At 42.3% G+C, this 124624-nt stretch overlaps 1 protein-coding gene and 3 long non-coding RNA genes across 4 annotated transcripts; all 4 read right to left on the minus strand.

Annotated features, from left to right (window-relative positions):
• Positions 1-6704: 6704 nt before the first annotated feature.
• On the minus strand, positions 6705-95465 carry LOC138973372 (uncharacterized). Its single transcript, XR_011457993.1, has 2 exons — positions 93439-95465; positions 6705-7621 (listed from the first exon to the last, which is right to left on the minus strand). It is a non-coding gene; the product is annotated as an uncharacterized lncRNA (long non-coding RNA).
• LOC138974331 (uncharacterized) lies at positions 29315-39492 on the minus strand. Its single transcript, XM_070347052.1, has 6 exons — positions 39440-39492; positions 38701-38814; positions 37030-37116; positions 34460-34570; positions 29494-29615; positions 29315-29375 (listed from the first exon to the last, which is right to left on the minus strand). The coding sequence occupies exons 1-6, from the start codon at positions 39443-39445 to the stop codon at positions 29315-29317; spliced, it is 501 nt and encodes a 166-aa protein (XP_070203153.1). The 5' UTR covers positions 39446-39492.
• On the minus strand, positions 45856-69718 carry LOC138973365 (uncharacterized). Its single transcript, XR_011457990.1, has 4 exons — positions 69580-69718; positions 67868-67981; positions 57916-57996; positions 45856-45933 (listed from the first exon to the last, which is right to left on the minus strand). It is a non-coding gene; the product is annotated as an uncharacterized lncRNA (long non-coding RNA).
• On the minus strand, positions 47192-50640 carry LOC138973364 (uncharacterized). Its single transcript, XR_011457989.1, has 2 exons — positions 48814-50640; positions 47192-48568 (listed from the first exon to the last, which is right to left on the minus strand). It is a non-coding gene; the product is annotated as an uncharacterized lncRNA (long non-coding RNA).
• Positions 95466-124624: the final 29159 nt, after the last annotated feature.

Consider the following 124624-nt stretch of genomic DNA (forward strand, 5'->3'; position numbering starts at 1 on the left):
GTGTTGCAGTTTTTTAACCATAGTAATCCTTCATGTTAGTTTAATGCTGGGGCCAGTGTAAAATATACCAGTACTTGTACACCATTTTTGACTCACATGCGAAGCAAAAGTGAGTCTATGTACTCACCCGAGTCGTCCGTCCGGCCGGCCGTCCGGAAAACTTTAACGTTGGATATTTCTTGGACACTATTCAGTCTATCAGTACCAAATTTGGCAAGATGGTGTATGATGATAAGGCCCCAAAAAACATACATAGCATCTTGACCTTGCTTCAAGGTCAAGGTCGCAGGGGCCATAAATGTTGTCTAAAAAACAGCTATTTTTCACATTTTTCCCATTTTCTCTGAAGTTTTTGAGATTGAATACCTCACCTATATATGATATATAGGGCAAAGTAAGCCCCATCTTTTGATACCAGTTTGGTTTACCTTGCTTCAAGGTCAAGGTCACAGGAGCTCTTCAAAGTTGGATTGTATACATATTTTGAAGTGACCTTGACCCTGAACTATGGAAGATAACTGTTTCAAACTTTAAAAAAGTATGTGGGGCACATGTTATGCTTTCATCATGAGACACATTTGGTCACATATGATCAAGGTCAAGGTCACTTTGACCCTTATGAAATGTGACCAAAATAAGGTAGTGAACCACTAAAAGTGACCATATCTCATGGTAGAAAGAGCCAATAAGCACCAATGTACTTCCTATGTCTTGAATTAACAGCTTTGTGTTGCTTGACCTTGGGTCAAGGTCACATGTATTTTGGTAGGAAAAATGTGTAAAGCAGTTCTTGCTAGGTTTAGCTGAAGGTCAAGGTCATGTAAAGGTCAAGCATGTGAGTCGTATGGGCTTTGCCCTTCTTGTTATTTTTATTCTCGGTCAAAACGCATTTCCTGTTTACAAATTTATTCTCAGTTTCATGCGTGTGCAAGCTTGCAAAATAGAACATTAGTTTCAAACCATTAGAACTAGACTGCACAGTGTCTAATATACAACTTAGTCTCTGGTGTATGTTATTGGTGCCTTACAGCCTCGGTCGATAAGGATGAAACGGAAGACAATATGTTCCCCTCGGATGACAAAATTATATATATCATGTTAAACTGTTGTTGATTTCTCAAATGCTGTGTGAGAGAAGACTTTTCTGTGAATTGAAAGAAATGGAGAATCCTTCAAGTTGTTTGAGACTTCTTTTTCTTCTTCTTCTTCCTGCATGGGAAGAAACTCCTACGTTCACTCATGTTTTTGCATGAGTGGATTTTTACGCGTATGCATTGACTGATTTTACCCCGCCATTTAGGCAGCCATATGTCGCTTTCGGGGGAAGCATGCTGGGTAATTTCGTGCTTCTTATAACCCACCGAACTCTGACATGGATTACAGGATCTTTGTCGTGCTCACTTGGTCTTGTGTTTGCGTGTATACACGAAGGGGGATACGGCACTAGCTGGTCTGCACATAAGGACTCGGGACTCTGAGACGTTCGCAAGAACCCAGTCCTCTACAGAAGAAGAAGAAGAAAAAGTTGACCTGGGACATCAGAAAAATCTCCACCCTTAACCTTCCAGGCGGTCACGGCAGCATTTTAAACTCATGACCTTCCGATTAAGAGGTTGATGTCTTATCCACTAGGCCACTGCTCGCATCAAACAGTTGAGACACTTTTTGAGCTAATGTTTTTTTGCATTGTTATGCTTTTGTACGATAATGTTTGAACTTTTTCTTTGAAAGAAAGAGCACCAGAGAAAATGTGTGCATTATGTAATAATGTTGCGTTTAGTGTGAAATAAGCACATATCACCATGTCCTTGTCCATGTTTGACCTTTTTCAGTTTAAGATTCAGATCCTTATCTTGTAAAAATCCAACATTTATTTTCTTTCTGAAATATATGCACATATCACAATTGTCTTTAGGCTCCGTCGCGATATAACCTTGAATGGTTGAAAACGACGTTAAAAGCCAAATAAAGAAAGAAAAGAAAGTCTTTTGGCTTGTTTTGCCACTGGCAGTTTTAAAATTCAGACGCTGACTGGAAAATCCAATCTTACCTGTTTCCTTCGTGTAAGATAAGCATGTCCTCTAGCATTTTTGGCTATAAGGTTATTATCTTCACAGGCTGTTTTTTCTTCAATCTGGGCTCGAGTGCTGTAGTTTTGATAAAATGAAAACTTGTTTGTGAAAAGATCTTAATTGTAGATTTTCAGACCATCATGCAATTGTCAAGCAGTGCCAAGGGCAGCATTTACAAACTTAACTATACAGGGGGTAGCAGTGTTGTACAGAAATTTAAGCCTCCCGTAAACCATCACAGATACTGTCAGGCTTTTACACACAGTACAAACACCCTTCCATTTGAACGCTCACCGAACGGGAACATCCTAGGTGCCCAGTACGTAGCGAGCGAGCAATTTTCAAAGAGTTAATTTTTTCGGATTGTCTCCATCACAATCGGACCGTGGTGCGTTTTGGCGCGAGACCTGACTTTTAAAATCTAAATAATAAATTGACAGCTTGTTACACAAACATTCTTAAATCATAAAAGAATTCTTTTTTCATCAAGACAAGATCAATACAATTCGAAGTTTTGAAAGTTTGAAAAAAGGAAGCCCGGAAGCAGGTCACGCAAGGTTGTGGTTCTCATAGCAGACGACGGTTTATGATTATCGGCAGTTCCTCTGAACAGTCAAAAGCCATCGCTAGAGTTCTTGTGAACCACATCCGGGGTTTTTGTGCATAGTCAGAGGTATAGGATAACGTGCTATTGCAGATAAGCTCACAGCGAGCCGCATTCAAATTACAAATTGACGACTGCATTGTGAAAAAGGGTAACTAGATCACACGGGTTCACGATGGCTCAGGGGTAAGATAAACCACGCAAAAATAAATTCTTTGAAAATTGCTCGCTCTTTACGGAGGGCACCCGTAGATGTTCTCAAGCGGTGAGTGTTCAAATGAAAGGGTGTTTGTACTGTGTGTAAAAGCCTGACAGTATCTGAGGGTTTACGGGAGGCTTACTGTGCCTTTAAATAAAGAATTGTCATTCAGTCTCTCTCTCTCTCTCTCAAGCCTTTAATGTGTACATATTCCAATTAAAAAAAACTCCTCATATGTTTGTTTGTGTGAATGTCCGTGAATATGCGATTCGAATGATTTGGTTTGCTCTTTCTCTCTCTCTCTCTTGCTCATTGATTGTGAATTCAAGTGGCAGCTGGCAGTGGCACAATTACAGCATATTTGGAAGAACGTGACATTTTTCTCCTATCCAAGTTAGAGCAATTTCTTTCTCTCTCTCTCTCGATCTCTCTCTCTCTCTCTCTCATATTTGAATGCAACTATATTTTACACACAGTGAAACTTTAAAGCGAACTTTAGGTCAAACCAAGAACTTTGCACTTAATCATACATGAAGCATTTATTTTGGAAAACGTTAAATTTAACATAAAAAAAGGTATTTTTTTAACATTTACTGCAAACCGTGTAAGCGTTTTCAGGCAAGTGTTAGATCAGTTTCCAGCTAACGGTAATGAAATGTTGATTTAACGTTTGATGTTAACCGTTTGCAAAAAAAACCAACTATGCTAATGTAAATCTGACGTTAAAAAAATCTATTAAATTATGTGTATGACTAATTGGCAGACTACGCAGTTTAGCATCTACCTGGTTGGTAACTATAAATGCTATTGGGAAAAAAAGGGAGCTAGCTACATATTCCCTCTCTAGCTCTGTTTTTTGTATTTTTCTTTTTTTTTTCCCCCCTTCTTTTTATAAGTGTTTAGTTGTTATACTGTTCAAAAAAAGAAACGCATAGTTGCTACTTGCCAAATTTGTTTTATTTTTCAAAAGAATTAACAGAAAATCCAATATTTAGATTATTTGTTTGAAATTTGGTATGGACACAGTTGAATGCACACACAGTTCATTTGCATCTTCAAATCAATCAGTCAATCAATACGATTGGGTGCCGAGGCTGTCAAGTCAGTAGGGGGTGTGACTGACTTGAGCAGCAACAACTGCCCGGCACCTTCTGGGCATGGACTGGATCAGATGCCGGATATCTTGCTGTGGGATGGTGTCCCACTCCTCCTGAAGTGCCTGCAATAGATCGCGGTGATTTGCCGGCGCTTCTTCTCGCCTGCACACACGTCTGTCCAATTCCTCCCAGAGGTGTTCTATCGGGTTCATGTCTGGCGACATGGATGGCCAGGGAAGCACCTGGACATGGTGGTCGGTGAGGAACTGGGTGGTGAGTCGTGCTGTGTGCGGGCGAGCGTTGTCCTGCTGGAATATGGCATCCTGGTCAGCCAGAAGAGGAAGGGCGTGTGGGCGCAGAATTTCCTCCACGTATCGCTGGGCAGTTATGCGCCCTTGGACGTGCACCAGGGTGCTCCTTCCAGCGGTATTGATCGCCCCTCACACCATGACGCCTCCACCACCATGAACGGGTGCCTCATCCACACAGTTGGGCGCGTAACGTTCGTTTACTCTCCGGTAGACCCTCCTCCGACCATCATGTCGCTGGAGCAGGAAGTAGGACTCGTCGCTGAACCACACGTGTCTCCAGTGATTCCGGACGGTCCAGCGAAGGTGCTGGTTGCCCCACTGCACTCGGTTCTGGCGATGGCGGCGGGTGAGGACAGCTTCTCTGTGAGGTCTGCGAGCTCTCAAACCAGCTTCTTGCAGGCGGTTCCGCACGGTCTGGTCCGATAATCGGTGTGGCCCGGGGAGAGCCTGGACAGAAGATGAGGCTGACAGGAAACGATTCCGGGGGTGGCGGAGCCGTATGAAGCGGTCGTGAGCAGCAGTTGTCGCCCTTGGTCTTCCCGCTCGTGGCAAGTCAGCAACGGAGCCAGTGGCTTGAAACCTGACCCACAGTCTAGTGATGGTGCTAGGGACACGTGGAAGTGCCTGGCGATTGCACTTTGACTTTGGCCTGCTTGTAAACGACCCAATGCAATTTGGCGGTCTTCTCTGCTCAATCGGGCCATCTTTCGTCGCTGAATTGTCGTCTGATATCTTTGTGGCGAACAATCCGCTTTTATGGGTTTTGGAAGACATGGTGAGAGCTCAATATTCCCCGAGTTTCACGAGATTACACTGAAGCATGACGAGTGGTCATGCCAAATGAGCAATTTTGACATTGTAGCCACTGATAACGCATGCGTCACGTGCAGAGCTCACTTGTGTCAATGGACGAAAGGTCGACGACCAGATAAACATTTTCTGCAGTTTGGTGGATATCCTTGTAGCCATATAACTAAATTAACCAAATATAACAAGCTATGCGTTTCTTTTTTTGAACAGTATAGATAGCAGGTTTGAATACCGTTAACAGCATGTTTTGTTCATGTTCTTAGTTTTGTTTTCTTCTCCGCTCTTTTGATTGTTTGTTTCATTATACATTGTAGTGTGTGTTAATTTCTTCCGTGTGCTTCTTTGTTGTTCTGTAGCTGATTTTGTTGCTGTATCCTGTATTTTGATTTTTTGTGAGGTCGAGTGGTGGAAGAGGAGTGGTGTGTGTGTGGTGGGGGGGGGGGGGGAGGGGGGGTAGGCACACAGTCATGAGCTTGTATGGTATGGTACGCGAGTAAAAAATGGCCACCGCACTGCTGCCAATCCGACTGGCAGTTCGTGCCCGTTTACCGAATAGTGCAGACAATCTTTTCAGTATCAACCAATTGTGTTTAATGCTTGCATAGCTAGCCATCAAACTGTTTCATTTTCATACTTGCTTCCTGTAGCTCCCCGAGAGGCTAGCCGCGAGCAAGTCTTGCCGAAAAGAAACAGTCACGTCAGTGATAGCCGGGTGTGCACATCATATAATGTGGAAGCCATTTGTGTCAATTTGACTGATCCAGTTCCAGGAAACTTCTTCTGCGTTCGTGGGCTACCCACGTACACTCGTGTTTTTGCACGAGTGGAATTTTACGTGTATGACCATTTTTACCCCGCCATTTAGGCAGCCATACGCCGCTTTCCGAGGAAGCATGCTGGGTATTTTTGTGTTTCTATAACCCACCGAACTCTGACATGGATTACAGGATCTTTTTCGTGCGCACTCGGTCTTTTGCTTGCGTGTTCACACGAAGGGGGATAAGGCACTAGCAGGTCTGCACATAAGTTGACCTGGGAGATCGGAAAAATCTCCACACTTAATCCACCAGCCGGCTGCGGCCGGGATTCGAACACTTAACCTTCCGATTAAGAGGCTGACGTCTTACCACCCTACCACATCTATTCCAGGAAGCAATTGGCTTACCCCAACTGGGTTGCACAGTTCCATACATTATACAGTGGAACCCCCTTTTTAAGACCTACAAATAAATCTGAGAAAATCTGGTCTTACAATTAAGGAAGGGCGTACATTTGCAGATGCACTTTACACTGACAATATGATAAACCAAAGTCTTAAAAAGGGAGAAGACTTAAATCTGGGGGTCTCAAGAGGTGCATGGGTACCACTGTACAGCACGAGAATGAACTAAAACAAAAGTACAACACAACACACACTGCAGTGGTACCTGTAATCTGAGGTCCCTCGGACAAGATGACATGTTTTGTGGTCCTAGTAGCTGCTTTAAAACGGCCTTTACGAAAAATATGTCTGAAATATAACTGAAATGTAAAGACAAGTTTGCTAGTCCCAAAGTTCTCCTCTGTTCACAGGTACCACTGTGTATTCAAATTGTTCTCACAAGTGCGGTGTCATGCTTTTAACCACATCAATTTATTCTATTCAGCTGCATGGTTATCAGTCGAAAGAAATGGAAAAAAAGTATAAAATCCCAAGGACAAATCAATACCAAGATCAGTACAGAGTGTTTGACTTTGAGCATAAAATAAACACATCTGAATAAGAGGCAGGTTTTTATGAACACAGAAAAAAATTATTAAGGCTGTAAAACTGAACAGACACGGAACACTTGTAAAATTGAAATTAAAGAAAATATCAGCACAAGCAGACTAAATCACACACACACAAACACGCACGCACACACTCAAAGTAAGTGTCAGCTAAGTCCTAATGCTTTTGAAAAAATTATTTGATATGTAATTATTATGCTGCAACTGAAATAAATGCATCAATGAACAATGTGTTCAAATTACCACCCCTGTTTACACCGGCCGTAACCCTGATCCCCTCCCTAGCTAACTTTGTTCTGCATTAAAACGTGCTATTCTCAAGAAACCTTTAACCCAGCTGTCTAATTGCATTGGACCTGTGCACGTACTGCACACTTGATAGCTATAGTTTACATAATCATGAATGGTTTTTGACTCAAGTATCTAAAATACCCTTAAAGATGCTAGGATGCTAAGGAAATAGCGTGCTGCGTGGGTGTCAAAGACAACAACCGTCGGATCCACTATATCTGAACAATTGTAGCATTGCTTCAGTAAAGATTTAATAACAAAATCATTTAACAGCAATTTAAATTAAAAAAGATATGACATTAACCGTAACACCAAACAAGAAGGGCAAAGCCCATACGACTCACATGCTTGACCTTGACCTTTACATGACCTTGACCTTCAGGGTCAAGGTCAAATAACTAAACCTAGCAATGACATCATACACTAAGAACTGCTTTACACATTTTTCCTACCAAAATACATGTGACCTTGGGTCAAGGTCATCCAAGGTCATGCAACACAAACTGTTAATTCAAGACATAGGAAGTACAATGGTGCTTATTGGCTCTTTCTACCATGAGATATGGTCACTTTTAGTGGTTCACTACCTTATTTTGGTCACATTTCATAAGGGTCAAAGTGACCTTGACCTTGATCATATGTGACCAAATGTGTCTCATGATGAAAGCATAACATGTGCCCCACATAATTTTTAAGTTTGAAACAGTTATCTTCTATAGTTCAGGGTCAAGGTCACTTCAAAATATGTATACAATCCAACTTTGAAGAGCTCCTGTGACCTTGACCTTGAAGCAAGGTAAACCAAACTGGTATCAAAAGATGGGGCTTACTTTGCCCTATATATCATATATAGGTGAGGTATTCAATCTCAAAAACTTCAGAGAAAATGGGAAAAATGTGAAAAATAGCTGTTTTTTAGACAACATTTATGGCCCCTGCGACCTTGACCTTGAAGCAAGGTCAAGATGCTATGTATGTTTTTTGGGGCCTTGTCATCATACACCATCTTGCCAAATTTGGTACTGATAGACTGAATAGTGTCCAAGAAATATCCAACGTTAAAGTTTTCCGGACGGACGGCCGGACGGACGACTCGGGTGAGTACATAGACTCACTTTTGCTTCGCATGTGAGTCAAAAAACACAATCTGCCGTCATTACTTTTTATTCAAAACACACAAAAGCTGCCTGAAAGATACACAATGTATTGGGAAAAAAGATTTGAAGAAAACAAAACAGACTGGCACCCCTGTTTTAAAAAAGGCCTTAACAAATCAGAAAACAATCAGATCTTAAAGAAATTTGCTGCTGATCTGTACAGGAAATTGCACCGGTTTAACATCATTTATTCCCCCCTCTGCTTCTTTACCTCTGTAAACTTGTAGGGGTAGTTATTTTTCGATAATGACCCAGCAACCAAACAAATAACGACCCAGCAACAGCCTGAATCCTCGATAGTGCAATGGGTTGAGAAGTTGTTCTGTTTCGGTACTACTTTTTGCGACTGAAAAGTTCCGAACGCTCTAACGTACGAAGTATACATCTCTGGAGCAAACAATACAAACATACCGCATTTAAATTAACAACTACAGGCCTGAACACATGAATCTTCATATAAAATCCATGAGTTCGGTTGTTTTCTGAATCTAGATTTGCCGTGCTCAAACGTTCATCACAAGCAATTTCCCGCAAGGCAAGTAACTCATACTTTGCCTAGCGACAAGAGTAGTTCCCCTTCTTTTCACTCAGTTTCTTCGACAACAGACTGCAATCCGACGGTCAGTTTTCAACAATATTTCATTTAATAAACAGATCACACGCAACCAAATGCACACATCTCATCAATTTAAACAACATAAAGCGGTTTCATACACTATTTTCCCCAGAAAACTGAACTTCATACAGTTTTTAACGTTGGAACACGGGTGCAAAAGTTCGTCTGCTTGTCCCATTTGACGAAAGAACATTATCCTAAGCGATACCAAAACATATATAGAACACACAATATCTGCCTTTGCCGCCACAGCAGAATAACAGCATATCTGTGTACTTGATTTTAGTCCAAAATAGGAAAACTGACAAGAAGTGTTAACAGAATGGAATGATTTGCACCTAACCATACAACCGCGCATTAATCGATCGCCTGCGCAGGTTGACTGGTTGAGTGAATAGGATTCGATCAAACTTTCGCAAAAAACCTCCTCTTTTCTTTGAATAACTGAAGAAAGGAGGAATAAAGAGGTTACACACCTCGTCTCAGTGATTATAAAAAATAATGGTCTAAGTTCGCGGTCATGAAAAAGCTCGCTAAAGCTCGCATTTTTCCTGATCCGCTAACTTCGACCATTATTTTTAATAATCACTGAGACTCGGCGTGTAACCTCTACATATACTTTTGGCGTTTGCAGTAATTCAACTAATTTGTTTGTCAATAATGTACACGCAATGTCCTCACGCTAGAGCAGAACCAAGTATGTAGCTAACATAACATGTGTAATTGTAATATTTCATCATTGATGACATTACTGCAGTAAACCGCGCCATAACAAAAGATAAAATTGGAACACAAAGGCGCTTAAAAATCTCTGTAAAACAACATTAAAAACACACTGGCATTTTATGTTTATAACTTAATATTGACCAACCAAAACCTTTCATGTCACATATTCTTTGGTAAAAATTATGAACAAAAGGAGGAGGTGGCCTTGTCTTTGGAGGGGCCTCTGCAGTTATTGCAGTTTAGTCACTGTACAAACAAATCATGTTTTCTATCATCAGTCAGAAGATATAAAGGACTCTTTTATGTATAGGTCTGTATAATACGTTTTTCCCCACAGTAAACTGATTTCATCTAATCATCGTTATTTTTTTGTTTATTTGTTGCTTAACGTCCAGCCGACTACGCAGAGCCATATCAGGACGAGGAAGGGGGGGATGAAGGGGGCCACTTGTCAAGCGATTCCTGTTTACAAATGCACTAACCCATTACTTGTGTCCCAGCAGGCTTTAGTAAAACTAAATTAATACCTACTGGAAGATTACCAGTTTCCAGTATGTTAAAATAGGCTTAACCTATCTACTGCTGGACTTACATCAGAACACTAACAGATTAAACTATACATGAATCGCGAGACAAGCGGCAAGAGAAGAGATTTTTGGAAAAAATACAGGTGAATGAGCAAGAAGGCAGAAAAAAGAAAAGAATTCATGAAGAAAAAGAGAGCATGACAGGAAAGAGGAACCAAAAATCTACCTAACAGCAAACTAGAAAGCTCCTGCGGTTCCAAAAACAGGAGGGGCCTTTAATTTCATAACCGCAGTGCCCCACTGCGGGAATCATCGTTATTAATCATGAGATTGCAAATTATGTCCCAATATGTTGAAAACTACCGGCACGGTTGACCTAGTGGCAAGGCGTCCGCCCCGTGATCGGGAGGTCGTGGGTTCGAACCCCGGCCGGGTCATACCTAAGACTTTAAAATTGGCAGTGGTAAGGTGTCCGCCCCGTGATCGGGAGGTCGTGGGTTCGAACCCCAGCCGGGTCATACCTAAGACTTTAAAATTGGCAATCTAGTGGCTGCTCCGCCTGGCATTATGGGGTTAGTGCTAGGACTGGTTGGTCCGGTGTCAGAATAATGTGACTGTTGCTGTGCTGCGACTTCTGTCTTGTGTGTGGCGCACGTTATATGTCAAAGCAGCACCGCCCTGATATGGCCCTTCGTGGTCGGCTGGGCGTTAAACAAACACAAATGTTGAAAACTGGTTTGCACCAAGCATTTAGGAAAGAACCCCTGCAGTTACAGCACCGTCCATTCTGGGTGATGTGGTCTCATTCTACCTTATCAGTAGTTTGGTAGCGTATAAGTGCCAGTAGGATTTTTGAAGTGTTCTGCAAATAATTAGATATAACTTAATTCTTCCAATAATTTTGGATATTTAGCCAGTTGCTAAGCTTTGTTCAGCCTTGGATAAAGGTTGCCTTGCGACATACTGGTTCGTTCCAAGGAACTTTATGCGTCTTATAAGAGAGTCTCACAAGTTAGAACTGGCTCATGGCAATCTCATAATATCACACATTGATACCATAGTGGAGCGCCCTAGATTAATAGCCCCATAAAGTTTACGTCGGGCGAAGCTTTGCACTGACTCCATTGCGGAATGGTCAAATTCTACCACATTAAGCATAGCTACTAGTACTAAACAAATACTGTGCATGGATAATAAATACTGTGTCTTGGCAGAAAAGCGTAGAGCAAATAATTTTGACTATATAAACGTGTGCAATCAATTAATGGACACACAACAAACAAATGCATACAAATGCACATTGCAGATTTTGACTGCATTCTTGACTATAATACGTGTACTGCAAAATACAGGTGCACACTAAACTAGATCGAGAGCCAGTCTTTCAGGTACATGTAGCATATCATGCTAACAAAAACAAGTCGCGTAAGGCGAAATTACTACATTTTAGTCAAGCTGTGGAACTCACAGAATGAAACTGAACGAAGTCCGCCGCTAGTGCAAAAGGCAGTGAAAGGCGCTGTAGCGGTTGCGCTGTGCTTAGCTTGCTTTACTGTACCTCTCTTCGTTTTAACTTTCTGAGCGTGTTTTTAATCCAAACATATCATATCTATATGTGTTTGGAATCAGGAACCGACAAGGAATAAGATGAAAGTGTTTTTAAATTGATTTGGAAAATTTAGTTTTAATCATAATTTTTATATTTTTAATTTTCAGAGCTTGTTTTTAATCCAAATATAGCATATGTATATGTTTTTGGAATCAGGAAATGATGAAGAATAAGATGAACGTAACTTTGGATCGTTTTTTACAATTTTCAGATTTGTAATGACCAAAGTCATCAATTAATTTTTAAGCCACCAAGCTGAAATGCAATACCGAAGTCCGGCCTTCGTCGAAGATTGTTTGGCCAACATTTCAATCAATTTGATTGAAAAATGAGGGTGTGACAGTACCGCCTCAACTTTTACAAAAAGCCGGATATGATGTCATCAAAGACATTTATTGGAAAAAAATGAAAAAAAATATCCGGGGATATTATACCCAGGAACTCTCATGTGAAATTTCATAAAGATCAGTCCAGTAGTTTAGTCTGAATTGCTCTACACACACACACACAGACACACACACACACACCACGACCCTCGTCTCGATTCCCCCTCTACGTTAAAACATTTAGTCAAAACTTGACTAAATGTAAAAATCACATGTTTTTTCAAATCACAAAGCACACACACACAGCCATGTATAAAGGCTAAAATAGTAAATCATTACTGACATGGTATTATGCATCAAAATATTCTTATTCTTCTTCTTCGTTCATGGGCTGAATAGTCCCACGTTCACTCATGATTTTGCACGAGTGGGTCTTTACGTGACATGACCGTTTTTCCCCCGCCATTCAGGCAGCCATACGCACTTTCATCCCTTTCTTTCTCAGATCCAATCAAAACAACTGTATCATGGCACATAACAAATTGATAACATTAAAACAACTTCAGCAAGCACTTTCATAACTTGGTATTTTCAGATAACAAAAAGAGGAACATAAAACATAGTTAAAGGAAGAAAACTATACTCGAAAATTTTTAATTAAATTTTCATTTGATTAATATACTTACCCGAGTCACATATTAGCATTGACGCAGTCGAGATGCTAGGTAGACTGAAAAACGCTATCCCGTCTATAGTATAAGGGAAGCAACCCAAGCAAAAAAGTAGCAAGCTTGCTACCCTGGGTTGCCTCCCGTAGCGTGCATCACGCCACAGATCTCGTACCAAATACGAGACACCCTCATTCGACTTCTAGAATACAAAGAAACTAAAAGCGGGGAAGGTGGGAGGGAATTACCTATGTGACTCGGGTAAGTATATTAATCAAATGAAAATTTAATTAAAAATTTTCGATTAAATTACATATTCTTACTCCGAGTCACATATTAGCAGATAACTCCAACAAGGTGGTGGGTAAGATCAAAAAGTTCAAACTCACTCTAAAGTTCTGGAGAGACAAAAGCCAGCTGCCGCCAAGGAAGGAATGGGCCGAGACCCATCCTGACAGAGGGCAGCAATGTCTGCAGAACCTGATAAGACAAAATCCTAGCGCCAGAAGCTGTGCGCAGGACATCATCCAAACCCCATAGGCCAAAAGGCCAAGGAGGAGGCCCAGGCCCTGGAAAAGAGCTCGGGCCGAGCCGAGGGAAAGATAGCATAAGCTATGACAAGGCGGAGGGCAAGAAAATCCCTTGCCAAGAAACTGGCCCACTGCCAAAAGTCAGGAAAGGATCCCGTGAGAAAGCAACCACTGACTCACTCTAAACCCTTGCCAGGAACTGGCCCACTGCCAAAGGACAGAAACGGACCGAGAACCACCCTGATTGACAGCCGAGATGTCTCTCAGGCAAGAAATGCGAAAGACAACCTCAGAGAGCCAGTAAGCTGTGCCCAGCACTTCTTCCAATCTTCTGAACCGTAAAACAGTCCGGAAAAGGACCCCAGTCTTGGATAAACCCGACCAAGTAGAGGGAAGGACAAGCTGCCCCCCCCCCCCCCCCCCCTTAAATGGAAGGAAATGCTAATGGCCTGGAAAAGATCCGTGCGTAAGGTTGCCGGCTAAGCCCTGAAAAGGACCGACCCTCACGGAGACCATAAGGCAAACATGCCAAAGTAAGAAAACTTTGGGATGGAGTGAGGCCCAAAGGCCGTTGAGAGAACAGTCAGCTCCGGAAGAGTGACCAAACTCCAAACCGGAAAGAGAGAGACGCCTGAGTATCAAGTACCAGGGTCCACCTCAATGAGCAAAACTCAAGGGAGACGGTCACCAGTCGTCCCATGCCCATCCCTGCGCAAGCAGAGAGAGGGGTAAAAAAGGGGACGAAGCGACCTAAGGTAGTGCCTAAGCACCGCAAATGCGGACCCGCAGTGGCCAAATCCTAATGTGACCGGAGACCGGAAACAAAATGACAAAAGCCAGCGTGATCGCAGAGCAGACTGCTTGTAGGTAATTGAAAATGAATCAAAAAACCCGAAACAGAAAGGACGAAGCTGGTAAGAAAGACGGAAAACCGTGAAGCGAACCAGCCGTCAGCCTCCCGAGACCAGAGTTCTCAGTAATAGTCATAGTTGCAAGTGAAGAAGGGGTGACCAGGCCGGAAGCCCAACCCGGCAGAAATCGTCCCAACTCACATCATGCAAGCATGATGGAGAAGAGGAAGAGACGAAATCCGCAGTCACAAGAACCAATTGCCAAAGTCGCAACACGACAGGCAGGAGACTATAACACAGGCTAAGGCCGAGAGCCTTGCTGCCCGTAGGCCGGCCATCGCACCAAAGTACTCAAAGTACACAGGCACAGTAAGAAACCAAAAGTTTCGGCCGCCGAAAAAGATGCTGGCCTAGAGGCCAGCACCGAGAAAACTGGAACATTAGCTAGACCTCTGCCCAAAAGGGGAGGAGTAGCCAAAAAACCTGAGAAAAAGTGACAAGCCAAGAATGACTTCTCAAACATGCATTGCCCAGACAATGCCCCCTCAGAAAAATCTGAATGTTACTTCCGAGGCCAACTCAAGTGAACCCTAAGTTTGGACGAAACACCAGAACGCGTCTGATCGCTAGAGAAAGACAAAGTCAGACTCGGCGAAAGACAAACCTGGACCGAGTCCAGAAGCTCGTGGCAAGAGAAAACGGGGAAGCCCAAAGGCAGAAACCCCCCTTTAAACGGAAATCGACCTCTCAGCACCCATACGCTGGGAAAGAGAAAGAATGTCGAAGCCCGAAGCCACAAGCACAAGGAAAGCAACAACCACAAACTCCAACGGATGAAATGGCTGTTGCTCCCGCCGAGGCTAAAACCCCGAAGCCCTAAGGCCGGCTGTTGTTTCAAAAACCCAGCGTACCTATGACGGCTGTGGAAGAAACAATCTCACCTGAGCTGAGGACGTAGGCCGCTTAGGCTGAGTCCGCTTAGGTATAGCCTGCTTAGGAGCGGCCTGCTTTTGCTGCTTTCAAATTGAAGCTCAAAAGAAGGGAACCGCTGTTCTCTGTTGGTCTCAATCCCCTGCTTCTGGCATGAGAGGCCAGGCTGCCGGAGAGAGACCGTCCACCAAGGATGACGAACTGAGAATGTTCCTTGTCGACTCCTCAGAAAACCGGGAGTGGGCAAGAAACAAGTCCCTTCCGCACGAGACCGCATGGAAATAGTGCAGAGAGGACAGCCTCATCTGTGCCTCGTCCACCCTTGTAAGTGTGGAGAGGAGTGAGACACTTCCTCCGCGTCCTGCCCTTTACTAAGGGGAAAGGGCGCCAAGGAATCTGCCAAAGCGCGAGAAAGCGCCCGCAGGAGAGTCTCGGAAATGGAACTGAGTTCCAAAAGTTGTCAGCCCCCTTCCTCAGAGAATAGGAGATTCTGCCCATAGAGCGGCAGAACCGAATCCTTCCTCAACAGCTTCGTAAGAAGCGAAAGAAGTTCCGGCGTGACCGGAAACGGTGCACGCGGACGGGGAAAGGCCAACAGGCGGCTACGAGACGACCTTGGCCAAGGCAACTTCCTCTGGTCCGCTAAGGGGACGAAGGAGGAAGCCTGCGCAGGAGCGGCAAGGCATTCCGATGCCAGCTCCGAAGCTGAACCCTGAGGAACCAGCAACGAAACTGACGCCGGAGGCCACCCCCTGTCGAAGAGGGGGGCTCGGCGAAAAGGCAAAAAGGTGAAAGCTACAAAGGGCGATTCTTCGAACCAGAAGTAGCTGCTTCCTCTTTGCCAACCGAAGTCCTTCCTGTTGGCAATCGATTGTGCTCATTCCCTAACTGAGGGGAGGATGAGAGGAATCAAAAACCAAGGAAAGTGGGAGAGAGGAGCTAGCGGCCACCACCGGAGTGTGTGGATGCTGCTGTCCCGACAGAGGCAAGAAGCCTGTATGCCCATAGGGCAAGCCTTGTTCGAAATTCACCGGTGACCAAACGGAAGCAGCGGGAACTGAACCGGAAAATCCGGGAGGAGCCGGAAGTGCGGCAGCCACAGCAGCGCTATGCCAAAGCTGGTGCTGAGCCACCTACGAGCTGAAGCTCGGAACCCAAAGGTAGGCCGTAGGCCGTAGGCCAGAACCGGAAGTGACAGTAACCTGTGCACTACCCGCTTGACCTACCCTCCTGCCAAGGCCGGAAGCGAAGCTGCCGGAAATGGCTGCCGTGCAAAGGGCAAAGCTCAAACCGGAAAAGGCCATGGGCTGCCCACACACCGATGAACTAACATTTCCAGCCGGAGCCGGAATAGAAGCTGTCGCGGACGACTGCGTACGTATAGCGCAGCTCAAGCAGGATGGGATCATTATTTGTCCACCTTCCAACGAGGCACTACTTCCGTGAACCGGAAGTGCCGCTGTCGCGTACGACTGCCGACGTAAGGCAAGGCTCGAACCGGACGTGACAGTAGCCTGTGCACTAACCAGTGAACCTACACTTCCGGTCGGAACCGGAAGAACAGCTGTCGCGGGCGACCGCTGTCATAGGACAAGGCTCGAACCAGACGTGACAGTAGTCTGTGCACTAGCAAGTGAACCTCTACTTCCGGCCGGAGCTGGAAGCGGCTGCCGCGAACGACTGCTGACGTAAATTCGGAAGCTGGCCAGAGCCGCCGAAGGCAGCTGCTCCTCGTACACGGACCCGAAGTCCGAAACGCCACCTGAAGGGGACGGCTCATAGCCAAAAGAACCCGACAAATGACGCTGCGAGGGAAGGCCGTAAGCCGAACGCCCATCCTGTTGGCCATCGATGAAACTCGCACCCCTGACTAAGAGGAAGATGAGAGTCACCAACAACCGAAGGCAGCTGACGAGAGGAGCTAGCGGCCACCACCGAAGTGGGTGGCTGCTGCTGTCCCAACAGAGGCAAAAAGCCTGTATGCCCAGGAGAACCACCGTATTCGAAATTCACCGGCGACACAACGGAAGCAGCGGGAACCGAACCGGAAACTTTAAATAGGGAGGAGCTAGCAGTCACCACCGGAGTGGGTGGCTGCTGCTGACCCAACAGAGGCTGAAAGCCCGAATGCCCAGGAGGACGACCGAATTCGAAATCCACCGGCATCCCAACGGACGCAGCGTGAACCGAACCGGAAGAACCGGGAGGAGCTGTAAGAGCAGACGCCACCGCATAGCTATGCCATGGCTGTGGAGTCTGCCAGCTACAACCCGGGAGCCCTAGGCCGGAACCGGAAGTGACAGAGGACTGTGCACGACCGGCTGGACCCACACTTCCCGCCAAGGCAGGAAGGGCAGCTGCCGGAAACGGCTGCTGAAACTGGGCAAAGCTCAAACCGGAAGGGACCATGGTCTGTCCGCATACCAGTGAACCAACACTTCCGGCCTGAGCCGGAAGAGAAGCTGCCGCAAACGACTGCTTACGTAGTTCGTAGCTCAAACCGGCAGGGACCATGGTCTGTCCGCTGTCCAGTGAACCACTACTTCCGGCCGGAGCCGGAAGGGAAGCTGCCGCGAGCGACTGCTTACGTAATTCGTAGCGCACACCGGCAGGGACCATGGTCTGTCCGCTGTCCAATGAACCACTACTTCCGGCCGGAGCCGGAAGGGAAGCTGCCGCGAGCGACTGCTTACGTAAGTCGTAGCTCAAACCGGCAGGGACCATGGTCTGTCCGCTGTCCAGTGAACCACTACTTCCAGGAACTGGAAGTGCAGCTGCCGCGGACGGCTGCTGCGAGCACATACCTTGCGGCGACCGTATCCCAAAAGGGACCTGCTCAGGTGCACTCCCGCAAGCGGGAGTCACCGAGCGCCGGCCGAGAAGAGAAACGCCTGCAGGCTGGACAGGTGATCCGGAAACAACAGGAACACAGGAAGCCAACGACCGAGGGTCGCACACCCCCGGGAGGGAGGCAGAGCTGGAAACAGGGTCCGTCCGCGCCATCTCTGTACGCACGAGAGTCCGAATTTCTGGAATCAAAGAGGACAAAAGGCTAGCCACAAGAGTGCCAGCCTCCGGCACAGGTACCGGGGTTGAAACGGACGTGGTAGCGGTCAAGCCCGCCGCACGCGAGCCAGACGAAGTTTCCTCCGGCGCCGAAATGGGCACCGAAAAAACGAAGTTAGTCTTCGGGTCAGAAACGTGAACCGTGGGGTTCCTAGCCGAAGAAGTAGAAGCCGAGGACTTAGGTTTGCCAGGGCCTTTGCCCTTACTCTCGGCCTTAGCCGCTCGCTTTTTCTCACTATCAGACATGATGTCACGCGAGAAAAACAAACTACTGAAAATACACAAGTCTCTAGGACGTAAAACTTCAGCAGAATAAACTAGCACAAGGTACAAGTTACAAGCAGGTAATAGTGCTACTGGTCGACGCTAAAAGTCCGAGCACGGACCCAAACCAACCAGCAAAAAACACCACGTGTATGCGAAAAATGGCGACCAAAATGGCGGCCACGGCAACAAACTACCGAGCAAAATTCACAAGTCCGCGGACGAGAAAATTCTCAGCAGAATGGCAATGCAAACAACAACAAAATGGAACAATCTCACCGCTAGAAACAGCTATGAGCAGACGGGGAGCCGAGGCTGGTGGGTGTCAAGCAGACAGCAAACAACAGCCTAGGAGCGAAATCAAGCACGACCTGTCTCTCTGGCTGAAAGATGTCGAATGAGGGTGTCTCGTATTTGGTACGAGATCTGTGGCGTGATGCACGCTACGGGAGGCAACCCAGGGTAGCAAGCTTGCTACTTTTTTGCTTGGGTTGCTTCCCTTATACTATAGACGGGATAGCGTTTTTCAGTCTACCTAGCATCTCGACTGCGTCAATGCTAATATGTGACTCGGAGTAAGAATATGTAATTTAATCCCCTTTTTAAAGCAGCAAGTACATGTAATTCTTGCATTTACATAGCTAAATGACCACACTCAAAATTTAAATCGAAAGTCAAAAACGAAACAAGATCTGTATCCAGCAGCTGGACATTCTATTACAACACTCAGGTGAAAATAACAGACAAGCAATTACAACAACAAAACAAGAAGAGCAAACGCTCGATCGAGTCACTTTCGCAGTTCTAAATATTATATGAGGCATCAGATGGACAGGAAGAAATTGCTATTCACAACACAATACAGATGTAAATAATTTGATGTAAAGAATAATCCTATAAAGTTTGAATCAAATCCGATGAATAGTTTCAGAGATATGATATTTCAATTTTTTTCCTTCAAGACATACCTGTGACCCTGAAAAAGGTCAAAGGTCACCAAAGCAGACGTCAAAGTGTAGAGGTCACTGGGAGTCACGTTCACATAAAATTTGAGCCCGGTCACTTTTATAGTTTCCGAGAAAAGCCCAACGTTAAGTTGTGTGTTGCCGAACAGAAAAGGCTAGTTATCTCCCTTGTTTTTCTGATAACGTTCGTAAAAGGCTACAGATGTAAATACTTTGATGTAAAGAATAATCCTACAAAGTTTCAATCACATCCGATGAACTTTGTCAAAGATATAAAATGTCTAATTTTTCCTTTGACGCTGACCTGTGACCTTGAAAAAGGTCAAAGGTCAACGAAACCATCGTTAAAGTGTAGAGGTCATTGGAGGTCACGACTAAACAAAATATGAGCCGGATCGCTTTGATAGTTTCCGAGAAAAGTCCAACGTTAAGGTGGTGTCTACGGACGGACGGCCGGCCGGCCAGCTGGCCGGCCGGACAGACTAACACTGACCGATTACATAGAGTCACTTTTTCTCAAGTGACTCAATAAAAATTCTGCATATTTGAGAGAAAAAATATATGCATAACTTTGCAAACCAGTACACTTTCTTTTCTTTCTTTATTTGGTGTTTAACGTCGTTTTCAACCACGAAGGGTTATATCGCGACGGGGGGAGGGGGGAGATGGGATAGAGCCGGCCACTTGTCAATTGTTTCTTGTTCACAAAAGCACTAATCAAAAATTTGCTCCAGGGGCTTGCAACGTAGTACAATATATTACCTTACTGGGAGAATGCAAGTTTCCAGTACAAAGGACTTAACATTTCTTACATACTGCTTGACTAAAATCTTTACAAAAATTGACTATATTCTATACAAGAAACACTTAACAAGGGTAAAAGGAGAAACAAAATCCGTTAGTCGCCTCTTACGACATGCTGGGGAGCATCGGGTAAATTCTTCCCCCTAACCCGCGGGGGGGAACCGGTACACAATGATGGATCGAGGTATGTACATGCTGTCATTGCTGTCCTGACCTATTCCTTACCTCTGTGGGACAGATTTATTTTAAACTTTAAAAGCACTATGAGTTAACAATTCGACTGTCGACCATCATCTTAATTCTCATGGCCAGGCTTTTGCATGGGATAAGAACATGATCCTTTCTTTTGGACACGTACGTACCAACAATCAACAGCCATCAAAGTAGACATATTATAGTTTAATGAAGAAATTTCTTAACAGGCATTAGCGGCTATCCTCAACATTAATTCATTACAAAATTGTCCTTTTGTGCATGATATAGAACGGATGTTAACTCTATGTACGTGTCCAGGTGGAGATAATATGTTCTGATCCCAATGTAACAGTCTAGCCAGATCTCAGATCGTGAGCCACTGTTTTCATGGGGAGGACTATTACAACAAATCTCAAGGGAGATCAATTTTAGTTCGTTATATCAGTAATTCGCTGTAGAGTTTTCAACTCTAAATGGCCTCAAGACAAGTTTTCCCACTCACCTTCAAATGATCGTCCCATCGATCTTTCCTTGGAGAGTACAATCTCTGCATGTTTTCAACAGCTTCATAATATAATCCATAGAGAGGCATAGTTCAAATGTTCACTTTACTGTAATTTTAGAAGTAAAATTTAAAAAGTCGTGTAAAAGCATGTACCGTATTTTCCGGGTAATAAGGGGCGACTTTTTTCCTGGAGTGTATCAAAATAGGATAAAAATCAAAGAGACCGCCTGAGTACCAGTCAAACAACTGGCCATGTTTCCTCTCTAGACATCAAAGAAACTGACCGCCCATAGGTTAAACTCGGTCACTGACCCGGTGCAGGGAGTGCTACCCTGGCCATATTTCCTCTCAAGACATCAAAAAGACCGCCGCCCCCCCCCCCCCCCCCCCCCCAAGTAAAAAACTGGGTCATTGACCCCGGGAAGAAGGTCCTGTCTGTTGACAAGGCCACCCAGCTGTCACAAAGGACCTGCCTTTGATCTCAGCACACACCAGTGTTTCTTCTCAGGCATGAAAGGAGACCGACTCAGTCCTAGATCATAGATAAAACTCGGTCATTGACCCCGGTCCAGGAAGTGTTTCCTCTCTCAGATATGACAGGGGAACCACCTCTCATAGCTAAAACTGGGTCATTGACCCCTGGGAAGAAGGTCAGTGTCTATGATAAACAAGGCATCACAATGGACCTGCCTTTGATCTGGCCGCACACATATTTCCACTCTGTATTCTTCCTTTGATCTGCGGCTTATTTTCATTCTTCGACGGTTTGTTACCGGTATACTTTTACTTGTGTTTGTGTATTTTTGTCTTTGGAGACAATTATTGACATCAGTTCGTTGTAGCCTTGTGACTTTTAGAGACAAAATGGCTCTGGGGCGATGAAAACGTGTTTGTTAAAAGAGGGGTTCGTTATGCAAATGAGTTCAAAAGGTTCGATGTAGCCGGAAAGTAACAAGTAAGAAATAGAAGGCTGTCTGCCGGGAAATCAATGGCAGTTCGTTAAAAGCGGGATTTCTTTATAACCGGGTTCGTTATAGCTGGACTCCACTGTACATATAAGTCCATTGGGGACTGCCTCAATTCTGTGTCGAGCTACCAGAACCAGAAACATGATTACATCGTAAGACAAAACACATTAATTGGCACATTAACAGAAATAGAAATTAGTGAATGCTTGTGCTTTTTATTTTTAACTCCTGGGCTGTGGGTTGCAAATGCTTGCCCTTAGACTCTTACAACTTTGAAATGGAATGATACAGCTGCCATCCACACTGTAATTCAACCCAGATGCATGCCACAGTTAACATGGGTCTGAACATTTTGGAAGGCCGGGGTCCAGGGGCCTTAGCGGCTCCGGCAGGGGGCAGGGGCAGCGCCCTTGTTGGAGGGTCTAGGGGGGCAGCGCCCCCCAGCCAAAAATGAATTTTAGCATTATAAGGAGCGTTTAGGCGGCCTCTCCTGACTCTAAATCTTAGAACAGATAAGCTTTTTAGAGATGCATAATATATAAATCTTGTAAACTTGAAGGTATTTTTAACTGACCAGCTGAAAATGAATTTCAGCAATTCAAAAGGGGCTATTATGAGCCTCTCCCGGCTTTAAAACTAAAAACAGCAAACAAAAAAAGAAAAGGGGGGGATAAATGCACAAGATCAAAAACCGCTATACTTGAAGGTGTTTGTCAAAATCAAAAACCTCTATACTTAGAGCTGCACACAATTAAAAAATCTTTTAAACTTGAAGGTATATTTGTATATATAACCAGCTGAAAATGAATTTTAGCAATTTAAGGTGCTATTTGAGCCTCTCCCAGCGAAATACCACTGGTTCATAGATCAGGAATGCAAGTTTTCTCTACCCCACACCACTGAAGGTCTCTGAATACCTGCAAGAAGCCTATATAAAGATGTGGGTGAGCTAAGTTTTCAAACAGATGGTAACCAAGATGCCACATTCCCCAAAATGACATGACAAGCCTCCCGTAAACCATTACAGATACTGTCAGGCTTTTACACACAGTACAAACACCCTTCCATTTGAACGCTCACCAAACGGGAACATCTTAGGTGCCCTACGTAAAGAGCGAGCAATTTTTAAAGAATTAATTTTGCGGATTGTCTCAGAGACAATCGGACCGTGGTGCGTTTTGGCGCTAGACCTAACTTTTAAAATCTAAATAATAAATTGACAGCTTGTTACACAAACATTCTTAAATCATAAAAGAATTCTTTTTTCATCAAGACAAGATCAGTACAATTCGAAGTTTTGAAAGTTTGAAAAAAGAAAAGCCCGGAAGCAGGGTCACGCAAGGTCGTGGTTCTCGTAGCAGACGACGGTTTATGCCTATCGCCAGTTCCTCTGAACAGTCAAAAGCCATCGCTAGAATTCTTGTGAACCACAGCCGTTTGTTTCGTGCATAGTCAGAGGTACATAATAACGTGCTATTGCAGATAAGCTCACATCGAGTCGCATTCAAATTACTAACTGACGACTACATTGTAAAAAAGGGAAACTGGATCACACGGGTTCACGATGGCTCAGGGGTAAGATAAACCACGCAAAAATAAATTCTTTGAAAATTGCTCGCTCTTTACGGAGGGCACCTAGGATGTTCTCAAGCGGTGAGTGTTTAAATGAAAGGGTGTTTGTACTGTGTGTAAAAGCCTGACAGTATCTGTGATGGTTTACGGGAGGCTTACTGTGCCTTTAACTGTCCCTTTAATTAACAGACTGAGCATTGCTAGAAGATGGCTGAAGGGTTAGTTCATCAGTAGTGACCATGTGTCCTTGAGAAGACGTTGTGGGCCCAGACTCAACAGAATCAGTTGACACAACTGTTCTTGGAGTAGGGGTGTCTGACAACTCAGAGGAACCAGCAGGCGGAGTACCTGATACAACTGTTATTGGAGTAGGGGTGTCTGACAACTCAGAGGAACCAGCAGGCGGAGTACCTGATACAACTGTTATTGGAGTAGGGGTGTCTGACAACTCAGAGGAACCAGCAGGCGGAGTACCTGATACAACTGTTATTGGAGTAGGGGTGTCTGACAACTCAGAGGAACCAGCAGGCGGAGTACCTGATACAACTGTTATTGGAGTAGGGGTGTCTGACAACTCAGAGGAACCAGCAGGCGGAGTACCTGATACAACTGTTATTGGAGTAGGGGTGTCTGACAACTCAGAGGAACCAGCAGGCGGAGTACCTGATACAACTGTTATTGGAGTAGGGGTGTCTGACAACTCAGAGGAAACAGCAGGCGGAGCAGACTCAGGCGTTGCTTGCCGTCGAAGAAGAAAGGAAGAGGTTGTTATGCCTGATCCAGTTTCTGAACCTGCTGGCTGTTTATTGTCACTGCAAAAAGAAAGAACAAGCCGCGTGAAGAGATATAGAAACATTTAGTCAAGCTGTCAGCATCAAAGTAACATATTAACACCAAAAATCAGTCATCGCCGAGACTATTTTAAGATAGTCTCGACTATATATACCACACCAAAAGACCCAGACCGGTGACGCTCGTCTCCGCGTACCTATTTTCTGTAACTCTGAGCACATATTTAGAGTAAACATATCATATGTATATATTTTTGGATTCAGGAGAAATTTAGGAATACAATGCATTCATTTTTAAATCTGTTAGTAAAAATTTTATTTTAATAACAACTTTAACACTTTCGCGACGGGACACTGATAAATCAGTACCAGCGCTGACACGCCCATGGACGGGAAGCGCATTTTTCAGTACCAGCCATAGAGGGTACACGACTCGTGATTGCTTCCCGGTTTTTGAAGCTTGCAAATAAATTGAGTTGTTTCCCTTGATACACTTGGCGTCCCCTTCTGCCATTTGCAAATCCGCCTGATTTGTGTGCGTTTTTGAGGAAAAAAAATGAATCAAAGGCGAGCCTTGTCTCGGGAGGAGATTCTCCGGATGTTGGACCTAGAGGATCCCGTAGAGCATGATTCGGACGTATCGTTTTCGCCTCACGAAAGCGATACAAGCAGTGAAAGTGAGGAAGAAACAGTCCCGTTGTTGCTAGTACGAGTCGGCAAACTACACGTGGTTGGCGGTGATACTGCTAGACGAACATGTATCTCGGAATCGTGCAGGAGCTATGGGGGCGTGGCAGCACTGATAACAATGGATGGCTGGAGCCTTCAAATCCTTTTGGAATTGTTCATAGGTGTACAGTTGGTACTTTGTTGTGAAAATGTGACTTATATTCAATATGGATTACCTAGACATCATTTGGTGAGTGTTAGATCTACAGTTTTGTTTCATTTGAGTCAGGATGCTGTGAGTGAATGCGTGATTTGCTTGTTTTTTTCTTTGTACTGTCTCCTTATTTCTGTGTACAATGTTAACAATATTTCAGCTAATTCATAGGTTTTACACCTTGTTTGGTTATAACATTATTTATAATACTTTCTGTTAAAAAATAACTTTTAAAAAAAGCAGTAGAAAATAAAACACACACAAAAAAACGTTAAAAAACACAAATTATCCCCCTTTCACCCCCCTTTCACCCCCCTTTGCTAAAACAAATCGCGTGACAAACTTATAAATAGCACGACTGAACTGGGCATCCATTTTTGAATTAGTACACAAAATTTGGTGGTGATTGGACTTAATTCAAGCTTGCTAGACAGATTTCTTTACAGTTACTGATTTTTGGGAAGTTTCTTGGTGGCAAGCTTGGGCAGGCAGGACGTAAACGCCGTGGCAGTGCTAGTCACAATAGTGTTAATGAGCGAACTAATCAACTATTTTGTAAGCTCTCAAGCTGAAATGGAGTCCCATAGTCCGGACTTCGTCGAAGATTGCTTGACCAACATTTCAATCAATTTGATTGAAAAATGAGGGCGTGACAGTGCGGCCTCAACTTTCACAAAAAGCCGGATATGACGTCATCAGAGATATTTATTGAAAAAGTTTTAAAAAAAACTTCTGGGGATATATCACACCAAGGAACTCTCATGTGAAATTTTAATAAGATCGGTCCAGCAGTTTTTTCGGAATAGATGTATACATACACACACACACAGACATCACCACCCTCGTCTCCATTCTCCTATGTTAAAACATTTAGTCAAAACTTGACTAAATGTAAAAAGAGTCATTAAGTATCCATAAAAAGATCTAAGAACATCCTGTTCAGATGCTTTACTTAGGGTCAAAGCAGTCGAAATTCAACATGAAAGCAATCAAAATTATACCTAAGGTTAAGTGGAAGAACAAAATTAATTAGCCCTCTGAATTTACTGAAACCTTCACACATTTGTCTGTCTCTTTACTTTTTTTCACAAATTGCATAGTTTGCTACTGGTAAAGCCTGGGGATTCCTGACATGTATTATATGTGTATGACAGCAAGTAAATATAATAGCACTATTAATACATTTCAAAAACGTGCCACATGCTTTTCACATTGCTGAAATATTTCGTAACATTATCTATTTCCAACTGTCACTGTTTATAACTTCAGCGGATCACATTTTGAACTACACAGTTAGGAAGACGCCCGGCATCGTGCATGCATTATAGACCCATACTTTCAAAAGGATTCAACGTAAAAAGTATGCAACTGTTTTCACTGTTTGTATGATATGGCACGAAAGGAAAAATCTGAAGATTATGAGAGAAAAAAAATCAAAATCAACTTTACATATGCAAAACATGCTTCATTGAAAAGCTTAAATAGGTCATGACCTTTGATTTAATATAGAGTATGTGCATCATCGTTGTATTGGTTAAGCGTTCAAACTCAAAATTCAGTTTTCCTTTTTTATATTTAGTCAAGTTTTGACTAAATATTTTAACATCGAGGGGGAATCGAAACGAGGGTCGTGGTGTATGTGCGTGTGTGTGTGTGTGTGTGTGTGTGTGTGTGTGTGTGTGTGTGTGTGTGTGTGTGTAGAGCGATTCAGACTAAACTACTGGACCGATCTTTATGAAATTTGACATGAGAGTTCCTGGGTTTGAAATCCCCAGATGTTTTTTTTCATTTTTTTTTTATAAATGTCTTTGATAATAATAATAATAATAATACGAATATTTATAACGCGCACATATCTCACCAACAGGCGACTCAAGGCGCACATACACTCGTTCACACACACGGAGACTTAAAGTCACTAGCACACACACACCATCAAACATTAAAATATGTACAGTTATTCAGGGTGGGATGGGGTGGGCAGTGTAGAATGCATGGATTATTTGGAAAAAAGGAATGTCTTGAGTGCAGATTTGAATGATTCGAGGGACTGTTGTTGACGGAGGGGGAGAGGTAGTGTGTTGATGACGTCATATCCGGCTTTTCGTGAAAGTTGAGGCGGCACTGTCACGCCCTCATTTTTCAACCAAATTGGTTGAAATTTTGGTCAAGTAATCTTCGACGAAGCCCGGGGTTCGGTATTGCATTTCAGCTTGGTGGCTTAAAAATTAATTTATGACTTTGGTCATTAAAAATCTGAAAATTGTAAAAAAAAATAAAAATTTATAAAACGATCCAAATTTACGTTTATCTTATTCTCCATCATTTGCTGATTCCAAAAACATATAAATATGTTATATTCGGATTAAAAACAAGCTCTGAAAATTAAATATATAAAAATTATTATCAAAATTAAATTGTCCAAATCAATTTAAAAACACTTTCATCTTATTCCTTGTCGGTTCCTGATTCCAAAAACATATAGATATGATATGTTTGGATTAAAAACACGCTCAGAAAGTTAAAACAAAGAGAGGTACAGAAAAGCGTGCTATCCTTCTTAGCGCAACTACTACCCCGCTCTTCTTGTCAATTTCACTGCCTTTGCCATGAGCGGTGGCCTGACGATGCTACGAGTAAAATGGCATTGCGTTTCATTCTGTGAGTTCGACAGCTACTTGACTAAATATTGTATTTTCGCCTTACGCGACTTGTCTTGTCAATTTAGTTTTACCACTTTTTTTTTAAATTGCTCATACTTTGTTGGTTACACACCCTAAGCATACAACTACAAAAACTCAATTCTATGTTGATTTCTTATAAATGACTTGCAACTCTGCCACACCGCTTGAAATACATGACAGAGTTATTTCCAGAAAACGTCTGTTAACAGGGTCCCCACTGGTTTTTAGAAACAAAATTCCATGACTTTTCCATGACTTTCCATGAGCTTCAATAACATTTTCCATGACTAGATCCACAGGTCGCCATTTCCGAACACGCAAACTTTTTACGTCTTGTCACTGCCAGTTTTGACACTGGCTTGCTTTGCACTGAATTTGAGTCAGTTTCTACGCAGTGTCTCTTCGACAAGCAAGTCAAGCATTTGCTACGCAGTCAGGTTATCGGTAATGTTTGCTGGTCCTGTCATTTCACTAAACTGGACCAGCCACTGTTTGTATCCATCTGCACTTTCGTAAATTCCGTTTCGTAACCGTCACTGTGACTTGACGAACTGTCATTTTTTTCACCGCGATACACAGTTCATTGCGAAGATCTTCCTCGGTAATTCGTTCCAATTCCGCATACTTTTTGTTGTCAAGAAACAACTCGAAAGAAAGTTTCAAACTCATCATCCTCCATCTTGCTTGTCGAAGCGCTAAAGTACTTTATCGATGCAAAAACAAAAGCAGAAAACTTCGACGAAACAGACTCAAATGCAGCGCAGACGACACGACGAGATAACGGAAGGAAGTGAGCCTCGCTTTGGCTCAAGTGCCGTTAAAAATACCGTTATTCTCGTATGCAAATACGAACGAGAAGTTGGTCATTCGAACAAGCCTTGTGCTGGCGACACAAATCGGGGAATGGCTGGGCAACGAAAATCGCCGCTGGCGTGCTAAAGGTTAATTTTTGTTCTTTCTTATTTTTGTTAAATTCCATGACTTTCCATGACTTGAATTGAAATTCCATGACTTTCCAGGCCTGGAAAATTAAAAAATCAAATTCCATGACTTTCCAGGTTTTCCATGACCTGTACGAACCCTGTGTTAACTATATAATTCTTTCTTCTTTATTTACAAACATTAATCTTTTGAAAAGTGTTTGGAAGGAATGTTCTGTTGTGTTTGGAGATTACATATTTTCGAAAGTCTCAAGCAAATACTCCAATGGTATCAAAGATGATATATAGAACATTTTTCCAAGGCTAATCAATCATGAAAACCAAGAAATCATAATAAGGTTATTTCTCAGAGATTTCTTTCACATTTTTTTTCAACATACATAATTTCAAACAGAGCTTATAGCTTCTGCCAATTTGATTATCTGTTATGCTTGTGTTGATTTTTGACCTGGCTGAATTCCAGATACACGTTGAACAAGGATATGATTGCCATTTGGCATGACGTACATGCATAAGCGACTGTATTGTGTAAATGCAGACAAAATATTGCAAAGCAAATTGCATCTCTAATTGTCAAATGCTTCAGTTTGTCAGTTTAAATTGTGCTACGAGACTGGAGTACAGGCACCTGGAGTACAGGCACCTGAAATACAGCTTTGAAAACAGAATGATCAAGAAACGTGGACGTGTTTGCCATTTTGAATGTGCACATGAAAATGCCTAATTTAATGTTAACTTTTGCAATAAATTTCCTGACTTACCTTGTTTTATCTTCTGGGGATGGCTTCGCATCTCTGTCAGCTGCAGCCTCCATCTCACCATCTTCATCATGGTTGTCTGGTCTTTCTTGGATACCCATGGAAGCACCTTCAAATGCACAATTCTGAAAACCACAAGAGCAAAAGCTAACTCTTTGTTATACATAATATGAATCAAAATCAAACTATTTGCTGTAAAACACACACACACACGCACACACACATGCACACCACACACACACACGCATGCATGCATGCACACACAGTGACACGCACACACACACACACAACAAATGACTTATATCCAGTTAGTAGATTATAACTAGCATCTGGGCACTCAAAAGTTATTTGATTAAACTGACTGCACTAACAGGGTTAACCATTGGTTACTTTTGAGTTCTCAAGGGTGGGGTGTCTGTAACCAACTTGTCGGTTCCCAAGCCGGTCCCTTTCATAAGTTTGTGTGCTGTACTCTTATCGATCTGACTGTTCGAGTTTCCTTAACTTGTTGACTGCCCTTATTCACACATTCACTTTGTATTTTGGAAAGCAAAATGAAATATAGCACTGATATCCAGCATGACCCACATAATGTTGGCACTTCTAACACTGAAACGCATTGACCAATCACCAAAGGGCACTGTCGTCATTTCACAAAAAGAATTTCAATTCCCCACCCTGAATTTCCTCTTAATTTGGAAATCTGAAGGTTTTTTTTTCACGTGATGATGCCCTTTGAGCAGTTTATTATGTAAATGGAAGCAGCGGGTTGCAAGCAGGCCTCGACAAAGGCAATGTGGATCATGTGTTTAAAGCTTTTAAAGCCCGACCTCCCCTACAAAACTTTCTATCTGTGGAACCACAGCCTTTATCAGCTAAGCTGTCAAGACAAGACCTCGTGCTAGTGGTGAATTGTTTATCGGAGTCAATTTAGGCGTTTATAGTAGTGACAAGCCAGAGGAGAGGGTCCCTCATATCATGTTTCTTTCCCAGCTACTCTTCTCTCCCATCTCTGTTACCTAGATACTAGCTCTCCTTTCCTTCTGTACGTCAACGTTTCAGTACAACTATCTATACTGTTCAAAAAAAGAAACGCATAGTTGCTACTTGCCAAATTTGTTTTATTTTTCGAAAAAATTAACAGAAAATCCAATATTTAGATTATTTGTTTGAAATTTGGTATGGACACAGTTGAATGCACACACAGTTCATTTGCATCTTCAAATCAATCAGTCAATCAATACGATTGGGTGCCGAGGCTGTCAAGTCAGTAGGGGGTGTGACTGCCTTGAGCAGCAACAACTGCCCGGCACCTTCTGGGCATGGACTGGATCAGATGCCGGATATCTTGCTGTGGGATGGTGTCCCACTCCTCCTGAAGTGCCTGCAATAGATCGCGGTGATTTACCGGCGCTTCTTCTCGCCTGCGCACACGTCTGTCCAATTCATCCCAGAGGTGTTCTATCGGGTTCATGTCTGGCGACATGGATGGCCAGGGAAGCACCTGGACATGGTGGTCGGTGAGGAACTGGGTGGTGAGTCGTGCTGTGTGCGGGCGAGCGTTGTCCTGCTGGAATATGGCATCCTGGTCAGCCAGAAGAGGAAGGGCGTGTGGGCGCAGAATTTCCTCCACGTATCGCTGGGCAGTTATGCGCCCTTGGACGTGCACCAGGGTGCTCCTTCCAGCGGTATTGATCGCCCCCCACACCCTGACGCCTCCACCACCATGAACGGGTGCCTCATCCACACAGTTGGGCGCGTAACGTTCGTTTACTCTCCGGTAGACCCTCCTCCGACCATCATGTCGCTGGAGCAGGAAGTAGGACTCGTCGCTGAACCACACGTGTCTCCAGTGATTCCGGACGGTCCAGCGAAGGTGCTGGTTGCCCCACTGCACTCGGTTCTGGCGATGGCGGCGGGTGAGGACAGCTCCTCTGTGAGGTCTGCGAGCTCTCAAACCAGCTTCATGCAGGCGGTTCCGCACGGTCTGGTCCGATAATCGGTGTGGCCCGGGGAGAGCCTGGACAGAAGATGAGGCCGACAGGAAACGATTCCGGAGGCGGCGGAGCCGTATGAAGCGGTCGTGAGCAGCAGTTGTCGCCCTTGGTCTTCCCGCTCGTGGCAAGTCAGCAACGGAGCCAGTGGCTTGAAACCTGACCCACAGTCTACTGATGGTGCTCTGGGACACGTGGAAGTGCCTGGCGATTGCACTTTGACTTTGGCCTGCTTGTAAACGACCCAATGCAATTTGGCGGTCTTCTCTGCTCAATCGGGCCATCTTTCGTCGCTGAATTGCCGTCTGATTTCGTTGTGGCGAACAATCCGCTTTTATGGGTTTTGGAAGACATGGTGAGAGCTCAATATTCCCCGAGTTTCACGAGATTACACTGAAGCATGACGAGTGGTCATGCCAAATGAGCAATTTTGACATTGTAGCCACTGATAACGCATGCGTCACGTGCAGAGCTCACTTGTGGCAATGGACGAAAGGTCGACGACCAGATAAACATTTTCGGCAGTTTGGTGGATATCCTTGTAGCCATATAACTAAATTAACCAAATATTACAAGCTATGCGTTTCTTTTTTTGAACAGTATAGAACCAGAATCAGTGTTTTTGGCAGTCGATCTCTACAGTGATGTCTGCCCACACAGCGTTTATGTCGCAGTGCAGCCTGCTATTCATTACTCAACAACATCAACAACACTTACAGTAACAACAACAACAATCACATAAACAAACGGAAATAATTCAAAAACAGATAATTAAAGATTCAAATGCTGCTACTGAAATTTAATGCGGAATAAAATATCTCATGATGTTTACAGACTTTTTTTTAAATTGAAATAACACACACACACACACACACACACACACACACACACACACACACAAGCTGCATGATTCCTGAAGTCAACGCAAGAACCAGTGCATTATTGTGTAAGCTTGGTTGAGTCCCATTGAGAGTTCGATCCATGCATACATTTCATGACATTATCTCTGCTCTTTAATGAGAATTAAACAGATTGACATACGTCAACACACACACACACACACACCACAATACAATACTATTATGATGTCTTCTCTCTTCTTTCTAAAAACTCTCTTCCTTGCATGTACCACGTACAGCAGGTCAGATAAAATTCAGAATTTGATAGTAAAATATTACAGTATACTTTCACACACATACAGTGATATACACACATGCACACACGAACACAAGCACACATAGTCTCTCTCTCTGTTCTCAACGAAACCTATTTTCTTTTTTTTGCAGGGGAGGGGCGTGTGTGTGTGTGTGTGTGTGTGTGTGTGTGGGTGGGTGCGTGTGTTTGTGTTTCTCTGTGTGTGTGTGTGTGTTTGTTTGTGTGAGAGAGGGGGGGGGGGGGGTAAAGTGCTGATTGCCGTAGGGGAAAGCTTATTGTTGTTTTTGCGACTTCTACCACTGATAATAATTATAGTAATAATTATTACTAATGTGTTGTTGTTGCTTTTTTAATTTTATATTGGAGCATAATTCCCAGAAATATCTGAGCATTTTTATAACCGAAAAATGCTTCGCCATTTTTTAAAGATCGGATTGTATTTATTGTATTTATAGGTGTGCAAACATATATAATCACTGTGTAACACTTTTAATTGCACAGGCCAGGCAGATGTCAAAAGTTTCTCAGCTGGCACAAAACTTAGTCTAGTACAGTGGAGTCCAGCTATAACGAACCTGGGTAAAACGAAATCCCGCTTTTAACAAACTGCCATTGATTTCCCGGCAGACAGCCTTCTATTTCTTACTTGTTACTTTCGGGCTACAACGAAGCTTTTGAACTCATTTGCATAACGAATCCCTCTTATAACAAACACGTTTTCATCCCCCCAGAGCAGTTTTGTCTCTAAAAGTCACAAGGCTACAACGAACGGTGCAAGGTCTCGGCCAACCAAGACTATGGCATACTCGTGGCAAAGCCGCGGAATGGTACCGTAAACCAAGAATAGTGACGTAATTACGTCACGGGTCGAAAGTCTTTGACGTCAATGCCTCCCTGTAGTCTTTAGTTTCTCTCGCGCGGTGTGTGTGTGTGTGTGTGTGTGTGTGTGTGTGTGTGTGTGTGTGTGTGTGTGTGTGTTCATTTTGTGCACATGTGTTAGTGTTACTGTTTGTGTGTGTGTGTGTGTGTGTGTGTGTGTGTGTTTGTGTGCGTGCATGAGTCTGTACTCGTGTGTGTGTGTGGTGTGTGTGTGTGTTTGTGTGTGTGTAAGAAAGAGAGAGAGGGAGGGAGAGAAAGAGAGAGTGTGTGTGTGTGTGTGTGTGTGTGTGTGAATGTCTGAAGAGTACTCGGGTCCAGCGCGAGCGTTTTTAAAAGACACTGACCTTCTTCCCAGGGGTCAATGACCCAGTTTTAGCTATGAGGTGGTTCCCCTGTCATATGAGAGTGGAAACATTTCCTGCACAGGGGTCAGTGACAGTTTAATCTATGGGGCGGTCTCTTTGATGTCTCAGCTGAAACATGCATTATCACAAGTTGTTTGACTGGTACTCAGGCGGTCTCTTTGATTTTATTTCTATTTTGATACACTCCTGGAAAAAAAGTGCCCCCTTAATGACCCGGAAAATACCGTACATGCTTTTACACGACTTTTTAAATTTTACTTCTAAAATTACAGTAAAGTGAACATTTGAACTATGCCTCTCTATGGATTATATTATGAAGCATGCAGAGATTGTACTCTCCAAGGAAAGATCGATGGGACGATCATTTGAAGGTGAGTGGGAAAACTTGTCTTGAGGCCATTTAGGGTTGAAAACTCTACAGCGAATTACTGATATAACGAACTAAAATGTATCTCCCTTGAGATTCGTTGTACCCGGACTCCACTGTAATGGCAAAAAGAAAAACAAATACAAATGAAAAGGGGGTGCATGATGTGTGACGATGAAGTGTCAACTCTAATATGACTGTACACTTACCATACATATATCATCTCTTTGAGGGCTTTCCTCGTCCCTTTTACCTCCTTTCGCAGACTGCCCATGTTGGAGTTCCATGATGCGTTTTCGTAAGTCTAAGACCTGCTCCGTCTGCAAGTCAATCAATCAAGAACTTAATTAACTCCCATAATAATTTTCAATGAATATAAATGGAACAAATATATATATATATATACACCTCTTCCATTACCTCTGGTGTGCTCCCTGCTTTCAAAATTCCACGTTGGAGTGTAAGAGGCGGAGACACACACAGAGTAAAGGATGACCTCCCTTGCTCATGACTTAATTTGTCCCACATTCTTGCTTTTGACGTCAATCTAAATACAGTAGAACCCCCTGTTTATGACTTTGGAAAAACCTTGAAAATTAGGTCGTAAAAAGGGGGGGTCTTAAAAGGGGGGTTTGAGTTTGTATATAATAATATATATCTACCAGGAAATCATTTTGCCTTTGACTTCATTCCCAACAAGGACACTTTTTTTGTAAGCTTTGACTAACAAACAAGTAAACCATCATTTAATTGTCTTTATGATACATGTAACAATACCTGTGTGTGTGTGTGTGTGTGTGTGTGTGTGTGTGTGTGTGTGTGTGTGTGTGTGTGTGTGTGTGTGTGTGTGTGTGTGTGTGTGCATGTGTGTGAGTGTGTGTCCATGCGTGTGTGTTCATATTTAGTTATTTTTAACTCTAATGTCCCTTTATAACAGTAAAATTATGTTCTTTACCTTATTAACAGTCAATCTACTTAACTTGGCCCAAAAATAATTTGCATCCATTTTTGTACCCCAACTGAAACAATGTTTCATTCCCCTGTCATTTCATTCAAACTTTGTGCCATCTGGCACACTTTTGGGATCAAAGATTTCTTTAACAGGGGTCACGTGACTCATGCCTTCCAAATACTCGCAAAAACGTAAGGTACCAATTAAAAAAATTGACAACAAATCAGAATAGGCATAACTTAGCAACTTTTACACACGAGGAGAAAGTACCAATTATATATCCAGAACATTTTGTTTTGTTTTGTTTTGCTATCTTGCATATATTTCTTGTGTTATGCATGTCAGTACTGATGCAGGTGTCGATCGTATCCGAGTGGTTAAAAACGGGATGTTTGTGCGTCAATTTTGTGGAGGTTTAAGACAAAAAGTGCCGTATTTTAAGGAATGACCTTGTTGATTGCTTCGAAACTTTCAGGTGCTTATATATGCCTACATAAGAAACGTACTTTGGATAGATTTTTGGATCATTACAGACTAATACACAGAATTGCAATGCAATATTCCCAAAAATGTTTTATAACCCGTCACATGCACAGGATTGTTGACTTATAACTTCCAAAATAGTAAGTGATTGTTGCATTATACTGCCAAATTTGTATTTAAGTATGCAGACCACTGGCAGAAATTTGCAAATCGTGTAAACACGTGAGAACAAAATTGAAAGTGCTGGCTGTTTTCTAAAGACTGCGGTATTTGCTGATGCCTCTTAAAATTGTAGCACAGCAATCATCCAGACATTTTCAATCCCCTTTACAGGACAAGCAAATTGACACTTAATTGGTCACATTTTAATGACTGTATTTGTAATAAACATTTTCTGTATGCATGCGGAGTGAAACAAACATGAGTTTTAAAACTTTTTGCGCAGTATTGCATAACATCTGAACAAATTATAGCTGTCACGATACAAAATCCACCAATAATTGCTGAAATACAGCACTTTTTGTCATATTAATACCCCTCAAAATCATCAGAAAAAGATCTTTTTGGATCGCTCATATGATCAATACCTGCATTATTAGGAATGGCATAACACAAGAAATACAATAGCCAAACAAAACAACCTGTTCTGGATAGATATTTGGGTTGACTTTCTCTGCATATGTCGAGGTTGCCAAGTTGAGCCCATTCTGAATTTTTGTTGATTACTTACTGTAATCGGTACCTTCTGTTTTTGTCGGGTTGATTTTGGGTGTACCATTATTTGAAAGATGGTCACATGACCCCTATAAAAGATATTGTTGAACCGATAAGTGTGCCAGGCAGCCAAGTTTCACTGCCTTTAATGGCACAGAAAGTTTGACTGAAATGACATGAGAATGAATGTTTTAGTTGGGGTACAAAAATGGGTGCAATAATTTTGTTGCCGAGTTTAATATAGTGTGTAAACTCCAGCCCTATTAGGATAGGATGTGTGCCTAGATTTGAAACTACTATCTGGAAGAAGGGATACTTAAAAACCATAAAAAAAAGTATATGAAAGATGGTGTAGAAAAAAGGCTATGAACATGCATCAGAGATTCATTCTTGTATATTATTACCTTGGCATGCAGACATCACTTATGAAGGGTGGATTGTTCTTGCTCTCAGCAATAAACTACTACCATTGCATATTTACCGGTGTTTTAGCTTATCTGATGTAGAATTGTGACCTTGAGGTATACCCAATACATTGTTGATGTTGAGTGTCCACATCCTAGACCGTCATATATATGCACAATTCACTGATTTTTTTCCTCTGACAACGAGTTGCAGCATTTACTGTACCTTCGTTTTTAACTCCTTCATACACTCCTTATTTTCTGATTTCAGATGTTCTATCTCTGTTCTGCAACCCGCCAGATCTGCATCATGCTGCAAGTAAAAAACAAAAGCTACAATATTTCTCAATCTTTCACAAACAAATAAGTTTTAAATGTTTATTGAAATGTTGTAGAATGTAGTCAGTCGGCTAAGGACCGTTTTGGTTACTTTTTGGCGTCACGTTAGCAAACACTTTTTTCTGATAGATTTTAACACCACAACACTAAATCGAAAGTTTTGGGGCAATATTCCAAACCACCGGTGAGAAAAACGTTGGTTTGTGTGTATGTTTTCCTTCTTTGGCGTTACTATTCTTGTTTTGAGGGTTGGGTTCATAAAACGGACATAAAACTTAAACCGCTTGACAAAAATTATATAACTGTAAATCATTCGAAAGGGAAGGCATTCATGTACACGTTTGTGCCACTTAAAATGACGTCATTATCTGTTTGTTTTTGTGAAATTGACAAGAAGAGCGAGGTAGTAGTTGCGCTGAGAAGGATAGCACGCTTTTCTGTACCTCTCTTCGTTTTAACTTTCTGAGCGTGTTTTTATTCCAAGCATATCATATCTAATGTTTTTGGAATCAGGAACCGACAAGGAATAAGATGCTGTTTTTAAATTGATTTCGAAAATGTAATTTTGATAATAATTTTTTACTTTTTAATTTTTAGAGCTTGTTTTTAATCCAAATATAACATATCTATATATTTTTGGAATCAGAAAATGATGGACAATACGATGAACGTAATTTTGGATCGTTTTATAAAATTTTTTTTTTTTTTTACAATTTTCAGATTTTTAATGACCAAAGTCATCAATTAATTTTTAAGCCACCAAACTGAAATGCAATAGACTTACAATGTGCTGACTATTATGTTTGTTTGTTTGTTTGTTTGCTTAACGCCCAGCCGACCACGAAGGGCCATATCAGGGCGGTGCTGCTTTGACATATAATGTGCGCCACACACAAGACAGAAGTCGCAGCACAGGCTTCAATTGTCACACCCAGTCACATTATTCTGACACCGGACCAACCAGTCCCAGCACCAACCCCGTAATGCCAGACGCCAGGCGGAGCAGCCACTAGATTGCCAATGTTAAAGTCTTAGGTATGACCCGGCCGGGGTTCGAACCCACGACCTCCCGATCACGGGGCGGACGCCTTACCACAAGGCCAACCGTGCCGGTTAGCTGCTGTATTATGTGAACTCAGTTAGTTCAGGAGCTTTGACAACCAGAGTATTCCCCCTTGACATTTTTGATAAGAAATACTTTTTATTTACTACATTTTATACTCAATGGCAACTTTTTAAAATGTTCATCGCAGACTTAATATGAAACCCAATTTACTGTGGATTGCTTGTGAATTTTAGTAATCTAGTTGTGCATGGGAAGGGAGTCAGTCGGTTTGCTTTGTGCATTATGCGATTGTTCAGTCTCATAGAATTAGTCTTGTCTTTGCTGAGCTAGTGTATGCAATTCAATTTAAATCGCAGCTTATTTAGAAAATAGTATGCTACATATGCAGTCGTATACTTCGATCAGCTAACACTGAGCTCAGACAAAGAAGCAGGTCATTGGGAAAACAGCAAGGGAACATGCTTGGACCGTACACTGTTTTTTGACACATACCTGTATCCGTTCCTCCTTCCTCTCCTTTTTGGCATTGTCGTACAAACTCTTATAATCTTCCTTGTCTTTCTCTAAACTTTTTGCAAAGTTTTGCCAGTCTTCAGTCCGCTTAGCCTGCACATATACTCTTCTTCATTAAAAGTACACAGAAGGAAATGTATGTACATGATTTCTTGTGAATCTTTGAGTTATATGCTGTAACAAATATAAATAAATTACAATATTTCATATCAGGTACAAAATGAACTATAGGTCCACACATCCATGTTGCGTTTAGGGATTGAATATGCACATGAGGTGTACTAAGGAAGCCAATAGGGGAAGAAACAGGCTCGTAGGTTTCCTAGGGGTCTCCTATAGGAATCATATTGGAATCCCACACAAAACTATGTTCATATAAAAACAATACATACAAGGCCAACTGAGAAATACAAAGGCCCGACAAGGAAGGAACTGTCTTAGAGATTCAAAACTTGGCATGAATTAAGAAAGGTTCTTAATGAAGACTAATCATGCAAAATAATACGCATTTTGAACAGTTAGTTTGTGCAAATTTCAGATTGGCTCAGTAGTTTTCCACGAATTACATGTGCACACGCACACACACTAAATGTAAAAAAAAACTGAGAGAAAAGTATGTAGGGGAAGACAGATAGAAAAAGTGAATAGAAAGTCAAGGACAAAAATACAGAGAAGGAAACAGAAAGGAGGAGTTATAAACATTAAAAAAACATCCCACCTGCATCTCTTGCAGTTCCTTGTTCAGAGCCTGGAGAAGATAAGTATTAGGACATTAACACATACATAATAAATAAATAAAAACAAAAACACACACTGACTCATGATGCACACACATACAGTGCAAAGGAGAACAAGAAGAGCAAACGCTCGATCGAGTCACTTTCGCAGTTCTGAATATTATATGAGGCAGAATAATCCTATAAAGTTTGAATCAAATCCGATGAATAGTTTCAGAGATATGATATTTCAATTTTTTTCCTTCAAGAAAAAGGTCAAAGGTCACCAAAGCAGACGTCAAAGTGTAGAGGTCACTGGGAGTCACGTTCACATAAAATTTGAGCCCGGTCACTTTTATAGTTTCCGAGAAAAGCCCAACGTTAAGTTGTGTGTTGCCGAACAGAAAAGGCTAGTTATCTCCCTTGTTTTTCTGATAACGTTCGTAAAAGGCTACAGATGTAAATACTTTGATGTAAAGAATAATCCTACAAAGTTTCAATCACATCCGATGAACTTTGTCAAAGATATAAAATGTCTAATTTTTCCTTTGACGCTGACCTGTGACCTTGAAAAAGGTCAAAGGTCAACGAAACCATCGTTAAAGTGTAGAGGTCATTGGAGGTCACGACTAAACAAAATATGAGCCCGATCGCTTTGATAGTTTCCGAGAAAAGTCCAACGTTAAGGTGGTGTCGACAGCCGGCCGGCCGGACGGCCGGCCGGACAGACTAACACTGACCGATTACATAGAGTCACATTTTCTCAAGTGACTCAAAAAGGTAACATGTACAATTTTTTTTTAATTACCAAACCAGTATATATATATATATATGTATCTATATATATATATACGACTTGTGTATGTCTGTGTGTCTGTTCGCGATGCGCGGCCAAGGTTCTCGATGGATCTGTTTCAAATTTGGTGGCCATATTCACGTACACCCGGGACACAACCTGGTCGATGATATATTTCAACACGTGCTCTCAGTGCGCAGCGCTGAACCGATTTTGGTGTTTTTTTCTCGATCCACTACCACTAACTGTTCCTTATCTTCTTCAGTGTTTTCACCGTTTACCTCCCTTCCTTCGTATGGCGCGCTACGGTATGAGAAGCAGCTTCGGATATTCCCGTTCCGTTACTATTTTTAGAAGGTCACCGCAGTGTCCAGAACGCTTTCCTTGCACCCGTAAGTTGTCCTCACTGTAAAAGTGCAAAGGTCGAATCAATTTATAGCCACGCGAAAAATACACTGTCATCCATCTCTATATATTTATACATATAGATATATGTATAGGTTACAACACGAGTGGTTTTTTATATGGCTTGTATTTCAGTCAAGACCCAGCGGATGAATATCATCGGGAGACACGAGCCTCTGGCGAGTGGCTCTCGATTGATATTCCCGCTGGGTCTTGACTGAAATACAAGCCATATAAAAAACCACGAGTGTTGTAATCTGTATATCCCATTCTACCATCAAACACAAAGTGTAGACTACTAGCGGCACTGTTGCGATCTGTGCAGGGTAAAACTGTTGCCAGCGAGACTTAGCCCTTTTGCAACCTTAAACTAAGTGACCGTCGCTGAAAAAATAAAACGAATGAGTGCATCGATAAGTACGCGGTAACACTACTTTCAGACCATTTAAAAGCTTTAAGTAAAGGTTCATAAGTTGCAAGAAAGTAATGAAGTCGAATAGAAATTAATTTAGTTGAAGCGCACAATTCTTTTGTTTTGCGTTTCAGGTCGGCAGAACGGGCGAAACGGGTTTGGGACCCATTTGGCTTACTCGATTCAGAATCGATTCCACGTTGTTTTTCTCGAACGTGTGTAATTAGGCTTATTGACAGAGAAGCAAATTTTAGGGAACAAATATGTAGGTTTAGATTTAACCATTTGCTCCCTATTTGAAATGTATCTACGTGATATAAAACTGTTTTGCGAGTGTGTTTGCATGGATGAACTTAAACTGGTATGGTGTGAGGAAAACGCGACCGACACGTCTGTCACCGCCGATTGATTGCATTTTGAAGGAATATGACTGGATTACGGAAAAATATGTGGACTTACTGCAGAGCCAGGCAAAAGAGTAGACTTGCTCGCAAAACACGTGAAACAGCCGATGTTTGATAGCTGAAGGCGCACACCAAAACACACAACCGACAGATTCTCAAAAGTCGTCTGCTAACGATGCAAGGGGAGGGTACTCGTGTTTTTGTTTTGGTTCGCTAGCATCTGGTTATCTTGTAAGTTGAATGTTCGTTTTTTTCGACCTGCATTGCTTTCATAATGAAAGAAACTTTTGCTTATTGCATCTCATACATCAGATCAGTTCTGAGATTCATTTTTGCGTGCAACTGATATGGTTTTCTGAGCCGTGCAATACGATTTTAGAACTTCATACAAATGTGTCACATTGTTCGGCGCGAGGTCAAAGGTCGGGAGGAAAGTAGTCCTTTGCCCAAATCGGAATCTGCACTATCATATATTTTTTGGAGTCCATGATGTATTTATTGAGCTATAAAAATACAACATATATACCCATACTGAAGTAACAGAGACAAAGAAGGGAGGTCATGGGATATATATATATACGGCTTCTCTGTGTGTGTGTGTGTGTGTGTGTGTGTGTGTGTGTGTGTGTGTGTGTGTGTGTGTTTGTGTGTATGTGTGTATGTGTGTGTTTGCGTGTGTGTGCGTGCGTGCGTGCGTGCGTGCGTGCGTGCGTGCGTGCGTGCGTGCGTGTGTGTGTGTGTGGGTGTGTAGGCAACACCTGTGAAAAGCCATAACAGTTTAAAAGGGCTTAGAGATAAGCTCTAAATTTTTCAATCCTGTTTGAGTGGACTTCGCCTCCAAAGGTGATTGTGGTGTTTCGGCACATGGTTACATTCGGCGTCGTCGACAAGAATGGAACACGACATGATATGATCAGGAATGGCATTATGGCCACTGAATCATTTTCGTGCTGTTCCCCTTCCACGAATCTGGGTGGGACCTAAGCTTGGCGGGTCCATGGTTCGGACCCGGCGAAGCCGGCGGACGGTGCGCCATTAAGCCGGGTATTCGGCTCTTCTTCTTCCAGGCGAAGCCGGCTACCCGGCGAAGCGGGTATTCATCTAGTATGTATATATATATATATATATATATACGGGACTTCCACTAAATTGCGGTCCACTATATCGCAAATTCGGCTATATTGCGAAGACCTCTTGGACCCTGAAAAAAACAGGACCAACCTTTAACTCACTCCCTACGAACCACTGCGGTCCCATGCACACCACTTCCCCACGAACCACTGCGATAGCAGTTTTTGATCTTTGGATTTTTTTAGCTCAATGACGTCAATTTTTGTACGAAAATAGAGAGGCTGGCTCTCAAGTTTAACCAATTGTCTGCAAATTACCAAGCTAGTTTCACTTCTGTCTGCTGTAGAACGATGACGCGAGGTTTGATTTCGTACTCGCTGGCTTTGTGCAAATTTGCATAACAACAATGGCGTCTACCAGTACGACACGTGCTGAAACACTGCCACGTGCTGAAACACCGCTATCGCAGTGATTCGTGGGGAAGTGGTGTGCATGGGACCACTGCGATAGCAGTGGTTCGTAGTGAGTGAGAAAACCACGCGAATTTGAAGTGATGGCCCTGCGTTCAGCGTAATTTTGATGCCAGAAAAAGGGTTATTTATACCCCCCACCTAAATCAGCTATTTTCTAAGTAAAACACTTGAAACTTTGCACTGAAGGGCATCAACATATCAAGTTTCAAATATCTGTGTTGAGTACTTCTTTAGTAATGATTTTTTTACCAACTAATACAAATGGCCAGTATACAGTGGAAAGCATAGGAAAAATCGCACAGTAGGGAGTGAGTTAAAAAAATTGTTTGTTGTTTGTTTGCTTAACGCCCAGCCGACCACGAAGGGCCATATCAGGGCGGTCTTTAAAAAAATGTTTAAAAAGATAAAATAGAATAGTTGGTCCGGTTTCAACTTTATCTCTAAGTCACTGTCAACATATTATGTAGAAACCTAATTACCCAAACTTACTCATGAGTTCAGCAGTCAACGACTTAAAACTGCGAAACCCAGACCTCCCTTCTTCTCCATGGCAATGCCAGTCTCCACAAAATAACGGCCGTAACTCCATTCCTTAAAGCCTAAATAATCCCATATTTGCCTCACATACTCTTCAGACCTGAATTTACTCCTTGTGATTATGGTTATTTCCTCTATGAAAACAAGACTTAGCGTCAAGGAGTTTTACTATTTCCAAGACATCAAAAAAGCTGACAAAACAGAGATTAAAACCAACCCCAAATAAGGCCATCTTAAGGCTTCTACTTTGCTCAGGAACTTGCGACTTTGCATCGATGTAGGCCATAGGAGGAGAGTATTTCTAAAGGCTACTGTAATTTGAGCCTGATACGCCAAACAGTCTCCGCGAAAATCAAAAATTTTATAAGTAAATTTTCATTTGATTAATATACTTACCCGAATCACATATATATAGCATTGACGCAGTCTAGGATGCTAAGATCTGAAAAGGCTACCCGTCTTAAACAATTTTAAAGGGAAGCAACCCCACCACAAAAAGTGTAAACGTAGCCATGGTAATGACCACACACCCAGGGAGTTACCTCCGCTACTCAACACGTGGTCAATATCATACGACTTTTTCAGCTCTGAGGAGAAGGTTGTTGATTTTTTTTGGCTCTCTCGTGGTTGTGCTGTTTGGTGTTTGTTGACACCCACCGGCCACTTACCCGTCTTACTTGCCTTCTGCTTCGTTAGTTGGTGAGCTCTTTCCTTTTTGGTCATTATTTTGACAAGAATGTTGCTGTAGTTGCTGACTTTTCGTCCGTTTTTGGACTTGTAAATTTTTCAGTAACTCATTGTTTGGCCGCCATTTTTGTTGGTCAGCATGGCTGACAGCGATAAAATGTGGCAAGGCCGATGTAATGGTGAGGTAAACCTTATATTACCTCCTTACTTGCCTTCTGCTTTGTTAGTTGGTAAGCTCTTTCCTTTTTGGTCATTAGTTTGACAGGAATTTCGTTGTAATTGCTGACTTTTTGTCGAAGCTGCGACGGAGGTTACTTCCAGATACTTTCCGGGGGGTACATCGCTTGTGGGAATGATACATTTCATATTTGCAATTTCTTTCTTATTTCAGTAAGTATGATATGTCTTGACTATGATCTAACAAAATAACAAGATTTAGTTGGCTACACTCATAGAATTTTTGAATTTCGCTTAGAGGGTGAAATGCAGGTGAGCTATTTTGCCACGTCAATGACGTTTTTTCAAGCTCAAGTTAAGTACCCTAAGCTATTTTTACCTTAACATTTTTCACGTTTGTCATGTTTGGGGAAATCTCTGCACAAATTTGAGTTAATAAAAGCATCATAAATATGGCTTTTATGGCAAATAATGTCTGATTTTGTGTGCGAATGTCGTCAGTGACGCTGGAATCTCCCTATACTGTCATTTTACCTTCCATGAAAATTAAAAATGACGCGTTTTACCATATATAACAAACATAAATTGCAGTCAAAGAGTGTACTAAAAGTGATTATAGAGCATTTCTTTCTTTATTTGGTGTTTAACGTCGTTTTCAACCACGAAAGTTATATCGCGACGGGGAAAGGGGGGAGATGGGATAGAGCCACTTGTCAATTGTTTCTTGTTCACAAAAGCACTAATCAAAAATGTCCTCCAGGGGCTTGCAACGTAGTACAATATATTACCTTACTGGGAGAATGCAAGTTTCCAGTACAAAGGACTTAACATTTCTTACATACTGCTTGACTAAAATCTTTACAAAAATTGACTATATTCTATACAAGAATAAAAAGATCTAGAGAAACATAATCCGTTAGTCGCCTCTTACGACATGCTGATTATAGAGCATCCCCCGGGCAGCTTGCGCACAAATCAAAAATCAACAGCCTCACTGCTTTTGGCAGTGGTAGCAATTTTTGGCTGAATTAATTTTGTAGGAAATAGAGAAAACTGAAATTAGACAGATACATGTATCAGTCACTAGGATTGCCAAGAACGGCCTATAATAGATAATGTGCAAGAATAGTACTGTCGAGGTAAGTGTTATATTGACAGTCACATTAAAAGGCAGGGGTGCTTCATTTGATGAATCAATGGTTATAAATACACAAAATGTTTAGCAGAGCCCTGATACATGTATTATCATACACATGCTGGTATCATTCTATTTAGTTTAGGTACAAAAAGTGTCAAAATACTGTTTTTACAGAGTTTTATATACTTTTGGGATGTACTTCACTTACTAAGTACATGTACAAAATAAGGACACTTTAATTTGTGTTTGATGCAAATTATATGTCATCCATGGTATATATTAGCATGCTTTCTGAAAAGAAAAATACTGTACCTCAATTTTTGCTTTCAGATCACGATTTTCCCGTTTAAGTGCCTCGTATTCTTCCCTCAGGTTTTGGGACGTGCCTTCAGTATTCTGAATGGAAACAAACAGCAAGCCAAGAACATGAAGTAGGGGCATATATATGGAATCTTGGGGTGATGATGTATGAGTTTTAACCAATGCCAAGATCTATTTACGAAACATAACATTGTACAGGTGCATGCAAGTGTTTTTACCAGCATGGTTTGGAGAAAGAAGCTGAATTCCAACTAGAGAAGACAAACAAATATGTCTCAATTTTTTAAAATGTGTCAACATCATTTTGAAGTAACTGTTGACCATACATTTGCAATTTGACTTTGAGATGTGGGACGGTCATGAACTTGGTTGCAGTGTACTAGCTGTCATGTTTACACACACACATACACACACAGTTGCAGTTTACTGTCATTAAGTAACCAACACACACATCCACACACACACATTAGAGCAGAACAACTTAAACTCAAATTTCAAAGAAAATTTACTAATGGCGTAATGCTCGCTCCCCGATGAGTGAAGCACATTTGACATTGTGGCATGTTAACCAACCAGTGAAATCCGAATGTCCTAACTCGATGGAAAGCATAACAAATTTTTTCCTGAATCATCTTTCCGCTCACAGAAATGTTTCTTTGCCAGTTGCATCGCTAAACCAGTCCCATACACGATCGTTGAAGTCTCCGTACAGGCACCTCTCTTTGAGTACTTTCGTTTTGCTATCCTTCTTGCCATCTCGATAACACTTCATCTTTATCCTTGACGATACACATGATTTGCGTCTTCCCAACTCCTAAGGAAGTCGCGATTGCCATTTTGCTCGATAACTTTAGCTCTTTACTCAAGAGTCAGCGCTTTTCTCTTTCTTTCACCAATCTTCATTTGTCAACAAGTCGTCCGAAAACTGCGAGTGTGTGAGAATTTTTTTCTTTCCATCTTGCGATAGTTGGACGAACGGAGGCCGCCATGTTGTGTTTTCATCTGCTCGAAAAATGCGCTCAGTCGTAAATCGTCCCAAAACGCTCAGTCGTAAGTCGCGTTTTGGGTTGAGTCATCTACTGGGGGCTCCGTGTATATGGTCAAGAGTACAGAATAGTGTCCAGTCTCTGTGACATGAGCATGACAAATATAATTTTGTCATAAAACAATCTTTTTTACTTAAATTGGAGCATATAGTTATCTTGATACTTCCTACCAAAAGAAATTTCAAATGGGCTATTTACTGAGTAGTATTTGAAGAAAATGTATTTGGTTTGCATGTAACGGTAACACCGTGACCCTTTCAATCAACATCAACTTAAAACAAATCCAGTTTAATTCCAGGTCTTTATTTAACTTTAACAGCCTGCTACAAGTGTACTTTCAATGATTAAATCATAACAACAGTGTTCTAGTCTGATACAGTATTGAAAACTGCATGTAACTGTTGCATGTACGTAACTTTACACAAAGCAGAACATTTGACTCACAATGTTAAAAAAGTAACATATTTAAGTAAAATAAACAAACAAAAAGTCTTCAAATATGTTAAGCCTTATCTTTATATTTAATTGTAAGAAGAAAAAGTTCATTTTTCCAATTTCTGAATTATGTTATAATGTACCATGCATTTACAACATCAGGCGTTCCTAATTTCAATGTAAAATGACTAAGTAAATGTACTGTATTAAAGGCTCCTACATTGTCAAGGTATGAAATACTTCAGTTAAAGTATTAATTAAGGTTAAAGTATCCCAACAATTGTTTTACTCGTTTTAATGTATAAAATAGAAAACCTAGCAATACATGCATGTAACATAACACTGTGACCTATCCTTTTTCTTACCCATTTTTCACCAGAAAAAGAAATCCATCCAGAATTAAATGTTCTACAAGTAAATACATAGATATAAACATATTTCACATCCAAAAATGTGAGTCCAAGTGATAAAGGGAAAGAATAAATAACAAGAAAAGACGTATGCAAGTAACTTTACACCAACTAGTGCTATTTGAAGGTGAAATAATTGTTATACAGCCTCTTAATCACTTAAATCGTACTAGTAATTGAAGAAAACATTCTCTTAATATTGAATGACCTATTGAGTGCTTAAGACAGTGAAATAATTGAATTTAAGTGGATTCAGAGCCAGTTTTAGGCAACAAACAAACTATCCCGAATAAGGGAAAGGCAAACATATCCATTCAACTTTTGTTATTACTTCAGCTACACCTTAGTAATCAAAAGAGAAATAATCAAACAAAACAGCAAATGTTAGACAAAACATTGGGCAACAACCAAAAATGTCCTACCAACCAAACTTTGCTACCAACCAGCCTTTCCTATCTTTCAGATTGTAACTAGACAACAGCACAACATGAACTCAAAAACAAACATGAAGCTGCTAACCACAGATGTGGCACTGACAGATGGAATAGAAGAGCCTCTGCATACATGAAAATCAATGACAGTTTTGAAATATTAACAAAACAGCGTTCCACCCACTCGTATTATTTTTTATTGTTTTTTTTTATTATGGAGGGAATGCATCTAGGCTGGTTGACCTCATGCTAAACAAATACATGACAACAGTACAGCTTCAGAAATCTTAGTGCATGGGAACAAAGGGCCACACATAGAAGTCCGTTTGCTTTCACGCTGTTTCTTCAGGAAATGTACTTCTGCACCATCACCAATGAGGGCTTGAATCTGCAACACAAAATAACAAGAAATTCCGAGGTGATATTCAAAGCGTACCAGTTCCACATAACTAATCTCATGAAAATCATCAATTTGATTGAATTAAACATAAATTACCATGCATGTTAATATATTCGTGTACATTTAAACAAAAACTAGTATCATCGGTACTAAAACAAACAAAAAAAATAAATCCCCAGTGCCTCAATTCTCACAATTTCTTCCTGAATGTATTGAAGTCCTTGTACTCTTACCCCTGGAAATGCAGGTCACAGTATTGTCAGCTGAGTCCACACCACTCTGTTCTGCAAACTTCACTGGATGTTGTCTCAGTTGATAGTGTCCAGGGAAGGAAGAAAATTTAAAAATAATTAAATGCTGGACCGATGAAACAAACTTTTTTGTGTCCTGAAATAGCATTCCTAATGCTGTTGATCATGTGTGTGTTATGTTACATTGTGATTCAAACACATACTGTTAAAACTCATCCTAATACATAATTATTCACTCTTAGTCTGAAAACACTCACCTTCTTTGTGAATTTTTGTTTTTACCGAGTCAAGTTACATTCAAGCAATAGATTAAGTGGGTTTTTTGTTTGTTTGTTGACCTGCATTAAACCATATCTTGGTTGTTAAGCAGCCTTAAAAAAAAAAGCATCCACAGAAAAGAAAGAAAAGATAATAAACTATGTTGACGGCAATTTTTACTCATACATGTAACTTAACACCGAATAATCCCTTAGTCTATGATTATGTTTGTGTTATGTGACATTCAAACACATGTTTAAAAAAAATGCTTGTACTAAATGATCCACTCTTTGAACATTATAGTGTGCAATTAGTGTGCACAAAAATGTGAAATTCTTCAAGATACGTTTGAAAGTAACTTTACACAAAACCTATGGTGTCATGTTACATGCAAACACCTTTAATCTATTTTGAAGCATTAAACAGTTTGAAAAGCAAAATTGTTGACTGTTTCCATCCAGTCACCTTTCAAAGTGGGATTGAACCAGTCAATGAAATCCTGAGTTCATCTTAGCAATGCCATTTGAAAATGTCAGTATGACTGCAGGTACATAACATGCATTTGTCGTGTTAAGTTACTTGCATGCACGTTTTTACTGCATGTAACATAATGCACAATTATAATTCAAATGTTACCATGAAGCAAACAATTCATTTGTATTAAAAAGCTCCTATTCAATAGATTTTGCTATACCAAACTTGTGTGATGAAAAATACATGAGTGTAACTTAACACCACTCTTTATGGAGTAAAGTTACATACAAACACATATATCACTAAAACATCCCTTGTGCAGGCGAAAACACAAACTGAAGTTAAAGATCGCCATTCAAAACGCATCATCTTGAAAAATCAGACAGGTACTTGCAGATTCAGTTTCCATCAACAAGGTGATAGTTAGCATGTAACTTTACACGGGCATGTTGTCACTGTGATTGCGTTAGGTTACGTACGAACAGAACATTCAAACTTGGGTTTAAGATCGTACCAGGGCCATCCACATTCATCGAGAATGCAAATGTTCAGATTATTGCATATTTGATTTCCTTTAAAATTTCCCCGATCTAAAATGAATGCAGCACTTGCTTGTACGTAACGTTAACGATATGTACTTTCGTGTTAAGTTACATTCACGCGTCAAGATGGTAAAAAAATGGTAAGTCGTAACAATTTTTTTTAATCCTTCGAGATCTCACAACACTACGTCCAAAATTGGTCTTCTCGCTAAAAACCATGTAAAAATCATTCTCCTAAAGCAAACACATTCACGCATGTAACATTAAAAACAGTAACACCAAAAGTAAGCATGGTCACTCACAAACATGTGCTCATAACAAATCAACAAACATTTTCCACAATTACAAATGCGACTAAGATAACCCCTGCTAACACTGTTTTCACGTTCATGCCGTTGTTCATAAAAATGATAATGTATTTTGGTCACTTTACTTGCATTTCATGTCTTTCACTGACAAAACTGCATGAACGTAACCATAAACAGCAAAACTTACCTCATGCTTTTTCGCCACAATGATCCATCAATGCTTCGACCAAAACAGCATGTGATCAGCTCTTTTGTAAACAATATTCAAAATGGCCGCCGCTTACGCAAAATCTCGTTCACGTCCTAGTGAGGGATCGTTTTTTGTTGCATGCGCGTAACATAACATTTACGCGGTTTTCAATTATTTTTCCCTTGGACTGCTATGTAGAGTGGAATCAAGAAACCGCTTAAAGTCCTATGCCGAAATGAAGGCAGCGACAGAAGCTTTAAAATCATGCTGTTTCCCACCTACGCGAGACTTCCAACTCGTTGTTAAAATGAAGACGAACTCGGTACGAAAAACTAACGCGACGGTTACGCGCAAACAGCCGTCCTTTGAACGCAATTATACACATCGCCGGTCATTCGTTCGTCCTGACAGTAAACCTGCATTGAACTGTTTTGTCTTTCATAACATGATATGATTGATTCAGTTTCAAATTGTCTCTGGTAAAGCGAACATGCAGCTTCAAAGTGTAGTGTGTGAATTGTGTCACGTTTCGCGTTTCGCCGACAACCGACTTTTTCGAACTAATCCACAGATATTTAACTCAACAGACACAGATTTGAACACAAGAAGACATGCATATTGAAATCAACTTATTTTGAACAGATTAGAACAGGTTTGATTGAGGTGCATGTAGAATGGTTGCCTTTACAAGGCTAGTTTTGTGACCAACTCGTGATACAGGCACTCGACGCTCTGTTGTACTCTTGACCATATAGTAAAATGCATCCGTGGTGGCAAAATCAGTCGTAACAAGTCGCGTGAAGCAATAAACACATTTAGTCAAGCTATCGACATAAAAGGAACAGATTAACACACACAAAAACAGTCATCGCCGAGACTATATTAAGATAGTCTCAACTAACCACACGGAAAAACCGAGACTAGTCACACTCGTCTCCGCGTAGCGCGTGAACGCAGTACTAAATGTTTTCTTATTTTCTTTCATTCTGAGCATATTTTTATAGTAAACATGACATGTATATGCTTTTGAAATCAGGAGCAATTGAGGAATACGATGCAATTAGTTTTAAATCTGCAAGTGAAAATTTCAAATTTTAGAAATAAATTTTCCTTTAATTAATACTTACCCAACTCACAAATAGCAATTAACTCTAGTTCAGTGCTGGTAACGCTGTACGCGTCCCCTTGGTAACAAGGAAGGCGCCTCTAAAAAAAGAGTGACAGAGACCCGTAAGGGTGTCAAAGCCAGCCCGGAAACGAGGCCCCTTCCGTATGTGTGCGCATAAGCCGCCAACTTATCATTCGAAACGAAGCCCAACTCACTCTTTTTTAGACCCCAGTACCCACCACAGCGGGGAGGTGGGAGGGAATAAACGTTGTGAGTTGGGTAAGTATTAATTAAATGAAAATTTATTTCTAAAATTTGAAATTAAATTACATCCATTACCCAACTCACAAATAGCAGATTGCTACTATAGGTGGCGGGACTTACCAAAATTCAATGAAGAATGACTTGTCCTGCGGCTACCATGGCAGGTAGCGCAAAACTGCCATCCTGACGCAGAGAGGAGATGTCCCTAAGGTAATAGTTCACGAAAACATCCTCAGATCTCCAATAGGCTGCCTCCAAAACTTCGGCCAAGCGGCCTGAACGGAGCACAGCCACCGAGGAGGCCCACGCCCTAGCCTCATGAGTCCTTGCTGAAGTCATGGGAAGAACAGCCCTAACTTCGCCAGACTGAATATGCCACCAGGCGTAAGCATGCCTGATCAACGTGGAGACCCACTTGGTTAAAGTCACTTTCGCGATGTCTTTACTCCTTGCCGTATTAAGCGAAATGAAAAGCAATTTTTGACTTTCAGAACGAATGGACTGAGTTCGAGACAGGTAACTGCTAAGCGTTCTAACCGGACAGTTAACGATGTCTGGATCTCCAGAAGCAAGAATGTTGCTCAAGGCAGGAATGTTAATGACAGGCGAAATTTGGCCAGGTTTCTGATTTTTAGCTAAAAACTCTGGCCTGAATTTGAGCGAAATAGAACCATCTTTTCCGGTTGAGATATCCTTAGCTAAGCCGGAAAAGGCATGAACTTCACTACCTCTACGAGATGTAGCAAGCAAAGTAAGAAAAACTGCCTTGCGCGTCAGATTAACCAAACTGGCTGAATGAATAGGTTCGAACTCGTTAGAAGCCAAGTAACGCAAAACAAGTAACAAATCCCAGGCAGGGAGAGGAGATTTCTCGCGCGCGGCCTTAAGAGAGGCACCCTTAATAACGCTGGAGATGACCCCATCCAGAGAAATCTTATGACCCAGTTGTCGTAACGTTGAAGAAATAGCGGACCTTCGCACACGAAGGGAAGATGCTGACCCCCCCTGCCCTGCTAGCCAAGCCAAATGATTGGCTACCTGCATAGACCTAGGTGCCAAGGGCTTAACTCTGTTCAGCTCACACCATTTAACCCAGGAGGCCCAGTGAGACGAGTAGACCGAACTGGTCGACTTCCTATGAGCATGATTCACAAAGTCTACCGTGGCCGAAGAGGCCCCTGCCTTAAGCAAAGAGCTTCTGACAGTATCCAACCGTGATGGTTTAACGCCTGAGGGTTCTCGTGATGAATGCCTGACCTGGGTTGCAAGAGTTCTCCCTTTCTTACTGCGATGGGGATAGGCGGTCGAACCGCCAGTCGCAGCAAGTCCGGGAACCAGTGCTGGCTTGGCCAAAATGGGGCAACCAGAACCAGCGCTGGTCTCTCCAAGTCGACCTTCCTGAGAACTTTGCCCAACAGACAAAACGGAGGGAAGGCGTAAGCTGTCAGATTGGACCAGTCCATTTCCAGAGCGTTCACGCCCCACGCCAGAGGATCCGGGAAGGGGGAAACAAACAGAGGAAGCCTCGCTGAATAACGAGTCGCAAACAAGTCGATTTGCGGCTTCTGTATCTGTACCCAAAGTCGGTGCAGGGACTGATGAGACAGGGTCCACTCTGAATGGACCACCTTGTCCCCCCTGCTCAGTGCGTCCGCCAGGACGTTCAAGCTTCCCTTCAGAAAGATGGCTGACAGCAGAATATGATGCGAAACGCACCACTTTAGGATGAGGCACGCCCTGTCTGAGAGACTGCGGGATCTCGTTCCGCCCTGCCTGTTCACATAAGCCGCAACTGTCATGTTGTCGGTGTGCAGTCTGACATGACTGTTCTGAACGAAAGGCAGAAAAGCTTGGAGCGCCAACGAAACAGCCTCCAACTCCAGCGCGTTGATGTGACGTGAAGGTTGAGACAAGTCCCACACCCCCGACGCCACATGCTCCCCCAGGTGAGCTCCCCACCCCATCAGAGAAGCATCGGTGAAAAGCTCGTTCTCTGGAGACGGGCGAACTATCGGAACTCCCTGTAAAACCCAGGGGAGGAGCCAGACCTGCGTGGTCTCGAAAAACCAGGTCTCCAGCGAAACCTGAGTGTCCCAACCCTGGGTAGACTGATCCCACCGAGACTGAAGGGCAGCCAGAAAAGGCCTTTTGTGCACCCTGCCCAGTGGGATAAGAGTAGCCATAGACTCCATCTGGCCAAGTACCGATGTCAAAACCCGTACACTGGCCAGATTCTCTCCGTGAAGCGCACGAAGCAAGTCTTGAAGCTTGGACACCCTCTTCTGAGACGGGCGGACAGTCCAACTGAGAGTGTGGAACTCCATCCCTAAGTAAGTGAAATTCTGTGATGGAATCAGTTCCGACTTGCCCAGGTTTACGGAGAATCCGAGCTGAGCGGCCTGCCTGAGGACCTTGCGAGTATGAACATGGCACAGATCCCTGTCCTGATTGAGAATCAGCCAGTCGTCCAAGTAGGCTCGCAGACGAATGCCCTCCTTTCTCAGCAGAGAGCAAAGTTGTCGCACCACGATGGTGAAGATCCATGGTGCGAGAGAAAGGCCAAACGGGAGAGCCCTGAACTGATATGCCTTTTCGCCCCAGCGGAAGCGCAACCACTTTCTGTCTGTTACATGCATCAAGACGTGAAAGTATGCATCTGTGAGGTCCACTGAGGTAGCCCAATCGCCTGGGCGAAGTGCCTCTCGCACCGAGGTCGGCGTCTCCATAGTGAACTTCACAGTTCGGAGATACTTGTTCAGAGTAGATAGATCCAGCACCGGTCTCCAAGCCCCCGAGGCTTTTGGCACAACGAAAAGTCTGCCGTAAAACCCCGGGGACCGAAGGTCCAACACCTCCTCTATCGCCCCTTTCAAAAGAAGGGCTGAAACCTCTCCTTGAACTGCGGCTCTCGCCTCTGGATCTCTTGGAGGTTTGCATGGCGGGATTATCCTGGTCAGAGGTGCTTTTTCTCCTGACCAGAGAAGTCGGAACCCCGAACGAACTATCCCAGTAACCCACTTGCTGTCCACCAGCTGCAGCCAGGAAGTGAGGGCCCTGGACGGGCCGCCCGCTACAACCAGTGCGGGGGCTACCGGGATAGCCTGCTCGGGGGAGCTTCATTGGGGGTGAGGCTTACGCCCCGACCCCCTAGAGGCGCCAAAAGATTGGCCCCTCTTCGGGTACGGAGCACCGCGACCCCTACTCGAAGAAGCAAAGGATTGTTTGTGAGTCTTGCCACCACCAGACGAAGCAGTCTGAGGCTTGGCAGAGGACTGTGATTGCGTGTGTGGTTTGTTCTGGGGCTTAGAAAACCCGTGAGAAGCGAGACGGGCTATCGCTAGGTCCCTAGCATCCTGGGTCTCCCTCTGCAGCGCATCAAGAGATGCCTGACCCAACAGGGACCCTTCCGAGAAAGGAGAAACCTTTAAACTCTCGATCGTGGATTTGTTGGTAATCCTAGAACCTGTCAAGAACGCTGTCCTTCTTGAATGCACGGCATGCGCATAAAGGTTAGCGGAGATCACCATCTGTTCTCTAGTGACCTTCGCCAGCGTGGCAAAAAGAGTACTCACATCAAGTGCAGACGCTTCAAAACGAAATTCAAACGGGTCCAACGACGAAGCAATAGACCTAGAAAGGGCCCGCTGCAACGATTCTGACACTGAGGCCAGCTCAAGCTGAGCTCTCCCTGCTTCCTCCAAAGCCAAAAGAGAGGCTTCGGAATACGGGACAACTCTGTTGTTGCCGTAGCCATCCTCCCTCAAAGAAGCCAATTCCGGGGAAACCGGAAGCACAGTAGCGGGCAAAGCAAACGTCTCGACCAAACTGATAGGGCGAGGGGTGAGCCTAAGTTTCTGAATCCCAGAAACAGCCCTCTCCCCCGCTTTAGCCAACCAAGGCAACACATCCTCTGGTGCCTCTCCGTGTTGAGCCAACAACGGCACCGCAGGAGTATTCCTTCCCTTGAACACATGTGCCAAGACATAAGCAACCGATGACGACTCCCGAAACCGGAACTGATCCTTCGGACTCTTGGAGGACCGAAAATCGTCAAAGGCGGACAGCGGTGGTGGAAGTCTCTGCTTGCTTCGCACCACCCCTTCCGGAAAGTACTTAAAAGCCGTCTCAGCTGCCGACGCCACTGCGCTCGACAGCTTAAACGGCACGTTAAGTTGGGTGTCATCCACAGCCGTGGAAGCACCCTCATCCATCTCTTCAGCCTGCTCGCCATCGCAGTCAGGCAGGTGAACCCCAGAGAGACTCTCCTGGTCAGCTCCGGAGACACCATCATCTTCCTGCCCCCAGGGCGGAAGGGGAAATGATCGACCCGACTCTGAGTGAGAGTGGTATGACAAATCCCTACGAACAACAGGGCTCCTAGCCTCTACCGAAAGCGCTCGATGCGGATTAACGGCGGGGGTTTCGGTGCTTTCGCCGCGAACACGGTCTACTCGCTCCTGTTTTCGCACACCACTGGCACCGGAGAACCCGGCACCATGTGGTGAGGACATACCTTCAAAGAGCCCATGCTCAGACAAAGAGTGCACAAGACGTCCATCGCCCTGCTGCGACGCATGAACATCAGCCCGGACCACCAAAGTAGCAGCCACAGCTGCACCTGTGAGAGAGGAAGCTGAAACGGAAGAACGTAACTCTGCTTTCGTCGCCGTCAAATCTGCGGCCAAAGTCGAAACCTGTGAACTAATAGTCAGAAGCAAAGACGCAATATCGGAGGGCAAAAACCCTGAATCGCCAGGGGCCCCCGACAACAAAGCATGTTTATCCACATTCGAAACATTTTTGTCACAAGGCGTGACCTTGTCCTTTTCAACGGACAAAATGGCGGACGAAGTTTTGTCAACAACTTTCGGACATTTATCAATCCCCGACCCAGAAGAAGAAGCGGCCTTTCCAGCACTCTCCCTTCTAGAAGAAGACTTAGACGAAGCTAAACTAGCAGTAGGAGAAGTAGTAGCCGAAGCCTGTCTCGAACTAGTCTTAGGCTTGACGCTATCCGCCATGGTAAAGCAAACTCACGAAAAAATATTTCTTCAAGAAAATTTCATAAGTTCACAAAGTTACAAAAACAAGAAATCTCTCACCCAATAACGGCAAGGATGCAGACCCAGCTAGGCGGCAGACCAAGGGGTAGAAGCCAAAGTCAAAAGACCAAGCAACAAGACTGAAAACAGTCGGAGCGTACAGTAAAGCGACCAGTCCTGTTGGGCGCTGAGTTGAGAATGATAAGTTGGCGGCTTATGCGCACGCATACGGAAGGGGCCTCGTTTCCGGGCTGGCTTTGACACCCTTACGGGTCTCTGTCACTCTTTTTTTAGAGGCGCCTTCCTTGTTACCAAGGGGACGCGTACAGCGTTACCAGCACTGAACTAGAGTTAATTGCTATTTGTGAGTTGGGTAATGGATGTAATTTAATTTGATTTTAATGACAAGTTTAATGAGCAAACTAATTAACTAAATTTTACGCTGCCCAGCTAAAATTCAATCCAATAGCCCGGACTTTGTTGAAAATTGCTTGACCAAAATTTCAATTAATTTGATTGAAAAATGAGGGCGTGACAGTGGGGTCTCAACTTTCACAAACAGCTGGATATAACGTCATCAAATATATTTATCGAAAAAATGAAGAAAAAAAATCTCGGGAAGTCTCATGTGAAATTTCATGAAGATGGGTCCAGTAGTTTTCTCTGAATCGATGTACACACACACACACACTCACACACACACACACACACACACACACACACACACACACACACACACACACACATCACAACCCTCATCTTGATTCCCCGTCTATGTTAAAACATTTAGTCAAAACTTGACTAAATTTAAAAAGGGAGTAGTCATAAAAAGGGGGGTCAGGGTAAGGGGGAGTACCACTGTATATTAGCATGCTTTCTTAAAAGGAAAATACTGTACCTCAATTTTTGCTTTCAGATCACGATTTTCCCGTTTAAGTGCCTCGTATCCTTCCCTCCGGTTTTGGGTGCCTTCAGTATTCTGAATGGAAACAAACATCAAGCCAAGAACATGAAGTAGGGGCATATATATGGAATCTTGGGGCGATTATGTATGAGTTTAGCATTGCTGAGATCTATTACAGGCCCCCATTTTCCCCCCGACTCGGGTACAACAAAGAGGGTTTGAATAGAACGCTCCAGTGTCTGGATTCTGCACCACTACTGTGGCCTCTTTGGTTAAAAGCACTCTTATATCTGTACGTAGAGCGTTTGCTTTCAGAGGGTCTGTGGACTGGTATACTTTTATATCAATCATTGTTTTATTAAATTAATTGTTTGGTTATTTTTTCCTTATTTGTTGGTGTATATATATATATATATATGATAATTTTACCTGTTCACGGCGCGAAAGAGTATCCATTTTGTTCGAACTTTGAAATTACGTCACCAGCGACGAATACGTCACAACAAGATACGTAGTTCCATAATTAGTTAGAATCTCAGAAACGGAAACACATACCAATGATCTAACAAGGCCATTTTCTAGACCAATCCTTTCTCAACCGACACCCAACTGGCCATTTTTCTCAAACGGTCTCATACAGGCCTGCAGGAGCTCGTGACATCAGCTATACCTTGTATGGCCCTCGTGAAGGCTCGGAGAGTCTTCAGGGGTCTCTACCCGTGTTTCCGCGGCTGTTTCTTGAAATCCGAGAACAGGCTGAACTAGCATGGGGAGATTTCAAGAAAATAGGGTGGATGCAACCAGCAGCAGGGCTCCCTTTGGTGCCAAGAAATCTGTTGTCGCAAAGGCAGTATAGACAGGTGCGTTGTCATGTTACAGCATAAGCCCTCGAATACCCGTGTTTGGACGGTGTTTGTGCCAAGCCTCGATTATTTTCGACCATCAGTGGTGGACACAGCAGTCAGACGTGACTGTATGCCTGTCCTCAAGAGTCACAGTGTTTAAATGCCTTGATCTAGCGACGAAAGATGCAAACAATTGTTTAGGGCTTCTTGTTATTTTAATTTGGCAGGGGTTGGGTCACCTGGTTAAACACCCGAACAGACGACAGTTGTTTGGTTTCAGAGTGGAGCTAATTCATCCAGGTTTTGTCACCCCTGACGATATTCCATGTTGATTTGGACAAGCCATTGCTGATTATTTTTTCAAGTATTGTCAGGCAACACTCTGCCCTACCCCTCTTTTTCACGTCACTAGGTTCATGTGGTACCCAACCGGCAAATCGCTTTGGGGCCATTAAAGGACCATAACAGGCTCTTTTTAAGGTCAGCTAAAGCAGTTGGGGTTGATTTAATGATATAGGTAAGCATCTAAAGATGCAAAAACCGAACAGTAAATCACAGGTTTTGTGTTGCATCAGTCTAATTTTACACAAAATGCATGCTCAAAAAGCGGCCAAATTCGTCTGCTACGCGAGACTTCAAAATCCCCGCGGCGGCAAGCCGTTGGCTGTGACGTCACATGCAGGCATCGGAAGCGAAAGTAGCGACGCTCGGTCTGCGTCTTTGCTGCAGCCGTGGATGCGCGCGTACTCCCGACATCATGCCGAGAGAGTGTGCTGCTGCCGTATGTTCGGAGTTGCAAAAAAAAAACTCGGGCTTGAGTTTTCATTTGTTTCCATCCGACTCAAGGCTCAAGCGGGCTGTGAAAATGAATCGGCTGGACCCAAAAACAAAGAAACAACAACAACAACAACAACAACAACACTACTATTGTTGAGAAACCAGCGAAACTACATCAACAATAACAACAACAACAACAACAACAACCTCAACAACTACAAACACAACAGCATTGTTGAGAAACCAGCGAAACTGTATCAACAATAACAAAAATAACAACAACCACAACACAGTACAACATTGGGCAACAACTACAACAACAACGACGACAACAACACTGAAAACAACTCAAAAACCAAGAACAACTACCATGTCAACAACACCACCAACAACAGCTTTACACGATAAACAGTAGGTGGAACACGATTGATTTGACACGTAACAACCTAAATGATTTCATCTACAACGACGACAACAACATCGACTCAAATTCGAGAACATAATACGTCTTCAACAACATAACCAACAACAAATCCGATAGAACTTCAACTACAATCTCAACAGTGATCATGGGCTGCCTAATCTATTTGCCGAGTCTGGCAGACACTGACTTCCACCCTTGAGAGAGAATGGTTTTTCCTCGTAAACTTTGTGCCTCAAACCTGACTAAGAGGATACAACTCTGCATTAATCCCCGATTATGAACCCAGATAGATGGGACACTTCCATCTCAACTCGGACGCCGCAATACTTTCTTTCTTTCTTTCTTTCTTTATTTGGTGTTTAACGTCGTTTTCAACCATTCAAGGTTATATCGCGACGGGGAAAGGGGGGAGATGGGATAGGGAAAAGGGGGGAGATTGTTCACAAAAGCACTAATCAAAAAAATTGCTCCAGGGGCTTGCAACGCAGTACAATATATGACCTTACTGGGAGAATGCAAGTTTCCAGTACAAAGGACTAAGTTAACATTTCTTACATACTGCTTGACTAAATTCTTTACAAACATTGACTAAATTCTATACAAGAAACACTTAACAAGGGTAAAAGGAGAAACAGAACCGTTAGTCGCCTCTTACGACATGCTGGGGAGCATCGGGTAAATTCTTTCTCGTCCCAACCAATATTGGACTCCCCCTAACCCGCAGTAAGAACGATCTCCAGCAACAGACGCTGATGCGATACAGCTATCTGCTCGCTCATAAGCCATTCCCCCAGCCTGTATGTCTACACAGTGACACCAATTAAACCTCCAACTGAGCTGTTAACCCGTGATTTGTAAAAATGTAAAAAATATTTTACAAATTACGTCGAACCTAAAACAGCGATTTGTAAAAATGTTAAAACATTTTTTTTTTAAAATCATTTCTCTATTCAGCCCATTGTCTCATCGCTGGGAAATTCGGATCGCTTCCTCCCAGTGGAAAGCTTACAGCAACAGAGTCGCGCTACCCCAAAGTCAAGGGATCCATTATAGATTTGTTTTTCTTTCTTTTTTCATTTCTTTATTGTCATATATCGCTGGCGAATTCGGATCGCTTCCTCCCAGTGAAAAGCTAGTAGCAACAAGAGTCGCGCTTGTGGTCCAAGTTGTGGTATGTGTCCATGTTGTGGAATGTGTCCAAGTTGTGGTATGTGTCCATGTTGTGGAATGTGTCCATGTTGTGGAATGTGTCCAAGTTGTGGTATGTGTCCATGTTGTGGAATGTGTCCAAGTTGTGGTATGTGTCCATGTTGTGGAATGTGTCCATGTTGTGGAATGTGTCCAAGATGTGGTATGTGTCCAAGATGTGGAATGTGTCCATGTTGTGGTATGTGTCCAAGATGTGGAATGTGTCCAAGTTGTGGTATATTGTGTCCAAGATGTGGTATGTGTCCAAGTTGTGGTATTGTGTCCAAGTTGTTGTATATTGTGTCCAAGATGTGGTAATGTGATTATGTGTCCAAGATGTGGTAATGTACGTGTCCAAGATGTGGTAATGTGTCCAAGTTGTGGTATGTGTCCAAGTTGTGGTATGGGATGTGTCCAAGTTGTGGTATGTGTCCAAGATGTGGTATGTGTCCAAAACATGGTAATGTGTTGAAGTTGTGGTATGTGTCCAAGTTGTGGAATGTGATGGGACAATAAAGAAATGAAAAAAAATCTAATAGATTCATTGACTTTGGGGTAGCGCGACTCTGTTGTTGCTAGCTTTCCACTGGGAGGAAGCGACCCGAATTTCCCAGCAATGGGACAATAATGAAAAGAAAAGAAAATCCCATAGATCCCTTGACGTTGGGGTAGCGCGACTTTGTTGCTGCTAGCTTTCCACTGGGAGGAAGTGACCCGAATTTTCCAGCGATGGGACAATCTAGTAATGAAAAAAAAAATCTAAACATAAACAGTCGCGCTACCCCAAAGTCAAGGGATTTTGTATTTGTGCCTTGACTTTGGAGATGACAAGAAAATATCGGGAGCATTAACGTGATTTGTTAAAGAAAATACTAATCACGGGGCGCGCAGACCCTTGATTTTAACCCCCAGGCTCAAAACTGTAAGGTTCAGCAGCTAAAGTTGCTTCACTGTTTGTGACGTCATCGGAATTTTACCAGAGACTATAGAGTATACAGAGACGCGTCATCCTTCTTTGCGCTGCGGTGCGAAATTGAGACCGGCCAGCCCAGCGCGGGAAAAGAGCCACACCCTGCCGCACAAGGAAACTCGCGTTTCGCGGCTGCTGTCGGCTGTGTTTATATCACGGTTATATTAACATACTGTCTGTTCTGTCCGGCTGACAGTGCTGCAAAAAGTAACTGGATGAAAAAATATGTTTGTTTGTGAACATCCTTTTTAAATGACCATAAAAACACCGCAGAAATGGTATAGATTAAAATTAAATCACATTTTCTTGGGCAATATTCGCTGGATCGCTGTAGTTATGCAAACATGATTCAAGTCAGTCTCAGTCTTTTCACGACCTAACCGTCGTTATTTTTGTGTGTTTTAATCAAATACAAATACACACTGAATACATGGTCAGTTAAGCCTGAGAAAATATGTCAGGAATAAATCGTTTAACGAAATAGTTCCCGGTTAAATCGGTAACTAAGGCATTTAGTCAATTTGGTGTCGTCCCAGCACATCGAAACTGAAATGGGTTGTCAATTACACGGAGCTAAGAAGTTATCATGAAAGGAAAACTGTAATTCTTGTGACCAAACCGGCTGACTTTAAAGAATCTCGATCGATCGATGATTTTCTTATTTCTTTTCAGTTGCTTCTTTCTTGTTCAGAAAGCTCTCTCTATCTCTCTCTCTGTCTCTCTCTCTCTCTCTCTCTCTCTCTCTCTCTCTCTCTCTCTCTCTCTCTCTCTCTCTCTCTCTTATTATGGCAAGATTCCGAGGTGGAATAACAGAACTATTTGTGCACGTTAATCGATATAAGAGATACGATGCGGATATGTTGTTATGCCCCTTTTTTCCAGGGAAAGTAAAGAAGATGAGTTTTATTTTGTGCTTTGTTGCCCCGCACTTCGTGATTTGCGATGCCAGTTTATTCCTGCTAAGTTTTATAGAAACCCAAGTTTACACAAGTTTTCTATGCTTTTGGCATCTGTGAATGAAGGTATTGTTCGAAAGTTGTCAGCTTATCACGGTGTACAAAGCATTTCGGCTACGTAGTGTTGTTATGTCTTAGTTCATGTAAGCCTACGGTATATTTTATTTGAAATGTAATGTCTTAGTTCGTGTATGAACTATGATTCATTTCCTTTGATTTGTGTGCAAATGTCATTATGTCATTGTATATATGTTCACGCCCGTCATTTACAATCAAAATATTAATCATGATAAATGATACTAACGTTCGCAGCTGCAAGCCGTTGTAGATCTACTCTATAACTCCGCGACGGCCGTGTCAATCAAACGAGATGGTTATGTCTACCCTAATCGATCACCGACCGTATTGCCACTAGATCAGTCTATCAGTTCCAGACTTGGCATGCCGAAATGAGATAAAGTAGAGGAGAAATAAATCTTATACATGTGAAACTAGTACCAACATGCACAGCTTGGACTGGTTTGAGGCTGTAGTGTGTACATTGTGTGTTTTCACTGTTCCGGTAGAATAGATCTACACGCAGTTCGACGCTACAACTTTTACTGATTTTCCAACATTTAACGAGAGAAAAATTGAAGAAACAATCCTCACCTACTCTCTTCCTTGGGAAATTTGAACATCCTCAAGCCTTTGGCATGTGCGTTTGAGCAATTGATGGCCGAACACCATGCCCCACTGCGTTTTCGCGTTGGCGCAACCATGCTTGTGCAGCACGATATCACCACTGCTGTGGAAAGAGAAAGTAGGTGGTTCCATGTTTCCGCGTGGTGGCGCCACTGGGCTTCCGGTCTCACTTTTCAGCACCGTATGGAGCGTCTCTGTATACTCTATAGTCTCTGAATTTACTCAGAATTCACCACTTCCGTATTCTCGCGGACGTTCGCGATACAATGGCCGCCAGATCGGAACGCGAAAACGCCTCGCTTCAGCCACGAAATTCGTCGGATTATGGCCCAAAACGATTCCGAAATAAACTAAACCCTGTGAGGGAAGGTGAGAAAGCAATTTCCTACGGCATGCATATGCCTGGTTAACCTAAGTCACACCAAAACGCAAATGAACGCGTTTTTGACACCAAAAAAAAAGCCTGTTGGGGTCCTTTAATATTTGTGTAAGATCTGTTCAAATGCAGAGCTTTTAATGCCAAGGGCATAGTGCATCTCCCCGATTATAATTAAGTGATCTTCTCTTATTATCTGTTCAACAGCGCCAATGTTTTCGAGGATAACGAATGAAATGAGTAGACCAGGGTAGGTATCATTATCGAGGCTCCGTCTACCCGGTTTCAAATTGCTGTACCAGTTTTACACCACGGCTCTACAAAGAGCGTTCATCGTAAAACATTTCATCACACTTTCATGCAAATCGGCCTCTTTTAACCCTTATTTTGTAGTTATTGTAAGTTATGGCTCCGAAATCGCGAATTTGAGCTGCATGACGCAATCTCATACATTGCGCGGTGAGTATCTTCCCGAGTCGACCATATAAAAACGAAATAACTCTCGAACTTCATTTTTTGTGTCAAGCCTCACGATAGTCTATTTATTGACGGCATGGTTTTGTATTTAACGCCATATTGCCAGGAGCCTGGATTCTAAATAATAATGGAACAGCCCTCGGAGGTATACCTTTGACGTAATAACTTTGGAATTCGCACGTGTACCGATTTGACGCCGACTACAAGCAGCGACTTTTTTTTTTTTTAAATCGCATTGCGGCTTATAAAAAGATGCGGCTAAAACGTTACCTAAACTTGAATAGCATTCACCTAATGGAAGTCGCCCAGCGGATTTTCATTTCGCTCGATTAACAATTACCGGTACTTTATTAGCTCTGTACTCGAGACTCGGCGCTTTTCTCTTTCTTTCGCGAATCTTCGTTTGTGAACAAGTCGTCGTGACAAGATAGCGTACAGAGAAACACCAGATGTATCAGGATCTCGCGCGTGCGAGATTTCGTTTTTTTGTGTCTCGCGATAGTTGGAGGAGCGAGAGCCGCCATGTTGTGTTTTCGTCTGCTCGAAATGTGCGCAAAAGTCGTAAATCATCACAAAAAAATCTTATTCCGGGCGGGACTACATGTGTGTGTTGGTTACAAATTGTGTGATATTTTCTTCAAATTTTTTCACTTTTCTTCTTTGTTTCACTTGTTTATTCTCGGAGCCGATTTCGCCAAATACCGTACTTTCGTTTGCCTGGTTATTTTGATTGATCGACACCATCTGATTATATTCTTTTCGGCGGCGGCTAATATAGTGACGCGGCCTATACGTGGCTCGTCACAATTTTTTTTTTTTAAAGTCGGGGGTGCGGCTTATAAAACGGTGCGTCTTGTAATCCGTCAAATACGGTACATGTTTTTTGATTACAATCAAAACGAAAGTAGATCTAAGCTTGAATGTAAATTTTATCTTTGAAATATTTGCTTTGTGATTCGTAACTAAAATAACCATGGTATTGTGTTGCTTAGTAATTGATGCATGAATTGGCGTCTCGCAGAATTACACGCCCCTGAGGAAGGCCTGGCAACAGGTCGAAAATTTGGGCTGCCACTTGAAATTCTTTGTTTGGCTTTTCTTTTCCTTGATTTTGTTATATATATATATGTATATATATATATATATATATACTAGAATGAATACCCGCTTCGCCGGGTAGCCGGCTTCGCCGGGAAGAAGTACTTAGAGCAGTACGACGGCTTCGCCGGCTTCGCCGGGTCCGAACAATGGACCCGCCAAGCTTAGGTCCCTCCCAGATTCGTGGAATGGGAACAGCACGAAAATGATTCAGTGGCCATAATGCCATTCCTGACCATATCGAGTCCTTAGAGCCGTACGCCGGCTTCGCCGGGTCCGAACAATGGACCCGCCAAGCTTAGGTCCCTCCCAGATTCGTGGAATGGGAACAGCACGAAAATGATTCAGTGGCCATAATGCCATTCCTGATCATATCGAGTCCCATCCTTGTCGACGAATGTAACCGTGTTAATCACCTTTGGAGGCGAACTCCACTCAAACAGGACTGAGCAAGTTATGGCTTCTCAAAGGAAGGCCAGTACATAAAATTACGTTAAAATTAATATTAAAAGTCCTACGGTAAAATTACACAAAAGCCGCCAGACCACATCACAAACAGAACTGAACAATGCACAGGTGTTGCTTACATAGAGACACACACACTCACACACACACACACAAAAACACAGAGAAGCCGTATCTATAGAGAGATAGATGACAGTGTATTTTTCGCGTGGCTATAAATTGATTCGACCTTTGCACTTTTACAGTGAGGATAATTTACGGGTCCAATTTACGTTCTGTACACTGCGTTGACCTTCTAAAAATAATAACAGTAACAGAACGCCGGGAATATCCGAAGACGCTCAGCGCAGTGGACAGCGCAGTGTAGTAACTTACAACTGAACGGGAAAGCCACACGAAGGAAGGGAGATAAACGCCAAACACTGGAGAAGATAAGGAAGAGTTACTTATAATGGTGAAATGAACACAAAAACGAAAATGAGTTCAGCGCTGCGCGCTGAGAGCACGTGTTGAAATATCTCATCGATGATATTGTGTCCGGGGTGTAGCTGAATACGGTGTCCAAATTTGAAAAAGATCCACCGAGAACTTTGGCGTTGTGATGTGGTGTAGCGGCTATGGTGTGTCGGTATGGGGGCCCGGGTAAGCTGAGGTGGAACCAAAATAGCTGAGGTGGAACCAAAATCGGTTCCGCGCTGCGCGCTGAGAGCACGTGTTGAAATATCGACCAGGTTGTGTCGTGTCCCGGGTCTACCTGAATATGCCCACCAAATTTGAAGCAGATCCATCGAGAACTTTGGCCGTGCATGGCGAATACACAAATACACAAACACACAAATACACAGATACACAAACGCACAGATACACAAACACACAGACACACAGACACAAGTCGTATATATATATAGATATACTAGATGAATACCCGCTTCGCCGGGTAGCCGGCTTCGCCGGGAAGAAGTAGAGCCGAATACCCGGCTTGAGTGGCGCACCGTACACCGGGTGAGTGGCGCACCGTACGCGATCGACGCCACACGAAGGAAAACTTCTAAAAATAGTAACGGGAATATGGATTGAGCGTTGTGGACAGTGACCTTCTAAAAATAGTAACGGGAATATGGATTGACGCCACACGAAGGAAGGGAGATAAACGCAAAACACTGGAGAAGATAAGGAAGAGTTACTGGGAATGGATCTGGGAAGATAAACAAAAAAACCAAAATCGGTTCAGCGCTGCGCGCTGAGAGCACGTGTTGAAAATTCTCATCGACCAGGTTGCGTCCGGGGTTTACCTGAATATGCCCACCAAATTTTAAGCAGATCCATCGAGAACTTTGGCCGTGCATCGGGAACACACACACACACACACACACACACGCACACACACACACACAGACAAACAGACACAAGTCGTATATATATATATAGATAGAAGATGTTTAGCGTACATGTATTACACCCTTAAAATGATATATGAGCCTTTAAATTTAAAAAAACCTTCTCCATCTACACATACAGTCTAAATTAGTTATAAACTCAGCAATCTTGCCAGCATATATATCAGATATTTTTGATTAAAAAATAAACCAACCATTTAAAGTGTGAAAACACACACACACACACACACACACGTGTGCGTATGCACAATACACGACACACAAACCGACACACACACAGAGGAGTCACCTGTTCAGAATCAGGTTCAGGATCACAACCACTGTCAGGTGAGAGGTCATGTACAGGTTCTTTTCCATCAGCACCCCCTGGGTTTGACAACTCGAAGTGCTCTTGACTAGTATCCTGCACAATGCAGCAGGAGAGTAACAAATTGACAACATAAACTGTCTCTCTCTATATATACCTCTCAGAGGTTTCATGATCGAAACTGTTAATTCAAAAAACTTGTTCAGGTACTTTGACAAAACCAGTTAAACTTCACATAATGATTCTGATTTCTATGGTGTTAAAAGTACCTAAACAAGTTTTTTGAATTAACAGTTTCGATCATGAAACCTCTGAGAGATAGAGTTTATGTTGTCAATTTTTTTACTCTCTTGCTTTGAACATCCAACCCTCGCCCTAAGATAGGGTCATCAGGAACAGAAACAATATAATCAAAGAACTATCACAGCAAACTTACACATTATAACTGTCTATGTACAGATACAAATTTAAAAATAATTGTCGTAAGTGCATTTTCAGTACAATTGTCAATGATAAAAAGTGTCAATTATTAACATAACTTAATTTAGATCTGCATTTTATTACATTTTGTTTATAATTTACATACATTCTAAATGAATTGATAAACAATTCAGCACTTGTTTAGTTGCATTATGTGTGACATATAATTGTTTTTTGAAGCTGTATGTGTTTGTTTCATATTTAAGATAAATTCGCAGTGAGTTCCATAGGACAGCATGACCCCAATAAAGAAGGCTTGATTTGAAAGAGAGAGAGTAAGCGATTGGGGGGGGGGGGGGGGGGACCAAAAGATCCCTCAGGTGTAATCTGGAAGGGTGACAGTACCGGATGTTTCACCAGCTCACTTTTTTTTTACAACTCTCAAGTTCTGTTAACATTTCACTGCATTCCTGGGTCAGGTTCTGTCCTAAACTCCGATGAGTGTTAAAGTTTGAAGAAATGCATCATTGCATGAGCGATACATTAAAATGTGAAATTGAGCGTCGTGCTCTTTTGACACATAAATTTGGCACTTTTTTCTCTTGTCTAGTGAAAATGCATGCATGCTGACTATTAGGCTCAGACCGCGAAAGCAGGAAACAATCCATTCTAACAGAAGATAGCACTAATTGTACTGAATTTTTTTTCTCTTTAAGTGCTATATAAAAGTTGCTTTTTACATTTAGTCAAGTTTTGACTAAATGTGTTAACATAGATGGGGGAATCGAGACGAGGGTCGTGGTGTATGTGTGTGTGTGTGCGTGTGTGTGTGTGTGTGTGTCTGTCTGTGTGTGTGTGTAGAGCGATTCAGACTAAACTACTGGACCGATCTTTATGAAATTTGACATGAGAGTTCCTGGGTATGAAATCCCCGAACGTTTTTTTCATTTTTTTTATAAATGTCTTTGATGACGTCATATCCGGCTTTTCGTGAAAGTTGAGGCGGCACTGTCACGCCCTCATTTTTCAACCAAAACAATCTAAAGTTGAGAAAAAGTTGGTTCAAAGTCTGTCATGTCAACAGCACTTTATACAACCCAGCCTAGCCTTTGAAAAGAAATGTCTTAATCGGGGTGTTGTAAAAGTGGAAAAAAAAGATGACAAGCACATAAATTTATACTCATGTCGAGCTAGGGAGACATGCAAAATGTTCAATTTCATGCATTTACCTGCCATTCTACAACAATAAAAACATAATAAAAATAGTGCATTACCGGTAGGGATGGAGGAACTCCAGGTCTAGTTTCAGGGCCCAAACCTCTGCCTGGTGTCACCCTAGCAGGTTGGCTGTTAAAGCTGGTTGGTGCTGGTAGTGGGACCACCTTGCTGTTCTTGTCGCGACCATCAACCTACACAACGAGGCAAGTAAACACAAATACTTTGAAAACAAGTTACTCTCTAGCATACTGCCATCACACTTAAGTCTTCTAAAATCATTTGCACAGAACACTTATTGCTTTAAATCTAAAAGTGTGAAAAGTAGTGTTTCTGTGAAACTGAAAGTCACATAATATCTCATGTGCATGGAAGAACTCGAACCAAAACTAATCTATAACAAGAGGCGAAGCCTTCAAGGCTCCCGTAAGAAATCGACAAACAGTAACACAAACTCAATCACTCCGTCACACACACACACACACACACACACACACACACACACACACACACACACACACACACACACACACACAGAGTTAAAACTAACGCATCAGTATAGAATCTACTCCATGTATAATTTTCAAAAAAAGGCAAACAGATAAAATGACTGTATTTGTTGTTGTTGTAGTTGTCCCTGAAAGTTTGAAGAAATGAACGAGAGAATACATTAGAATGTGACATTGATTGTGGGGCTCATTCACATATAAAGTTGAAAGTTGTTCCTCTTGATTTGTAAAAATATTTTTTGCATAAGGCTCAAATTGCGAAAAGCAGGAAACAATTGAACACTTCTAACAGAAGATAGGACTATCATACAGAACAACTTTTCTTCTTAAGCTCTATAAAAAAAGTTGTCTGGTTCAACCACCTGCCCATGCTCAGCCTAAGACTAAGTGCTGTTCACATGTCAAATTTTCAACCAAGTTTCTGCCAACTTTCAAGCGATTTCTGTCAGCGCCAAGTCTGTTGAAAGTTGCTGGCTGCCCAAGTGAACAGCGCAAAGACACAAACCAGATTTAGGCAGCGATTTTTACCAGACTTGCATAATTGATAAGAAGATCAAATGCAAACGACGTTTTCATTGGCAAGAAAAGAAGAGCTAACCAATTGGTAAGCACAATAAGAAAGACTGCGAAAATCTGTGGCAAGTTGTTGACGAGCTGAGTTTTCGAGTCACAGCTTAATCTGTCCTTAATCGAACCAAAATCATTGAGGCCATTCACATTGCAGACTTTTCTCCAACTTAACCTGAGTGACTTAATTAATTTAACCCAACTAAATAACAAGATTTTATTATCTTCATTGTATTAACCCCTTGACTGCCTTATGACGGGTATACCCGTCATGTGCCTGTGCAGCCGCAGCGCCTTTGTAACGGGTAAACCCGTCATCTCAGTTCAGGAATTTTCCAGAAATGCTACGTCACTGCTGACACACAAATAGCAGCCAATGGCTTGGTAGGATACCTCATTCTCATGAATAAACATAAATGGTGATGCGGTTTTGCGTCTGAAGGCTATTTTCGGCCTTGGCGGGCAGGAAAGGGGAGAGAAAGCTCGACTCGTCAAAATGGCTAACGGTGACAGTCGACCGGGCCCTAGTAGGGAAAAACAAAGACTGACTGACGCTGCAGGTGGTGCAAATGATTATGGATACTGACAGAGGAAGGGGGAGATCTTCTTTCGGACGATTCGTTGGAAACATGTAGATGACAGTGATTATGATCCTTTCTTCGAGCAAGCAAAACAGCCACCTGTATTTGATCCACAGGCACCGGAAGATGCGCCGGACCGATTTTTCAAAAGTTCATATTTGAACATCATTATAAGCCAAACTAACTATCATTTCCATGTTTAGACACTAAAAACAGATTCTTGGTTCAATTTCCTTTAAAAATAACATAGGTTTTACTTACCTTACTGCCAGTTTGGAGCTAGAATTTTTTGAGAATTATTACACCCCAAACTCCAAAATTCCCTGGCAATCAGGAATGCACATAAGTAAGTTTTGATTGGCAGCGAAAGGGTAAAACAGGCACATTTATCATGCTGAGCTGAGAAGACATTTTTGTGCCTTGACTTTGGAGATGACAAGAAAATATCGGGAACATTAACGTGATTTGTAAAAAAAAATACTAATCACGGGGCGCGCAGACCCTTGAGTTTAACCCCCAGGCTCAAAACTGTAAGGTTCAGCAGCTAAAGTTGCTTCACTGTTTGTGACATCATCGGAATTTTACCAGAGACTATAGAGTATACAGAGACGCGTCATCCTTCTTTGCGCTGCGGTGCGAAATTGAGACCGGCCAGCCCAGCGCGGGAAAAGAGCCACACCCTGCCGCACAAGGAAACTCGCGTTTCGCGGCTGCTGTCGGCTGTGTTTATATCACGGTTATATTAACATACTGTCTGTTCTGTCCGGCTGACAGTGCTGCAAAAAGTAACTGGATGAAAAAATATGTTTGTTTGTGAACATCCTTTTTAAATGACCATAAAAACACCGCAGAAATGGTATAGATTAAAATTAAATCACATTTTCTTGGGCAATATTCGCTGGATCGCTGTAGTTATGCAAACATGATTCAAGTCAGTCTCAGTCTTTTCACGACCTAACCGTCGTTATTTTTGTGTGTTTTAATCAAATACAAATACATACTGAATACATGGTCAGTTAAGCCTGAGAAAATATGTCAGGAATAAATCGTTTAACGAAATAGTTCCCGGTTAAATCGGTAACTAAGGCATTTAGTCAATTTGGTGTCGTCCCAGCACATCGAAACTGAAATGGGTTGTCAATTACACGGAGCTAAGAAGTTATCATGAAAGGAAAACTGTAATTCTTGTGACCAAACCGGCTGACTTTAAAGAATCTCGATCGATCGATGATTTTCTTATTTCTTTTCAGTTGCTTCTTTCTTGTTCAGAAAGCTCTCTCTCTCTCTCTCTCTCTCTCTCTCTCTCTCTCTCTCTCTCTCTCTCTCTCTCTCTCTCTCTCTCTCTCTCTCTTATTATGGCAAGATTCCGAGGTGGAATAACAGAACTATTTGTGCACGTTAATCGATATAAGAGATACGATGCGGATATGTTGTTATGCCCCTTTTTTCCAGGGAAAGTAAAGAAGATGAGTTTTATTTTGTGCTTTGTTGCCCCGCACTTCGTGATTTGCGATGCCAGTTTATTCCTGCTAAGTTTTATAGAAACCCAAGTTTACACAAGTTTTCTATGCTTTTGGCATCTGTGAATGAAGGTATTGTTCGAAAGTTGTCAGCTTATCACGGTGTACAAAGCATTTCGGCTACGTAGTGTTGTTATGTCTTAGTTCATGTAAGCCTACGGTATATTTTATTTGAAATGTAATGTCTTAGTTCGTGTATGAACTATGATTTATTTCATTTGATTTGTGTGCAAATGTCATTATGTCATTGTATATATGTTCACGCCCGTCATTTACAATCAAAATATTAATCATGATAAATGATACTAACGTTCGCAGCTGCAAGCCGTTGTAGATCTACTCTATAACTCCGCGACGGCCGTGTCAATCAAACGAGATGGTTATGTCTACCCTAATCGATCACCGACCGTATTGCCACTAGATCAGTCTATCAGTTCCAGACTTGGCATGCCGAAATGAGATAAAGTAGAGGAGAAATAAATCTTATACATGTGAAACTAGTACCAACATGCACAGCTTGGACTGGTTTGAGGCTGTAGTGTGTACATTGTGTGTTTTCACTGTTCCGGTAGAATAGATCTACACGCAGTTCGACGCTACAACTTTTACTGATTTTCCAACATTTAACGAGAGAAAAATTGAAGAAACAATCCTCACCTACTCTCTTCCTTGGGAAATTTGAACATCCTCAAGCCTTTGGCATGTGCGTTTGAGCAATTGATGGCCGAACACCATGCCCCACTGCGTTTTCGCGTTGGCGCAACCATGCTTGTGCAGCACGATATCACCACTGCTGGGGAAAGAGAAAGTAGGTGGTTCCATGTTTCCGCGTGGTGGCGCCACTGGGCTTCCGGTCTCACTTTTCAGCACCGTATGGAGCGTCTCTGTATACTCTATAGTCTCTGAATTTACTCAGAATTCACCACTTCCATACTCTCGCGGACGTTCGCGATACAATGGCCGCCAGATCGGAACGCGAAAACGCCTCGCTTTAGCCATGAAATTTGTCGGATTATGGCCCAAAACTATTCCAAAATAAACTAAACCCTGTGAGGGAAGGTGAGAAAACAATTTCCTACGGCATGCATATGCCTGGTTAACCTAAGTCACGCCAAAACGCAAATGAACGCGTTTTTGACACCAAAAAAAGCCTCTTGGGGTCCTTTAATATTTGTGTAAGATCTGTTCAAATGCAGAGCTTTTAATGACAAAGGCATACTGCATCTCCCTGATTATAATTAAGTGATCTTCTCGTATCATCTGTTCAACAGCGCCAATGTTTACGAGGATAACGAATGAAATGAGTAGACCAGGGTGGGTATCATTTTCGATGCTCCGTCTACCCGGTTTGAAATTGCTGTACCAGCTTTACACCACGGCTCTACAAAGAGCGTTCATCCTAAAACATTTCATCACACTTTCATGCAAATCAGCCTCTTTTAACCCTTATTTTGTAGTTATTGTAAGTTTTAGCCCCGAAATCGCGAATTTGAGCTTCATGACGCAATCTCATACATTGCGCGGTGAGTATCTTCACGAGTCGACCGTATGAAAACGACATAACTCTCGAACTTCATTTTTTTGTGTCAAGCCTCACGATAGTCTATTATTTGACGGCATGGTTTTGTATTTAACGCACTATTGCCAGGAGCCTGCATTCTAAATAATAATGGAACAGTCCTCGTAGGTATACCTTTGACGTAATAACTTTGGAATTCGCAGGTGTACCGTATTTGACGCCGACTACAAGCCGCGACTTTTTTTTTTTTTAAATCACATTGCGGCTTATAAAAAGATGCGGCTAAAACGTTACCTAAACTTGAATAGCATTCACCTAATTAAAAATTTTAGTAATAAATTTTCATTTGATTAATATACTTACCCAACTCACATATAGCAATTAACCCTAGTTCAGTGCTGGATACGCTGTACGCGTCCCCTTGGTAACCAAGGGAGACCACTCTAAAAAAGAGAGTGCTCTATCCCATAATGCCAGACTAACTACTAGCCTGACTTCCGTATGCGCGCGCATACGCCGCCATCTTATCATTCCTAAACGAAGCCCAACTCACTCCTTTTTTAGACCCCCATAACTCCCACAGCGGGGAGGCGGGAGGGAATAAACGATGTGAGTTGGGTAAGTATATTAATCAAATGAAAATTTATTACTAAAATGTTTAATTAAATTACATATCTTACCCAACTCACATATAGCAGATTGCTATCATAGGAGGAGGGTACTCACCATATCAATCCACAAGAACCTGCCCTGCAGCCACCAAAGAGGGCAAAGCAGAGCTGCCATCTTGACGTATGCCAGCCACCTCCCGGAGATAGAAGTTTATAAAAACGTCTTCCGATCTCCAGTATGCCGACTCCAGAACTTCTGAAAGACGACCTGATCTCAGCACTGCCAACGACGAAGCCCACGCCCTGGCCTCGTGAGTTCTGGCAGCCGTAAGGGGCAACACCATTCTGGTATCCCCTAATTGTCTTTGCCACCAGATATAAGCGTTCCGAATGGTAGACGAAACCCATTTGGTTAGCGTAACTTTCGAAATGTCCTTCCCCCGAGCCGTATTGAGTGATATAAAGAGCAGTTTCTGAGACATAGAGCGAATAGGCTGAGTCCGGGACAGGTAGCTGCTGAGTGCTCGTACAGGGCAGTTAAAAACATCCTCATCTCCCGGGGCCAGGATTGTGCTCAAAGGGGGAATACGGATAAGCGGGGATGGTTGACCTGGTTTTTGGTTCTTAGCCAAGAAATTAGGCCTGAACCTAAGAGAAAAAGAACCGTCTTTCTCCCGGGAGATATCATTTGCCATTCCCGACAACGCGTGCACCTCGCTACCACGTCTAGCCGTAGCGAGTAAGACCAAGAAAAGAGTTTTATGAGTTACATTTGCCAGACTGGCTAAATGGATAGGCTCAAAGTCCTCTGACGCAAGAAAACGTAACACCAAAAAAACATCCCACGCCGGGAGCTTTGTTTTGTCATGAGCCAACTTAAGGGAAGCGCCCTTAATAACGCCGGAGATAACCCCCGACAAGTTAACTTTGTGACCAAGTTGCCTGAGAGTAGAGGCAATTGCCGACCTTCTAACCTTCAACGAAGAGGGAGAACCCCCTTGATCAGCTAGCCACGCCAAGTGATTCGCTAACTGCATAGACCTAGGCGCCAGAGGGTTCACATTATTCTCAAGACACCACTTCGACCACGAAGACCAATGCGAAGCGTAAACAGAGTTGGTCGACTCTCTGTGAGCGTTTTGAACCAGCTTCAGAGTAGACACAGAGGCCCCTGCCCTAAGCAGAGAGTCTCTGATAACACCCACCCGTGAAGTTGCAGCATTTGCGGGTTTACGTGATGAATGCCTGACCGAGGCTGCAGAAGTTCGCCCTTCCTTAGAGCGAGCGGGATGGGAGGACGAACGGCCAGACGTACCAGATCCGGATACCAGTGCTGGCTGGGCCAGAGAGGCGCAACCAGCACCAGCGCTGGCCTTTCGAGGTCTGCTTTCCTTATTACCCTGCCCAGAATGCAGAAAGGAGGAAACGCGTAAGCCACCAGGTTCGTCCAGTCCATCTCGAGTGCGTCCACCGCCCAGGCTTGGGGGTCCGGGAACGGAGACACAAAAAGCGGGAGCCTTGCCGAGAACCTTGTCGCAAACAAGTTGATGCACGGCTTGTCCACCTGAACCCAAAGGCGCTCCAAGGCCTGATGCGAGAGGGTCCACTCCGAGTGGAGTATCTTGTCCCCCCTGCTCAGGGCATCCGCCAACACATTGAGCTTGCCCCTCAGGTAAGTTGCTGACAACCGAATGTAATGCGTACTGCACCACATCAGCAAGCGACATGCTCTGTCTGACAGAACCTGCGAGCGCGTCCCCCCCTGGCGATTTATTATAAGCCGCAACAGTCGTATTGTCTGTATGTACTCTGACATGACTGCTCGCCAGAGAAGGAAGAAACGCCCCAGGCCCAAGGCCACAGCCTCCAGCTCCAAGACGTTTATGTGCAAGGACCCTTGACTGACGTCCCACACACCCGCAGCCGTTTGATCCGCCAAATGAGCTCCCCACCCTGTCTGAGACGCATCCGTGAACAGATCGTTCTCCGGAGCCGGGGGAGTGATGGGGACACCCTGGGACACCCAAGGAAGAAGCCAGACACCTGTGGTGCTCCTGAACCAATCTCCCAACTCGACCTGACAACTCCAAGCTTGAGTTGCCTGATCCCACCGAGCCTGCACCGCCGCCTGAAATGGTCTCTTGTGCACTCTTCCCAACGGAACCAGCGAGGCCATAGATTCCATCTGACCCAGGATAGAATACAACTCCCGAGCCGAGGCCACATTCTTTCCGAGTAACTCCCGGATCAGCGACTGAAGTTTGTCCACCCGCTTTTGAGCAGGACGAACTGACCACTCCACTGTGTTGAACTCTATGCCCAGATAAGTGAACCCCTGTGAAGGCTCCAACTCGGACTTCCCCACATTGATTGAGAACCCGAGTTGACTCGCTAGGCTGAGAACCCTGTGCGTGTGTGTGCTGCATAAGGCCTGATTCTGGTGCAAAATCAGCCAGTCGTCGAGGTACGCCCTGAGGCGCACCCCCTCCTGCCTCACTAGGGCACAGAGCTGACGAACGACCATCGTGAAGATCCAAGGAGAGAGGGACAGACCGAACGGGAGAGCCCGAAACTGGAAAATCCTTTCCCCCCACCGAAACCGCAGCCACTTTCTGTCCGCTGTGTGCATCAGCACGTGAAAGTAAGCGTCTGTGAGATCGATGGAAGTAGCCCAATCCCCTGGACGGAGAGCCTCTCTCACCGACGCCGGCGTTTCCATCGTGAATTTTACCACTCTCAGGAACCTGTTCAGACATGAAAGGTCTAGAACTGGCCTCCATGCACCCGATGCTTTGGGCACCACAAAGAGCCTGCCGTAAAATCCCAACGATCCCTGATCGCGAACCTCTTCGATCGCCTCTTTTTGCAGGAGAGCAACTACCTCCCCCTGCACAGCCAACTTGGCCTCGGGATCGTTTGGAAATCTGAAAGGCGGAGGTATCCTGGACAGAGGTGCCTTCTTCTCTGCCCAGAGTAGCCGGAACCCCGAACTGACCACCCCTAATACCCACTGGCTGGCCACCAAGCGTGACCAGGTAGTGAGGGCCCTGGAGGGGCCGCCCGCCACCACGACGGTGGGGGCTACCGGGACCGAAAGTTCGGGAGGGCATCATTGGGGGTGGGGCTTGCGCCCCGACCCCCTAGACCCGCCAAAAGAACCCCCCCTCTGAGAAGAGGCACCACGCCCCCTACCCCGAAAAGAAGAGTTCTGACCCTGCGTCTTGCCCGCCGCCGCGGACGAAGACTGAGTCTTGCCTTGACCCTGAGGCCTGCCTTGAGGCTTCTGAAAACCTTGGCGAACAATCTTGGCTATAGCCAGATCCCTTGCCTCGTGCGTTTCCTTTTGCAAAGCATCCAAAGATGCGCGACCCAGAAGGGAACCATCCATGACGGGAGACACCTTCAGAGCATCGATCGTCATCTTGTCCCTAATTCTTGACCCCGTCAAAAAAGCCGACCTGCGAGAATGCACGGCAAAAGTGTACAATCTAGCCGACAACGCCATTTGTTCCTGTGACACCCTGGCCAAAGTAGCCAGCAAAGTCATCACATCTTCCGAGGAAGCGTCGAACCGGAACTCAAAGGGATCGAGCGACGCAGCAATCGACCTCGACAACGATCTCTGGAGTGACTCTGACACAGAAGCCAGCTCCAGCAGAGACCGTCCTGTCTCCTCTAAAGACATCAAAGATGCCTCCGTACAAGGGACAGGCCTATCCCTCGAATAGCCATCTTCCCTCAGAGCCGCAAGTTCCGGTGTCACCGGGAGTATCGACTTAGGCAAAGAGTAGGAATCAATCAGTCTGACTGGGTTGACCACCAGCTTGAAGTTGCGCAGATTAGCCGAACAAGGAACTTGTTGACCAACCTTCGCTAACCACGGTACAGCCGCCTCGGGAGCCTCACTGTGTTGTGCCAACAACGGAACAGGAGACACCCCCTTAGACCAACCCTTCACCAACACCTTCGACATCTCAAACGCCAGAGAAGGCGATTCGATGAACTTGAAAGAACCCTTCGTATTCTTATCAACACGAAAATCCCCCCAAGCCGAAGGAGGTGGAGCAAGCTGAGACTTGCTCTCCACCACCCCCTCTTCAAAGTACTTTGAAGCCGTTTCAGCTGCAAGCGCCACCGCACTTCCCAGCCTAGACGGCAAACGGACACCGGCCTCCTCTCCCAGAACGGAAGTGCCATCGCCCAGACAGTCGTCCTGTACGTCTGTACAGTCCGGGAGTTGACCCCCCGCTTGACTGCCATAGTCAAACAGAGACCCATCTCCACTGTCTTCTTCCCCCGAAGGCGGAAGCGGAAGTCTCACAGACTGACCAACGTCAAATGGCGCGGCAGAAAGCAACGAACCTTCCGTACGCTCTACAGTGTCCCTACCCCCCCCTGACCGGCCGACAGCGCGGCGATGGCCAGGCGGGGTATCAGAACTTTCACCCGTGAGCGCGATGCCCGTGGCTACTTTTGACTGTAGACGCGCTACACTTTCCCCGGAGAACCCAGGTACTCGTGTAGCAAACATACCTTGTGACCGCGAACCACCAGGAGACAGACCACCCGACGAAAGTGGGATAATCTCATCCCCATCCTGAACAGCATGAACATCAGCTGTAGTCACCGTAACAGAAGGGCCCGCCACCATCTTTGCCAAAGATGACGGTCCTGTCACCCCAGAAGGGAGTGAACGCAGTTCAGCCCGTGTAGACGAAATTTCTTCCGCCAGTGAAGAAACCTGTGAACTAAGTGCAAGCAAAAGAGAGGCCACGTCCGCGGCCGCCAGACCAGAAACAGCAGGAGCAGAAACCGCTTTAGCAGGTTTAGCAACATTAGCAACCTTATCCAAAGGTTTCACCGGCAAAATGGCCGCCGGCAAAATGGCGGCAGAAGGCATGCCTATCAAAACATCAACACATTTTTCTGAGTCAGATTCTAACACCCCCGCGACGGTTTGTTTAGATTCTCTATGCATCTTTCTGGGAGGGGAGGACTCAGCAGCCACCTGCTTAGAACTCTGCCTCTTCTTAACGTTATCAGCCATAGCATGTACGACTTTGTCAAAATATTTCAGAAAAAAATTTTCGAAAAAATTTCACAAGTCAAAAATGGCCAAACAACGCCTTTACAACAAGTACAAAACAAAGAACGATCTCACCTCAATACAGTAGCAAGGTAAGACGACGAAAGAATACCAAGGAGAAGAAACCCGGTCCCTCAGACCAAGCAACATCGGCTGAACAACAGCCAGAGCGTACACAAATGCGACCAGCTTGTCTGAGCGCTGAGTATGGAATGATAAGATGGCGGCGTATGCGCGCGCATACGGAAGTCAGGCTAGTAGTTAGTCTGGCATTATGGGATAGAGCACTCTCTTTTTTAGAGTGGTCTCCCTTGGTTACCAAGGGGACGCGTACAGCGTATCCAGCACTGAACTAGGGTTAATTGCTATATGTGAGTTGGGTAAGATATGTAATTTAATGGAAGTCGCCCAGCGGATTTTCATTTCGCTCGATTAACAATTACCGGTACTTTATTAGCTCTCTACTCGAGACTCGGCGCTTTTCTCTTTCTTTCGCGAATCTTCGTTTGTGAACAAGTCGTCGTGACAAGATAGCGTACAGAGAAACACCAGATGTATCAGGATCTCGCGCGTGCGAGATTTCGTTTTTTTGTGTCTCGCGTTAGTTGGAGGAGCGAGAGCCGCCATGTTGTGTTTTCGTCTGCTCGAAATGTGCGCAAAAGTCGTAAATCATCACAAAAAAATCTTATTCCGGGCGAGACTACATGTGTGTGTTGGTTACAAATTGTGTGTGATATTTTTCTTCAAATTTTTTCACTTTTCTTCTTTGTTTCACTTGTTTATTCTCGGAGCCGATTTCGCCAAATACCGTACTTTCGTTTGCCTGGTTATTTTGATTGATTGACACAATCCGATTATATTCTTTTCGGCGGCGGCTAATATAGTGACGCGGCCTATACGTGGCTCTTCACAATTTTTTTTTTTTAAAGTTGGGGGTGCGGCTTATAAAACGGTGCGTCTTGTAATCCGTCAAATACGGTACATGTTTTTTCAATCAATCAATCAATCAATGAAGCTTATATCGCGCATATTCCGTGGGTACAGTTCTAGGCGCTCTGCAGTGATGCCGTGTGAGATGAAATTTTATACGGCCAGTAGATTGCAGCCATGTCGGCGCATATTTACCTTTCACGGCCTTATTCCAAGTCACACGGGTATGGTAGACAATTATCAACTGTGCCTAAGCAATTTTGCCAGGAAAGACCCTTTTGTCAATCGTGGGATCTTTAACGTGCACACCCAATGTGGTATACACGGGGGGTGGTTCGGACACCGAAGAGAGTCTGCACACAAAGTTGACTCTGTGAAATAAATTTCCGCCGAACCTGGGATCGAACTCGCGCTGACAGCGGCCAACTGAATACAAATCCAGCGCGCTACCAACTGAGCTATATCCCCGCCCACCTGTTTTTTGATTACAATCAAAACGAAAGTAGATCTAAGCTTGAATGTAAATTTTATCTTTGAAATATTTGCTTTGTGATTCGTAACTGAAATAACCATGGTATTGTGTTGCTTAGTAATTGATGCATGAATTGGCGTCTCGCAGAATTACACGCCCCTGAGGAAGGCCTGGCAACAGGTCAAAAATTTGGGCTGCCACTTGAAATTCTTTGTTTGGCTTTTCTTTTCCTTGATTTTGTGTCATATATATATATACTAGATGAATACCCGCTTCGCCGGGTAGCCGGCTTCGACGGGAAGAAGTAGAGCCGAATACCCGGCTTGAGTGGCGCACCGTACACCAGGTGAGTGGCGCACCGTACGCGATCACGCCACACGAAGGAAAACTTCTAAAAATAGTAACGGGAATATGGATTGAGCGTTGTGGACAGTGACCTTCTAAAAATAGTAACGGGAATATGGATTGACGCCACACGAAGGAAGGGAGATAAACGCAAAACACTGGAGAAGATAAGGAAGAGTTACTGGGAATGGATCTGGGAAGATTAACAAAAAACCCAAAATCGGTTCAGCGCTGCGCGCTGAGAGCACGTGTTGAAAATTCTCATCGACCAGGTTGCGTCCGGGGTTTACCTGAATATGCCCACCAAATTTTAAGCAGATCCATCGAGAACTTTGGCCGTGCATCGGGAACACACACACACACACACACACAGACACACAGACACACAGACAAACAGACACAAGTCGTATATGGCCAAGAATCTGTCATGGCGTCGAAAGAAGGAAAGAGCCCGCTTGAATTATTTGGCAGGCTCCTGCTTCTAATAAACTTTTTTTGCAAAGAACATTTTTGTGTTGGATGAAAGAGGATGAATGGACGAACGTTTTGGTATAACATGGTGGCAAATTTATGCCGTAAGCAATGAATAACGGACTTGTGATTCCAACCTTACCTAGTCATTCTGGAGAAAAAAGCGTTACGCGATTTTGGGTGCTTTCAGTTTTGTAAGAACTGTACTCCGAACACGTGCGCGACCGGTAAATCCTTCATACAAACCAGACAGGAAATGAATGCAGTATTTAATGAGACCAAAAATGAGCTCGACGGAGCTGCCAACTTTGTTCATTTCGCTTGGAAAAGTGATGCGAGATGTACGTTATTATCCTTGTGTAAATTCGGTATCGGTCAGTCAAACGGTCGTACAGTCCGCGGTAAATGTAAGATGGCCGCCAAAGATCGATTTCGAGGTTCACACAGTCTACTAAGTCTAAAATGATATTTAAAAAATTGCTTGCAATGCATGCTTTGTCTGTGATTCGTGAAAATCGACACGATTTGTTGATTTTGTGTATTGAAAAATTACTTATAACCAATATAAAACGTTCTCGTTTTGCCGAGATGTTGTGACAAGCGTGACCTAACTAGTCTCCCTTGGTCATTTGCATATGATCTATCAATTACAACAGGACTTTCACATCTACGTGCGAGATGGACGAGCCCAGCCCCACGGGTAAAGTGTGCATGGACGTCATCCAAATAGTAACGTACATCACTTTTGTCGTTTTGAGAATGAAACTGCTATAAATCGAGTGATTTCTTACGAAACATGATAAAAACAATGTTTGAAAGGAAAAAGTATTCGTACCTGAATGATTCAGTCGAAAATCGAATGTTGTTGAATTTTGTTTGTGGGGGGGGGGGGGGTGGTTTTGTGTGTGTTAGTGGTGCTTGGTTACCCATAGGTCTGTGACATTCTTAGTTTATATGATCAAAGCTCATTGGCAATTGCAAATAATCTCAGGGAGGTAGGTTAGTCATGCTATCTAATTTTTACATTTAGTCAAGTTTTGACTAAATGTTTTAACATAGAGGGGGAATCGAAAAGAGGGTCGTGGTGTGTGTGTGTGTGTGTGTGTGTGTGTGTGTGTGTGTGTGTGTGTGTGTGTGTGTGTGTGTGCGTGCGTGCGTGTAGAGCGATTCAGACTGGACCGATCTTTATGACATTTTACATGAGAGTTCCTTGGATTGATATCCCCAATTTTATTTTTCTTTTTTTCGATAAATGTCTTTGATGATGTCATATCCGGCTTTTCGTGAAAGTTGAGGCGTCACTGTCACGCTCTCATTTTTCAACCAATGTGGTTGAAATTTTGGTCAAGTAGTCTTCGACGAAGGCTGGACTTCGGTATTGCATTTCAGCGTGGTAGCTTAAAAATTAATTAATGACTTTGGTCATTAAAAATCTGAAAATTGTAAAAAAAATTAAAAATTTATAAAACGATCCAAATTTACGTTTATCTTATTCTCCATCATTTGCTGATTCCAAAAACATATAAATATGTTATATTTGGATTAAAAACAAGCTCTGAAAATTAAAAATATAAAAATTATTATCAAAATTAAATTTTCGAAATCAATTTAAAAACACTTTCATCTTATTCCTTGTCGGTTCCTGATTCCAAAAACATATAGATATGATATGTTTCGATTAAAACACGCTCAGAAAAATTAAACGAAGAGAGGTACAGAAAAGCGTGCTATCCTTCTCAGCGCAACTACTAAACCGCTCTTCTTGTCAAATTCACTGCCTTTGCCACGAGCATGAGCGGTGGACTGACGATGCTACGAGTATACGGTCTTGCTGAAAAATTGCATTGCGTTCAGTTTCATTCTGTAAGTTCGACAGCTACTTGACTAAATCAGTAAATGTTGTATTTTCGCCTTACCCAACTTGTTATTATTATTATTATTATTATCATGAGAGCTTATATAGCGCGAACCACAATTAACCGTTGCTCTCCGCGCTTTACATATTAATTTCTGCCGTTTGAAATTGAATTTTTTACAGACAAACAGACATTTTTTACGCACAATATATAACGCATTCACATCGGCCAGTAAACCTCAAGCCATTACGGCGAATATTTACTTTTCGCGGCCTATTATTCCAAGTCAAACGGGTATTTGGTGGACATTTTTTATCTATGCCTATACAATTTTGCCAGCAAAGACCCTTTTGTCAATCATGGGATCTTTAACGTGCACACCCCAATGTAGTGTACACGAAGAGACCTCGGTTTTTCGTCTCATCCGAAAGACTAGCACTTGAACCCACCACCTAGGTTAGGAAAGGGGGGAGAAAATTGCTAACGCCCTGACCCAGGTTCGAACTCGCAACCTCTCGCTTCCGAGCGCAAGTGCGTTACCACTCGACCACCCAGTCCATTTCAGGCTGTTTTGTTTTCCTCAGGCAAAATATAATTAAAACTAATGAAAAAAATGTGTTTCAATTTGCATCCGGCAGTTAGGGTTAATTATTTTGCGTTTGGGGATGTGACTTTTTTTTTTTTAGATGGGATATTATATTTGGTTTGGGGTTGTGGCTCCATTTTATCTGTGGGCAGGTATTTAAGTGTATAAAAGACATTACAATTCCAGGCAAGTGTTTCGTTACAATGGAACTTGGAAGAAAAGTGTTGTTCGGCAGTACAGTAAAACCTGTCTCTAAAGGACACCCTTGGGGTATGGTAATGGTGTCCCTATTGGACAGGTGTCCTTTCTTCACAGGTGGAGGGGCTGGGGCAATATTTTACAAAGAACACGTAAAATGTACAAGACACTTTTTGTCAATTCTGGAGTATGTATTTATTTTTCAACATAAAGAAAATTAATTAAATAAAATAAACTTAAATAAAATTACCAGATCATTGTACAAGGCACAGATTGAGGGCGGTGACAGGAATAGAGAGAGAGAGAGAGAGAGAGAGAGAGAGAGAGAGAGAGAGAGAGAGAGAGAGAGAGAGAGAGAGACTGACTGACTATTAGGGTTTAACGTCCTCTTAGACCAACTGGTCTATATTGGGACAGGTATTGGTAATACGCTGAAGATATGGCGTGATACTTTGATTCGAACAAGCCCGCTGTGGCTGTCTCCTTCGACACACCAGCATTGGGTTTGTCTCGTTGAAATGTTGATGCTTGCATATGTTTTTTTCAGTGTGTGTGTGTGCGTGCGTGCGTGTGTGTGTGTGTGTGTGTGTGTGTGTGTGTGTGTGTGTGTGTGTGTGTGTGTGTGTGTGTGTGTGTGTGTGTGTGTGTGTGTGTGTGTGTGTGTGTGTGTGTGTGTGTGTGTGTGTGTAACTTAGAAAAGGGACAGGAATGACTGATGCACAGACACTTTGTTGGGATTTCCTGGTTTTGTCATTAACATCCTCGTCCTAAGCGCGTAAGCCACGATGCTAGGTCAAAAAGCCTAACGTCATGCTATTATCACTCACTGCTCTTACAAACGAACACACACAAACCTATGAATAAAGTAGATCTTACGGGATTTAACGTTTTTTTAACTGCCAAAATTTTACTTTTTATTCTTGTTGAAATTCACAACATTTCATAAAGATCGGTGAAAAATGAGAAAATAACGGTTTATAACTGACAAAAGCTTGTTTTTCTTCTGAAATTCAGTTTGGGACAACCAACCTAACCACAACATTTCATAAAGATCGGTGAAAAATTAGAAATTAACGGTTTATAAAGTTTTTTTTAACTGCCAATAATTAACTTTTTCTTCTTGAAAAGTTTGTATTGGAGATCAGTTAGGGACAATGGATCACTGTGCCAATTTTGGTGTAAATCCGACGATTAGGGACCAAGAAACAAGGAGCAGAGTGTTTTTTGGCGGTTAAACTGTCATTTTAACAGTTTAATGATTTGGTGAAATTTCTTCCACCACAATACTATACAATGTTTTATCTACCCATTATTGCAAGAACCCCAAAATCACATTTTTTTGGAAAAATCGCTTTCACCCATGCTAGAACCTCCCCTTAAGTGCTCAAGACACTATACTGACCCCCCCCCCCCCCCCCCCCCCCAAAGGTGGCCCATACCAATAAAAACAGTTTTTATTCTGCTAAAAACCACATATCCTTTCTTACCCACAACAACATTAATAAGATAAAGCAAGTCTAAAAAATGGTGTTTGTGTAACACTTTTTGGACACACTGACAGATTCCTGAAAAAACGGTATTTAACGTTTTTTTAACTGCCAAAATTTTACTTTTTATTCTTGTTGAAATTCACAACATTTCATAAAGATCGGTGAAAAATTAGAAAATAACGGTTTATAACTGACAAAAGCTTGTTTTTCTTCTGAAAAGTACGTATTGAAACTCAGTTATGGACAACGGACCTACTCACAAAATTTCATAAAGATTGGTGAAAAAACGGGATTTAACGGTTTTTTAACTGCCAAAAATCAACTTCTTATTCTTGTTGAAATTCAGTTAGGGACAACCAACCTAACCACAACATTTCATAAAGATCGGTGAAAAATTAGAAAATAACGGTTTATAACGGGTTTTAACTGCCCCAGGTGGCCCATACCAATAAAAACAGTTTTATTCTGCTAAAAACCACATCTCCTTTCTTACCCACAACAACATTAATAAGATAAAGCAAGTCTAAAAAATGGTGTTTGTGTAACACTTTTTGGACACACTGACAGATTTCTGGCCATATATATATATATAGAAGATGTTTAGCGTACATGTATTACACCCTTAAAATGATATATGAGCCTTTAAATTTAAAAAACCTTCTCCATCTACACATACAGTCTAAATTAGTTATAAACTCAGCAATCTTGCCAGCATATATATCAGATATTTTTGATTAAAAAATAAACCAACCATTTAAAGTGTGAAAACACACACACACACACACACACACACACGTGTGTGTATGCACAATACACGACACACAAACCGACACACACACAGAGGAGTCACCTGTTCAGAATCAGGTTCAGGATCACAACCACTGTCAGGTGAGAGGTCATGTACAGGTTCTTTTCCATCAGCGCCCCCTGGGTTTGACAACTCGAAGTGCTCTTGACTAGTATCCTGCACAATGCAGCAGGAGAGTAACAAATTGACAACATAAACTGTCTCTCTCTATATATACCTCTCAGAGGTTTCATGATCGAAACTGTTAATTCAAAAAACTTGTTCAGGTACTTTGACAAAACCAGTTAAACTTCACATAATGATTCTGATTTCTATGGTGTTAAAAGTACCTAAACAAGTTTTTTGAATTAACAGTTTCGATCATGAAACCTCTGAGAGATAGAGTTTATGTTGTCATTTGTTTTACTCTCTTGCTTTGAACATCCAACCCTCGCCCTAAGATAGGGTCATCAGGAACAGAAACAATATAATCAAAGAACTATCACAGCAAACTTACACATTATAACTGTCTATGTACAGATACAAATTTAAAAATAATTGTCGTAAGTGCATTTTCAGTACAATTGTCAATGATAAAAAGTGTCAATTATTAACATAACTTAATTTAGATCTGCATTTTATTACATTTTGTTTATAATTTACATACATTCTAAATGAATTGATAAACAATTCAGCACTTGTTTAGTTGCATTATGTGTGACATATAATTGTTTTTTGATTCGCTGTATGTGTTTGTTTCATATTTAAGATAAATTCGCAGTGAGTTCCATAGGACAGCATGACCCCAATAAAGAAGGCTTGATTTGAAAGAGAGAGAGTTAAAGCGATTGGGGGGGGGGGGGGGACCAAAAGATCCCTCAGGTGTAATCTGGAAGGGTGACAGTACCGGATGTTTCACCAGCTCACTTTTTTTTTACAACTCTCAAGTTCTGTTAACATTTCACTGCATTCCTGGGTCAGGTTCTGTCCTAAACTCCGATGAGTGTTAAAGTTTGAAGAAATGCATCATTGCATGAGCGATACATTAAAATGTGAAATTGAGCGTCGTGCTCTTTTGACACATAAATTTGGCACTTTTTTCTCTTGTCTAGTGAAAATGCATGCATGCTGACTTAATTTAGGCTCATGCAGACCGCGAAAGCAGGAAACAATCCATTCTAACAGAAGATAGCACTAATCGTACTGAATTTTTTTTCTCTTTAAGTGCTATATAAAAGTTGCTTTTTACATTTAGTCAAGTTTTGACTAAATGTTTTAACATAGAGGGGGAATCGAGACGAGGGTCGTGGTGTATGTGCGTGCGTGTGTGTGTGCGTGTGTGTGTGTGTGTCTGTGTGTCTGTGTGTGTGTGTGTAGAGCGATTCAGACTAAACTACTGGACCGATCTTTATGAAATTTGACATGAAAGTTTCTGGGTATGAAATCCACGAACATTTTTTTCATTTTTTTGATAAATGTCTTTGATGACGTCATATCCGGCTTTTCGTGAAAGTTGAGGCGGCACTGTCACGCCCTCATTTTTCAACCAAATTGGTTGAAATTTTGGTCAAGTAATCTTCGACGAAGCCCGGACTTCGGTATTGCATTTCAGCTTGATGGCTTAAACATTAATTAATGACTTTGCTCATTAAAAATCTGAAAATTGTAAAATAAATTTTTTTTTATAAAACGATCCAAATTTACGTTCATCTTATTCTCCATCATTTGCTGATTCCAAAAACATATAAATATGTTATATTTGGAATAACAACAAGCTCTGAAAATTAAATATATAAAAATTATTATCAAATTTTTTTTTTTCGAAATCAATTTAAAACACTTTCATCTTATTCCTTGTCGGTTCCTGATTCCAAAAACATATAGATATGATATGTTTGGATTAAAAACACGCTCAGAAAGTTAAAACGAAGAGAGCTACAGAAAAGCGTGCTATCCTTCTCAGCGCAACGAATACCCCGCTCTTCTTGTCAATTCCACTGGCACTGCCTTTGCCACGGGCGGTGGAGTGACGATGCTACGAGTATACGGTCTTGCTGTGTTGCGTTGCGTTCAGTTTCATTCTGTGAGTTCGACAGCTACTTGACTAAATGTTGTATTTTCGCCTTACGCGACTTGTTTGTTTTAACAAAGTGTAACAAAAAAAAATGTCCATCATCCACGCCTAAGCCAGATTATACCTTTTAAGTGCTGTACACATGGAGGACTTTCAACCAACTTTTCCCCCACTTTCAAGCGATTTTTGTTGGCGCAAAGTCTGTTGAAAAAACCTGCCCATGCGAACAGCGCAAATGCTCAAACTACAGTAAAAACCTCCCGCTAATGACCTTGAAAATGTCCAGAACAATCTGTCATAAAAAGGAGGGGTCTTTATTGGTAATCTGAGGGTACAATTTGGTCAAAGGGGAGGCTGCTTCTTTTTGATTGTTTTCTATCACAGCTTTTTCCGCTTAAAAAATGTCCACCTGTTGCGAAGTAGACTCTTGCTCTTTGATTATCGACTGAATCTGTTGTTTTTTTCCCCTCCCAGACTTTTTGTGATTCTGTTTGCAGTTTTACCTTCGCTGCTTCTCTCTAAATTTGTCCTAAATCATTGAGGGCCGTTCACATGGCAGACTTTTTGACCACTTGACCTGAGCAACTAGGGAGACACTTCAAACAATCTAAAGTTGAGAAAAAGTTGGTTCAAAGTCTGTCATGTCAACAGCACTTTATACAACCCAGCCTAGCCTTTGAAAAGAAATGTCTTAATCGGGGTGTTGTAAAATTGGAAAAAAAAGATGACAAGCACATAAATTTATACTCATGTCGAGCTAGGGAGACATGCAAAATGTTCAATTTCATGCATTTACCTGCCATTCTCAGACCTGTTTACCCCCATAAGTGTTTTGGAGTAATGCTCAGCCCCAAAAATAGTAATCCTGGCACAAAAATAGTAATCCTGGCACAAAAATAGTAATCATCCAGCATTTGTCACCAATTACAACGCACATGACAACTGTGTCTGCGAAACGCAATCATGCACATATATCCATCATTCACAAACAAAACACATCAGTCAGTTTTTGTAGTCATCATAATTTCAAAGAAGATCACATCAAAAGCACATGCATCACTGATTCTTTTTCTTTTGCTCGCTGTAGGCCTTTTTCAGTGTGTCAAGCGCTTCTCTACTGTACTTGCGCTTGCAGCATGAGTGAGGGCGAGACTTCACCACTAGAAGGCTCTCCAGCGTCTCATCAGACAGACATGATCTCTGGTCAGTCATGTGCTTTTTCACCCAATTTTACCATTGAAAAAAACCAATGCCAAACATGTGAATTAAAAAAAAAAAAATTAAAAAAATTAACTTTTTTTTTTATAATGAAAATCGTAGTCTTGACACGGATAGCGGAATGGCGTATTTTTTGCAGAAAATCGTAATAAATTACGCCAAAATCGTAAGGGTAAACAGGTCTGCATTCTACAACAATAAAAACATAATAAAAATAGCGCATTACCGGTAGGGATGGAGGAACTCCAGGTCTAGTTTCAGGGCCCAAACCTCTGCCTGGTGTCACCCTAGCAGGTTGGCTGTTAAAGCTGGTTGGTGCTGGTAGTGGGACCACCTTGCTGTTCTTGTCGCGACCATCAACCTACACAACGAGGCAAGTAAACACAAATACTTTGAAAACAAGTTACTCTCTAGCATACTGCCATCACACTTAAGTCTTCTAAAATCATTTGCACAGAACACTTATTGCTTTAAATCTAAAAGTGTGAAAAGTAGTGTTTCTGTGAAAGTCACATAATATCTCATGTGCATGGAAGAACTCGAACCGAAACTAATCTAACAAGAGGCGAAGCCTTCAAGGCTTCCGTAAGAAATCGACAAACAGTAACACAAACTCAATCACCCCGTCACACACACACACACACACACATACAGTTAAAACTAACGCATCAGTATAGAATCTACTCCATGTATAATTTTAAAAAAAAAGGCAAACAGATAAAATGACTGTATTTGTTGTTGTTGTAGTTGTCCCTGAAAGTTTGAAGAAATGAACGAGAGAATACATTAGAATGTGACATTGATTGTGGGGCTCATTCACATATAAAGTTGAAAGTTGTTCCTCTTGATTTGTAAAAATATTTTTTGCATAAGGCTCAAATTGCGAAAAGCAGGAAACAATTGAACACTTCTAACAGAAGATAGGACTATCATACAGAACAACTTTTCTTCTTAAGCTCTAAAAAAAAGTTGTCTGGTTCAACCACCTGCCCATGCTCAGCTAGACTAAGTGCTGTTCACATGTCAAATTTTCAACCAAGTTTCTGCCAACTTTCAAGCGATTTCTGTCAGCGCCAAGTCTGTTGAAAGTTGCTGGCTGCCCAAGTGAACAGCGCAAAGACACAAACCAGATTTAGGCAGCGATTTTTACCAGACTTGCATAATTGATAAGAAGATCAAATGCAAACGACGTTTTCATTGGCAAGAAAAGAAGAGCTAACCAATTGGTAAGCACAATAAGAAAGACTGCGAAAATCTGTGGCAAGTTGTTGACGAGCTGAGTTTTCGAGTCACAGCTTAATCTGTCCTTAATCGAACCAAAATCATTGAGGCCATTCACATTGCAGACTTTTCTCCAACTTAACCTGAGTGACTTAATTTAACCCAACTAAATAACAAGATTTTATTATCTTCATTGTATTAACCCCTTGACTGCCTTATGACGGGTATACCCGTCATGTGCCTGTGCAGCCGCAGCGCCTTTGTAACGGGTAAACCCGTCATCTCAGTTCAGGAATTTTCCAGAAATGCTACGTCACTGCTGACACACAAATAGCAGCCAATGGCTTGGTAAGATACCTCATTCTCATGAATAAACATATATGGTGATGCGGTTTTGCGTCTGAAGGCTATTTTCGGCCTTGGCGGTAGGGAAGGGGAGAGAAAGCTCGACTCGTCAAAATGGCTAACGGTGACAGTCGACCGGGCCCTAGTAGGGAAAAACAAAGACTGACTGACGCTGCAGGTGGTGCAAATGATTATGGATACTGACAGGGGAAGGGGGAGATCTTCTTTCGGACGATTCGTTGGAAACAGGTAGATGACAGTGATTATGATCCTTTCTTCGAGCAAGCAACACAGCCACCTGTGTTTGATCCACAGGCACCGGAAGATGCGCCGGACCAATTTTTCAAAAGTTCATATTTGAACATCATTATAAGACAAACTAATTATCATGTCCATGTTTAGACACTAAAAACAGATTCTTGGTTCAATTTCCTTTAAAAATAACATAGGTTTTACTCTGACCTACCTACTGCCAGTTTGGAGCTAGAATTTTTTGTGAATTATTACACCCCGAACTCCAAAATTCCCAGGCAATCAGGAATGCACATAAGTAAGTTTTGATTGGCAGCGAAAGGGTTAAACAGGCACATTTATCATGCTGAGCTGGGAAGACATGCAAAATGTTCAAGTAAATTAATGGTTCAATTTTCACGAATTTACCTGCCATTCTACTTCAAGAAAAAGAAATACATAGCAATTAAGTACCTGATCTCCAGGTCTAGTTTCAGGGCCCAAACCTCTGCCTGGTATCTCTCTAGCAGGTTGGCCGTCCAAGCTGGTTGGTGCTGGTAGTGGGACCACCTTGCTGTTCTTGTCGCAACCACCAACCTACACAACGAGGCAAGTGCACCGGACATCTAAGTTATTGCCATTTGCATTCTTTCATAAACCCTTTGGATTTTACAGAACTTTGATTGTAAATTACTGAAATGTAACCATTGGTGGTTTTCTCGTAATTTTGTGTAGGTTATGTGACACCCTCAAACACACTCAAAGTTTTTCAGTTTAAAAACATTTTGACACAAACATTACTCTCAAGTGGCAAAACGATGTGACAGTTTACTTAAAGATGCAGGACCTAATTAAGTCACAGCATTGAGATCAACGATTTGTCTTTTTGTTGCAGATTACAATATAAACAGCCAGTTTGAGCTTCCCACAACTATCTCACGGATGCCTATATGGCTCAGAAATGGCGTCGAAGTCCACTTTCCCCCCACTCGGGTTATTCATGGCCTAATTTCTGTGAACAGAGCCACAGAAGGACAACGGAAAGAGATTTCTTGGATCTAAGACATGTTTACCTTTCCGTTTTCACTTCAAGTCGATAGCCGATGTTGTTCTTTTGGTCGCTGTGACGCAATTTATGCTAGTTATCGGCCGAGTTTTCTCGATTTGTTTGTGACATTTTACAGTGGGTCTAATTGGATTAATTTATTGCGATAGTGTTCGAGGACATAACATAAACAAGAAGGGCAAAGCCCATACGACTCACATGCTTTACACATTTTTCCTACCAAAATACATGTGACCTTGACCCAAGGTCAAGGTCATCCAAGGTCATGCAACACAAAGCTGTTAATTCAAGACATAGGAAGTACAATGGTGCTTATTGGCTCTTTCTACCATGAGATATGGTCACTTTTAGTGGTTCACTACCATATTTTGGTCACATTTCATAAGGGTCAAAGTGACCTTGACCTTGATCATATGTGACCAAATGTGTCTCATGATGAAAGCATAACATGTGCCCCACATAACTTTTAAGTTTGAAACAGTTATCTTCCATAGTTCAGGGTCAAGGTCACTTCAAAATATGTATACAATCCAACTTTGAAGAGCTCCTGTGACCTTGACCTTGAAGCAAGGTAAACCAAACTGGTATCAAAAGATGGGGCTTACTTTGCCCTATATATCATATATAGGTGAGGTATTGAATCTCAAAAACTTCAGAGAAAATGGGAAAAATGTGAAAAATAGCTGCTTTTTAGGCAACATTTATGGCCCCTGCGACCTTGACCTTGAAGCAAGGTCAAGATGCTATGTATGTTTTTTGGGGCCTTGTCATCATACACCATCTTGCCAAATTTGGTACTGATAGACTGAATAGTGTCCAAGAAATATCCAACGTTAAAGTTTTCCGGACGTCCGGACGGACGCGGACGGACGACTCGGGTGAGTACATAGACTCACTTTTGCTTCGCATGTGAGTCAAAAATGAAGTTTTCCTGTTCTGCAAAGGCTGATGAAATCATAGAGTATCTTTCGGGCAGAAACGGTCAATGCATCGCCGAGTATTTTCCGGAAACAAACGAAGTGATGTTCATCACGTATTGTCGTAAGGAAACACGCGGATGAATCGTTCACTACAATGAGTTATCAAAAAATACAATCGCCGTTGTTCACTCAAATATTTGATGAGACTAGACCCGAGTATTATTTGCTGGATCAAAATTCATGGTTTGCGTTGTAGTTTGTACAGAAAATGGCTTCATAGGTGAAATGTGTCAATTTGCTGTAAGATGCATCGTGATGAACTACATTTTTGATCGGACTAATATTTTATCGGAAAGGTGTGAGCGGTCACATTCCCTTGTTTTAGGCGCGAAATCAATAAAGGGTGAAGCGTCATTGTGAATGAAGTCGTCATGGACGAAGGAAATAGAGAACGTAAAGGTAAATGTATTGCTGTAATTGTGTTATCTAGCGTGATGAACTGCGTGGGTATGAATAAATGTTTGTAGTTTGTTAATTTGTCACAATGCAACGATGCTTGTTTTTTTGTATTGTTTAGCAAGTACTTGTGCGTAGTTTCCGATCTTGAGACAATTTTCAATTCGATTCCTACATGTGAAAAAAAAAAAAATGTGTATCGATCTTTTGTAAAGTGATGAACTTACATTTTATAGAAACAATTTAATGAAAGACTGGAGAAATAATCATAACTGGCATGATTTCACCAATAATTTGAAAAAAATAAAACCGTCAGCATGTTGTTATTTTGATAGACAAATGCAATGCCTAATGTCGACGTAGTTCATCACTTTTCAGCAAATAAATTACACTGATCTAAAAGTTAGCGATTTTTGTTGTTATTTTAGAAATCAGTCATGAAAAAAATGCCTTAATCTAATTGTTTACCACGGATCTTCATATAGTTTTGATAAAATCAAACTTATCTCCTAGAATTACTTAATTGGCGTAGTTCATAACCTTACAGCAAGCATCTACGTGTATTGCCAAATGTGTGTAAAGTGATGAACAAAGGTAACTTTTTTTTCCTTTGTCATTGATTGGAATTTTTTAAACAGTTACCTTTTACTTGTGTCAAGTTCAAAATCTGTGATGTTCAACTAATTACAAAATGTCTTCAAGTCACATGAGCATGCACAGTTCATCATCTTACATCAGATCTCTGCAATCTGATTTGTGTAAAGTTATGAACAAACACCAAAGTTTTCTCTATCTCACATTATTTTTTTGAACATATCATATTTGGAGTATTTTTAATCTTAAGTCATATATATTCTTCCATTTTCACTTATTTTGCTTATGTTCTGTCACCAAAGTGGTTTGCGGGTCTCATTATGTGTTCATCTTGTGATGTAAGGTGATTAACATTTTTCTTATTGGCGTCACTAAATCTTACTATGCTCGGTTTTTTCCTCCAATGTTCTATATTTTATGTCTGCCACCTAATGTAACTTGTTTAATGACATGTTAAATGAATTATGCAGACAGGACAGTCATTTATGTTCAATTTTTTGACAAGTTTGCTGTAATGTGATGAACATCTCCAGTTTTCATGTGATAACTTTTGAGTGCTTTAAGTTACAAGTTTTTTTTTGCCATTGATGTTACCCTCCTTTGATGTGTGTGTTCTGGATATGTGTATTGTGTTCTAGCTCTGTTCCGTTTGGATATTAATATGTGAAATGTGACCTTGTCACGCTGTAAAGTGATGAACAGAAAAGATGGATGAGTAATTTATGTAATTGTTTCTTGTTGACGAACTTGAATTTTGTCTCGTTGATGATAACATGATAATTTATGTCACTTGACATGATGTTTCAGATGACTTTCTAGATAACGTGCGACCTAAGTTTGATTTTCTAGTTTTTGTACTGAATAGAAACTTGCTGTTCATACAATTCAACATTTCATTGCTTTAAAAGTAAATATGTGCTTGCATTATCACTCTGAAATCTGCTACAGATGCTAATTGGTACATGAATGTGATTCCATGTATATTAACTGATAATTTTGTAAGTTTTTGCTATTTTTAACGGAGGCCCTCACATTGTTGTAAGGTGATGAACTGTCATGCTGTTTATTTTTGTCGGGAACGTAATTCCAATTACTTTATTTTGAATTTTGTACATATTTATCCTTTTGGCTTCCTTTGTCAATTTACAACTGAAATTTGTAAGCTGTTTATTCAGGTTTCCTTTTAATTGGCATGTTTATCTTGTGACATGATGTAAGTGTGATGAACAGCATGTACGCACATTTTTGTCCACTGTTAACACAATAAATGTCCGATTTCTTCCAGACTTGTTGGGTTGTCTTTGTCATCTTTTTCTCTTTGAGGTGCAGTTTATAAAAACAACATTTTCTGAAAAACACTTTTTGTCACAGTTTCTAGACACCAATTCTGAGCCAAGGCCATATACGCATACCTTTAGTGTTGTCAACCAAACGAAACTGTATGTGGTTTGCCAGTTCGCATCTCCCGCCAAAATGTAATTAACATTTTCCGTGAACACGTTCTGGGGCTCAAGGCTGTGTGCGGTATGCCAAAATGGACTCACATGCCATCTTTTACAATGTTATTGCGTCATCACACATAATGTCTTGACGTAAAGTACCCAAAGGAGAAAGAATTCTCCCTCTCTCAGACTATTACACTTCCATGTACTGGCGTAATTAGTTCACGTGGTCGAGAGCGACTCAGGCCTGCCAGTCCAAAATTAATTCGTAAACATTTTGCAGTGTTTGACTCCTTGCATGCAATTAGTCAGTGAAACTTGGTATTTTTTCAAACAGATCGCTGTCTGCGGCATGACTGAAAGCTCTAGGGGCTCTGTGCACCTGGAGTTGACAGGTCCAGTAACTTTAAAGGCCCACTCCAATTTATTTTCCGTCAACGTGTTTTTCGAGTGTGTTCCATCAGGTTAGTTTTGCTGGTCAAGTAAAACGTGTCATCGTTCTGTAAATCTTCCTGTGGAGCTTTACGTTGAAAATGAATAAACCCTGCAGCAAAAGATTGTGCTGCGCTTTGCTGCAAATAAGGCCTTTTGTGACAACAATAAAATCATTTGATCAGCACCATCACCATGCTGTCTGCTCATTTATCCTACATACGTGAGTGAGATACAAGTTGTCGTCACCAAGACTGAGACTGGTCTCAAAAACCGGGAAATCTTTAGATGATGCAGTTGTTTTTTATTTCAAACCCTCGAAGTATTCTCCCTTAGCGGCTACACACAGTTTAAGTCGTTGGACCCAGTCAAGAAATGACCGTTTGAAGTCGTTTTTTGGCACCTGGTTCAGACACTGGAAAACAGCCGATCCGAGGGCTGATCGACTGTCAAATCGACGCCCAGCCAATTGTCTTTTCAGATGAGGAAACAAAAAAAAGTCACAGGGTGCAAGATCGGGAGAGTAGGGAGGATGTGGCAAAGTTTCCTTCCTCCAGGTACTCTTTCACCACCTTGGATTTGTGAGCAGGTGCGTTATCATGAAGTAATTTGATCCCTTTCAATCCTGTAGTTGGTCTGGCTCTCTTGTAGTAACGAACGATGCCAGCAAGAACTTTTTCCTTGTAGTACACCCCAGTGATGCTTCTGCCTTTTTCGCGTGGTTTTTGAAAAATGACGCCCTTTGTGTTATAAAATATTGTGTATAAAACCTTCTTGTCAGAGCGACTTTTTCGCACGATCCGAGGGGCATTGGCACCTTTTTTAATCCATGCTTTGTTTTGAGCTTTTCTTTTTGGCTCAAAGAAGTACACCCAAGTTTCGTCTCCAGTCACGATCTCATCCAAGCGTTTTTGATCACATCCGTCGTATATCTTGAGTAGCCGTTGGGCAAACGTAACCCTACACCTCTTTTTCTCTTCAGTGAGGAAATGTGATACCCATCGCGTGCACACCTTTGTGTATCCAAGTTTGTGTTTTAAAATTCTCAAGACAGACGACGACGAAATGTCCAGTGTTTCGGCGATAAAATGACTGCTCACTCGGGGATCTTCATTAACTAACCGTTGCACATGGGACACCATTTTATTGTCGGTTACAGGTGGTTTCTTCACTTTTCCCCTTGCATCTTCCACAGACGTTTTCCCTGTTGAGAAATGCTTTGCCCACCGAAAAACTGTCGCGCGAGATGGTGCTGTGCCTGGGCTTACAGTTCTCAGCTCTTCAAGGGTGTCACCGGCCGTTTTACCAAGTGCCGTTCTTATTTTGATGTAGGATCGAAAATCCTTCTCTGAAAATGTGCTTTTTGCCGCCATTTTTTAGGCCAGTGTCTCTCGCTTACATGACTAAATACACTGTATCTTTACGAAAACACAACGGATCACAAAGAAATTATGCACAATAATACGTCATGTACCAATCTTGATAATGACGTCATTTGTTATAAATGTCGTCATTTGATTCTGTGCAAAAAAGACCAGTCTCAGTCTTGATGACGACAACCTTGTACTCATGAGATAATAATCGTTCAAATCACACGTGTGTATATCATGTAAATGAGGTCATGTCAAGCAAGTCTGGCAGGGACCTGTTTTTTGCCACTACTAATGATGCCAAAGTCACCGAGACAAACGTCATTGTAGAAAAATAATGCCCTCGTTTAATTCCCCTCGATGAATTGTTAGAACAAACACGTCACGCCACACTTTCCAGAGTGACGTTTCTTTGCTTTGACGTAATAGATTGCACAAGGCTTTAGAAGAGATCGAGGTTCGAAATCAAGCGTCTTCAATATACCGTACTTTCCGGGTTACAAGGCGCTGCTACAGCGCATAAGGCGCACCCCCTTCTTTTTAAACATAATTGTAATCCAGTCACCCATTGGGCGCATGGGGCCGATAGGGCGCACCAAAATTAAAAAAGTATACCGGTAACAAAGGGTCGAAGAATGAAAATAAGCCTGAAAATAAGCCCACATCAAAGGAAGAATATAGAGTGGAAATATGTGTGCTCTGTGTGTGCGGCGAGATCAAAGGCAGGTCCATTGTGACAGCTGGGTTGCCTTGTTTAGACACTGACCTTCTTCCCAGGGGTCAATGACCCAGTTTTTGCTATGAGAGGTGGTTCCCCTGTCATAGATCTGAGAGAGGAAACATTTCCTGCACAAGGGTCAGTGACCGAGTTTAACCTATGGGGCGGTCTCTTTGATGTCTTGAGAGGAAACTTGGCCAGGGTAGTACCTAGTAGCTGAAACATGCATTATCACAAGTTGTTTGACTGGTACCCTGGCGGTCTCTTTGATTTTTTTCGTATTTCATACACGGATTAGGCGCTTCGTTATACAAGACGCAGGGGTCAAACTCGAGGAAAAAAGTCGCGTCTTATGACCCGGAAAGTACGGTAGCTGCCTCGACTGCGGGACGTTTTGAGTAAAATACACGTAAGTATAGTGTGTAGGATAAACAGAATACTACATGGCTTGCTGTATCGTACCAGATTTACACTCGTTGCTTTTTGAGTCACTTGAGAAAAAGTGACTCTATGTAATCGGTCAGTGTTAGTCTGTCCGTCCGGCCGGCCGTCCGGCCGTCCGGCCGGCCGTCCGTAGACACCACCTTAACGTTGGACTTTTCTCGGAAACTATCAAAGCGATCGGGCTCATATTTTGTTTAGTCGTGACCTCCAATGACCTCTACACTTTAACGATGGTTTCGTTGACCTTTGACCTTTTTCAAGGTCACAGGTCAGCGTCAAAGGAAAAATTAGACATTTTATATCTTTTCTCGGAAACTATCAAAGCGATCGGGCTCATATTTTGTTTAGTCGTGACCTCCAATGACCTCTACACTTTAACGATGGTTTCGTTGACCTTTGACCTTTTTCAAGGTCACAGGTCAGCGTCAAAGGAAAAATTAGACATTTTATATCTTTGACAAAGTTCATCGGATGTGATTGAAACTTTGTAGGATTATTCTTTACATCAAAGTATTTACATCTGTAGCCTTTTACGAACGTTATCAGAAAAACAAGGGAAATAACTAAGCCTTTTCTGTTCGGCAACACACAACTTAACGTTGGGCTTTTCTCGGAAACTATAAAAGTGACCGGGCTCAAATTTTATGTGAACGTGACTCATTGTGTTGTGAATAGCAATTTCTTCCTGTCCATCTGATGCCTCATATAATATTCAGAACTGCGAAAGTGACTCGATCGAGCGTTTGCTCTTCTTGTTCAAATAGTGAACAGCTCGCTTTCGCTCGCAGTTCACTATTTAAAAAAACAACTCGTGTAAATCTGGTACGACACAGCAAGCCATGTAGTATTTTCTATTTAACACACATGCTACTTCCTGCCTGATAGTCTCTTGTAAAGACTTTTATCATGGCAGCATCAAATCATTGCAAATTTACCCAAATCAAGTCAAGTCAAATCTAGGCTGTTATGAGTCTCCAGTAGCTATAGGTATGAGATTAAGTCATAAGTGTGATCTCTGAGTTCTACCAGAAACTGCATCAGGCACTGTTCCTGCTGCAAAGAAAAACACCTTCAAGAAATGCCTCTGAACATTGCATAAAATTAAACCCCTGCTGCCTCAAGGCATGGCTTAAAAGAACAAATGGAATGAATGATGACCTCTGCACACAAAAAAAAAAAGAAAAGAAAGCTTATCATGCATGGTCACTTTCTTTGCTGCAGTGCTCTATGAAGACAAAACAAGTCGCGTTCGGCGAAAATACAACATTTAGTCAAGTAGCTGTCGAACTCACAGAATGAAACTGAATGCAATGCAACGCAGCAACACCGTATACTCGTAGCATCGTCAGTCCACCGCTCATGGCAAAGGCAGTGAAATTGACAAGAAGAGCGGGGTTGTAGTTGCGCTGAGAAGAAAGCACGCTTTTCTGTACCTCTCTTCGTTTTAACTTTCTGAGCGTGTTTTTAATCCAAACATATCATATCTATATGTTTTTTGGAATCGGGAACCGACAGGGAATAAGATGAAAGTGTTTTTAAATTGATTTCGAAAATTTAATTTTGATAATAATTTTTATATTGTTAATTTTCAGAGCTTGTTTTTAATCCAAATAATTTTATAACATATTTATATGTTTATGGAATCAGGAAATGATGAAAAATACGATGAACGTAAATTTGGATTGTTTTATAAAAAATTTTTTTTTTACAATTTTCAGATTGTTAATGACCAAAGTCATTAATTAATTTTTAAGCCACCAAGCTGAAATGCAATACCGAAGTCCGGGCTTCGTCGAAGATTACTTGACCAAAATTTCAACCAATTTGTATGAAAAATGAGAGCGTGACAGTGCCGCCTCAACTTTTACGTAAAGCCGGATATGACGTCATCAAAGACATTTATCAAAAAAATTAAAACAAAGTCTGGGGATATCATACCCAGGAACTCTCATGTCAAATTTCATAAAGATCGGTCCAGTAGTTTAGTCTGAATCGCTCTACACACACACACAGACAGACAGACACACACACCACGAACCTGAGCGTCTCGATTCCCCCCTCTACGTTAAAACATTTAGTAAAAACTTGACAAAATGTAAAAACACTAAAATATTTAGTTCACCTGCGCGAGTGAAAAACCTTCATCCACGTGTTTCGCTGGTCTCCCTTGTTCCCTTTCTTCTATCAGGGGAACTTCAACAGCAGAAATGTCTTTTGGGGCAGTTGTAGTTTTTAGCCGCTCTCGCCTGAATAAGTAAAAACAAATCGCATAAAGCAAAATTAATACATTTAGTCAATCTGTCAAACTTGCAGAATGATACTCATGACCGCATTTGCATTTCACAGAAAAAAGGAGGTAAACCGGGACCAAGACTGAAAGTGCTGACATTCTCGTGCAAATTTAACGTAGCGGCCCGCTTTTGCTTGAAGTGACAATTAAGCCAGACCAGTGCTGTAGCGTACAGCACTTTATAGAAAAGCATCCTTTTCTGTATTCTTTTAACCTTCTAAGCTTGTTTTTAATCCAAACACAACATATCTATGTTTTTGGAATCAGAAAAAGGATAAAGAATAAGGTGAAAACATTTTCGGATTGATTGTTAAAGGCATATGTACGCGCTCCCGTGTTTACAAAGTGTAGTTTGCCCATAATCGATGTCAAACGCACCATAAGACCATGTAATGACGATATGTCGCCATGCGCGGACCATATACATGCATTACAGCTTGTTTTAGAGTCTCAAAAACTTTGGATGTAAACAAAGACGCGGAGTTATTTCCCTTGCGTCAACGCTACCTCTGTTGGCAAATCTATAAATAGGACGATCCAGATCAAAATGAAAATTAACATATCTCAACATTGAAGGGGTCCTAGACCACGATATTTTGCAGGGAACTTAATTTAGCATGTCTCCAGCTGTTGGTAAAGCAATTAGCGTGTATAGTCATCGAGTACATATGGCTTTAACATTTTGAAATTATCATAATTTTAATGATTAAACAAATTAACTAATTATTAAGCTTTTACAATGCGATCCCATAGTCCGGGCTTCGTTGAAGATTGCTGAATATAAATGAATGCCATCACAGTCTGTACCTTTTAAAGCATCAATTCTTCATGACATCTTTTTGTGTCTGCATGCGCGAATAGTTTTTTGTCATCTCTGTACACAACTCGGTCCTATAATTTCAGACTAACAGGCCTCATGAGCGAGTCACTTTCGAATGGCAGCTACACTTGCTTAAGGAAACAGTAACTGTGACGTCTGGGATGTCGTTTGCAATATTTTCAGTGTTGAAGAATTTGTTAAGAGAAGAAAAGAGTAACAGCAGGAGAAATGAAAGTAATGTGTGCATTTTTGGGCTTTTGGAGTGACGATTATGAGTTTGACTGTTCTTGTCATGCTCTGGAAGCGTGTAATATATTACAAACTTGCACACGCTTGCTTCAGTAGCACCAAAGAAGAAAAGCGTGAGACATAGACTATTATCGATATTTGTCGTCCACCTTACCAACATGCGCAGTAGTAGATGAGAAAAACAGCCATAGCAGTTATCCATGCAACAAAGATGACAATGCCAGCAATGGTCCCAGCCCCAAGTCCATCCCTGCCTAATTTATCCATGGGTGCTTCCTCTGAAATTGTCCAAAGATGTGTATACTCAGATTATTCTACTAGCACTACTCTAAAATAATAAAGAATTGTAACATCTTCACTCCCACCCCCACCACTCTTTATTATCTAGTCAGTTAGTTTAAGTCAGTAAATTTCTTTAATACCAGCAGAGCCTTGCAGAAAGTGTGCATGTGTCAATAGACCAACACGAGATCACTACCAGAATATATTAAACTTAGGTTGTGCTACCAAGATAAAATATACCTGTCTGACTAGTATGAGATTAAAAACTTGTAGTGTGATGGAAGCGGCAGCTGTAGAACGTTGGCATGGAAGGTCCGGGGTTTGAATCCCGGCCGCTCTAGGTGAGTTAAGTATGGAGATTTTTCTTGTGGCGAGGACGTACCTCAGTTGGTAGCACACTAACTTTATATGCAGTTTTTCACTATCAGAGTCAGGTACAAATCTGAGGTTGGGCAAGAGATTTATATATATCTCGCAGTCAACTTTGTGCAGACTCTTTTGGGTGTCCGAACACCCTTGTGTACACACATACACACAATAAAGATCCCGAGCTCACAGCAAAAGTCTCTGGGTTTTGAAAAACATGAAGAAACGCATGCATCATCTCTCGTCATGCATCATCATGAATGTATGTCGATATTTTGATGAGACAAGCCTAATGATGGTGTTTTGAAGAAGTCAGCCACAGTGGGCTTATTAGTGTCAAAATATTCCATTCCCAATGCACGTCCCAATATAGGCCAACTGCAGGTCTGAGAGGAATTAAGTTAACTGAAATAGATAATAAAAAGACCCAAACTTACTCATGTACTCACGTGTTTAACGAAGACAATACAATAATACCTGCTATTCAGACTTGGTCGTGTGAAAGACGTTTTCTTCCACACGAGATTACGTTGATTGTCTAATGAACCCGTCAGGCTGAGTTAGACATCAGCTAATCAAGGGCGTTAATTTTGACATACCCTAGTCAACGTGTTGAAGTGTCATGGACAGCTGGTTTAAGAGGATGGTACAACGTGTACTCGCTGAGGAGGGATTCTTCCAAAAAAATGGAGTAGACAGATTGGTTGTAAGTGTTGTAGAAAACCCAGGTTGCAAAACATAATGAGTGCCCTCGTATAAGACACAGGGATGCACAGGTTGGGGAATCTTGTTAAGAATGTTTTAAAGCGATAAAGTCATGAGAGTTATAGCTATCAATCTGACTGTGATGACTCCCCCTGGTATCCCATCCCGTTCACTTTGCATTTTAGAAAGTAAATTAAATAACACTGATTGACATTCAGCACCACAAGACTGACATTATGTTGGCACCACCAACACTGAAACACATGAACCAATCATTGAAGAGTTGTGACTAACATCATTTCAGAAATAAAGTTTGTCCTACCCGGAATTCCTTCTTTATTTGGAAAATGTAATAGCTAGTGCAGTGCTTCATTTTGCTGGGGCGCCCGCGCCATTCACGCGTCATTTTTCAAAATGACGCACGGCAACGCCGTGCTATGCGCCCGTTGGGCGCACATTTAAAAACAATTTTTTTTCATTTACGTCGCCGATTTCTCCACGCTAGCGATCGGGGGTCGCCGACTTGAGATTAAACAATTGAGTCACTGAATCACAAGTGTGTCAGTGAATTTGATTCATTGGCTTTGCAGAGAGGAACCAATCAGAAAGCGTCTTTCATTTCCGCTTGTGTTTCAAAAACTGAGCATGACGTCACGTTGATCTAACGAACAATTTCGCTATGCCGCCTCCTCCTGTGAAGAAGCTGAAGGCAAAGCTAACTGGAATCAGTGGACTTGTACCTGGGACAGGCTGAACTTCTTTAACGCAATGTGGGACTTTCAGTGGGGCGACCACCCCCAACCCAGTACGTCCCCGGGTGGCGGATAGGGGAACGGACTTCAGATATATGAAGACCAGCCGCTTGCGGCCGCGGACCAAACTGGCGGTGTTTCAGTCCTACCAGGGTGGAGTGGGGTAGCAGGCGGCACTGCTACTCTCTTCGAAATGCTCCATCGCCCTTCGACGGGACTCATCTAATGCGATTATGGGCGCATTAAAACCCTAGCTCCGGGTGGGATCCCGGCAAATCCTCCCCCTGTGCTCTCAGGGTAGGACGTACGGGCCATTAGCTAAGGGTGAGGTAACCCCGACAGAAACCTCGAGTGCTGAAGATGGAGGTACTGGGCTGCACGGCGCACTCTAATAAACCATGGTACCACGCATCAACGCCAACCATGACACCATTAGAAGAAGAGTGGACTTGTACAGACCAAACTCACTTTCAAGCTTCCTGGATCAATCAATCAATCAATGACGCTTATATCGCGCATATTCCGTGGGTACAGTTCTAGGCGCTCTGCAGTGATGCCGTGTGAGATGAAATTTTAGCTGTAGCTGTCAGTGAGTCTGACGAAGGTAGATATTTTCTGTTTTTACTGTTTTTGTGGGAGAAGGGCAAAATGGGTGAGGGTGTGCAGTGCACTTGACATCACATCTTTTCTGTTTGTCTTCCGATTTTGGTGACAGATTCTCCGACTTCTGAGATTACTCAAATTTACTGTTGCTGCTGTTTGGAGCGACTCTCTCAGTCTCTTATACACCCCTCCCCCCCCCCCCCCCCCCCCCCCCCCATAATTTTTTTTGGTTTTTTGTTTTGTTGCTGCTCGATTATCTCCCGTATGGCGCGCTTTCAGTTTTATTGACCCCTCATTTTCAGAGGTCAGGGGTCATTTGACCCCTCATGCTCTAAAACAAAATGAAGCACTGCTAGTGTCTTCGGTGTGACGACACCCAATGTTCGGTTAATTATTATGTAAAGGGAGGCAACCGGTTGTAAAAGGGTGTTGACAGAGACAATGAGGATTTTTGATAACTTGTACGATTATAAGCTTGTGCTAATACACAAGGGTATAAGCGCCTCCAACACATCGTTCATCGTTGAAAAATAACATATTTTCCCACTGATTATTAACCGTCCAGTATGATTATATTGATCTACACCAGATTTTTTTTCTCGTTTTGTGTATGACCTTACAAACAAGGTTAAGTTTCTTTCCTTCTGTCATCAAGACACAGTCTGTAGATCTTATACGCAGCAGCAATGATGTGTTCTGGATGTCCATTCCTACCCTGTCTGCCTGTGATTACAATTCATCCACCAGCAGAAAACTATACTGCAGTACAGTGGCGATAACTGCGGGCCTAAGACTGAACGACAGACATCAAAGTAAGGCTCACCTAAAATTAATGACGATTGAAGAAGTAAGTAATCCAAATTTGAACACGAGCTCAGCTCGAATAAGCACAAATTCAGCAATCATCCTCATCGCTTGTAAAATCACATACGCAGTACGTCTTTTAGTCGAATGACTCGACAACCGACTTGTCACTTGACGGTCACCAACTGAAACCGGCCGGTAACTGCACAGTATCAAATTTCATTTCAACTCTAGAAATAACTGTTATTTGTTTTCTTAAGCAGTATAGATGACTGAATACAAAAGCAGACGTTTTATGGCGCGTTTACCAAAAAAACAAAAGGGGACTCGTTTCACACATGAATTTGATGACACGATTTGCAGGAAGGTTTGATGAGCAGAAAACAGGCACTCGCAGAGTTTGTTTCAATTTTTTTTTTAAATGAAAACGTCGGAGTAATGGGATAAAAAGCTTACACACCTCGTCCTGAATATCGTGCATATTTTACCTGGGGTCGGTTTACAGGTATTACCTCGCCAGAGGCTCGGTAATACCTGAAAATCGACCCCAGGTAAAATATGCACGATATTCAGAACTCGGAGTGTGTAACCTATATATACCTGTAACAAAATTATTTGTAAAAATTGATGCCGGGTTCCGTAATCAAGCATTGTTCTCAGTAGCAGCCAAGAAAACCAGACAAATTCCATTCAAAGAGTCAGAAACACATGAGAGAAATGTTCAAAAACCAAATAACAAACTATAAATAAGTTTTCTAAGTTATAAAAAAAACCTTTGATCAGGGAATTACATACGTACCCAACACAAATGGACATTTTTTTTGATCAGGAGCTCCTTCGTCTAGCAGCTGGCAGGTATACATCCCTTCATCTTGGTTTGTGACGTTAGAAATGTATATCAACACCTTCACTTTCTTCTTATCTGGAGTATTGAAAACATTTCCAAACTTAAAACGGGGACCTACAGCTGGCTTCTCCCATCTGTCTTTGGTCTTTTTCATGCTCAGCACTGAAACATCAGGGCCTGAAAGTAAATTAAATCATGTGTCAAATAAGCTCTCCTCACTCTGAAGACGTGTAACCTGGACTTCATGTCAACTTTTTTTGCCAAAAGGCGTACAAAAGCTAACATTAGGCAGTTTACTGTGAAATTAACCATATGAACAGCCCATCTTTTAGGCATTTACTGCCATTGATTAAACCCAGCCCGACTTTTGACCCAATTTCAGACATGTTTACCCCCGAAAATGGCCCTCAGGAATGCAACTGTTGCTTGTCAGTAATTTGAAACGCTTGAACACACGCTACCATGCAAAACAAGTACATGTACAAAATTGGAGATGATGTATTATAACAGTATTGCACTACACACACAAAGCAAACACAATATAACGCCGAAATGGCTGCGATCTGCTGGCCGATATGAATGCGTGATGTATTGTGTAAAAAATTCCATCTCACACGGCATAAATAAATCCCTGCGCCTTGAATCCGTATGTTGAAATATGCGCGCGATAACAAGCAGCATCAAATAAATAAAATAAGTAACATCACTTTACGATTAATTGAGGTTCCCTGATTGCCAGAATTGTGGCCGATTTTCCTGAAATGCAATATTGATGGTGCTGGTAGTGCAGTATTGTTTTTCATTGATAAGGTAGGACAGCAGTCCCTCTCATGAACGGACACCCTTGGGCCATAGCAAAACTGTCCGTACATTGCAGGTGGCCGGTCACGGGAGGGGTGACCACACCACCCCCTCCCCCACTGGTTTCTGAACAATCTGCCTATCTCATTTTAGTTATAAGTTGCAAACTGCGTATCTCGAATGGTGACAGCTGGATAAACGTGAGATAAAGAGCCGACAGCAACATTTTCAATCAGCAAAACTGCATAACAATCAACAAAGAGCTTTTACATACTTTCACATTCACAAAATAAGTCTTCCTGTATCATATTCATAAAGAAAAAGTGCCAAACTCAAGAAATGAGATCCGCAGTTTTACTTACGTTACCGTGGCAATGGTTTCCGATGGTCAGAGAGTTTGTACTCTCTAACACATGACAGATACCCTTCCAATAGCTTCCCCTGTAGTTTCACTGCAGAAATGCCAAACACTGAGATAATTATTTTTCTTATGAGCGTGACGACATACAGTAAAACCTGTCTCTAACGGACACCCTTTGGGAATGGTAATAGTGTCCCTATTAGACAGGTGTCCCTTCTTCACAGGTGGAGGGGCCGGGGCAATATTTTACAAAGAGCACGTAAAATGAACAAGACACTTTTTGTCAGTCCTGTAGTATGTATTTATTGGATTGAACATGAGACTCACTGAAAATGTGAGTAAACAAATGATACATGTAGCAAACAACAACAACAACATCCCCCCCCCCCCCCCACCACCTACCCCGTTCCCTACACACACTGTGCATTCAAACTTACGCAAGTCGGACGTCACAAAGCTAAAAATAGCTGACTCTTCATCAGTTCTTCTTCTTCTTCTTCTGCGTTCATGGGCTGAAACTCCCTCGTACACTCGTGTTTTTTGCACGAGTGGAATTTTACGTGTATGACCGTTTTTACCCCGCCATTAAGGCAGCCATACGCCGCTTTCGGAGGAAGCATGCTGGATATTTTCGTGTTTCTATAACCCACCGAACTCTGACATGGATTACAGGATCTTTTCCGTGCGCACTTGGTCTTGTGTTTGCGTGTACACACGAAGGGGGATAAGCCACTAGCAGGTCTGCACATAAGTTGACCTGGGAGATCGGAAAAATCTCCACACTTAACCCACCAGGCGGCCGCGACCAGGATTCGAACCCTCGACCTTCCGATTAAGAGGCCGACGTCTTACCACCCCGCCACAGCGCCCGTCTTCATCAGTCATTCAACGGGAAATTCCGCAGTGTGTCTTGACCAAATTGGGTCAGCTCTTGTTTCATTCAGTTTTTCTAGTCTCAGCATAAATGCATGGAACAAAAATTTAGCTGTGTTAACTATTGTTTCCTTCGAACGATTGCTTACAAAGAGAGAGAGATCATCACGTCTTCTTTTTCCGATTTGATCCTCGCGATCTGTGTTTTACCACATCCCATCTCCTTCGCCACATCTCGGCATGATTGGCCGCTATCTAGTTTTTTCAAGGCAGCGACACGCTGCTCTAAAGTCAACGCTTTTCTTTTTCCTGCTGGAGATTCCATTTTCAAACACAGTAGTCTACTGTTGCTTTTGGTTGTGACTGTATCCACAATGCGGAAAAGCGAAAGTGAGCGAAGCGAAAGTGAGTGAGCAAAAGTGGGTCTCCATCTAAACAAGCGACTGATTGGTCAGAAAAGGGACAGGACAACCAATCAACAACCATTTGTGCTACGGCTACGGCTGCCGAGCACTGTCTGCATAACAGTCGAGTTTTCGAAGTTGCGTTTTTATGTACGTTGTGTCCGTTTGTGACAGTGTTTACACTTCCTACAGTCCGAAAAATCGTGTCCGCGTCCGTAAGTGGCAGGTGTCCGCCCGTTAAAGGTTAGTTATTGTTTAAATCGTGTTCGTGCCATGATAAACTGTCCGTATGTAGCAGGTGGCCGTTACAATAAGGGTCCGCTAGACTCAGGTTTTACTGTACTGCATATCGACGTCGTCACGGATTTTGGTTGAACTAATTTTAGACAGCTTTTCAGCAGAAGGCCAAACTTATTATTTTGTATTATGAAATAGTGTTCATATTTGTACCTGGCATGGATACACACATAAAAGAATGTTAAATCATGTATTTTCCATCGTATTTTAGGGAATATTTCTCATGGATAATGATTTAGTCTCAAGCACAAAATCATCAAAATCGCAAAGAATCGAGTTAGCTAGGCCAAAATTCCAGTATACTCTAGTTGTATTAATATTGTTTGACTTCGATGAAACTGTATCATATTCCTCAATTACAGAAGAAATTAGTCTCCACTGTGCAGTCTCAGTTTGTCGATTTGCCTGAGAAAGATCAAGGGACGCAACGTACCACGTGCAATAAACTCTTTAGTTATAAGAAGTTATTTCCCTCGGGGTTCGCAAAAACAAATTTTCACGTGTCCAGGTATCAAAACACATATATTCTCGAAAGCAGTTAATGTGCCAACACTCATTATTCAACTTTGGGAACACCACAGGCACGTTTCATGATATTGAGGATTGCAGTTTCCCTCTCACACACAATATTCCAAAATAATAAATAGTCAAACAGGGGCCAAAAAACAGTTTGCACCAAGAGTTCAACTTTTTATCTATCCAAAACAGTAAAAAAAATTATATGAACATTCGTATTTCCAAGATGATTGGCGTTCCAAGACGCTATATCCTAAAAAACCCAAAACATGCTTTTACAACTTCAGTGCATAATAACTGCCCAAAGGTGCTGTTTAAAGCAACCATTGATAATAATTTTTAACATACTCCTTGAACACATTAATAAAAACGGTTAACTTGCAAATAAAGGGACAGTATTGATCAGAACAATGGTAAGATAAAGGACGCTACTTATATTTTGTACATTTTTTATCTTTATCGTTTCCTGTAGACCTCAGAAGTTCTAACCAGCTTAAGAAATCATTCTAAAATCGAAAAACAAACATCTATACAGTTTGTACGCAAAGTAGATTGATATTTGACACAGTCACACAGACATACGTGGGCTATGGGGCAACCCTACCCCCTAAATTTGAAAACGGGGTCAATTTCTTAACTGCATGCATTCAGCAAAACAATCCCTAAAAATTTATTTTTTTCACAAATGAACTTATGACTTTAGAAAAGCATTCAAAAATGCATATATACAACGCTTTTTCTTTGGTCCCAATTCAAGGGGGTGTGCTATTCTCAGGTAACACTGTGAACGCTCAAATGAGACTTGGTCACATGTCAAAATAGTAATCCCCCCTGTTGTTCATGGTTGGTTGGTGGGATTTTTTTTTATCTGAGCCATTGGCAAGCATGAAATGTCATCAACATTAGGAAAGACATAGTATCTCCCATTGTCTTTTGCGCGCAAACACTTCACACAGATCTCCTCTCGATCTGGCCCATCGGGGAAATGGGTTGACTTGGGGATGATCACCGCCCTGTATCTCTCCACCTTTCCATCCATGCTGACAAAGTCAGCGGTCACAAAGTCCCCAACTTGAATGTCTCACTGTGGGACAAAGAACCTGGTTTTCACGACTGGCACCACGCGGCATCCAGTGGCGTGTTGTGGGTAGACGTCCATTGATTTTGATAATAATTTTTATATTTTTAATTTTCAGACCTTGTTTTTAATCCGAATATAACATATTTATATGTTTTTGGAATCAGGAAATGATGAAGAATAAGATGAACGTACATTTAGATCGTTTTATAAAAAAATAATTTTAATTACAATTTTCAGATTTTTAATGACCAAAGTCATAAACTAATATTTACGCCACCAAGCTGAAATGCAATACTGAAGTCCGGCCTTTGTCGAAAATTGCTTGGCCAAAATTTCAATCAATTTGATTGAAAATAGAGGGTGTGACAGTGCCGCCTCAACTTTTAAAAAAAAGCCGGATATGACGTCATGAAAGACATTTATCGAAAAACTGAAAAAAACGTCCGGGGATATCATACCCAGTAACTCTCATGTCAAATTTCATAAAGATCGGTCCAGTAGTTTACTCTCAATCGCTCTACACACACACACGCACACACACACACACACACACACACACACTCACACACACACACACACACAGACACACATACACCACGACCCTCGTCTCGATTCCCCCTCTATGTTAAACATTTAGTCAAAACTTGACTAAATGTAAAAAGAAAATTTTTTTTTTAAAAAATGGGATAGCGGCGAAACGGGATTGCGCCAAAATGGGATGCGGTAGTAAAATGACGCTTGGCTTGTTAAATGTCGCCAAAATGGGACGGCGGCAAAACGGGATTGCACGTAAATGGGATATTGCGCGAATTATAAACGAAGGAGTAGGCCCTAAGTTTCTCGTACGAGATGTTTACTGGGAGTAAATATTTGGGGAGTAAAAATTTAGTTCCTTGTGAGTTCTTTTTTCGTACAAGATTTTTACTGGAAGTTTACTCCGTCCGAGTCAATTTTTCGTGGAGTAAAAATTTTGTGTTACACCGGTTCATGACCGTTGTGGTAACGAGCGCACACTGCTGTCTCTATATATTGTGTTCCTACGAATCGAAAGTACGATCGCCAAGCCAGTCTGTCATTGAAGGCAACGTTCGATATTTCCGTCTGTCAGCGTTGCCAACGTTCGACAGATTTTACTACTGTTACTCACAAACTTTCAATTTACACAATGAAATGCCAATAAAATGTACACACAAGAATGGGAGACGAAGGGAAAACCTACTAGCGATTGAAATTATGCAAACGAACTCACAAATCCCTCACTTTCCGAATGCAAACGCTGCAAATCCGTATGCGTGCGTCGCTGTGCCGAACGTTGGGTTGACGAACGTTGCTGACAGACGCAACAAAACTTGATCAAAAGGCACTAAAAACGATTAAATGTTTTACTCACTGGGTATCGCATTCCTCTTTTTCTTCCTGCAGACGATATGAAGCTGTTGAAACGTCGTTTCCGATTAAAGGCTCGGTTATTTCCGTTAAAAACGAAGTTTGCCGAACGTGTGATTCTGTCTACAGACACCGGTCGGATCACAACAAAAATGTTCATTCTTTGCGATTTTGTGATACTGTTGATGATACACCTGCTTTCCAGTGAAGAACATCAATAAAATGATGTTCACAAGCAAGAATAACAGACAAAAGCACGCGATGTGTAAAATTAGGCTTTGCTTTGCAAACAAAGCACGTGTTTTTTTTTACTGACAGACACTTTCGGTGGTGATTGAAAATTTTTCCAGAAACGGTTTTATGCTCCCATTTGATATTGTTTCCCTATTTTCTCTAGTCAGAGACTAACCTTGTGTATTAATTGAATTAATAACCCCATTATCATAAGTTTTGTGTGTTATTTTTGTGTCTGTTGAATCACACTTTGAGATGGGGTCATGTGACAGAAGGAAATGGTGTCTGTCAGGATTCACACGTTCGCTTCGAAAAACGCGCTCAAATAATTGCTCAAACACAAACATTTTAGCTTTTATTTATTTTTTTGTATTGCAAATACCATACTTACTCATGCCAAGCAGAAAAAATGATGAAAATCAACACAGTAAGCAAGTAATTTGAAGGCAAAGTTTACACACATCAAAGAGTCTGATTACCGTGAAACCTGCCCACAGGTTAGTGAATGTCTCGCATCTTCGTCTTTCTTGACCTTATCCTGTATTCCAACGCCATGCTTTCAAATCTTCAAAACATCCATCTGGCGCCATTGGCATTGGAGAGACTTTGGATCCATACCGGTATGGAGGACACTAAATAAAGTCTTTGAAAAATTCTCATACCCGTTGGACAGCAGCGCCGCATTTTCAGGCGGTAATCATTCAAATGAAAGTAACGTTTTTTTGGTTTTTTTACATTTTAATTAAATGTTATACAAATTAATCAATTAACTTTCATTTAAAACATTCAAACCTTGAGTCTTGACTTAATGCAAAAAGCAACAAGATCCAGACAACACGAATAATGTAAAGTTACACATTATTACATACCTTTGTCAGAGGGTGCAAAAAGATGGCCATTCACGGTAACCGTTGTCCCAACACTGACAGCGCTAACAGGGAAGGAACAGGTCAGTGTGGTGTTTTCGCCTTTTTTTACAGATGGGATGCTGCAGCCAATATCTTCAGCTGGAGCTGTTCACGAACATTTGTGAATTTTAAAAAAATTAATCCAGGCTCAGAAATCAAAGAGAATAGGGCCTTTTACACCTGGGCTATTCTAGGCGACCTTGACCTTGGCCCGCTGTGCCTCGGGCAAAGTCAGCCACTGTTGCGCGTTGTTTGAATGGTGGAGCTGTACGATGGTGCACAAACATTGCTGTTATGGCGTGTGTGGAAGTGATTTAAGACACCGTGAGAGATCACACATGGTCGGTGTTGGATGGGTACCGTTTTCCAAACCCTCTAGAGATTTAGAAAAGTGCCGAAAATGGATTAACTCATTCGAGGCGCGTCGGAACTGGAATTCCGACATCTGTGTTTAGCGTTGGCTGCGTGCCGGCACTTGAGTTCCGACGGATATCACGAATTTTTAACGGTGTAAACGGTCCTGCTGACCAAGGGAAACAACCCCTGCAATGAACTTCTATCTGTCTACAGTGGTACCATTCACTGTAAACAGTTCCTTCCCTTAAATTGTTGGGATTAATAAAAATTTTGTTGACGGTGTGCGACCCACGTGTTTTGACTTTTCCAAGATGGCGGATCGTTCTGCTGAGACGTAGTAACTTGAAAAGAGTGCTAGAACGTGTTATTCAGTACGGTTCTGATCTTGACCTCAGTGATGATGATAGTGGAGATGATATTTTAGATTCTGGTGACGATTTTGTGCCAATGGACGATCATTTGGGTGATGATTCGGGCAATGCAAGTGTCGATCATGACATTGTGTATGATGAACCCATGACGTAGAAAGTTTTTTTGTTTTGCTTCAAATTGGATATTTTGCGTGGATATGAAGACAACAAAAGGTATGTACTTTCAAATGTTTCATATATTTTCTAAAAGAGTAAGTTTCAAACTTTGCAAAAACATAAGGTATGTAAGGTTATCTTGTGTTGTTGATTTTTAATATTTTTTTCAAAATGGCTCTAAATCGCGCGTTGGCAGGGAACACAGGGGAAATTTAGCTGCGCCTCGAATGAGTTAAACTATGTGGAAGAACGATCGAGAGGTTCAACATCGAAAAAGTCAACAAAGACACCTACATTTGCACAAAACACTTTGTCGGGGGGCACTTGAAAATGACATGCTGTTTTTCTTCATAAGTATAAATGGAACAAAAAAGATTGTACCATGCTTTGACTTTATGTGCTGAGAGAGGAAGAAATGGTTTTAATGTAGCTTTTTCATATCCCCATAAACCAAAGTGTGATACTGCAGCTAGTTAGCAAAACAATTTCATTGAAAAACTAGACAGCAAGTGACACATAGTCTACAAACCAATGAACACGAAGGCATTTAAGAAACAGGATCATTCTTTTAATCTTGTCTAACATTTTGAACATGAATCTCACTGCAAAAACACAATCTAACAGAAGTGGCAGAAAAAAAACCTACTTCAGCATACAAATGGCCCAAAGAATATGGTCTGAAATCAGACAAAAAGCATGACAGCTCGGTGCTTGCAGTTGCATACAACAAGAACACAAAAATGAAAAAAAATGGTCAAACTGAACTATGTGTCGTTCAAAGGAAAAATGGTTTGCCTCAAGGAAAAAGACTTGAGAGACATCACATAACTGTACAAGCTCACAAGAACTATTGGTTGTAATCATGAGTACGACTAGACTGAAATGATAAATAATGTGCATCACAGTACTATTCAAGCACTAAAAAGTGCCTCTCACTAGCTTGTCACCAAATAAACAAAGTAGGTTGTAACAAAATTGCAGATTAATAAAAAAAATAGTTCAATCAATAGTATATGTGACTTGTCACACCTGACATTAAACTAGTGATTTCCATCACTATCCTTTTCAGGCATTAAAAATAGTTCAAAGCACCTAGCCCCACATAGAAGTAAGAGGCTCATTCACAAGCTAGTTAAAAGCTTTTCATTCTTTTGTTTTTCTCAAAAGAAAATTCATAGTATGACAACAGTATTCACAGCAGGCAGTTTTAAATCACGCAAGGGCATTCTCCAGGTGTGTTCACGAAATACATTGTAATTTTAAACAGAGACAATTTTCAGTTCACGCGTGAAGATGATTTTACTGACCAACTTTCTCCCCATATAAACCCTGCAGGTGAAAATGGGAATACCAGCACAGAATGATTGTCAGTGAAAATTTAATACCAACACTTCAAACTACATCACTCATCATAAAACAGAAACTGTGACTCCAGAGTGGATTTAAATGAAAATCAAAAAGTGGAAAAACTCATACTCTGATAATTGACATTGTTGTCCAAGTGTTTCAAACTACATCACTCATCATAACTTGAACAGAAGCTGTGACTTGGATTTAAATGAAATACAAAACGCGGAAAAACTCATACTCTGATAATTGTTGTCCAAGTGTTTCAAACTACATCACTCATCATAAAACAGAAGCTAGCTGTGACTTGGATTTAAATGAAAATCAAAATGCGGAAAAACTCATACTCTGATAATTGTTGTCCAAGTGTTTCAAACTACATCACTCATCATAAAACAGAAGCTGTGACTTGGATTTAAATGAAAATCAAAACGTGGAAAAACTCATACTCTGATAATTGTTGTCCAAGTGTTTCAAACTACATCACTCATCATAAAACAGAAGCTGTGACTTGGATTTGAATGAAAATCAAAACGCAGAAAAACTCATACTCTGATAATTGTTGTCCAAGTGTTTCAAACTACATCACTCATCATAACTTGAACAGAAGCTGTGACTTGGATTTAAATGAAAATCAAAACGCGGAAAAACTCATACTCTGATAATTGTTGTCCAAGTGTTTCAAACTACATCACTCATCATAAAACAGAAGCTGTGACTTGGATTTAAATGAAAATCAAAACGCGGAAAAACTCATACTCTAATAATTGTTGTCTAAGTGTTTGTGTGGTTAAAAAAACCAAATGTACCTGATCATGAATGAAATCAGAGCAACCCATATGTTCATTAACCATTCACTGCCACTGGTCCATACGCATACTCTTCAGTTTCAAAAAGGAGATGGGTATTGAAGAGGCAGTGCTACTGTTAGTGATTCAAAGTGCCATACATCCCATCCTAGTGCTGTGAAATGGGGATATATTCAATATTTCATGGAAGCTAACTAATATTTGCATGTATGCATGCAAACATACTGTGACAGTACTAATACAGTAAAAGCATTATTGAGGGTGAACAGCCTGCTTTGCTTGGTTTCAGTGAGGAGTAACAATACTAACAATAACAATATGAATAATAACATGCCTATGTTGTGAAATGTAAGTACTTGCCCCCCCCCCCCCCCCCCCCCCCCCCGGACACTGGCAAAATCCCAGCAGAATGTCCCCATCTTCGCTGACGATTATGCACAGTTTATATGAGGAAGTGTGCAGGTAGGTTGTCTGCCTCTGTAGACGAAAAACTTTTCCACTTCTGCACATGTATGTATCTCAAGTTGAGCACATGGACATAAAAAAGGCGATATACCTTCAAAGGATTTGTAAGTTTTCGCCTTCTTCTGTTCGAAATCGTTCTTTTTCTCAATCAGATAGTTCAGGATGTCAACAACACCGATCCTGGGTGCGTTTGATGGGTCACTTTTTTCTTGGGATGTAAAAGGATCGCGTGGTGGAAATCCGATCTGTCGAAGTTTTTCGGAAAGTTTTTCTTGCACGTCCTGTCTTGTAAAATCCGGATCGATCGGTAGTTCCAACTGCTGTGCAGTTTTTACAAGTTGCAGCAGACCATCTCGTCTGTATCCAGTAACAGTATCGACAGCGAGTTTGCCCGTACCCAAGGGGAGTAACTCGAAATGACTCAGGCCCTATTCCATCTGATGGGTTAACTGCACAGATCAGGACATGAATTTGTTCCATGCTGGTTCTGATAGTGGTGATGATGGTTCAAGTGCTAGTCTTTCGGATGAGACGAAAAACCGAGGTCCCTTCGTGCACACTACATTGGGGGTGCACGTTAAAGATCCCACGATTGACAAAAGGGTCTTTCCTGGCAAAATTGTATAGGCATAGCTAAAAATGTCCACCAAATACCCGTGTGACTTGGAATAATAGGCCGTGAAAAGTAGGATATGCGCCGAAATGGCTGCGATCTGCTGGCCGATGTGAATGCGTGATGTATTGTGTAAACAATTCCATCTCACACGGCATAAGCCATAAATAAATCCCTGCACCTTGAATATATGTGCGCAATGTAAATTGCATAAAATTTTTTTTAAAAAAATAAAAAATCCTTGCGCTTAGAACTGTACCCACGGAATACGCGCGATATAAGCCTCATATTGATTGATTGATTGACATTGCTACATTTACTAATTGGTGATTTACCTCTAAAAGCAAGTGTCTGCTTTAAAAATAGAAAAATAATAAAGACATTAATCTGAAATAAACAAATTAAGCTTTATTATTAACCATATTATATACTTCCTGAGTTAATGTGCAACATAGAGGCTCATACTCAGTGGCTGTAATCTTTGAACTACGTCATATTAATAATTCTTTTTCTTGAGACTTAATCGTTGTGTGGTCTGAATTCCTCGTGCACAGGCAATAACTCTGCATAATTAAAATACTCATTCATGTACAGATTGCATTAATTGTGCGTATATATATATATATGTCACACTTTTTTTGTTTTTAAAATCCTTCGATCTTTAAATTAATAAATATGGGCCACATTTACATGTAGACATGTAAAACAACCCACATCATTTCATTTGGATTGTGTTTTTAAACTCGAAAAATAATTACCTGGTGAAGGTTAACAAAGACATAGCTAGGTGACTTATTCATAAAAATCAACTGTCAGTGACATGCTGCTATACGGATATATATTTCCCACAATAATTAACCCAGCAGAACTATAAATTAAACTACTGTCACACACTGAAAGAATAGTGAGCAACTTGTGACTAATTCAGTGTAAGTTTTGTAACGTACTATGCACTTAAAATGGGACCACATTGGGAGGAATTGCCCTGCCATGTGTCTTGCATGTCCACAGACATAAAGTGATAAACAATTTGTAAGGTAGTGAGGTACATGAACTGTTACATCTAGTTTTGAACGGCAAAAAGACAGGCTCTATACAGGCAATACGTTCACTTGTATCAGGCTGTAAAAAAAAAAAGAATAAAAAAAAAAACCATGATAATTAGCATAAAAGTTAATTATTAGCAATGCCACTTACCGGTTTGGCTAAAAGCTACAACACAAACCATTGCTGCCCAAAACAATTCGCAGGAATAACCCATCCTCATTATAGTCTACTCCAGACCATGATTTAGTGTTCCTTCTCATGCACAGCAAACTTCGAACGCAATTGTGCGTCAACAGATCAAATCTTGTTCCAGAAACCTGACTTTTAATCTGATTTTATCCAGGAAGTGTCAATACAAAGATGGTTGCCTGTTCTCGTCTTCACCGTGATCATGCGTGTACGGTATATAATATAGTGTGGGGAGAGCGGGGATTCCCCCCGATCACTGATGCCTCCCGTCCCGTACTGGGCCCTCTTTCCGAGTCATTCTTTCCTCTCCGTTATGCAGTCACGTACAACAGGAAGGCGGAAAATAAGCAGCAAAAACATTTGCTCTGTATATTACATCTGTGTCCGCTTTGACTGACGAATTTGACCATCGAATGTATGCAAGAAAAGTTGCCAATTTGAAGCGAAGCGAAAGTGACGAGAGTACACACCCTTTCTTTGCCTGTTGACTTCCGCTCGCATACAAATCTACGTCAGTACAGGCACCTGAAAAGCCAAACCCTGCATGCATGAGAGCCCCGAAAACATTTGACAGATGTTTAGCATTTCTGTTTGGTTGCTTGAATATAATGTGCACCTCAACCCCGCAGAGCTATAACATATATTTGATAGAAATAGAACGCTTTTGCGTGTTTTAGCTGAAACTTCAGTGCTTGAAACAAGGCCGGTGTGACGATTTCAACTTTCGCCTGTGTACATATTTCCCCCTCGATATATACTCAAGACTGAAATGTTGTTTCTTGGTAAAATTAAGAAGTGAAATTATTTATGGACGAAAAGCATGTCAGTTTCTTGCATGTGAAGAAAATTGGTGGTAAAATGTGATAGATTTCACCCCCAAAATCGATTTATTAGAAAACGTGTGTCGGGCGCAAAGTAAGAATCCGGGACAGAGTTGGAATAATCGGGATTTCCCGAAACCTCATTTGATTTCCAACAAAGCGCTGCAATTCCAGAAAAGAGCTGCCTCGTTCTAGCAATGGCAACCCTTCGACTGGCACAAAAAAAGTATACCCTTTTTCACAGGTCATGAATAAGGTATATGAAAAAGCAAGGTATTATACAGGGGAAATCTTGAATGGGGGGGGGGGGGGGGGGGGGTTACACTGTGGAACAATTCTCTGACAGTCAGCGCATGCGGCTAGCTGCTGTTGCACGGTCTCGATCTATTTTGAACACCATTTTTTTTTCAGAGTGGAGTGTTAGTTCCAGTTTTTACGACAAGCTGAGAGACTGTGAGTTTAATATATATAATTAATTAAGACTGAATAAAAATCATTACATCGATAGTTACCAGTGAGTGATAAGTTATATCTAAAGTCAGTCAGCCCTGGGTGACCGCTGACCTGCAAAGTCTGATCAACAGAAAAGACCGAGCCTACCGCAACATGAAGAAACTCGGCTCCAATGACCTCAAAACCTACATGAAACAGCTGCGCAGGGAAGTACAGCGGCGGTTGCGCCACAGCTACTGGAAATACCTCAACAACATCTTCACAGGTGAAGATGACCCGGAAAGAGCTGGAAAGAACAAGCGTTTCTGGACGTATATGAAGAACCAGAAATCTACCTGCACCGGTGTTGCACCTCTGAAGAAGGATGGCCAGCTGACGTCCGACCCAATAGCACAGGCGGAGGTCCTCAACGCACAGTTCCAGTCAGTGTTTGGTGACGGCGCTGCGTTCAGTGAGGAAGAGTTTGAGGCCAGGACTGGTGTGCCGGCCTGGGCCTCGAGCACTCCTCCCATGGATGAGATCCACATTACAGCGCATGGCGTCCAGAAACTGATGGCGAACTTGAATCCAAACAAGGCGACAGGACCTGATGGGATTAGCCCACGGGTTCTCAAAGAACTGGCAAAGGAGCTGGCACCAGGCCTCACCGCCGTCTTCCAGTCATCACTAACCACTGGCTCAGTTCCACCTGACTGGAAGGACGCGCACGTCACTCCGATCTTCAAAAAGGGGGAGAAGTACAATCCAGCCAATTATAGGCCGGTGTCTCTCACCTGCGTGGCGTGCAAGCTCATGGAGCACATCGTGGTGAGCGCCATGCTGCAACATTTTGACAACAACGACGTCCTCGACGATAATCAACACGGCTTTCGTCGAAGTCGGTCCTGCGAGACTCAGCTCCTGGACTTCACCGAAGAGCTCACGAGCAACCTCGAGAGTGGGAAGCAGACGGACGTGTTGATCATGGACCTGGCAAAAGCATTTGATCGCGTCAACCACAGTCTGCTTACCCACAAACTCCGAAACTTCGGTGTCCGAGGAGCTGCACTTGCTTGGATCGAGAACTTTCTCCATCAAAGACGTCAGGCCGTGGTGGTGAACGGCAGTCGCTCCTCGTTTGGCAGCGTCCGCTCAGGGGTGCCGCAGGGCTCGGTGCTGGGGCCGACGCTATTTTTAGCGTACATTAACGACCTCCCGGAGAGACTGACGGCACTAGCGCGCCTGTTTGCGGACGACACTGCAGTGTACAGGGTGGTGACTAGCGTAAATGACCAGGCCCAGCTACAACAAGACCTCCATCGCCTAGCCGAGTGGGAGAAGAACTGGGACATGCAGTTCCACCCTGCAAAGTGCAACACCCTGCCTGTTACGAGGAGCAGACGCCCACTACAGCCCTCTTACCAGCTCCACGGGCATACGCTGGAGACAGTGAAGGCGGTCAAGTACCTGGGTGTGACCATTCAGAGTGACCTGTGCTGGGACGACCATATCAACAACATCGTCAGCAAGGCAAACATGACCCTGGGGTTCCTGCGGCGCAATCTGAAGATCTCATCAAGATCCGTGAAAGAGCAGGCGTACAAGGCCTTTGTCAGGCCTATCCTGGAGTACGCCTCGTCAGTATGGGACCCGCACACCCAGAAGAACATCGACAAGCTTGAGGCCGTCCAGAGACGAGCTGCCCGATTCGTCTGCAACCGCTACCACAACACGTCAAGTGTCAGCCGGATGCTGGACTCCCTTGGGTGGCAGTCTCTGGAGGAGCGCAGGAAGCTTGCCCGCCTCTCGATGCTCTATAAGATCAAGAACAGCATCGTCCACTGTCCGGGCATCAAGTCGAAGCTGGCCCCCTTACCACCACGCCAGCGAAGAGGCCATTGCCAGCAGTTCGGCCTCATCACCTGCCGCACTCAGTATCGGAGTGCCGCTTTCCTACCCAGCACAGTGAAGGACTGGAACTCTCTACCAGCAGCTGTCGTCGAGGCCCGCACTGTCGACACCTTTGTGTCGCGCGCCTCGCACTAAACCAGCAGCCACTGTGACTCATGTCCCCTCCCCCCCATACTCCCCAACCTGTGAACTTTAATGGACTTTTGGATGCTGGAAACGCTGCTTTACTGGACTTGCGCAACATCCCATCAAGTGCCGAAATAATCACTACTGTTGATTGTGGGCAGTAATGGAAAGACAAGACAAGACATATCGGAACACTCTTGTTGTGTTTTTGTTGTTGTTGTAAAATGTAAGATCTGAAACGCTGACGTTAAAAATTACGTCAAATCGGTGCGTTTTGGTCGAGTGGGGTGTGACGTTGATCCGTGTTGTTCCATCCCGCTGAAGTCAGTTATCAAAAGTGTTTTTGTCACTTTTTACATTTAGTCAAGAATTGACTAAATGTTTTAACGCAGAGGGGGGAATCGAGACGAGGGTCGTGGTGTATGTGCGTGTGTGTGTCTGTCTGTGCGTGTGTGTATAGAGCGATTCAGACTAAACTACTGCAACCGATCTTTATACAATTTGACATGAGAATTCCTGGGTATGATATCCCCAGACGTTTTTTTCCTTTTTTTTATATAAGTGACGTCATATCCGGCTTTTCGTGAAAGTTGAGGCGGCACTGTCACGCTCTCATTTTTCAACCAAATTGGTTGAAATTTTGGTCAAATAATCTTCGACGAAGCCCGGACTTTGGTATTGCATTTCAGCTTGGTGGCTTAAAAATTAATTAATGACTTTGGTCATTAAAAATCTGAAAATTTAAAAACAAATTGTTTATAAAACGATCCAAATTTACGTTCATCTTATTCTCCATCATTTTCTGATTCCAAAAACATATAAATATGTTATATTTGGATTAAAAAAAAGCTCTGAAAATTAAAAGTATAAAAATTATTATCAAAATTAAATTTTCTAAATCAATTTAAAAACACTTTCATCTTATTCCTTGTCGGTTCCTGATTCCAAGAACATATACATATAATATGTTTGGATTAAAAACACGCGCATAAAGTTAAAACGAAGAGAGGTACAGAAAAGCGGGCTATCCTTCTCAGCGCAACTACTACCCCGCTCTTGTCAATTTCACTGCCTTTGCCATGAGCAGTGGACTGACGATGCTACGAGTATACGGTCTTGCTGAAAAATTGCATTGCGTTCAGTTTCATTCTGTGAGTTCGACAGCTACTTGACTAAATGTTGTATTTTCGCCTTACGCGACTTGTTGTAATTCGGTTGGTTTGGTGCTTTATACCGTCAGTGCATCTGCATTTTCGAGACTAAGCCTTGATCAGTTTAAAACGCAAGGATCATCATATGCCAACATGACTTGTATAATTTTACATCGCATTTTTAGAAAGAGCAGAATTCTCACTATGCGAGCGGTACGCAAAGTTGGAATTCCTACAATGGCGGCCAATGTTGGAATTCCAACAAAGCGCAGGTCATTTCCGGAAAAGCGCCGATGACGAGATGGGTCGCAACACGTGTACCGAGTGGTTACGTCCCTTGAGTAAGAAGGGAAACAACAAGATGAATCAAATTTCTAAGTTAAATAAAAAAAAATTGGTTGGACAAATTTGGCCCCATGAATGTAAGGTACACAAGGTCGCTAATCAGTACTATCGAAGGGTGTTTTTTTTGTTCAGTGTAGAGTTTATACTAGATCAACGAGGCCGAGAATCGAAATACAGTCACCACGGCGAAAGATGAAAACGTCACACCGGTGTAACGATGTCATCTTGGCCCCGCACCAGTGGTCATATTTTCCCCCTCGGCCTCGTTGATCTTGTATAAACTCCACACTGAACAAAAAAAACACACCCTTCGCAACTTGCAAGAA

This window comes from Littorina saxatilis, linkage group LG8, assembly GCF_037325665.1.
Source record: "Littorina saxatilis isolate snail1 linkage group LG8, US_GU_Lsax_2.0, whole genome shotgun sequence".
NCBI lineage: Eukaryota > Metazoa > Mollusca > Gastropoda > Littorinimorpha > Littorinidae > Littorina > Littorina saxatilis.

What these genes read in the sequence shown, in the direction of transcription:
- LOC138974331 (XM_070347052.1), bottom strand. An exon ending in AAAGAGATGATATATGTATG is followed by an intron (nt 29,616 to 34,459) that starts GTAAGTGTACAG and finishes TGTGGTTTTCAG; the next exon opens with AATTGTGCATTTGAAGGTGC. An exon ending in TCCCCAGAAGATAAAACAAG is followed by an intron (nt 29,376 to 29,493) that starts GTAAGTCAGGAA and finishes GCTGTATTTCAG; the next exon opens with GTGCCTGTACTCCAGGTGCC.